Source organism: Musa acuminata, chromosome BXJ2-1, assembly GCF_036884655.1.
Source record: "Musa acuminata AAA Group cultivar baxijiao chromosome BXJ2-1, Cavendish_Baxijiao_AAA, whole genome shotgun sequence".
NCBI classification, from domain to species: Eukaryota; Viridiplantae; Streptophyta; class Magnoliopsida; order Zingiberales; family Musaceae; genus Musa; species Musa acuminata.
In genome coordinates, this window is record NC_088338.1 from 29,633,852 (window position 1) to 29,735,104 (window position 101,253).

General features: G+C 41.2%; 1 protein-coding gene across 1 annotated transcript; it reads right to left on the reverse strand.

Moving 5' to 3' along the window:
* Nucleotides 1-21,152: 21,152 nt before the first annotated feature.
* On the reverse strand, nucleotides 21,153-99,589 carry LOC135599088 (ABC transporter A family member 1-like). The gene is made up of 26 exons (XM_065093818.1): nucleotides 99,502-99,589; nucleotides 86,629-86,715; nucleotides 86,177-86,275; nucleotides 85,917-86,101; nucleotides 52,218-52,272; nucleotides 52,068-52,139; nucleotides 49,692-50,390; nucleotides 49,372-49,550; nucleotides 46,482-46,692; nucleotides 43,260-43,343; nucleotides 41,000-41,041; nucleotides 40,830-40,926; nucleotides 40,520-40,647; nucleotides 40,329-40,433; nucleotides 32,905-33,051; nucleotides 30,163-30,426; nucleotides 29,831-29,966; nucleotides 25,873-25,952; nucleotides 25,665-25,772; nucleotides 25,398-25,548; nucleotides 25,138-25,274; nucleotides 24,956-25,030; nucleotides 24,582-24,879; nucleotides 22,664-22,797; nucleotides 22,028-22,086; nucleotides 21,153-21,950 (listed from the first exon to the last, which is right to left on the reverse strand). Exons 1-26 carry the CDS (start codon nucleotides 99,547-99,549, stop codon nucleotides 21,869-21,871), a joined length of 3,762 nt encoding a protein of 1,253 aa, XP_064949890.1. The 5' UTR covers nucleotides 99,550-99,589; the 3' UTR covers nucleotides 21,153-21,868.
* Between the last annotated feature and the right edge of the window lie 1,664 nt (nucleotides 99,590-101,253).

Here is a 101,253-nt window from a genome sequence, read left to right on the forward strand (position 1 = left end):
GGTCCACCATCACACCTTCCTCTGGTATGATATGCCCAAGATATTTCACCTTTTGTTGAAGAAAGTAAAAATTCGTAGTGGCCGTTGTGTGTTCGAAAGGCAGTTTTCGGTAAGACTTCTTCATACACTCGTATTTGATAATACCCGGATCGAAGGCCCAGCTTTGTGAATATTTGTGCTCCCTTTCATCTAGCAACTCATCTACTACTGGAATAGGGTATTTATCCTTGATGGTTATGCCATTGAGAGCTCGGTAATCAACATATAATCGCCATATTTCATCCTTCTTTCGTATGAGGAGCACCGGTGAAGAATAGGGGCTGCAACATGGCCGAATAACTCCTGTTTTGAGCATCTCTTTAACAATCCTTTCTATTTCATCCTTTTGGAGATGTGGATACTGATATGGGTGAGCATTTGCTGGAGATTTGCCTGGAAGAATCGTTATACAATGATCATGCCGACGGGTAAGAGGTAGGTTGCGCAGTTCGTCAAATATATCTGAAAATTCAGCAAGCAAAGGAAGTAGATTTGGATCTTCAAATTTTGTTGGCTCTCCCTTAGTTTGCTGCTCAAGTTGTACCAAAAAGTCACTGCATGCTTTATGCAAAACCTTCTCCATTTGTTGTGTGCAAATCGTTGTTACGTCGCCCCCATGTTTCCCGTTCAGTATCACCTGTTTCTCCTTACTATAAAATTTCATAATTAGTAGCATAAAATTCCAAGAAATATCACCTAATGTCATCAACCATTTAATTCTGAGCATGGCCTCATAATCATCAAGAGGGAGAAGGAAGAAATATGCAATTATCTCTTGGTAAGGCCTCACGATCAGCAATAGTTTCACTTGCGGGCGCCTTTGATCATACTTCAAAATCCGTCCGTTGGCGACCTTAATGACAAACCTGCTGCAATAATCAATAGGTAAGTTCATATGGACAGCAACCTTACTGTTTACAAAGTTATTAGTGCTGCCCGTGTCGATGAGAACAGTGATCGGTTGTTGTTTGAGAAGGCCTCCAACTTTCATCGTTTGCGGGTTTGAGTAGCCAGCTAGTGTATGTACCGTAACTTCGGTCGGTTGTGGCTCTTCTTCTGCATCTTCTTCTTCATATTCAAGGCTCTCTTTTGGATGTTCAATGACCTCTTCTTCTATCGGTTCAATCATAAGAAGTCCCCCTTTACTACAGCGATGCTCACGGCTCCACGGCTCATCACAATGCCAACATAACCCTTTCGCATATCGCTCCCGAAGCTCTTCTCTTGTTAACCGCTTTGGTGTAGGGACTTGGTCGATAGTAGGGGGGGCTAAGGGCTTCAATATTACTGGTTGAGGAGCGACCCTAGTCCTCCGAGCTTCATGGTTCAATTGCTCCTCTTGATGTCGTGCGAAAGAGATGGCTGCCATAAGCGTATACGGTTGTCGCGCTTTAACTTCTCCTCGGATCTCCGGCTTCAAGCCCTCAATGAAGGTCCTCAATAGCTATTTTTGAGACCAATCATGATTTTGATTAGATAATCTTTCAAACCTGGTTTGGTACTCCTGAATGGTGGAGGTTTATCGGATCTTTGCTAGTTGTCCGTCAATATTCTCGTAATCGGTTGATCTGAAGCGGATCAGCAGTCCTTCTTTGAATTGTCGCCATGAAAGGACTCCATGAGTATGTTCAAACCAGTCAAACCATTGTATAGCATCCCCTTCAAGATGTATAGCTGCAATTTTCACCATAGATGCATCCGCGGTTTTGTGGTACCGAAAATATCGCTCCGCGCGTGAGATCCAACCAATTGGGTCTCCTTCTTCCCATCTAGGAAAGTCCACTCTCATGCATGGATAGTTGGGGTTGGTCATAGAGCTTCCCTTCTCTTGGAAGTCATATCTTTGGGCTTGGTGTGATTGGGCAAAGCTCTCTCCTTGATATGATTTCTTCGGGCTTAGTGGTCGGCCCAATCTGAGTTCGGTAAATAGCGTCCGAATCTTATTCTCCATTCACGCCTCCAAGGCTTCGAATTTAGCATTGATTGCCTCCTTAGATGCCATAGTATATGCCTTCAAATCTATGATGTTAAGATCTCTCTTTTGTTGTTAGGTTAAAGGCATGTACAGGTTGAGAGAAGTGATGGTCGAAAGGGTTGGTGGATCGGTGGATGTAGGCTACGATTTAGGCTTATTTTGTGGCAGTTTTTGGTGCAGTTTAAGGGTGTGGTTTAGTGGAGTTTTAGGGCTATGGATGAAAGTTTTGGATCTGTGGTAGATGGCAGCAAAGGTTTGATAGAAATCAGTGGAAGTTGTAGCAAGTATGTGCTGTCTTGTAAGAGTAGAATTGTCGTCGAAGAAACAATGGTTTCTCGATGTAATTTCTGCCAAAAACTTAAGATAATTGAGGAGAGAATTGATAGCAAAATCACAGATTATATGATAGTAAGGATGTCTAATTTAATCAAGAGAATTTCAGCAGTATAACAGCAAGAAAATTGGTGCAAGTTGCGATAGCAGAATTGTCGTCGAAAAATTTCAGCGGGATACGATGAAAATTTGCAGCAACACAAAATTACTTTTAGCGATGAATTCCTTAATATATCAATCTTAGATGGAAGCCAAGATGATCTATGAAGTGTATAAGAAATTTTATTCAAAAAAGATTGCAAATAGATGGGTTAAGGAAACAATATGCCGCTGAAATTTTCTGCAGCACAGATTTTTAAGTATAACAGATTGGACGTAAAAGATCAGTGGTTTATATTGATAATTTTTTGATGAAACCAAAGGAATATCCACTGTTAGGAAGTGTCAAAGCTATCATAAAAATTTTGTAGAGATTTGGATAGAAACAATATAGTATCAAGATCAAACAAACAGTGCTATGCGGCTGAAATTTTATAGTACAGTTTTTCAAGTATAGCAGATTAGACGTAAAAGATCAATGGTTTATATTGAGAATTTTTTGAAAAAACTAAAGGGAAATCTGATGTTAGGAAGTGTCAAAGATGCCATAAAAATTTCATAGAAATTTGGATAGAAAAAGTACAGTAGCAAGATCAAACAGATGGTGCTATGCGGTTGGAATTCTGCAATGTGTCTTTCGTCGTAGAGATGAAAACTTTGTGACGAAAGGTTTATGCAGCAATATAGGAACAGTTTTTTTTTTTTTTGGATTTTCGAATAAGGATAACTAAATTGCAGCAGCAGTAAGGTAGGAAACCAGAACCTGTTGTAATTCACGAGGAGATCAAAGGATGATCCGCGGTGGTGGAGATGATGGCGGAATTTGACGATAATCTTTTAAGCAATTGTGGGAATTGCTTTGGGCGATTGTGGAGGGCTACTGGATGGCAGTGGAAGGGCAGCGAGATGCCAAGAACGCTGCTCTGATACCAGGTGATAGAACCCTTGCAGATTCTAAACTTGGGGTTGATCTCTTTAGGGGATCGGCCTCCTTGGAACTCTATAGGGGTTCCTCCCTCCAAGTTGCTACTCAAAGGCTGCAGAAAAGATTCATCTATTGCTTAAGAAAGGAGAAGGAATACATGGCTATTTATAGGGCTTCTAAACCCTAACTCCTAATAGGACTCTTACTTAAGACTCTTACTTCTAACCAACTCCTAATAGGACTCCTACTCAAGACTCATATTCCCTTACAACTCCTAATTCTTCTCTAAGAAAAAACCTCCTACATGAATGCCCCTCTCAATTAGGACTCTCCTAGCTAGAGTCCTAACTGAATGTCCCTCTCAATTAGGACTCTCCTAGCTAGAGTCCTAACAGTTTAACATGAATGTCCCTCTCAATTAGGACTCTCCAAGCTAGAGTCCTAACAATAACCCATCAATCCATAGGTGAAGCAAAATGAAGATTCTCCCATTGAAGCCTGAGGCCTAGTCTAGTAGCTCCATCGGATTCTCAGATGTCCAAACTCTCTTTGCTCAACTAACATACTTGCACAATTCCCTCCAAGATGGCTCAATTAGTGACTTTGATAGACCATTAGATTCAGGGTGCATTATAGAGCTGAATGGAAGAGAAATCACAAAAGTATAGAACTCTTTAAACTCGCATTATTGATTCAGTTCCATTGTCCATGATAAAAACATTCGAGACTCCATATCGGGATATTATAATTTTTCAAATGAATCCTTCAGCTTGTCAATTCATAACAGTTGTATATAGTTAGACTTAAATATTTTCAATGTATTAATGCTATGAAAATAGTCAGTTTTACTAGCATAAATTACATCTCAAGACATAATCAATGACATAGTAACAAGTTTCTTTTAAGTAGTAGCGTTGTCCAAGACCTTATAGGCTAGAAACATCTCACTAATATGTTCTCCACAAGTTTCTTCAAGAACTTTAAATAGAATTTATTCGACCTCATTAGACCGAAGATATCAAAAATAAATGCAAAAGTATAATATCTTTGGTACAACTAGGGATAATGTCATGGTTGTGTTGATTCTTCATATTATCAAGGGACTGATTGGGTGGGATCTTGTTTTCAAATAATTAATAATACAATCCATCCAAGCTTGGTTCAATTGTTGGAGCAACAACTTCTCCCGAATCTATGCTTTGAGATTCCAACATTTCCACCATCACTTGGCTCCTTGAAATTAGATATGCTCTCAATGCGAACTTAGAGAGAGCCTTGACTTTAAAAGTCTTGCTCGAACTTGGCAATTTCAAACTTAGGGAGATCGACGATCAACTACTTTACCATGAGTAGACACTTCACTATAGTGGGGAATCAGGCTTCATGGTTGTTAGTAATCTAGTTTACCTCCACTTGTGAATCATTATTGATCGCCATATTGGTGACAAAAAAGTCTTTACATAGTTGAAGTATAGTAAGTAAAGCTTTATATTAGACTCTATTATTGATAGCTTAGAATCAAAGGTTTCCTTAACAAGTCATGCATAATCAAGCCTACCCTATCTTTGGAGGTCATTGTTGAACCATCTACATGAAGTGTCTAAGGTTGCAATCTTGTATTGCATCTTCTGAGTAAGTCAGCTTTACGACAAAGTTTGTCAAAGCTTGAGCCTTTATAATAGTTTAGGACTAATGCAAGATATCAATTTCACTTAGTTCCATTTATTACTTATGGAGTCGATTTATGAGGCAGGCTCTGAAAAAACTTATCAAAGAGGTTGATCTATCATCACATTTACGGTGTGTACTTGGAAGTATGATCGACACCAAATTTTTGGTAAGAACTGAACTGAGGTAAACACCAAATTTTTAAAGAGCCTGGAAGTATGATCGACACCAAAAAGTCCTTCTTATAGTAAGAACTGAGGTAAACACCAAATTTTTAAAGTTAGGTAGCACTTTTCATCTTTCTTCTCTTCTTCTCGAGTCAGTACGAAACTTATGATTGACCCTATATCAAAAGATAATATAAAATTCTTGAGCTAAGATACTCATTGGAAATTCTTGGATCATAAGAGTGCCTAAAAGATAGGTAGACACTTGTCACAAGTGATTGAGATGGATCGGATCAAAGTTGCCATGTGCCAAGTGCATTGTTGGACTTCCTTTACTAATGAAAGAGGCTTCATCTCTGATACTGCTTTAACCTTCTTCGAGTTAATGTTGATTCCTTTTTGATGGATCATGATGCATAAGACTTTACTTCAGTGGATACTGAATGCATTACCTAAAAGGGTTTTGGCACATATGAAACCTTTTATGGTGTTAAAGGTTTCTTCTTGGTTGGATAGATGGTTGTGAATAGTTTGAATTTTCATCGTCATACCATCTATATATGCCTCTATGTTGTTGTTTAGGTCTTTAAACATATTATTATCTACTCTTTGATATGAGCCCTAATGTTTTTTAATCCAAAGAGAATAACTTTATAGTAGGAGAACCCTCGGCCGAAGTAAATTTCTCATTTTCAAGTATCATCTTAATTTGGTTATACCCTAAGAGAGTGTCCATGAATATCAATAGTTCATGTCTAGGAGTCATGTCTAAGAGGATAACCTTTATTTATATTAATGTAGTCAATGCACATCTATTGTTTTTCATATCTTTTTCTTACAAGTATGATGTTTATAAGCCAATCTGGATATTAGACCAAGACCTAATACTTTATCAACTTCTTCTAGAATGGATGATTGTTGATTTAGGTAAATTCCCTTCTTATCTATTGAATCGATCGATGAGTTAAGTCAATGTTGAGGTGATGCTAAGCCATGGTTCGATCAATATCGGGCACGTATCACTCGGGGATCAAATAAAGACTTTTGAATTATCTCGCAAGAAGTTGATGAGTTCAATTTTCTAGTCTTCAAGCAAGGCAAGTCACCCATGAAGTTTATGAGTTGGGGTCCATGATTTGGTCATTATAGGCAGCCAAATCACACATGAAATTTGTCAGTAGAGAACATTTGGAACAAGTCTTTTATCCCTCAATCTGATCATATAGAAGGTATCATAATAGAGTATCTTAGTTGAGCTTCAAATATCTACCAAGATTCTCTTCGCCAAAAGGTTTAGAATCATAACTAAGATGATTAGGATGTTTAGCTTCCTCTTTAAAAATTATCTTTGGATCCCCATTCAGTCTATGCCTTGTGGTCGAGGCTTTTCTAGCATAGGACTATAGGTAGTGCTGCTATCTTTGCCTAAAATCAATCCATCAACTATAATATCAACTTGACACTTGATTGGACCGGACCTTGGGGGTCAGGGTGACACTTCCCTTGATTGGTTGAGATATATCATATGAGATGACTAGTGTTTTGTTTATCTTTATTTTTCCTACTAAGAGGGATTCAATAAAAATTTACTAATTTGCTTGATATAAGTTAACTAATTAACTTCTTGAAGACCAACCAAACCCAGCAAAAAGGGACACACCATTGATGAAGGTTTAGATGAGCATTAGATTAGACATCATCCTCCCTTCATTATTGAATTTGGTAAGGCAGTCAAACAACTTGCATTTAATGAAGTTGAATTCGAGTCCACTAATTTACTGAAATTGGTAAGGCAGTCAAACAACTTGCATTTAATGAAGTTGAATTCAAGTCCACTAATTTACTTCAAGAGCCGATGCGAGCATCATTCACATACATTTCCGAGGAGAAAATTGGGAAAGGCAAACATTCTTTGAGTCAATGACGAGAGACAGGACGAACCAGAGCTAGAATCCAAGGTTTCTAGACCGGACACGCGCGAACCTTTGACCTCCAATCTCGTTATCTCGTCCTGAATGGAATGTTCCAAGTGAAAGGAGTCTTCACATACAACATGTTAAGCTTCTCGAACTACTAAATAGTGTTAATATATATATATATATATATATTTATATATATATATCTGCTATTGCTATCTTTGTCCCACAACTTTTATGGTTTGGGGATTCCAACAAATGCTGTATTGCAAAACTCAAAATGGTCATTCTGTCATATATTGTTGATACAGAACTTTGGCACATGCTGGCAAACTAGATAATTAGAGGTTATAGACATGGTCGTCTCTTTGTTAATGGATTTCCTCCTGCACAAAGGGAAGGGTAGAATGGTATAAATCATATTTATGACAACTGATGCGGCGGGGGCATCTGTTTAAGCCGTGGCCTCGGGGCCGACGCAGCTCGGTTCGGGGGTCCGGATGTCGGGGATCTCGGGCGATGTCCCTCGGGGTCTCCCGGTAGCCGAGCACGGTGGTTCGGGTCGGGAGGTCGCGTCGGCAGGTCGGGTCGAGAGAAAGCTCCGCCGCAGCGCCGGGAAGAGTGGTTCGGGTCGGGAGGTCGGGTCGACGACAGGTCGGGTCGGGTCGGCAGGAAGCTCCGCCGCAGCGCCTAGAAGAGTCGACCCCCTCTAGCACCTGCACAAAGGTCGGGCCGAGGCGCTCGGCCCGACCCCTCCGACGACCAAGTTAGCGATGTGGAGAGGGTTTTGGAGGAAGAGATGCCTCCATAAAAGTGTTGTGTGTGAGTTCGTCCCCCCCCCCTTTCCCCCTTAGCATGCGAGGGTATTTATAGGGAAACTTACGGTGCCTGATGTGCCCCCTTGCAGGAGCAGGTAGCGTCTGACACTAGCACTGGCGTGGCGTGCGAGACCGAGCCTGGGCAGAATGTTTAATGTGCCTCGGTCGACGTTATGGTCCGTTTGACCAGGTACTGAGGCGTGATGCGTCATCTGGGACAGGTGACGTCAGCCCAGTCTTGTCGCCATTATTTCCCTCATCATATTCCTCCCCCCTGAAGGGAGCCACGTGAGACCCCGAGGGACGTCGCCCGAGATCCCCGACATCCGGACCCTCGAACCGAGCCGCGTTGGCCCCGAGGCCACGGCTTAAACAGATGCCCCTGCCGCATCATTTTGGCGCTAGAAGGAGGGCCCCGAAAGTCGAGGGATCATCCAACTGGCTGAGACGAGCTCACAGTTGAGGGGTCACTCCTAATCGGAGCTCCGGGGGAAAGTTCACGGCCACACGACCGAGTCCACCTCAGCGCGGCCTGCTCGCCTGAGCGACGTCCGCGCGGCCACAGTCTGCCTGCGCCGAGCACCTCGGCCGCATGGTGCCCGCGACCACGCCCGCGCGGCCAGCCTGCTTGCGCCGAACTCATCCGGTGCACCCCCTACTGATGAGGGAAATAATGGCGACAAGACTGGGCTGACGTCACCTGTCCCAGATGACGCATCACGCCTCAGTACCTGGTCAAACGTGTTAGGATCGAGAGCACTAAGAGGGGGGGGGTGAATTAGTGCAGCGGAAATCTTTCAGCGATTAAAAACGAAAGCTGCGTTCGTTCGATAAAAACTATTTTGATGCAAAAGTTGATTCTAAGATTACTTATGATTAAGTGCGGTTTACGTTTAAACACAGTTAGCTTCTAAACGCAGTTTGCGTCTAAATGCATATTGCGTCTAAACTCAGATTGCGTCTAAGCGCAGTTTGCGTCTAAGCGCAGATTGCGTCTAAGCGTAGTTTGCATCTAAACACAGTTTGCGTCTAAGCGCAGTTTAAGCAGAAGTATAAAGACAATGTGCTGCTATTGTACAGCTCAAAAAGTAATCTGCAAAAAGCAGATTTACGTCTAAACGCAGATTTACGTCTAAACGCAGATTTACGTCTTAAACGCAGATTTACGTCTGAACTTTGAAACTCGTTTGTATACTCGCAGAAGGCAGTATGCAGTTGAAATCAAGACGTAATCGTAAACTGAAATCTGATGATTGTGCGAGGAAAGTCGATTTACGTCTAAATGCAGTTTTACATCTAAATGTTGAAACTCGTTCGTAAAATTGCAGAAGACAGTTTGCAGTTATAAATAGAATCAAAATGTAAATGTAAACTGCAAAGAAACTCGTTCGTAAAAGCGCAGAAGACAGTTCGCAGTTATAAACAGATTCAAGACGTAAATGTAAGCTGCAATGTAAAGATCGTACGAAAACACCTTTTGACGTCTGAATGCAGATTCGGAAGGATTAGAACTTAGAAACTTGTTCGTAAAAGCGCAGAGAGCATTAGCTATGTAGGAGGTTTGCAGTAATGATAAAGTGCTCAAAATAAACGCAAACCAGAGATTTAGAGTGGTTCGGTCAGTCTTGACCTACTCCACTTTTGGCTTCCTCCACCGGCGAGGTCACCGACGTCAACTAGGGTCCTTCCTTCAATGGGCGAAGGCCAACTGCCCTTTTACAGTTTCTCTCCTTTTGACGGGCTCAGGAGACAACCCTTATAGATCCTTTCTCTCCTCTCTTTACAACTCAAGACTTGAAGAACAGAAAAGAGGAGAACTTTTGGACTTTACACAAATTTGAGCTCTTAGAATCACTGAAAAGATCAAGAATTCGGTGTGGATCTGTATCTCTACAGTGCTGAATGGGTGGGGTATTTATAGGCCCCAACCCAATTCAAATTTGGAGCTCAAAACGATCAAATCCCGGAATTCCGGGATCAGGCGGTTGCACCTCTTGACTAGAGAGGTTGTACCGCCTGGCAGAGCTCGAAGACTGAGCCCAGGCGGTGCCACCTCTTGACTGAGGCGGTTGCACCTCTCTGCCAGAGCTCGAAGACCGAGCTCAGGCGGTGCCACCTCTCTATCAGGGAGGTTGCACCGCCCAGTCTTGCTCGAAGACTGAGCTCAGGCGGTGCCACCTCTCTGTCAAGGAGGTCGCACCTCCCAGTCTTGCTCGAAGACTGAGCTCAGGCGGTGCCACCTCCTGGCTGGGGAGGTTGCACTGCCCAGTTTCGCTGGGAGGCTTAGCCCAGGCGGTGCCACCTCCTAGCCTAGGCGGTTGCACCTCCTGGTGCAATCAGGGTCCGAATGGTTAGCTCCATTCGGCCCAATTTCAGTCTTTTAGGGGCCCAATTGCCCCAAGATTAAGCTAATGGGATCACCTCCCATTTTCCAACTTAATCAACGTGCTAACTACGATTAGATCTAAAACAATTTCTGCAGCTTTGCTTCGGTGCGTCAATCGCTTCTTCCGGCGAGTTTCCGGCGAACTTCCGTCGATCATCCGATGAACCCTCGGTGATGCTCCTGCGGACTTTCGGCAAACTCCTGGACTTTGCGACGATCCACTTGGCAAGTTCCGACGAGCTTCGCTTGGCAAGCTTCTAGACTTCTCGGATCTGTTCTCGCAGAACCTCCGACGACCGTCCGAACTTCCGTCGAACTCTCGAACTCCCAACGTGATCATGAACTTGACTCCGGCGCAACTCCTGCTGCTTGTCTAACTTTCATCGTAGTTAATCCTGCACACACAAAACAAAAACTTCGATCGAGAAAATTAATCCTAAGCAATTAACCAAGTTGTCCGGCATGTCATTGGTCCCTCGACGCTTCGTCCGATTCTTCGGCGCATCGTCCTTTCCTGCAGCCTATTACCCAATCGGCCAGTTGACTCCGCAACTCTGATATCCTTGGCACAATACCCGCTCTTCTTGGCCCGATGCCCGAGTCCACGACCCGAAGCCTTCTGTCGATACGTCAACCGATCCACCGGCCCGACGTCCAATCTTCTGACATGTTCCTCCGGCACAACATGATGTTCCTGCTTTAATTGTCTCATCCTAACCGAAGCACCCTGCGTCACTCAAAACGCAGATTAAATCATAAACATATATCAAGGAGTTTCATCATCAAAATACAAAATTCAACAATCTCCCCCTTTTTGATGATGACAACTACTTGATGACGGAGTTAAACTTAACTCCTGGAGTTTAAACAAACTCCCCCTATCAATATGCCTTATTAATAGATCCTTGAATTCAAACTGAATTCAAGTCATTGCAATATTCATCATGAATACTTGCAACACGTCAACATGAACATATGCATAAACTTATGCATAACATGTCATGTCATCAACATACTTCTCCCCCTTTGTCATCAACAAAAAGGAGAAGTACCACAATCAAGTGTTTATGATATTGGTTCAACTCATTGCATGAAAAACATAATATCAAGTTTTATCATCATGCAGTTTTGAAGCCGGAAAATTTAGCAAATGTTACATCATGCTTAGAACATTCAAGCTATCAAGTTTTAGATATGCAAGTTTTACAGCATACAAGATAGCACTTTTATGCAAGCTAGCAATGTTGCAACATTTTAGAACTTGCAAGCTAGCAATTTAGAGATGTTCAAGAAGGCAATTTCTTCTCTTTTATAATTTTTGTCTTTTTTTTTTTTGAATTGTGCTAGCAAGTTATCTCCTCCTTAGTCATTGTCAAAAAGAAGGGAAAACCCTTTCTGTCAATTTCTAAATCATGACAAAGGTGAGTAATCATTCTTATTTCAAAATTCCATAATTGAGATAAACCTTGAATTCAAATCAAGGCAATTTTAATAAAGGTTCATATCATATGCAATATATTACGTAGAAAGCATAAGTATTGCATGCATCATTTTAGCAACAAATCGTAGCATTTTCATCACATGGCAAGATATCATCAAGTAGAATTACAATGCAAGTTCTTGATATCTTAACATGATGAAAATTCAAATATGGCACTTATAGTATCAATTCATATATTTCTCCCCCTTTATCATCAACAAAAGGAGAAGTAGCTCTAGCTATTTTAAAATATATGCAAGTTTTTATAACATGAAGCTATATTTTCATCACAACATATAAGTACAAAAGCATAGCAAGATTCTCAGGTTCAATCATGGCAATTCAACACTTGCTTCATGTGCAAGATTGCACTTGCTTTTCTTTGCATGTTCTAACTAGCAAAAGCTTTCTCCCCTTTGTTTTTGTCGAAAAGAAGGGAGAAATCAATGGCCAAAAATTTTTAATTATTATACAGGCCATATTACAAAATCTTGTCATGATATCAAGAAAGTTCAAAAAGGACATGATCCATTCAACAAATCCTTTTAATAGGGCAAAGGAATTATATAACCAAGAATCATGATTAAAATATTTCAATATCATAGATCAAGTCATGATTCGTGATTCATCATAAAGCAAATTAATTTTCAGTCATCACATAAGGCATTTAAAGAATTTTTGAGACATAGAAGAATGATTAATTTAAGCATGTAATGTTTCAATCAAAATCAAGTCATGAATACCAATACTTTCATATTGTGAGTATCAATTCATGAATACCAAAAGATATTATTTGTGATTTCAATTTTGCAAGATCATGATTATGATTTAGACATAACTTTTTCAAATCAAATCGTCAACTTGAAACTCATAATCAAGTCATTAAAATTAATTTCGAAATTCACAAAATATCATGAAATCAAAAGACAAGTTGCATTTCATTTGAAGAACTCCTTTTTGATAAATGTAGGGAGCATAATGAACGATCTTGATTTATAAAGAGCTTCATGTTATAATTATCAAGATCATGATTTTAATAATTATTCTCTTTAGCAAAAAATCACAAAAGCACTTTATTTTTGCATAAGAAATCTCATTGTATTATGATTTATAAATTTTTTATCTGCACATGAATCATAGGAGATATGTATGTGAAATAAATCTTTGTAAGCAAAGACACTATCATTCATATTTCAAGATGGAATTTATAAGCAGGAATCATTTCATCAAATCCATTTTAGAAAAATATTTTTCAAAAGTGTATGAGAAAATCCGATTGTTAGGATACCAATTGTTAAGTGAATCCGAAAATGAAATTAGTACTTTCATGCATTCAGATAAGATTTTGCTATAGATTTTCAAGTTCAATTATGAAGATTAAACATGCTCATGATCATAAAAATTTATGTATCCAAAACATATAATTTCCAACATGTTATAGTGTAAAATCATCATGGCAATTAAGTGTTTTGAACATTGAATCAAGAATGTCCGAAAAATAATCTTAACACGTTCATGCATTCGAGCACATTTTTGCCATAGTTTTTCAAATATACTCATGAGAATAACACATGCTTATCATCGGCTTAAAATCTCATGCATAAAATTGTTAATCAAAATATTTAATTTCATCATTATGCATTTCTTTAAATCAAACATGATCTTTAATCAAAATCGAGAAATAACAATGGAAATCAACGTAATGCACATTATTACTTCTTAACCATGATTTCATATTTTCAATCAAGATCATCATAAAATATGTAATATTATCATTTTTGAAATTACTTAGTATGATCATAATAATTTTTAACATGTAATTTTTAAGCAAATTAATTCTAAACTAAAAGAGAAAAATACATCATGAAAGCATCAAGTAATTTCAAAATAAATTAGGGGGATTTCAATTACCTCATCATTGTAGGCTGTTAAGGCGTAGTTTGCCGCCTTGCTTTTGTTGACTTTCTCTTCTTGGGAGGAGCTCGATTCATCCCAATTTTTGTTCTTCTTCTTGCGTTTAAAGCAAGTAGTTCGATTCTTTTTGCTTTTTAATTTTCGTTTCATTTGTAGTTTAAGTTCACCATCACTTGAGCTTATGCTCGAGTGGTCTTCAAATGTTCTATGTCCCAAATCCTTCCTGTTCTTTGGAAGGTTGTTTTGTTCATCATTGTCCTCATCGCTTGAGTCATTGCTCAAGTGGCATTCATTTGTCCAGAGTTTCAAATCCTTCCTGTTCTTTGGAAGGTAATTGTGTTCAACATGTTCATCATGTGCATTGTGCACCATTTCATATGTCATCAATGAACCAATTAGTTCTTCAAGTGGTAAGTTGTTTAGGTTTTTAGCTTCTTGTATTGCAGTTACTTTTGAATCCCACTTCTTAGAAAGAGAACGCAAAATCTTGTTTACGAGTTTAAAGTCCGAAAAACATTTTCCAAGAGCTCTTAAACTATTGACGACATCCGTGAAATGGGTGTACATGTCGCCTATAGTCTCGCTTGGTTGCATTCGAAAAAGCTCGAAATCATGCAATAAAAAGTTAAGTTTCGAGTCTTTGACACTACTAGTTCCCTCGTGCATGATTTCAAGTGTTTGCCAAATGTCAAAAGCTGTTTCGCACATAGAAATCCGATTGAACTCATTTTTGTCCAAAGCGCAAAATAAGGCATTCATAGCCTTTGCGTTTAAAGAGAAATACTTCTTCTCCAAATCCGACCATTCGTTCGTCGGTTTAGAGGGAAGTTGAAAAATGTTTTCAACGATATTCCATAAATCCAGATTTAGAGAAATCAAGAAAACTCTCATTCGAGTTTTCCAATAAGTATAGTCCAATCCGTTAAAGAACGGTGGACGAAAGACCGAAAAGCCCTCTTGAAGAGCCATTTCTCTCGGGTGTAAATCCGAAATGAGAAAAACCCCGCTCTGATACCAATTGTTAGGATCGAGAGCACTAAGAGGGGGGGGGTGAATTAGTGCAGCGGAAATCTTTCAGCGATTAAAAACGAAAGCTGCGTTCGTTCGATAAAAACTATTTTGATGCAAAAGCTGATTCTAAGATTACTTATGATTAAGTGGGGTTTACGTTTAAACACAGTTAGCGTCTAAACGAAGTTTGCGTCTAAATGCAGATTGCATCTAAACTCAGATTGCGTCTAAGCGCAGTTTGCGTCTAAGCGCAGATTGCGTCTAAGCGCAGTTTGCGTCTAAACACAGTTTGCGTCTAAGCGCAGTTTAAGCAGAAGTATAAAGACAATGTGCTGCTATTGTACAGCTCAAAAAGTAATCTGCAAAAAGCAGATTTACGTCTAAACGCAGATTTACGTCTTAAACGCAGATTTACGTCTGAACTTTGAAACTCGTTTGTATACTCGCAGAAGGCAGTATGCAGTTGAAATCAAGACGTAATCGTAAACTGAAATCTGATGATTGTGCGAGGAAAGTCGATTTACGTCTAAATGCAGTTTTACGTCTAAATATTGAAACTCGTTCGTAAAATTGCAGAAGACAGTTTGCAGTTATAAATAGAATCAAAATGTAAATGTAAACTGCAAAGAAACTCGTTCGTAAAAGCGCAGAAGATAGTTCGCAGTTATAAACAGATTCAAGACGTAAATGTAAGCTGCAATGTAAAGATCGTACGAAAACACCTTTTGACGTCTGAATGCAGATTCGGAAGGATTAGAACTTAGAAACTTGTTCGTAAAAGCGCAGAGAGCAGTAGCTATGTAGGAGGTTTGCAGTAATGATAAAGTGCTCAAAATAAACGCAAACCAGAGATTTAGAGTGGTTCGGTCAGTCTTGACCTACTCCACTTTTGGCTTCCTCCACCGGCGAGGTCACCGACGTCAACTAGGGGCCTTCCTTCAATGGGCGAAGGCCAACTGCCCTTTTACAGTTTCTCTCCTTTTGACGGGCTCAGGAGACAACCCTTACAGATCCTTTCTCTCCTCTCTTTACAACTCAAGACTTGAAGAACAGAAAAGAGGAGAACTTTTGGACTTTACACAAATTTGAGCTCTTAGAATCACTGAAAAGATCAAGAATTCGGTGTGGATCTGTATCTCTTCAGTGCTGAATGGGTGGGGTATTTATAGGCCCCAACCCAATTCAAATTTGGAGCTCAAAACGATCAAATCCCGGAATTCCGGGATCAGGCGGTTGCACCTCTTGACTGGAGAGGTTGTACCGCCTGGCAGAGCTCGAAGACTGAGCCCAGGCGGTGCCACCTCTTGACTGAGGCGGTTGCACCTCTCTGCCAGAGCTCGAAGACCGAGCTCAGGCGGTGCCACCTCTCTGTCAGGGAGGTTGCACCGCCCAGTCTTGCTCGAAGACTGAGCTCAGGCTGTGCCACCTCTCTGTCAGGGAGGTTGCACCGCCCAGTCTTGCTCGAAGACTGAGCTCAGGCGGTGCCACCTCCTGGCTGGGGAGGTTGCACTGCCCAGTCTCGCTGGGAGGCTTAGCCCAGGCGGTGCCACCTCCTGGCCTAGGCGGTTGCACCTCCTGGTGCAATCAGGGTTCGAATGGTTAGCTCCATTCGGCCCAATTTCAGTCTTTTAGGGGCCCAATTGCCCCAAGATTAAGCTAATGGGATCACCTCCCATTTTCCAACTTAATCAACGTGCTAACTACGATTAGATCTATGACAATTTCTGCAGCTTTGCTTCGGTGCGTCAATCGCTTCTTCCGGCGAGTTTCCGGCGAACTTCCGTCGATCATCCGATGAACCCTCGGTGATGCTCCTGCGGACTTCCGGCAAACTCCTGGACTTTGCGACGATCCACTTGGCAAGTTCCGACGAGCTTCGCTTGGCAAGCTTCTGGACTTCTCGGATCTGTTCTCGCAGAACCTCCGACGACCGTCCGAACTTCCGTCGAACTCTCGAACTCCCAACGTGATCATGAACTTGACTCCGGCGCAACTTCTGCTGCTTGTCTAACTTTCATTGTAGTTAATCCTGCACACACAAAACAAAAACTTCGATCGAGACAATTAATCCTAAGCAATTAACCAAGTTGTCCGGCATGTCATTGGTCCCTCGACGCTTCGTCCGATTCTTCGGCGCATCATCCTTTCCTGCAGCCTATTGCCCAATCGGCCAGTTGACTCCACAACTCCGATATCCTTGGCACAATACCCGCTCTTCTTGGCCCGATGCCCGAGTCCACGACCCGAAGCCTTCTGTCGATACGTCAATCGATCCACCGGCCCGACGTCCAATCTTCTGACATGTTCCTCCGGCACAACATGATGTTCCTGCTTTAATTGTCTCATCCTAATCGAAGCACCCTGCATCACTCAAAACACAGATTAAATCATAAACATATATCAAGGAGTTTCATCATCAAAATACGAGATTCAACAAAACGGACCAGAACGTCGACCGAGGCACATTAAACATTCTGCCCAGGCTCGGTCTCGCACGCCACGCCAGCGCCATTGTGAAACGCTACCTGCTCCTGCAAGGTGGCACATTAGGCACAGTAAGCTTCCCTATAAATACCCTCGCATGCTAAGAGGGAAAGGGGGGACGAACTCACACACAACACTTTTATGGAGGCATCTCTTCCTCCAAAACCCTCTCCACATCGCTAACTTGGTCGTCGGAGGGGTCGGGTCGAGCGCCTCGGCCCGACCTTTGTGCAGGTGCCAGAGGGGGTCGACTCTTCCAAGCGCTGTGGCAGAGCTTTCTCTCGACCCGACCTGCCGACCCGACCTCCCGACGCGACCTCCCGACCCGAACCACCGTGCTCGGTTGCCGGGAGACCTGGAGGGACGACACCCGAGATCCCCGACATCCGGACCCCCGAACCGAGCCGCATCGGCCCCGAGGCCACGGCTTAAACAGATGCCCCCGCCGCATCACCACGCATCGGCTGTTGTTGTAAGAGGGGTCCGAGGTGTGGCTTCAGCTTTTAGTGCTCATTCTTGTAGAGCAGCTGCTGGTTCGTTACCGGGGGCAGAGTCCGAATTTAGCAAATAAGGAAGGGTGGTCGTGCCGCGGTGAGCTCGGGCAGCAGGGGGTCGAGGAGCACGACGCAGGCGGGCAGGTTGGGCCGGCGAGTCGCAAGTCGGAGATCGAACTGGAGCGACTCGAGCTATGGTCTGAGCTGGCGAGTCGCAAGTCGGAGATCGACCTGGAGCGACTCGGGCTATGGTCGGCTGATCTAAGCCGACGAGTCGCAAGTCGGAGATCGAACTGGAGCGACTCGGGCTATGGTCTGAGCCGACGAGTCGAAAGTCGGAGATCGACCTAGAGCAACTCGGGCTATGGTCTGAGCCGGCGAGTCGCAAGTCGGAGATCGAACTGGAGCGACTCGAGCTATGGTCTGAGCCGGCGAGTCGCAAGTCGGAGATCGAATTGGAGCGACTCGGGCTAAGGTTTGAACCGATGAGTCGCAAGTCGGAGATCGAACTGGAGCGACTCGGGCTATGGTCTGAGCCGACGAGTCGCAAGTCGGAGATTGACCTGGAGCGACTTGAGCTATGGTCTGAGCCAACGAGTCGCAAGTCGGAGATCGAACTGGAGCGACTCAAGCTATGGTTTGAGCCGGCGAGTCGCAAGTCGGAGATCGAATTGGGGCAACTCGGGCTATGCGCCAAGGAGCACGACGTAGGCGGGCAGGCCGCACGGGTGTGTCTTGGGTCATGGGCAACGTGCGACCGATGAGCACATCTAAATCGGGAAGCCGAGCAGAGGTCGTGGTCTCGGACGACGTGCGACCGAGGAGCACGACGCAAGCGGGCAGGCCGCGTAGGCGCGTCTCGGGTTATGGGCCGAGCCGACGAGTCGCAAGTCGGAGATCGAACTGGAGCGACTCGGGCTATGGTCTGAGCTGACGAGTCGCAAGTCGGAGATCGACTTGGAGCGACTCGGGCTATGGTCTGAGCCGGCGAGTCGCAAGTCGGAGATCGAACTAGAGCGACTCGAGCTATGGTCTGAGCCGGCGAGTCGCAAGTCGGAGATCGAACTGGAGCGACTCGGGCTATGGTCTGAGCCGACGAGTCACAAGTCGGAGATCGAACTGGAGCGACTCGAGCTATGGTCTGAGCCGGCGAGTCGCAAGTCGGAGATCGAACTAGAGCAACTCGAGCTATGGTCTGAGCCGACGAGTCGCAAGTCGGAGATCGACCTGGAGCGACTCGAGCTATGGTCGGAGCCGGCGAGTCGTAAGTCGGAGATCGAACTGGAGCGACTCGAGCTATGGTCTGAGCCGGCGAGTCGCAAGTCGGAGATCGAACTGGGGCGACTCGGGCTATGCGCCAAGGAGCACGACGTAGGCGGGCAGGCCGCGCGGGTGTGTCTTGGGTCATGGGCAACGTGCGACCGATGAGCACATCTCAATCGGGAAGCCGAGCAGAGGTCGTGGTCTCGGACGACGTGCGGTCGAGGAGCACGACGCAAGCGGGCAGGCCGCGTAGGCGCGTCTCGGATTATGGGTCGAGCCGGCGAGTCGCAAGTCGGAGGTCGAGTTGGAGCGACTCGGGCTATGAGCCAAGCCGGCGAGTCGCAAGTCGGAGGTCGAACTGGAGCGACTCGGGCTATGAGCCGAGGAGCACGACACAGGCGGGCAGGCCGCGTGGGCGTGTCTCGGTCGACACGCAGCCGAGGAGCACAACTCCGTCGTACAAGCCGATCAGAGGTGGTCTCGGGCAACACGTTGCCGAGGAGTATGACGCAGGTGGGCAGGCCGCGCTGAGGTGGGCTCGGCCGTCTATGGCCGAGGGATATGGTAAAAGCCGGGGGCTCGATTCTGGTGGGCAGGCCGCGCTGAGGTGAACTCGGCGGTGTGGCCGAGGGACACCGCTCAGGCGGGCAGACCGCGCTGAGGTGAACTCGGTAGCGTGTGGCCGAGAAGCTCGGCGCAGGCGGGCTGCAGCCGAGGGACGAGACCCAGGTGGGCAAGCCGCCCTGAGATGGACTCGACAGTGCATGGCCGAGGTGGACTCGGGTAGTCTACGACCGAGTCGTGTGAATGCATAAAGGAGGGGGGTTAGGCAGAAGCTAACCGTGAGCCAAGAGGCGGTCAGGGAAACACTGAGCCTTCTCTTGGCAGAGACTAAGGCAGGGCGGGCCCGAGCAGGCGGCTCTCGTTGCTGTGGTGGTCGTAGGGGGGCGCACCGGATGAGTTCGGCGCAGGCAGGCTGGCCGCGCGGGCGTGGTCGCGGGCACCATGCGGCCGAGGTGCTCGGCGCAGGCAGACTGTGGCCGCGCGGACGCCGCTCAGGCGAGCAGGCCGCGCTGAGGTGGACTCGGTCGTGTGGCCGTGAACTTTCACCCGGAGCTTCGATCAGGAGTGACCCCTCAACTGTGAGCTCGTCTCAGCTAGTTGGATGATCCCTCGACTTTCAGGGCCCTCCTTCTAGCGCCAAAATGATGCGGCGGGGGCATATGTTTAAGCCGAGGCCTCGGGGCCGACGCGGCTCGGTTCGGGGGTCCGGATGTCGAGGATCTTGGGCGACGTCCCTCGGGGTCTCCCGGCAGCCGAGCACGGTGGTTCGGGTCGGGAGGTCGCGTCGGCAAGTCGGGTCGGCAGGTCGGGTCAAGAGAAAGCTCCGCCGCAGCGCCGGGAAGAGTGGTTCGGGTCGGGAGGTCGGGTCGGCGGCAGGTCGGGTCGGCAACAGGTCGGGTCGGGTCGGCAGGAAGCTCCGCCGCAACGCCTGGAAGAGTCGACCCCCTCTGGCACCTGCACAAAGGTTGGGCCGAGGCGCTCGGCCCAACCCCTCCGACGGCCAAGTTAGAGAGAGGGTTTTGGAGGAAGAGATGCCTCCATAAAACGCCTCGGCCCGACTCCTCCGACGGCCAAGTTAGCGATGTGGAGAGGGTTTTGGAGGAAGAGATGCCTCCATAAAAGTGTTGTGTGTGAGTTCGTCCCCCCCCTTTCCCTCTTAGCATGCGAGGGTATTTATAGGGAAGCTTACTGTGCCTGATGTGCCCCCTTGCAGGAGCAGGTAGCGTCTGACACTGACACTGGCGCTGGCGTGACGTGCGAGACCGAGCCTGGGCAGAATGTTTAATGTGCCTCGGTCGACATTCTGATCCGTTTGACCAGGTACTGAGGCGTGATGCGTCATCTGGGACAGGTGACGTCAGCCCAGTCTTTTCGCCATTATTTCCCTCATCAACAACGATGAAACAAAAGCATGACTACCAATCACTCGTAGGTCATCCTTAGTCCTCGATCTGCACAACTAGTAGCTCCGATGGCAATGCTAAAGAAGCTGAGTAGGAAAAGGATCTGCTAATAAATTATCTTTTTGGTTTAAAAAGAAAATTACTCATCTCAATCCATCATAATGCATAAGCCAAAACCTTTCGTGTAAGCAAAAGTTAAATCTAAGAAAAAAATAAAAATAAAAATCATAATTGCATTAATTTTGTTCGATTCTGAGAAAGCAGCTTGTTGATTCACTCGCTAAAGGTCTTACCCCTTCTTGGACAAGCCAACAAACTTGATTCAAGATTAAGTTCATATGCTTTTATGTCAATCAAATCTAAGAATAAAATTATCTTTTGACTGTGACTTGAGCACCGAGCTTAACTTTGTGACTACAAGCGTGGGCAGGCATTCACCTTTCAAAGATTTGGTTGCTTCCAAACACCAAAAGTCAAGATGCCAAGAATGATGGAAGAGATGCTGCCCACTGCTAGGGTTTAATAGACATAGACAAGCACGCATTTGATGAGCCTGTTGACATCCAAATGCCTCGGCATAACCACAAGAACTTGGGAAGCTGAGCTTGTACTTGATGTGGAGGTGTCCTCATTCTCATATCAGGCGGAAGCGAAATGATTTTAAGAACCTTCTACAGTAGTATTCTTCGATAGCAAAAACAAGATTTCAAACTTGATCTGTTGAATCACACTGTTAGATAAGAGTCAAGTACAAAAACAAGATTTCAAACTTGATCTGTTGAATGACTGGGCTTGTTTCTTCTCACTAGGGGAGTGAAACAATTTGGAGAACCGCAAAGGGTTTGATATGAGAGTGACAGGTAAAACAAACCCACAGAACTCTTGTGATGCCGAGCTTGTGTTTGATACCGTGGTTTTATCTCTTTTTCCTATTGGGCGGAAGCAAAATGATTAAAAATTGTCTCCAATGTGGATTGATTGATACTGTATTCTTCAATCCCAAGTGCCTCCCTGAGATACAGAATTACACAATTAGGAAGGGTAAGCACAAAAGAATAATACTTGTTCGTTTAGGAGCCACTGGATACCTGTTGTGCTCTATGTGTCCAAATATGTCAGCAAGAGATGAGCCTTCACCGTATGGCAACTGAAAATTTCACATACTGTTTTAGCAGAAAGAAAAGGATGAATTGATCTTCAAAGAATAACATATAAACATCAAGGTCGTTGGAGATGGCTTGGAACTTCAGTTATCTTATACATGAGCAATCCTTATTTTATGAACATGATTTGTTGCCTAAAAGCAAATAAAATACTCAAGAAGGCTTCCAAAGTATCAAAAGATTTTCTAGTTTATCTTGTGATTCTAGTTCTGGCACTTCTTCAACAGAAGGAACAATATAATTCTTCTTGAAGAAACATAAGATGATTACTGTATTTACATTAGAAACACTGGAACAATCAAACAAACATTTACAAATAACAACCACGATACCAAGAGCGTCATTATTTGCTATTATGGTACTTTCATCGACTTTTTAAATAGATACCTTACAAACTGATTCGGCCTCTGTTGCTTTTTACGGAATTCATTATTTAATACTGAAACAAGTTTAACTCATAACATCTTATTTGAACTCCTGACAATGTTCCAAGTAAATTATAGTGCAGGTTCTTAATTAATGTATTAAAATAGGAATGAAAGGTAGTCAGAAACAATTTACCTGGTATCTAATGCTCAAGCCATTGGATCCATGAAATGAAGCACCAGGAAATGAAGAGAGAAAAAATGAATCAATTAACAATAGCTTTTGTTTGGCTAACCACCACTCAGAAAATATTCTCAATGGTATACCACCTGTTCATGAGAGGGAAAAACAACACAGAACATAAAGACTGTGAGCATAATCTTGTTAGTCTTTAAAGCGACAGACAAGTCAAAAAATGAAAACACACTAGAAGATTTTACAACAATGTTACTTATTCTGAAGTTCAAAGAACATTCATTATTAAATAGTTCATTAGAGTCCAAGTAGCATCTTTATCACAATTGTTACAAGCAGAGCATTTAAATGAGTAGCATCAAAATCAGCAGAATTGATCCAAGTTTTACATGAACCTGGAAATCATAAATTTTATATATTAAAAAACTGAGAGGGTTAAAGGTGAAATTTTATTATAAGAAAATCAATGATCCCTATCATGCTTGAAACCAACATTCATTAGATTTAGTGGGTTTTTTCATGCTGCTTCATCCTGCAGCAAGACAAATGAATCATTATGACGACACAAATTATTCTTTAATTTCAAGCGCAGAAGTATGCCAATCAGTTGAAGTCCTTTATACATAGATCACAAAGAGGTTTAAATTAAGGGCAAATATTTGCATATCCAATCAAATAGTCAATTATATCCTTTTTTACTTCTAACAAAGTACCACTCCGTATCGCTAGGTATGGGCAATATAAACCGGTCCGATAAAAGATCGGTATAGGCAGTATATACTGGTCTGATAGGGGACCGGTATAAGCAGTACATCGGTATATCGGTACGCTCGGTATAACTCGGTACGTACCATGCCGATAACTAATCGATGGTACAGGCAATACATACTGGTCTAATAGGGGACCGATATGAGTAGTACATCGATATATCGGTACGTCGGTATGACTCGGTACAGCTCGGTACATATCGTGCCAACAACTAGTCGGTACACTGGTACGGACCGATCAAGCGAACCATGCTTCTAACTCTATATGCACCTACATTTTGTATTTGCTTTGTATATACATGTGAAGCCTATGAAAGAAACTAGTTCTGATATCTAGAAATTTTAAATTCCTTTATTATATATTTAATAGAACATATTTACAAAGCCCTACCATCAAATTTTTCTAGTAAGATAGAGGAGATAGAGGATTCAACTAAGGTTTGATGTACCGAGCTGTACAGCCCAATATGAGCAGTACATACCGGTCCAACAAGGGACCGATACACGGATCGCCCTATACCGATGTAAACATGTGACCATTAGCTGTTGTCGCACTTGAGCATCACATCACAAAATTTCTTACTGTTTCTTAGAGAACAACCATGTGTCGATCTCCTTGATCTCCTCGTCAAGAAATTTCCCGCCAATCTCAAAAGGAGCAAGAGGTTTAATCTAAGAAATCATGCTTTTAAATGATGAACACCATAAATCCATATGGTGTCATTCAGGTTCATCTCATACATTTGTAACACTGAGAATAAACTTTAGTAATTCTAACTGAAATGAGAATGTTGAGAGACAAATGTAGGCAGGATAAAAGAGAGCAAAGGCGACCTCTAACTCAAATTTACAGATTAGTCAAAAAACGCTTAGTGATGAAACATCAAATATATAAAAATGAGGCCCTTATGTACTTGAACTATGTGAAACTGATAAAAGGGTTTATATCTAGGTTTTCTCCGGCTAGGTAACAATTTTAAATCCAACACTCAAAACTTGTGTGTTTTAATATTGACAAAACAGGAACATGTATTATCTAACAAATATTAATATAAAAGCTTGAACTGAAAATTTAATTGGTAACAAGAAAATAATAAAATAGACTAGATATCTGGTAAAGCAATTAACACAAATATGGAAAAAGTTAGTACCATCTCGAAATAGTTGCTCTGAAAATTGTTCACCATACAAACCATCACTAGAAGGCACAGGCAAGACAGCCATCTGGGTGGATTCTTCATTTCCAAGCATGCGACCAATTAAATTTATCATTTCTCTTGACAAACTAATTTCTGATATGTTTTGTACGGATATTGTTCCAGTGCCACGAATGCACATCTCAAGGTCCGAAATTATACTTTTTGAATGACTTGGGATGTCAAAGAGATTCTCTTGTATTTTTTTACATAGATTTTCTATCTCCATGGAGCTGACATCCGAAGGCTTTAACTGAAAATTATAAAGCCAAAACACATCAGCTGTGCTTAATCTAATAAACAACAAAAAGTCATGATTAATGAAGCACCTCAAGCTCAAGATAATTTCCGAAACGCGTTTTCAGATGCTGTGGGCTTCCAAGGCATTTCAGTTGGCCACCAACCTTTATAAAGAAGTGAAAATGATGAAGACGCAAAACTTAAATTTCACTACTATTGACCATCATGATATTAAGCTTGCTGGATCTAAGGTTACTTTGAGAAATAGTACCATAACACCAATCCGGGTACAGAGGGCTTGAGCTTCATTCATGCTATGTGTAGTTAAGATAACAGCAGTCTTTCCTTGCCTAGTCGACAAGCGAGATATCACATCCCACATGAACCGTTTTGCAATAGGATCCATGCCTAGAATGGACATAAAAAAATGAGACTCAATACACAAACAATGTTTAGGTAAAGAAGTGAGAAATACGAGCATATAAATATCAAGGTATTTAGTTGAGCAGCTATTTTTGTACATAATATTACCAGTAGATGGTTCATCAAGAATCACAATTGGAGGATCACCAATCATAGCAATAGCAACAGACAACTTCCTCTTGTTTCCTCCACTTAAACAATATGATGGTTTATCTGCATACTTCCACAGATCAAATTCAACCATCTTCTCCTTAACAACCTACCATATTTGGAAAGATGTAGGAATTAATACAAAATAACATGGTTTCTTTTGCATCATAATCTGATTGGCGATTTGCAGATTATGCAAGTTACTCTAGAGTTGAATTATTGTACATCATCTAGGTTGATTTCAGGAACACCCTTTAATCTTGCATAGAGTTGAAGATGCTCACGAGCTGTCAGATTCTCGAGAAGTGCATCAAACTGTGGGCAGTAACCAATCTTTGGAAAAGAGAAAGATGGAAGGAATCATAAGATACCATAACAATAAACAAACTATTCAGTATGGAAAACAGTTAAAGAAAATAATGATTAAAATTACATGACGACGAGCAGCCTTTGGATACAATCTTATGTCTTTGCCAAAAATATATGCAGTTCCATCTGTTGGTTTCTCTTCTCCTGCACAGAAGCAAACAGAATCAACAGTCCTAAAAATAAGTTGGTGCCTGCATGCTAACTCAGTTTGAAGACATCTAATGTACATGCATTCTCGTGAAAATGTTTGCAAGATCACAAACATATTAGCAATTATGCATTATTGTCAACATCTTTTGCAAGCAATAGGGTACAATCAGAATTGCACAGGTGATTTGACTTTTGTGCAAACTAGGATATGTAAAGCAGCAATTATACTATAAATCAAAAGATTCAAGGCATCACAATAGGAAGGATACTAATAACAGCATACTGATTTTGTCTCCATATGCATTAACATGAGTCTTTACATACATTGAAATGGCACAGCATATATTGCAAAGCACTGTGCTACTAAGTGATAGCTGGGTGGAAAACTAACATACAAGTCCTATATTCAAGATGTCCTAAATTTAGAACCGAATGAAGCTATTTGCTAAACTAAGGAAATAAAAGAAAATAAACATGGATGAGAATGATTCAACAGCAATAATGATAAACAAGAGTAGTTTAAAGAAAAATATCATAATGATGCTAGTATAAACAAATCACATCAAGGAACAGAAAAGATAGAAATCATGTGTTTAAATTAACATTCTAACAACATAAAAATATTTCTGCATATATTTTAGCAATCCCTACACACTTTTCAAGGTGGTTCAGCAGTTTGATAAGATTGTCATTGCTTGATATAAAACATTTTTTTCAACTGGAAACTTGTATTATGGTAGGTATATGCGGAAGGCAAGAATATACTGGAGAAATTTTTTGGTCATAGTGTTCAAAATGAATGAACAACTCCACCATTAACTCCCAACTTTATGAAAATAAATCTTGGAAGAAAATTACAAATAACATGCAGTATCGCTCATTACAGTCTTTTGCCTCAAATTACCATAATTCTTGACACACCTTTGCTTTATGGTAGATTAAACAAACATCACCTCATTTGGTAGATAGACAATGTTAGGCCTCAATCATGATTACTAAATAGGTGTGACAATGGTCAAGGCATCAACCAAGTTGTGCATGGATAATTGGAATCAAAAGTAGCCTCACTTTCCCACAAGTCAAAGGGGGAGAACCTCATGGAATTGTCTAGTGTTGTTGATAGATTTCCAGAGTTCAAGAGCAAGACCTATTTTCTTTAGTCAAAAAACTTGTTCAAATGACCAAATGCATGGATTTAGGTTAGTCCTAATCATAGTTACCTGGAACACGGAATGTTTTGGATCATGGAATGGGTAAGAGAACAAAGAACAAAACTTGGTTTGGCATATGTAGGCAGCACTATGGATGTGGGTTGGTTCGTGGCTAATAATGAAGCACATTTTAGCCACTTGCTATGTTAGTTAAGAAACAGTGGGTTTGTTTGATATTCCATATAAAAAATTCACATCTAAGTCATTTGCAACATAAATTAGGATATTTTAACCTAAGTGATTATTAATGTGGTATCAAGTGAACAAAAAGTGAAGGTAGAAAACCTCACAACTACCTTGCTTGGTGATTCTAAAGTTTCTAGATTGTTAGCGAAATTTTGAATAGTTATGTCTACAAAATTTAGCCATCAGCTTATATCTATACTCTGAATTTTACAGACAACTATCCTCAATTTTATATTCTGCATACCAGACCATGATGATCATAGAAGCAAAAGCAACAATAATTAGGATATGGAACAAGGATGGTCGATTCAGGGGAGCTAATTGATCTTGGTAACTGCATTACTAATCCATGCTGGGTTAATAGTGATAATTAATCTTAAGATCAGAGAAACGAAAGCTTGGAAATGGAAGACACATACGGGGTTGGAAAATATGGACCTTACTGACAACCAAGGTTTCAGATCTTAACAACATCAGTCTGCACGGACCAGTTTTTATTGGTACAACAAATATCAGTATTGAAACCATAGCTCGATATCAGTACAACACTACTGATTTTTATTTTTTTATTATTTTATTCAATGATATTGGACTGTGTAGGTCAGTATACCACCCAGTATAGTGATTCTGTATCAATCTAGTATATCATGACTGAGATTTAATCCTTGCTAGCACCAACTAGTTAAGGATGAAAATTTGCTTATCTAGCCTTCTATCCTCATTTCACACTTATTCTCTAGTTGTATTGGATGCAACTAGACCGAGCAATACCAATTTTGTACCAGGCAAGGTTCGCAATTTCGGTCCGTACAAGCATCCCAAGCCTTGCTCGGTATGGTACATACCAAGGTGTACCAACGGTATGCCTAAAATGAGCTGAAAACCCTCCAAAAATACCTGAAAATAGAAAAGGAAAGTTACGATAGGGGTGAAGTGGCAAAAGCTTCCTAGAACATCAGCCTATTGGGAGCCCGAAGTCACCCTACAACATAAAGATCAGTAATTAAAGCCTACCAGCAAGTGTCAAGATAGACATCAACAGATTAAGTGGGGGAGAATATCACGGATTGCCATTGCAGACCTGCATCACCTTCATCAACAAACCGTTTGTCGCTTATGTTTTGCTTGTGCAGTTGTTTGGCATTGTGTTTTGCCTTGTTTTTGTATGTTTTTACTGGGATTTTATAAGCAGAAGCAGTTTACAAAGCTACACAACAATCACTCGCCAGACTGGGCAAAACTATCCTAAAATGGCCGCATTTTCGCATGCTATGGTATGTTTTCACAGGCCGTGATGCGGTGCAAAGCGTCAACCATCTCAAACCCATGGAACCACCCGAGTGGCACAAGGATGGATGGGGCTTTGAGGTAATGTTGAGCCTTGTTTGGATAAACAAGTTTGTGCACAAAGTGTGTGTAGACTTGCATTACACCTTGACACTCAATTGAACGGCCGTTTGTGGACTTGCTATTATTCTTTTACTTTCTAAAGTCCCTATTTTCTTTCTCTCTCTTTTTTCTCTTTGCCCACCAAGTGTTTACTGAATTGCTTGTAAGCTGCACTCTTTTGTAAGACATCAGGACTTATCTGTTACTCATTTTTTAAATTGATCAACTTTGGCTTTTACAAATCCTTCAAGACCTATTCGAGATTGCTTCTAGGGCAACCCTTTGCGGATGGATATTGCAAGGGCGTCTCATAGCTTAGATAATTCTAGCTAGGTCCATGATAGGGTGTATCTGCCGGTTTATCTTGGTATCAGATTGATAAATACTGTCTATGCCGACTCGTACCAAGCAGTATTGCAAACCTTTTAAACCCTCTAACTGTATCCTATCTAATCCTTGAAAAATAGCCGCCTAAAGTTTAGCTAAGTTTAAAATATTATAATAATAGTTAATGATTTAAAAATGTCTAAATTAAATTTTGCAGGCCTTGTTAGACTATTATCACAGATTCCAAGATACAATAGTTTTCATATTAAATGATGTCCAGAATCTGCTCAAATAGATTATTGTCCTTCCATGTCCTACTCCAACCATACATTGTCTGGTACTTTGCTGACTTCATATAAGAATCCATGACTCCTATTTCTCAGATGTCAGGTGACTATATTTCACAGCAAGTGGGACTTCTAACTTTACAAGGAAATGGTTGGGGTTCTCAATATCTTTGTCCACCTAGGCCATGGGTATGGCAAGTCTTTATGGATGGCTCGGTTAGGCTTGGTCCAACTAGGCCCACAATGTAACATCCAATCCAGTATTGGGGTGGGTTCTAGGGAGGAATCCAAGAAAGTAAACAATAATGAGCCTCAAAGCAACCTATGGATCAATTGCATCTTATTAATGACAATAACTGCCTTGTTTTTGCTTGGGTTCACAATTGATTTAAGAATAAGAACAAGAAAGCTAAATAAAAGAAGTCGAAAGACATCCACAATAACTTAGATTACAGAACTATGAAGTATATACCAGTTAACATTGATAATGTTGTTGTCTTCCCTGCACCATTTGTTCCAAGAAAACCAAAGCATTCTCCTTCCTGAACTGAGAATGTCAATGAATGGACAGCAACTTTTCTAGCATGGTTTTTCCTGGCATGATAGACCTGATATCTGGAATTGGTTAGCTACAAGTGCATATATATGATGACCGAAATCTATTTATATCAAAATGGAAATCTATGTCCAACTAATGTTTTATTGTCACTCAAAGCATGCATGATAGTGAATCAAAAAGCAATGATCATCAGCTATTTAATTAAGACCAAATGTTTCAAAATAGACTTTAAGGAAAATAAGCACCTTCCGCAGATTATGCAGGTAGATTATGGCATTATCAACAAGGCCACTATTTATCCTCTGCCTTTCTGCTTTAACATCAATGTCCTCATTAGCTATGGAAGATGATGAATCTTCATATGATCCCAGAAGATGCTGGAAATGGTCATTGGATCCGTCATGCTGGAGGGTGAGAACATTTTGCCACCACTCTTTGATTGCCATCAAATTTAGCTTTTGAAAGGGAAGAATTTCAAGTGCAATTGTAAAGAGGAAGTACATAATGCTCTGCGATTAAGAAGGTAAAACATTCTTACAATGCCATAATAAACATAAGACATGTTGCAGCAACAAAACACATCTTCTATGTGGTCATTCATAAATGATATGTATGTAGCCTTTGTTCTTGAACAGATAGAATGATTCACAGAACAAAATACTGTGCTAATATGCTTAGAAGATTATATCATGCCATGATCATTAAGCAAAAAATATTGAAGTTGGAGAAACAAATGGACATGAATTGATTACAGCAACAATGACCATTGGGATAATGTAACCATGTCAGGAATGGTAGGGAGTCCAAAGTGGGTGCCATGGATTTAAGATAATCAGAAAACTTCAGAAAAGAGATAAGGAATATGAAAGAGTATAATGGAAGTAACAGCATATCTAATTTTGTTTCAGCATATGATCTGAGGAATTTACTTCTAGGTCTGAATCTCCATTCCTAAGCATTTTCCAAGATAGTTGTGACTATATAGGCCTGTCATTATCGTTAAATTTCCAATTCTAGTCAATCAACTTGTACGGAAAAACTTTTAATATCCTATGATCGTCGAGCAATTACCAGTGAACATTCAACTGATCCCCTTCTATGAAAGAGTTGAGTAGATTCTTAAATGCCAGTTTGTTTACAATTTTTGTTCAATGAGTATAAAGGACTGAAGCATATCTAACTTTGGCTCAGCATATGATCTGAAGAATTTACTTTTAGGCCTGAATCTCCATTCCTAATCTTTTACCAAGATGGTTATGACTATATAGCAAGGTTCTCGATTTCAATCTGTACTGGTGTACTGAGCCCTACTCGGTACAGTACGTACTGAGGCATACCGACAGTATGCTGGGGTGTACTGGCAATATGCTCAAAAAGAGTTAAAAAACCTCCAAAAATACCGAGATGGACCAATTTATATACATCGGTAATGGTAAAAATCCGAGGTGCACCGATCGGTACACCTCGGTAACAATCGAAATCCAAGGTGTACCGATCAGTACACCTTGGTAACGATCGGATTTCGACTGTTACCGCCCAGTACAGATCCTGTATCGCCTGATATGGGGTCAAAACACTGATACCACCCGGTAGAGGGCGGTCTGTGTACTGGTATCCTCGTGGACCGGTACATACCGCCCATACCAAGCGGTACACATCAAAATTGAGAACCCTGCTATATAGTCACTCAACTTGCATGGAAAAACTTCTAATACTCTATGATTGTCGAGAAATTACATATAAACAACATTCAACCGATCCTCTTCTATGAAAGATTTGAGTAGATTCTTAAATGTCAGTTTGTTTACAAATTTTGTTCTTGTAGTTGCCTTTCATTCTTTTTTTTGTTTTGGGAGGGCAGAGTAAGCAACAAACCACCACTAAAAATGGTTAACATTATGAAAAAAAGATGACCAAAAAAGTTCTAATGGGAGGGTGGGGGGAGAGTAAGCAACAAACCACCACTAAAAATGGTTAACATTGTGATAAAAAGATGACCAAAAAAGTTCTAAGTAGTCATATGAAGAGCAAATACAAACTTCATATAAGTAAAAAAAAGTATATGACGTATATCTTTCATCCAAAAACATATTAAAAAGACTAGCTAACACTAAAGCATTGTAGTTTAAGAGAAAGAATCTGGCTTAAATTTGAAACTAAATACAAAGAAGCAACTTTAACATACACCAAGGCCAACCCTCAAACTTGAATCTGCATAACCACATAAAAGATATCTTAACTTGTTGTCAATAACAAAATTATATGGCAAGAAAAGCATTTTTATGTACTCAGTTCTTTTATACATAACTATAAAATCAGAATTTGGCTTCTCCATAAAAGAAGATTGAGTCATAAAGTGACAAAATTATGGTAAACACTATCATTTCTGCACCCATCGCATAAAATCCAGTAATTACATGGGCCTTCAAAAAAAAAACGTAAATTTGTAAATGAATAATGTGGGCCTAGTATCTAGCAAGGTTTTGAAACAACAGGAATAATGCCTATGGACATGTACATAATGACACATTACAATGTATCAAGGTACACAATAAACTAAAATAAATACCTGTATGGTTAGAGCATTAACATACAGGTGCACTAAGCACAGTACAGATACCACAGTATCTGAAACCATCGCATCTAGGACCATCAAAAAGGTAACTTCATGGATGAGGTCTTAATACGAGGGATGTTAAATTTGAAGGAAATGGGAGGCATACTAACAAGAGTTCTTTATTGTGTTTGCTTGGTTCACCAATGTTTCTAATTGTTCATGGTACTCATGAAGAATTCTTCATGCACTTCATCAAAAAACAGGCAGTAATAATAGATGATGTCCAAATAGCTCTCACTATGATAATATATGAATGTGGCTGACAAAACTATCTTGCAATTGTCATCCTAAAGAATCTCATCAGATAACTCTCAAACTATATTTTAAAAAAGACTGAAACATTTAAAAGACCATATGTAAATTAAATAACCTCAAATGCTAAATAGCAGATAGAAGCCCCAGTCACATTCCAGTCAAGGGTACTACTTCCAGATCCCTGCTTCATTCCTTGACGTCTAAGAGCAAGTGATGCAAGGCCATCAGCAAAGCAAAACCCAGGAGATAACCTAAAGAAATTCTGCAAGAATTGCTTAATGTGAAATAATGAATATCAATTCACAAAACTAACAGAACTGAAATCTTTGCAAAGGATGATAGTACATGGTTCATAGAATAATCCATATTAAGAAGGTACAGCTTAATTTTCTTCCATAATAAACCTTGAAATTGCATAATTAACCTCAAAATAGCTTTAAAACAAAATCAGAGTCCAACAGCATTTTGATGAGCCATTAATCAGCATAAACCACTAAAAGATTCACACAAGATGGAAATTTGATTTTCCAAAGTAGAAATATGCTACTTGAAACTTGCACCTGCAGATGTGCAATTTCAACTTTTGCAGGAAAGCAAAAAGGCCTAAATGAAAATACAAACAAAAGAACTGCATCACCAAAATTTGACTTTTTTTTTGTGCAGCTGAACAACAAAAGTTAAATTATCAAGAGAGTAAAGCTAGGAGGTATTCTCTAATACACTGTACCGGCAGAAAGAAGGCAATAACACTGTACAGTAGGTGTAACACTAGTATATATTAAAAAAATACTGTACTATTGTTACTTCAGTATGATCAGAATGTCAAATACTAATATTGAGTCAGTCTGATGAATGCTGGTCTCAAAAATCACTAGGTCTCAGAAGTTAGACAACTCCTTGGAATGGTCACAAGAGGCAATTTTATTGCTACAACAAGTCCTTGATGATGAGAACAATTTCAATAATAGCTTTAGTGCACCGAATCACTAGGTCTCAGAAGTTAGACAACTCCTTGGAATGGAGACAATTCTTGTTTTGGTCTTCCACTTTAATCATAGTAAAAGAGATTGTGGATTGACAATGTGATACAGGTATTGTGCACAGCAGGACAACATCCTCATTATGCAGCATGATGAGGTAGCCAGTTTATTTATGCTTTAGGCAACATGTAAGGGGCTTGCAATAGGCTTAGCAGCTCCATTTTGATTCGGTTTTGTAGTCATTTCTGACTAGTAAAGGCAGCCTATGTGCAGTCGTTGCATAGAGGCAAAACTATCCAAAAACGAGTGTTTACCATAGGCGAAGAGTGGCCAAAATGTGAACCATCTCAGCACCCTAGAGTTGCATGGGTGTTTACCATAAGCGAAGGTCGGCCAAAAATGTCAACCATCTCAACACTCTAGAGTTGCATGGGATGGGTTTCTGGGGTAGTGTCTTGGTTGGTCCATCACATGGTTCTACAATGGTGTCGCATGGGCACTCATTAATAGGCGACTTTTGATCATGGAAAATTGCCTTGAACCTTTTGTCGCACGACCATTCAAAGCTTGCAAAGTCCATCTTTCTATATACAGAGTGTTTGCTGAAATATTTTCATGTGGAATCTCGAATTAACGCTTCCACTAATACGTTTTCGATATTTTAGGTCCTTAGGGAACCTACGAGGTTACAAAGGTCGATCCTTTACGAACGAACATGCAAAGGTACTACAAGATTTCAACATAACCAACTAAGTTTGTGAGATTAGAGTAATTTCTAAGTTATGATTCATTTTATTTGTTGTACAAAGATAAATTAACACAAACAAACACACACACACACACACACACACACACACACAAGTGAGTTTTACCAAATTTCAATATATTAAAAACCAAGGTTTTAAATTTCGGGTATCAGACCCCTATTGGTCCAAGCCATTTTGGGTACCAAAGTCATACTCTTACAAGCTATAGGACACTGTTCTCATTATGCAGTATGACGAGGTAGTTTGATTTATGGTACTTTTCTAAATCATGATTCATTTTATTTATTTATTGTACAAAGATAAATACACACACATTATATTTACTTTTTAAATGACTTCACCAAATTTTCTAGTGGGATAGGTATCACACAGTTTACCCTGTTTTGCTTGGTAGGCTATTGGAACTAATAAATATCATTCGTACCCAACCATACCAAGCAGAAAGGTCCGCAATTTTGTGCAGGGGTAGTGCATAGGCTTGGACCTATAATAAAAGGTTCACCATGCAAACCCGTACCAGGTGATACATATTAGTCCGACAAGATCTCGGCATACAAACCATTCTGTATTGGGCGGTCCATAACAAGGGACTCTGTATCGCCCGATACGAGGTTTGTACTACTCAAAACAATCGAAATCCGACCATTACCAATTTATGTCGATCGGTAACGGTCAGATTTCGACCGATACTGCTTAATGGTTCGGATTTGTTGAATTAAAATGGTCCATTTGACAGTTTGAACTAGATCTAAGAGTTCTTAAAATCTCTTTACCTACTCATTCTCTCCCCTTTCACTCTCTCTAACTCATCTACTCTCTCAATCACTTTCTCACTCAAATTTTTCAAATTTACTTATTTGCACTCTCTTGAACTCCACAAAGCTGTAATTTGAGGATTGGATCAAGCTTGGGAAGCTAATCAAGGAGCATTAACACCTAAATTAAGGGAAGAACTCTCTAATCAAAGGTATGTAGATAACTTCTCAATCATATTCAATAACCCGCTCGGTCCGGAAACATAGCAACAACATGGACAACAATGCCTCGATCAACGAAAGCAGCGACATTAAGGAGTCGATGGTCCGATCTCCACAATTTGAGGGTGTTGCATGGACCAAGGAGCAGAATTTTACACATGCCACCCAACATTCAAGTCATGAAGTTCAACATGATAGTCGGTCATTCTTCTCCAAGCAATAGTACGGTGATCAATCTTATGATACGAGAGCAAATCAAAAGTGAACATAGAAGTTCTGACATTCTCCATACTCTGCACCAATACATGCCACAATCATACTTGTCTCGAGAGCCGCCTCAAACACATGTGGTTCATGGCGCTCAGACTACGACCATCATCTCATTGATACACCAATAACATACGATGTATCTATATACTGTCATAAGATCAATTTCGAGATTTGATCCGACAAACATATCAAATTGGTATGCAGATACATAAGATTAGCAACTAATGCATTGTCGAGCGATATTCAAACTTTGTAAAAGACTATTTCAAGAAGAATGGAGAAGGGAGAAGTACTAAATGTCAAGGGTGGTGGGCAGCATGATAGTGAGTGGGCAGAAGTGGACGATTCACCAAATTATGCAATCTTGCCTAGTCCGAGTTCCATCGAAAATACTACGCATTTCAACCAATATAATCAAATATAAAGTCTTTGCTATATATGTTCAGTCGGGCTGCAACCCCACCAGTGGACCTAACAAAAGCTGCACCAGCCAAATTTTTCTTAGATTTCATGTTCTCTTTAGATTTTGTGTCAGATATACGAAGGACTATAAATAGACTTTCAAACTAATGATCGAGTCATCCAAAAGCTTATCTTGAGATATCTTGTGAGAAGAAAAAGAGTCTTTCACCTGCAAAATTTTGAGATAAGTGCTACAACCAGCAAATCTTTGAGAGTAAAAATAGGAGAGAATCGAGAGATTGACCTACATTAGCAAAATTTAAGAGAATCTCATCCCTCATGCTAGAATCATTCTAAGTGATCCTTTGTTCAATTGTTCACTCTAGCTTAAGTACTCAACACTCCTTGTGAGTTTGATTCAAAAGGTGAGTGTCACCTTTCTTCTAAGAAATCTTATAAATGATTATCTCTAAGCTTCTAATAAGAAAAAAAAGGTTTTCCTTCTTCAAAAGTGATGGCTTAGCTTTGAGATGGAAAAAAAGAGTGCAGGTTTTAGTTCCTAAGCCAATAAAAAGGAACCAATTGGTTTTGGTTCTTAAGCCCGCGAAAAGTAACCAAGGGGGTTTTGTTCTTCAACCTAGGAAAAAGAACAAGTTGTGGGTTCCATCTCATTCTTGTGAAAAACGTCATTTGTTTGATCTCTGACAATAGAAAATGATTGTAGATTGACATGCCTCGAGCAATTATGGGGCAATTAGGAGTGGACATAAGCCACTGTGTCAAACCACAATAAACTTGTATCTTGATTGTTATACTTCCCTTTCTTATACTTGCTATTAAGCTTTTGATATGACTTGCTTTAAACAGTTTTGAATTTTTTAGACTCAGTACATACTAACACAATCTGAGACTCAGTTGTGCATATCAGAATGTACAAAATTTCATTTGTTACTTGTGGACTCAGGGACGGTGTAAGGAGTATATTAAGCATGTAAGACCAGAAGGGACAAGAATATAAAAAAGAAATAAGAAAAAAAATCATATTAAGCATGTAAGACAGGAAGGGACCAGATTATAAAAAAGAAATAAGAAAAAAAAACATATTAAGCATATAAGACCAGAAGGGACTTGTAACATCCTCCATTTTTGAAATTTTAGTAAATGCATGTTTGTAAATATGAGGATTATTTAATAATTTTTTTTATTAAATGATATTATATTAAAAATTTATGGCTAGAGACCTAAGAGTGAATATTAAAAATTTGATATGATTTATGAAAGATTCATATTTAAGTTAAAGAAAAAAAAAATAGTGGATATGTGTCACTAGCTAGCCTAAGGTTGGTGCCACTTATGTTTGCTCTAAAGATGACACCTAGCCCTTTTCATGCATGCATGACACCTTGCAATCCTTGTATTAGCCAAACCTAAGTAATTAGAGTAATTAGTTGAGAGATTAAAGAAATGAAACTTAAGTTTCTGCAACCAACGTTAGTTTGAGAAGAGAAGGGAAGAAGAAGAAGAAGAAGAAGAAGAAGCTTTGCTTGAGGTTTTGCATCAACTCCCCATATTTGGGAATCAAACTCTTCTAAGGCAAGTGTTCTAACCCCATCCCACAGTAATTCATAATCTCTGTTTTCCTTTTAATTCTTCATAATTCGAAAGATTTTAGCTTAGAACCAAACCTTTCTTTCGTTTTGATACAAAGCCATGGATCTGTAATTTTTCAGTAATCTGACCTCTATGCACTGTTTCGGACCTAACTTTTAGCACTAAACTTTGATTTATACAAAGCCTAATCCATTTGAAAGTAGACTTAAAAATCTTCATTTTGATACTGAGATTGAATGATTTGGAGTTTAGATGCCTACTAAGGCTTCTGTTTCAATAACCTTACAGATTATGCAAAATAGGGACTGTAATTTCTGACCTCTTGTTGCTTAACTGCTTATAACTTTCTGCTGGGAACTCAGATTCATACAAATTATGATTTATTGAAAACTAGACTCAAACCTCTTTTTGTACTTGTCTGATTTGAAATTTTTGGAATACAAATGCAAACTGAAAACATCTATTTTTATCGACCATGTGGATTCAGTAAAACAGAGCTGATGTTTTCAGACCTTTCAATATGAAATTATTTGTAACTCCCTATTGTAAACTCCAATTCTAGCAAAACATGATTTATCTGAAAATAGATTAACACATCTTTCGAATGACACCTATTTTATATAAATTGGAGCATAATTGGTTATCTAAATAATTTATGCAAGATGCCTCTTAAATTCTGCCAGAATCAAGCTTTGGTCGATTTTGCCTCCTCTTGTTTCTTCTTTTTTGAGATCGATTTCAGCAAAAACCCTTACTTAAGTTGACCTTTACATTATTTCCTTGAATTCCTGTATACTTTTGTCCTTCAATTATTTGTATACCTGCATTTATTATGTAAAGTTCAAGTTTGTATCGCAATGTTTTGTATAGGCACATGCATTCCATTGTTTCCGTTTGTGTTTCCAATATGTCCCAATTTTATTGTTCACTATCCTTTTGTACTCCGGTGTTTGTGGGATAAATGTGAACCTTTGCCAGAAATGGTAAAGGGAGTTATGCTTAGAGCCCGTGATGCTCTGCCGGCCCCCTATGATTTCACTCAAACGTGGGTGGATGAAGCTCCCAGACGTGGAAGACTTATGTTTGGTGGTCATTCAGAAATGAATGGACCATATTATGTTATGATCCCACTTCACCTTCTATGTGTTTGACATGATATAAAGGCTTTGACTGTGTTTCTATGCATGCTTTGGATAAGAATGAAATGAATGCAACGCCATGTGACATTTGAGCTTCTATTCATGTTTTGTTCTTTGATATGTTTCCAAAATGTTTATATATCTTTGTTATACCTTGAAATATACCATATGCCATGGATATGCGCCTTATGCTAATGATATGCTCCAATTACCTTTCCATGAACAAAACATGCTTCGAACGAAATGACATCGTAATTCTGCATTCAAACAATACATGCCTCTGTTTTCATCTTGTATCTTTGCTTTGTATTTTTTATACCTTATTTGTTTGAAAACTATCCTCTTTGCTACGGATATGTTAGTCACTTGCTGAGCTTTATATGCTCACCCCGTTGCTATATAAAATTTTCAGGATAGTTTATCGCTCGCTAAAATGTGTAAATTGGGTTGAGGCAGTGGAAAGCTAGAAGATTTTGGGACAAATATTTCGTACTTGATAGGTTGATGTTGTATATGTTCCTTTTGTGTGTAATGAAATATCAATGACAAATCTAGATCGATGTATCTTGTAAATATTTAAAAAGTACCTCCCATGTCGGGATTTTGGGAATGTTAAGTTTAAGATGTGTAATGATATAAACTTGTGGTATATGTTGGTTCTGTAATTGTATAGATTGCCACGCTTTTGAATTTATGATGTGGTTATAGTTTAATTAAGTTGGCTTTGGATTTTGTGAATCATTAATTGATACGATGGTATGATTATAAACTGCACAGGTTTTATGAATTATGGATTATATAAGTGAATTTTGACTTGAGCGTTTTCTTAGTGGCCTCAAATGTGTGATTGGATCCTGGATTGTTTGTTGAATTATAATATTATTAATTTTGAGTTAGGTTCACACCTCCTGAATGAGAATTAAATTTAGGAGGCATGACAGGACTAGATGACAGAAAAGAAAATAAGCACAAATGGTTCCAGCACTTTCATTTCCGCATTATATCATAATTACATATAATCCAAAATTTTGGCTATTGAATGGTTGTTTGCAAATTGCAAGAACAGATCAAACCCTAGAGAATTGATCGGTTAGTTTCTTGAGCAAACACTAAAATTAGAATGAAACCTAAGGATTATATTTGAAAAACACAAAACTGAGGGTATCACTTTCATAGAAAGTCATTAAAAGAAGTGCCAAAGCCACACTATGCAAGAACCTAACTGATCTTGTTCTCTACACAAGAAAACTACGATCTGTTAAATTCCTACAAACAAGATGAATTAGTTAAATTTCTGCTGTATGAAACGGTAGACACCAGAAAAGCTCAAAAGATATAACTTTAGCGAAGATACTGCCAATTATTTTTTAAAAACCAGATAGACCTTACATACCTTTAGCAGAGAGTTTGCACTTTTAGTTGCATCCATAAGCCCCAAAACAAATGAAATGACCATGAGAACAAGCCCACTAAAAAAGTGAATCAGCAAAACCACATTCTGCATCAACAAGCAAATCAAAATATCTGATGTCTAAACTAGCATATAAAAAGTCTAGATGAATCACAAAAATATCTGAAATATACCTGGGCAATTGTGTGCTCAGAAAAGAAAAATGTAAGGCAGTATGTTGATGAACCAATTGCTAATCCATATTCCAAAAAGAGGACTATAGTTGGTAAGAAGCATCCAGTTCCAACAAACTGATTCAGATCTAGAAGCAAGATGGTTTGTTAAATGCTAGCAATTCTCTATAAAACAAAAGAAAAGCTCTAGAATGAAAAACATAATAAGATTGAAGCAGCAGAAATTTGGAAGGCCAGAACAAGAACTAGAAGAATAAACAATAGACAGGAAATTATTATCATGAAGTTCAGGAAGAGATTCATTACAGACCGAACATAAAAAATAGTATCACTGCAAGTGATGTCGGGAACAAGAAGCTGACGAAGTCCCATATGTATGTTGAAACCCAATAAGATAATACAGAAACCTGGGTAGAGGTCAATAAAAGTCAACTTGAGGAAACAGCAAATCAAGAAAATGACTATGATGTTTATTGATACCCCGCTAATTAACTGCTGGTGCTTTGCTTTGACTTCACGCTCCTACAACAATTTAAATAAGCACTCCCATCAGCCATCACAGTCAAAAATTGCAAAAGAGAAAAAGTAAGTGGAACATTGTTTACAGATTAAGATGATAGAAAAACACCTAACAATTTGTCAGACCTCAATTTTTAAGTAACCAGTTATCCTTACTTCGAACAGTTTCAATGTAGCAAAGTACTGGATCCTTGAAGTCTTTTAGCTACAAAACTGACCCACATTAAACAATAAAACGAAGAATTATGATGGACAAGACCCATATTATGTACACATTCAATAAACAGATATATCTGCTACATTAACCATTTTTTCATTTTTTGTTTATAGGTCCTTTGCATAATATTTCAATTGGACCAAAAAAGATTTAATTTAAATTGGACCCAGAAAAGATTCATTTCAAATTGGACCAAGAAAGGATTCAATATAACTTACTACTGAAAACTGTAGTGTTTCATTTCATCATACAGGAACACTAATCTTAACAGAGGATGTCTGTTAATGTGGATTTGAGTTGCCAGAGGATGTCCTGAGAAAGGATTCCACAGGTTTTTGTTGCCATTTAATGCTAATCAGGGTGTACCCTGCCACATTCTTCTAGCATAAAGGCATGGTAGTATAACATTGAGGTGGCACAATTCTTGTGCCAGATGTTAGGCTTGAATGACATAAGAAAACAATTCAAGGTGCAGCATAACTAAAATTTTGGTCCCATCTGCAAGGACACTTATGGTAATGGCTCTAGATGCATGCTAACACCATTATCCTCAAGCTGCCATCTATTATCATTCTCAAGACAGTAGTTCAAACTTCAAAGTTCAAACAGTTAAATATAACAAATTTCTAAACAACAAAGAAGTTACTGAATATGGTTCCAGAATTTCCCATGATTTACATAATTTACAAGCAACTTTTGAAGGTTTTAAGGATGAATACTAAAAAACACTTCAAACAAAAAACTTTGGCATGTTGCCTTCTCAAGAAACACCAAACATCAAGAGATCAGCAACTGTTAATTATCGCTACTTGCTAAAGCAATCAGCAGTTTGAAGGGCATGAAGAATAACAAAAATAAGCAAATGACATCAATGGAATGACCTAATATTCATGTATTTGAAGTTCCAAATTATGACTTGAAATAGTAAATTTTTCATTCAATTCCCAAAAAAGAAATTGCAATCAGAACAAGAGATAATTTTGATTGACAAGATATTATTAACTGAAAAGAAAAAAAAATTGGTCTATGGTTTACAAATGGCAAACAAACTAGGAGCTCAAAAATAATCCAGCAATAGGTCCTAGTGTCCTACTAAGTTGTGGATACATAGAATATAGGCGAACAAAAATGTTAAGATTTGTCAACAAGTTATAAAGCATATCCTGTGTAGTTATAACATTTACATCCAAAAAGTAGCTCCTAAACTATGAATACAATCTTTTTACTATCTTAGGAGTTACTCTTTGTTGCTAACATTCTTTGCTATCTTATGGCATGAATCATCCTTTATTTGGCCTAAGTTATAATGGTGACTGAGTGAAAATTTGACATGATTTACGAACATCAGCTAAATACTGGAAGAAACAACAGTGGAAAAGTAAAAAGATTGTTGATTGGCATAATCCATATAGAATCCATCTAAAGTGCTAGTTGCAAACTGATCTACAAATAACAACACAATCAAGGATTAAACACTACTCTGATACTGATTTTGGTAACCTATCCAACGGGTATGGTACTGATATATCTAAAAGTAGTATTACACCAACCTGCATCATCCAGTATCATTGAATAAAATAATAAAAAATCAAAATGAATGGGCATTGTATCAGGTATTGAACTATACGATCTGATACCAATACTTGGTCAGAATGATAAACCCCGAAAGGTACATACCAAATCAAATATGTGCCAACCCGAGTAGTATTTTAAATTCTTGGACAAAAACTATGATTTGACAAAGTAGCCTTAAGTATTAGAATCATACAAAGTAAATGTGCCACATCTGGTTCAAAACTCCTAACACTGAAAGCACCAGTTGAATGCTAGGTAAGACAATGTGGCAACAAAATTTGGTTTCCAAGACTGTACGGAGATATGCATAGACATTGAAAAACATATGGAGAGTCCACATATTTTTTTAATATACATGCATGAGGCTAAATATGGAACCTAACAGAATCATGTTAAATGTTAAAGAGTATAAGCTAAAAGAGATCTCACCTTAACTATTGTAACAGCAAATGACGCTGGGATGAAAGAAAAGGCAATATTGACAATGATTGAAGCAGAGAATGCATCCAAATCCTAGAGATAAGATGGAAAAACATCAATTCTCTCATGATAGAAATCTAGAACCAATTTAAGTGGGAGCATAATCACCTCTTCAATTGAATTAGTACATGACTCATTAATCAAGTAAACAAATTAAATGAAAAAAATAAATGCAGTCATTCATCACATCCAAGATAACAAAGATGAAACAGAAAAATAATGAGTAAAGTTGGTTGTCTTGACATATGCTCATTATGGCTCAACAGAACTAGTGTGTCATGCTGCTGTTTTTTTCTGTGGGGGGCATGGCCAAGATGTTTAGATATATATTCATTTGTTCCTTGGCCATCTGCAAAGATGAATAAAGGAGCTAATCTTATGCTGCTGAATGAAAAATAAACAGAAAACCTAGAGATAATCATCTTACATTGCTTAAATTAGAAGAAAAAAACAAAATCAAGATAAGTTCTTCCTCATGACCTATGCATTCTTCCCTTCTTTCAGTAATGAATTCCTCTATCATAATCCCTATCTTGTTCCCTTCTATTGCAACGATCATTTACTTAGTTGATAAACTCTGGATATGATTTTGATTCTAGAACAGCATCTGATTGAAAAAAAGTTGTCTCTTCTTTTGTTATAACTTTGTATTTATGTAACAACTTGCATATAAAAATTGAACTGAGATGAACATTGATTTAGTAGGCCTTTAATCTGCTCAGATAAAAGTAGCAGTCAAAAAATTACTGCCCTAATAATCGTGTCAGTTTAGTAGGTTATTTCAGGATTTAATCTTGAGACTGGCGAATTATTATCCAAAAGATACGAAAGAGCTTATTTCTATTAATCACCTGAACAACTAAAAATTCACAGATATTTTCCCTTATCAGCAATACTATGTAGCTCACTCTTTCACTGGCACTGATATAAAAAGCAGGTGTTTACATACACCTAGGGCAATAATAGGAAAAAACAAGGAATCCAATTTCAGTTGTTTCACTCAGTAGGGTCTGTTATTTACCTGTCGACCTAAAGAACGGTACCATACAACATATGTTGGTAGTGGTATATACTTGTATATATATTTTTTGATACAACACATCAAGGTATAGAAGACTGCTCAGTATTTACCCATTTCGACCAACAACCAGCACTTGGACCGGGTAATTTGGTCCAATTTTGTATGAAACTTATATTTTTTTCACAGATATAATTGTGTTTTCTTTATATTACTTAACCTGAAAAACCATGTCCCATGTTCCTCTATCCCTCTGGACCCTCTCTTGCTTCGCCACTATGTCGTGTACAGCAGTAACAAGTCTACGATGCAGCACCTTCAGTTGTAAATAGTTAGGCCAATGGTAGCCCAACAACCTCATTTTGCATTATCATGTTCAGTTTTTGTTGTACATGTACAAGGAATGTCATATCACAAATTAGACCTGTATCGTTCACTAGCTGAATCGAATCGTACCAATCAAGGAGGTGGTCAACGAAGAGGAGGAAGATGAAGGAGAGGATGTTGTGGAGGAAGTGAAAGGAGGAAAAGGAAGGAGGAGGAAGAGGAAGGAGGAGAAGAGGAGGAAGCGTACTTGTGAATGGCAGGTAGCAGGCGACAACAGGCCTGTCGACGATAGCCTGTTGAAGAGAAACATGAAGGGTTCACATTCGAGGCGAAGAGGGCTCGCGAATGTGAGTTCTAATGTTTGTTTCTAGATTTTTTTTAATGGTCCAGAACAAACCGCTCAAGAAGAGGGCGGTCCGCATCATGAACTGGTACATACTGCTTGTTTCATACCGATCTGGATAAAACGTCAATGTACGTGCAGTTTGCATAGGTTGTTATATTCTCTATCAATAGTTCCAGGCCAAAATTAACCCTGCAGCCAATGGCATAGAAAGGATTTTTTTGTGTGTTGTTGCAGCATAAAATCTCAGCCATCTCAGCACCTTGAAATGCTTGAATGACACCAAGCTAGATGGGAGCTCCAAGATAGCAGTAGGAGAGCTTCTGATAATCTATGAGCCTAGTAGTTGTATGTTCTTGCAAGCATAAGACTCTGTTGAGCTCTCCGACACTTAGGACTCTATTGGGCTCTCAAACTACTATCATTCAGAGCTACAGTTAGCTTACTTTGGCTTACAATCTTTCCCTATGTTCAATTGTTTGTTAGTGTGTTTTGCTGGACAACAATAGCACATCATTCGCCTCTTCAACTAACTGTTTTCTATTTCATAGGTCCTTAGTTATCCGTTCTATTTCATAGGTCCTTAGTTATCCGTAAAGGGTCAGAACTAGGTGAATTCTTTGCAAGCAAGCATCTCTAGGATGCCTCACGATTCAAGCAAATCCAACTAAGCACGTAATAGCCTGATGTCTAGCTAAGCAAGTGCCGATGCCAAATGCCTTGCCACAGTTCCTTGCATCGCCACCATGGCTTCTTTCTCCATCTCCAAGACTCCACCTCCTCCTCTCCAGCTCCTCCTCCTCCCCTCTTCTCTCCCTATTTCTCTTTGGTCAGTGTTTTTTGTCAGTACGTACCCTATGGGTCTCAGACCAAAACTTGAATCCTTACAACATCATATGTGTAACCAGTTACTAAAACCAATATTAGTCTGAAATCAAATTTGTCAGAACTCAGAAGAGTATCAAATATTTCTTTGATTAAAATTAAAATATTTTACTCGAACCATGAAATATTATCATATTTGTTTAACTTTATTCAGGAACTAAGACATTGATGCTGAGTGACTTGAGTTTGTTTCACAAAGAAAACAGAATTGAAATGGATAGAAAACTTCATTTTTCAAAATATGATACAAAAGCCAGCTCAATGCTATGAGGAAGTGTCAGTTAAAACTCAAAAAGTTAAACAATAATTAATACAAGAATGTAAGTAGACTATAGCGTACAGTTGTAGACAACTTTCAAGGTGAAGATAAATTAAAAATGAAGGCAGCCATGTCATGAACATATCCATTGCTGTCCACTAGATTAAGGAGATTCTTAATATTATGGTCTTTCATATTAACTTAGAGATCATAAGTTTCTGATTTAGTTTCTAAAGAGTACAACCTGTATAAATGAAAACTACTTCATTTCACAGAAAGCAATCTACATAACCAACATAACATGGGAGCAACATTGATAGATAAAAGAAAGATGCGTACATGCCGTTGTGACCGCTGTGATATTGTCATTGGCAAAGGGTGATTACGAGTTTGAATCATTAAATGTTCATTACCAGTTGCCATTTTTAAAATTGCAGCATTCATCAAATTGATATATGTCGGAGCTGCATGTTGACAAGAACTGTTGTGAAGCACTGTATATCCGACACTACCATCATTTTTCTGATTGTCCATTACGACAGCACCGTACCTTGAAGGAATTAAGATTATATCAATGTAAATATGAAAGCAAAATATTGTTCCAAGATCATGGACATAAAAAACTGAATATGATGCCACAGGCTACAAAGAACCATGTAGTCTCAGTCTGAGATAATATTTTATAAGAGAATTCAGAACTAATATAACCTAGCCTGTCATTAAAGAACTAAAAGTATTGAAGAGGATAACAACATAACTCATACAATCAATACATATGAATAATATTTAGAAAATATCAAGTTACTTAATTCTTCCAGTTCCAGGGAGTGAAGAATTTAAGTCAGCTTTTGCAAATAAAGATCATCACAAATTGTCACAATCTATAGACTCTAATACCTCATATCTTGAGTTTATTTGTCACCATCACCAGTCCCAAACTAACTTTTAACAAGCTTTAATCCTCACATCAAGACTAGTCAATACACAGGAGCATTGAGATATTTCAAAGTTCAAATCATACGTGAGATAGAATTTATTGGTCCTTGGTTGACAAATTTGCAGACGAGACATTGATCCTTGGTCTAATTCCACTTAGGGTTTCCAAAGACTGCTTGAAATTTAGAGCATACACTAACTGGTGTAGATCTCATGTGAACTAACCAACTTTCCAGAGGATAGTTCATTATATATGAATATTATCATCTTCCTGGTCTAGTATTTACGTTCTCCTTTTATGTTACTAGACTCTACTATCAATCTACATGCACAAATAAAGACACAGGAACACATTCACAAACAATACTTGCGTGCACTCACACAGGAACACACACAACAGAACAAAATACTATAATAAAGAAGTTATTTACCGAAGAACATTTTCATCAATAGTTATCTTGAGACAATCTGAAGTTTCTATATTGCCACACCTGAGATATCCATAAGGATTTATCAGGATAAATTGAAAAGTTATGCTCCAATTTGTTCTGCAATCTGATCCAAGAGTTTTAGAATATAGTGGCCATGTGGTATGATCCCCGCGCAACTTGGATCTTACAAATTGTACCACAGTCCCTTTTTTCTTCATAATTTTTTATAATATTTTCCTTAATCAGAAAAAAAAAGGTACATGCTCACAGGAAGTTGTGAAGAATATTCTTTTACTACATCTCAAACAATGAGTTCCTTGGTGCTCCAATTTTAATGTTTTATGGGGCAATTCTTTTTCTGTTTTCAATCTGAAATTCAAGAGGAAAAAAAGAACAGTACTAAACAGAAATAGGCTTGGAGCAAGGACAGTCATGTAGGAGGATATTAGCTTGAATAGAAATTCTAATTATGTGCTAGCAATTGTAGAGTGAATTTGTATACAAGATTGTGTCAACACCAATATATTTAAAACAGTGATATTATGATAACATAGAAGATCACAACCTGATGACTCTTCAGGGCTTTATGTAGGCACTATCATTCAAACTGCTCAAAAAGAGGAACTAAGGTGTCCTTTCGCTGGCCTTGAAATTCATATACATATACATATACATATAAACACACCTTACATATACTCACATAAGCATATTCAAGTAGATGTTTTAAAAAGTTCGAATCATACATACCATGAATATAGAATTGTAGTAAAAATATAACTACAAAAAAAATGGAATTGAAAAAAAAAACTATCCAAAATACACTAGAGAGTAGAGACTCGAGACTAACTAAAATCATATACATGTCTTTCCTACAGGGGTTCAATGCTCAGATCCTTTCAAATACAAATCTTCAAGCAATTATCTGGAAACAAAAATTAGAAGAGAGCACCAAAGGAGTTCCTTTTTATTTAGCGAAGAAGAGACCATGAAATCAAGTTTATGTGCCAGTAAACTAACCTATATCCAATAAAAGCACAGGAGAGAAAGCAAGGTGCACCTTGGCCAACCCAGGGAGAATTCCTGTCCCTAATCATTTCATTCTAACATGGTCTAAGACTCTACAATAATGAACTTTATGTGCCAGTAAGCCTGCAATGTACCTATCTGATCAAGGTCTTATATGCCGGCATACTGCAGCAGAAGTCCAGTTTTGACCAAGGTTTACTATTTTACTAACTTTTTTGATTGGTCTGAGTGGTACCAACTACCAAACACCAATACCATACCAACTGGCATGTACCAGTCCGAGTGAGGTCCAATACCTTTTTTTTTTTTTAACATGGCATATAAATGCTTGACAAGAAAAAGTTCAGGCCAACATAGTCATGCTTGTATGAAGGAAATAAAAGATTGTGAATGTTGTATTCTGATTCAGTACAACATATAAAATACATGGTAGAATAACCTTTTCATCCAAAATGAGAAACATTACCAAGAATCCAGTTCAACTGATATATTTCAAACAAAATGAAATGATTTTTACTGATTGTAAATCATGAATAATTATTTTATTATTCCAGACAGTAAGAAAAACAAAAAAGATAATACGACCAGAAATATTTCAATCATTAATAAAACAGGTATAGTGATATGGACTCTGCATATTACAGGCAGGGAAGTCAAACAGGCATAGTGTTATAACTAAATGTAAAAAGTGCATTGAACTCTGCATGACTCAGAAAGTCAAACAGAAGCCTGTACTTATGATGATTGATCTGATTGACTTAAATTAATCTGATTCTTAAAATCATATTCACTAGGCTGGATAAAACCTATTTTAGCAGAAAAAAAGTCCTCTGTACCTCGACTGATATGATTCATTAAAACTAGTAATTAGGTACTCGCTCATGGAAAGAAGAGCAGGGCCCAATTGTGGCCCTGCTGCTTCAATAGCATCAGCTAATATCTTTTCAGAATCAGGAAACCTGTAGGACCTTGGCTCCTGTTTTTGTATCCAACCACCATGAACATGAGATGCAACCTACAAGATTATAATATATTGGACTAAGCAGAATTCCCTGAAAAAAAGTACATAAATCACAGAAAAATATTTTTTAATTGCTATATTATACAGAGGAAAGTTTACAACATAAAATCATGCTTTCCCCAACATAAAATAAACCTTCTCAGCAATGGATAGAGAGAGATTGAATGGGATAGGTCCTCCACCACCACCACCATTTAGTAAGGGATTGAAATATGATGTTGTTAAGGTGATAGAGTACTGATCAGGATGTGGCTTAATTTTTAGAAAAAGCAAACCAAAGAGTAAAAACAAAGCCGGAATGAACAGCTGGAAGATAACTGATCTTCTATCTCGACGACAATATATTGCCCTTTTTATGAGGAGAGCTTTGGAATGTTGCCAAAATATAGACCTTGGAATCAAGCCACAACTACAAAACTTGAGAGTAAATAATGTGACGAAACCACATGCTGCATCAAATATTGAAGTGCATATTCTTCCCAGAGTAGCACATATCCATCTGACAAACTTGAGATGAACTCCAAATAGAAATTTAGAATTTGGTGATTTTGTAAGTGTATAGGTAGATGCTTCAATAATTGTATTCATAGATCCAGTACGAGATATGTAATAACCATTCTCATCATCTTCATGAAAGTTATCTCCTGATACTCTCAAGAAAACCTCCTCCAAAGTTGTAACAGAGATACCATAACTTTCAATGCCCTGACAAAAACTAGAGCAGCTTTCCTGATACTTGCTTGGTCCTCTAATGTAGTTTTCAATCTCACGAAACATATTCTCAAACGAAGTAGATGATGCAAGAGGTAGTCTGAAAGATATTTCTGTACCTACCTGAGAAATAAAATGAAACAATGCTCATACATCATATACAGCTTAATTCTTCTCAGGGAATAATACAGAATATAACAAAGTGAAAATAATACAAATTGTCTTCTGAAATATAATTTATCCAGAAAAGCAAGCTAAAAGATTGTCATAAATTGCAGTCTCAAAATTTGTGTCCAATAATTATCTAGGTGAGAAATGCTTCAAGGATAGTTCACCACAGTCCGTAAAGCTCAATTCACAACCAAGCATATAGGCCAAAGACATCCATGAACTATGGCCATGGATAAGTACCAAAGGCAAAATAATAGTTTTTGGACAGGTTAGATTTAGAGCACTTAAACTAAGATTGCAAAATGCTCAATTTTCTAATACCAGTGAAAATCACTTAATCAATCTGATTATACTAACTATAAATAATATGAGAATATTATTTGCCCATAAACAATCACATGCACAAACAGTGCGCCAAAACATGAATGTGCAAAGCAGGGTTCTCAATTTCGATGTGTACCATCTGTATCGGACAGGCAGTACATACCAATCCGAGAGGATACTGGTATGCGGACCACCCTCTATTGGGCGGTACCAATGTTTTGACCCCGTATTGGGCGATACAACGCCTATACCAGGCGGTAACAATCGGAATCTGACTGTTACCGAGGGTATCGGTCGGTACGCCCTGGATTTCGATCATTACCGAGGTGTACCGGTCGGTACACCTTAGATTTCGACCGTTACCAAGGCATACCAGTTGGTATGCCCCGGTATTTTTGGACCATTACCTCCAAATATTTTTGGAGGATTTTTAACTCTTTTTGGGCGTACCACCAGTATGCCTCGGTATATCGATACGACCGAAATTGAGAACCTTGGAGCAAAGTACTACTTCAAGTCCAGTAACCTAGCAAACCTTTGACACATAGTCAAGTAGAGTTGTGTCAACATGATTTGCGCTTGGATCTTATAAGTGAAACATAAAATGCCCAACAAATATAATTCATTAAGAGAAAACAGTGTACTCATACAAGAAGATAATGTTTAACCATATTCCATATGTTATTCCAACATATTCAAATGGTAATCTGCCAATGCTGGTTACCAATCAAGTGCATACAAGCAGCTCTGAAGTATATTTATGTTTATACAAGCTTCAGGCTTGATTACTAATATGTGAGCTGTCAATACTGGATAGTTTCAACATGAGCTGATCTATCAAACATTTTCCAATTCCATAAGTTAACCTCCCAATGTATGTCTCCAAATATAGATATCAAGAAAATTTTGGCTTGACTGAGGTAGTGTTAGCATGGCATGACAAAAGTAGGATAACACGATAAGCTGGGAAGTGCTAAGAAAGAAAAGAATTTATTTAATATTTTAGTTATAACCCACATAAATGGTTGAGACACCCTAAGAAAGAAGTAGACATGTAAAATCCAAATTTTTAGATGACCAAACACTACTTAGTGATTTATATATTGATTCTGCAATCTTTGAACATCAATCACTTCACAGCATAATTTAGAACATTTTCAACATTTTGCCATAGTAAAAGCAAGGAAATTAGTTCAGGTTCATTAACCATATGCATAAATCTTTTCCACTAACAACATGAAGCACAAACAGAAAGTGATCTATCAGATGACAAAACCATGAAAGTTTTAGAGTAAGAAAATTTACATTTGACAAGCATGTAGCAGTTGGAACATGACGATGGACAATATCAGTAGCTACAGAGACACCAGGAGAAGTCTGCATAATAAGGGAGAATAATTTTGTCAGACAACAAGGGCAGGACTAAAATGATGGAGAAATTAAAGAATCACAAACCTGGACTATTGTGAGTGTATAACCAACCCCGTATCTGTGCTTTAAGAAAAGGGAACTACCAAAAACATAAAATTATGTTAATAAGACTCAAAGCTAAAACTGATAAAAGCAGTCACACTGTGTAAAAATTTTTAAAAGATAATTAGAACAAAGAAATAGAAACTGTTGGCCCTTGGCTTAAACTTTGTTAAAAGAACCAATAGAAACGACATCAGAGGCAATCTGAGTCCTTTTAACATAACTTAATAGAGGAAACCAAAGTTAATTAACACAAGGACTTTGTAGAACAAAGTTATTTGAACTTGTGCCAACAAACTAAACTTAAATATAATGCAAAACACCAAGGCAAATGCATAAAGAATTAAGTTTATTTTAGTTATTTATAAATGACTTATCAATTTTTTACAGAATTTAAATGCGAGTGTTCAATTATTTAGTGACTATCACTAAGAAAAAGGAAAGCATACTTATTCAAAGAACCTCAATATTAGATTTAAACTCCACATGGGCATGCTTTTTATTCAGGAGTTGTTTCATTGCCTACAACTAGGTTGTCCAGTTGGTGGTGTCAATTGCATACATTTTACCTGTCATAGGAGCTAGAAAATATAAATAATGTTTAATTTTGTAGAAATTTCTATATTTGATATGACAAGGAATAATCTAACCCCACCAATTTGCAGAATTACCATAATAAGCTGCACTGCTTGCAGCTAGTGAAATAGTTACTGTATTTGAGGGTGCAGGTGACCAGAAAGCTGATTGGACAATTACCGACAGACATTTATAGTTGCCTGCAATTATATTTATATACATATATAGATTCAAGTGACAAAACATCCCTTAAAACATCCCATAAATTTAGTATTCAAATTTATGAGCATGTAAAAACCTTGTCATTACCCAAAAGAGATGTGAACTGTGAAGCATCTTCACAAATCATCATCACATCAATGCATGGCATGATGCAAAATCCATATTGAACTGATGCTAACAAAAAGGCTAGTATAGTATTATATGATTATAGATTATCATATTAGAATATAAGAACAATTTGGGGAAACAGTTAAGAGTTTGTTTATAGAATGATTATGAAGAGACTACTCATTTTTTTACAAGTAAATGGTAAATGGATGGACGACATGATCTAGGGAGATTGACAACAGCAGATATAAACCTTGTAATACATGAAAAAAAGAATAAAATAAAATTCTGCAGCCATAGACAAGAATGAAATAAAAGTGTTATAGATGTAGAAAATGATATCTAGTCTGATCAGTGCTTGTGCCCCTCAAATAGGACAAGAATATGAGAAATTGTAATAAAACATCAATGGAATTATTTAATGAGTACCATAAGTGAAAAGGATATAACCCCAGAAGATTCACATGGTGACAAAAGGAAAGGGCAATACAAATTTAAAGTAGTGCATAAAGGTCATATTTATAGAGACAAAAATGTCGTGAAGTTAAGGTTTTAGAGTTTGCTATATCTTCTAATACATTATTGTCAATATTCACTTCAATAAAAGAAATGAGGATTTGTTACATGAGTGGGTCTCTCTAGCAGCTATAGTGATGCAAAATTAGACATGTACAATGGAGTTGCGACTATTGTGAGGATTGTGTGGGTTTTTAGCCTCTCACTATAAACTTGTATCTACTCTTCGATTTCAGTTTTTATCTTTGCACACTAACAGATGAACTTACAAGACATATACAATATAAACTTCCATGGTGTATGTTGTATACTAGTGATATTGTTCCAAATGTCAAGAGTATATGATTAATGTAGTTGGTTTCTAGCTATAAACAAAGACTCCTGACAAAGACCTGAAATTTTCTCTTTTGTATACTCAGGACAAATTATTAGTTCGATACAAGTTGAACGAAAAGTACTGAACAATGAGGTTATATGTAGAGAAACAAATGGATTCATGAGAAACATACTGCCTAACAAAATTAAGAACATATTAGTAACATTAGGTCTTCTAGAATAATAAAAATCAAGAGGGCCCTATAAGTACTGAATTTTGGAAATGGTGCTAAAAAATAAGCCAAAAATTGAAAAAATAACTCTAGTTCAGGGTTCTTTGACTCCTGAAGTCACAATTCACATGTAGTCGAAAGTTGCAACTTTATGATAAGTTACCGTTGATAACCATTTGAACCTAGTACTCAGTTTTTAAAAGCAGTCTAGGCAGCTGCTTATATTGCAGCATATGCATATGCTGCTATATAAATTCATTGCATAAGGCTTATGCAAGTCAAATATGGAGTCTAACTACATACGTGACATATGCAGTTATATAAAGATGTATATTTTTGCAGGCGCTTATGCAATCCAGATAACTTGAAAATCCAGTCATATATTGATTTAAACTTTAACCTCATTGCTTTTAAATTTATGGTTTAAAATACAAGATGGAAGGTCCATAGTGTCTTTCTGACATTTTGCAATCTGACCAAGCACCAATGACAACCTATAAAACTTGGTACCACTTGCTATTCCGCTCAAGTTATTGTTTTTGTTCATTTTTAGTGATATCAGGTGGTACAAGTTGGTATATTAGTTGGTATCTTAGTTTCATACTCATCCAACATTGAAAACATTATCCAAACCAAGGACTGTTGCACCACCCAATATGGTATGAAATGGGCAGCATCAGCGATTTAAAAAGGCTCTCGGGCGCTCGCCTAGGCGCTCGGGCGAGGCGAGGCGAGGCCCGAGCGCCTCGCTAATCTTCTAGGCGGCGCGCTTCAAAGAGGCGCCTGGGCGCTCGCCCGAGCCCAGGCGCTGGGCGCTTCGAGCGAGCACCTGGGTTAACCAAGGCGACCGAACCAGGATTTTAGGTCTGGTTTGTTGAATCTCGGATTTTGATGATGAAATCAATTGATGGGTTAATTGATCTAATCCATATTATTGAGCTAAGTGTGCAGGATTAACTACGATAACCAGAAAACACAAAGCAAGAATACCGGAGTCAAGATCGATGGACGTTTAAGAGTCCGAAGAATCATCGGAGATGCTGCCGGAACCAACCGAGAAGAAATCGGGAACCTATCGGAATTTTCGGAAGTTCGCCGAAGAGATCGTCGGAGGTTCACGGAGATCACTGAGAAGGCTCGGCTACTCGTTAAAGTCATCACAAGATCGGGAGCTTGATGGGAGTCCGTCGGAAGAAGCTCGTCGGAAAGCTCGCCGAAACAAGACTCGACATTCGCGGTTGAAAGCTTGCTTAGGATGTGTTTTTGTTATGTAGTTCACTTGTAATTAGGATTAGGATTAAGAGATAATCCTATATCCTGGTTAGGGGCAAACTGGGCCCAAAGTCAGATTTGGTTTGGGCTAAAATTAAGCCAAACCAATGAATCGGAGAGCCAGGCGGTGAAACCGCCTGGCTGGGCGGTGAAACCGCCCAGCACCCGAGAGCTGGGCGGTGACACCTCCTTGACTGGGCGGTTGCACCGTCCAGCACCCGAGCGCTGGGCGGTTGCACCGTCCAGCACCCGAGCGCTGGGCGGTGGCACCGCCTGGCTGGGCGGTGGCACCTCCAGCACTGGGAACCCTAAGATAATTCAAATTTTGAAGCCCAAAATTTAAATCCTCTTGAGGCCTATAAATACCCCTCAAATCTCAGCTGAGGTTACAACTTTTGAGAAGCATTTTGATTGAGAGAAAAGTCTTAGAAAGTCTTAGCAAGTCTTGTTTTCAATTTGCTAGAGAGTTCTCCTCCTCCTTTCTTATTGAAAATTTGTAAGAGGTTGAGCTGCTTGTAAAAGGTTGTAAGAGGGGTGTTTACCCTTCCATTTCAAGAGACTTGCTAGTGGAAGGTGGGAGCCTCATCGAAGAGGGGCCTCGCAAGTGGAGTAGGTCATTTGACCGAACCACTCTAAAATCGGCGTAATCTCTGGTTTGCATTTCATTATTGTCATTTACATTACTGCAAATCTTCTTACTGCTTTAGTTCCTTATTACCCTTGCTGCGCAACTTTAAGAATACGCTTTCAAGTTAAACTTTTCAAGTTCCGTTCTTATCGTACGAAAGATTTTTCTAAAACCGAAGTTTTAATCCGCTGCACTAATTCACCCCCCCCCCCTCTTAGTGCCGCTCCAATCCTAACATGGTTCGGTCCTGATTCGGTCTCCGGTGGTTAGTTGGTTCAATCGAACCAACTAAAACCGATATCAGTGACAACCCAACCCTAACCCTCGTTGTCGTTGCCGCTCCCGATCCTAATCCCGCTGCTTGCCGATGTTGCTGCTCGCAAACGCTGCCGTTGTCGCCGCTCGTGCCTCCCGCTGCTCGCTACTGTCGCTGCTCGCAAACGCTGCCGCTATCGCCACTCGCCGTTGCCGCTGCCTCCTTACACTCTGACCACTACCGTTTCCTCTTTTCTCAGTCAACAGGTTCAGCACCCCCTTACACTTCCTTGTTCTCCTTCTGTTAACAATATATAGTATACTGTTAATAGTTTACTGTATACTATTAATATTATTAGGTTTATTTAAAATTATTAATTTTTAATACTATTAATAGATTAATAATATATTATTTTAATTTTAATACTGTTAATTTTCATTTATTTGAAATTATTGTTAGGTTTCAAGATAAATGGCAAGTGTATAGAACAACTCAATAGAGTCTCCAATGGCAACAAAAAAAGATTCAATTAAGATGATTTATGTGAAAATAACGATAATATTGATTACGATGAATGACTTTGATATAAAATTTTATTGTTTTGAATTTTGAAACTTTTTGTTAATGTGACATTGTGATTTTGTATCTTAGATTTTCTTAATTTAATAACATATTTTAATTTTAAATTTTAAATAATTATATTTATTAATTATATTATATATTTTTATATTTTAGCGCCTCGCTTCGCTCGGGCTAGCGCCTAGCGCCTCGGGCGTTTTTGGATCTTGGCGCTTTTTGGCGCCTAGCGCTTTTTAAATCACTAGGCAGCATGCACCAGTCCCGGTCTGCCAACTGACCAATATATTGTCACGAACGGTCATCGCGCACCCACATCAACTCCGTTCAACGAACCGTTCGTCGCTCTCGTCTACATGTACAGTTACTTGGCAACTTGTTTTTGCCTTGGTTTTGAGTCATTTTGCTTGTAAAAATGTAAGTTTGAACAAGCTGCAGCGTTACAAAGCGACCGCTCACCGAACCAAGCAAAACAGCCCCAAAACAACTTCGTTTTCGTGTGCCGCGGGCTGATTTCTGGAATCTGCCTCCGCTCGCCAAAACGACAACCATCTCAACCCCTTTGAACCCCCCGAGTGGCACAGGGCTGGATGGGGCTTCGGTATAGTACCGGGCGTTGAACACTCATTCGCAAGTTCGTACGTTGCCTTGACGGGAACTTGTTGTCGCGTCCGGGACTCGGTGAGCAGCTGTTTATGGGCTTGCAGCTGTTCGTTCAACCTTCTAAAGCCCTTGTTTTTCCCCTCTCCCTCTTTTCTCTTGTGCACGCAAGGTGCTCGCTGAATTGCTTGTAAAGCTTCCCCTTTTCGCGAGACTTCGGGACTTGTCCGTTGCTCGTTCTTTCGAACTAATCAACTTTCTCTTTTACAGGTCCTTCGGGACCTGCGAGAGGTTGCAAGTGGGCTGATCTTTACGGAGCAATATCACAAGGGCGAAGCGCGACTTAGGCAACGCAAGCTAAGTTCGCGTCTTGGCCGCAAGGGTGCCTCACGCCTTAGGCAATTCTAGCTAAGGCCGTGACATTGTGGTATCAGAGCGGGCAAGCACTTTGAGCGAGCAGCGAAGGAACTTCGCAACTTCGCCATGGCAAAGCATCGTGGCAAATCAAGCAAGACGGGGCAAGCCGGACCCTTGCCCCAAGCAGCCGCAGGTGGGCTGCATGTGCACACTCGCTCTCATGCTGTTGGAGCCGCTCAAGTGATTGAAAAAGTTGGCTACTCTCCGCCAGTGATTGAAAAAGGTGCTCAGGCGCTCGCCTAGGCGCTCGGACGAGGCGAGGCGAGGCGAGGCCCGAGCACCTCGCTAATCTTCCAAGCGGCGCTCTTCAAACAGGCGCCGCTTGGGCGCTCGCCCGAGCCCAGGCGCTGGGCGCTTCGGGCGAGCGCCTGGGTAAACCAAGGTGACCGAACCAGGATTTTAGGTCTGGTTCGGTCCTGGTTCGGTTGGTTAGTTGGTTCAATCGAACCAACTAAACCGATATAACCCTTACCCAACCCTAACCCGCCGCCGCTGCCACTCCCGATCCCGTTCTCGCTGCTCGCCGTTGTCGCTGCTCGCAAACGCTGCCGTTGTCGCCACTCGCGGTTGTCGCTACTCGCAAACGCTGCCTCTGTCGCCGCTCGCGCCTCCCGCTGCTCGTCGCTCCTATCGCCGCTCGCCGCTGTCGCTGCTCGCAAACGCTGCCTCTGTCGTCGCTCGCGCCTCTCGCTGCTCGCCGCTCCTGCTGCCGCTGCTCATCGCTATCACTGCTCGCCGCTATCGCTACTCGCAAATGCTGCCTCTGTCGCCGCTCGCGCCTCCCGCTGCTCGCCGCTCCTGCTCCCACTGCCGCTGCTCGCCGCTGTCGCTACTCGCAAATGCTGCCTCTGTCGCCGCTCAAGCCTCCCGCTGCTCGCCGCTCCTGCTCCCACTGCCGCTGCTCGCCGCTGTCGCTGCTCGCAAACGTTGTCGCTGTCACCGCTCGCACCTCCCGCTGCTCGTCACTCCCGCTCCCTTTCCCGCTGCCGCTGTCGTTGCTCGCCGCTGCCGCTATCGCCGCTTGCCGCTGCCGCTGCCACCACTCGCCGCTGCTTCCTCGTTTCTCAGTCAGCAAGCTCAGTATATAGTATACTATTAATATTAACTTTATTTGAAATGATAATTTCCAATACTATTAATAGATTTTCTTAATTTATTAGCATATTTTTATTTAAAATTTTAAATAATTATATTTATTAATTATATTATATATTTTTATATTTTAGCGCCTCGCTTCGCTCTGGGGAGCGCCTCGGGCGTTTTTGGACCATGGCGCCTTTTGGCGCCTAGCGCTTTTTAAATCACTGCTCTCCGCGAGCAGAGGAAGCGCAATCTGGAGAGCTAACTGGGAAAAAGAGTCACAAGGAGAGACTCACAACGGCGGAAACCCGCCTAGATGTTTTCGAAGCGAGCGTGGAGGAACTCTACCATGGCTAACAAAGACTTGTCGAGGTAGAGAGCTCGCAAGAGGAAGGGGAGTCCAGGATCGACAAGGTCGAGGCCCTAGTCGACCAACTGTCAGATGACACCAAGGACTCTGTGTAACACCTGCAGGAAGTTGTGGCGGAACTCACTTCAAGGGTGACAATACTCACTAGAGCACTAAATGCGGGAGGAAGCAACACCCGCGTTGCACCACCACAAAATTTAAGGGCACCCAAGCCTCATGGATATGGAGGGGCCAGAGATGCCAAAGAGCTCGAGAACTTTCTGTTCGACATGGAACAATACTTTCGAGCCACGAGGCCCGATTCTGAAGATACCAAAGTTTCTATAGCAACAATGTATCTGAACGGAGATGCAAAACTTTGGTGGCGAACTCGCTGGGAGGAGATCCAACAAGGTTGGTGTCGGGTTGACACTTGGGAGGACTTGAAGCAGGAGTTGAGAACTCAGTTCCTACCGGAGAACACAGAGTTCGTCGCAAGAAGGAAGTTGAGACAACTCCACCAGAGTACCACCATCCGAGACTATGTGAAACAATTTTCTGCACTAATGCTGGATATACAGGACATGTCCGAGAAGGACAAGTTGTTCAGCTTCCTCGATGGTTTGAAGCCATGGGCTCAACAAGAACTAAATCGAAGGAATGTTACCGATGTGGTCGGGGCAATTGCTGCTGTAGAAAGACTCACCGACTTTGTTTCCTCTGAAGACCCAGGGAGAAGGAAACAATCTTCAAGCAATCGCACTCCATAACATTCTCGAGGGAAGGAGCTCGGGGGCGAACAAAAGAAGAAGAGTTCCCACAAAGGGCCAAACCCGAAAGGCAAGGCCTCAAAACCTGGAGGATGCTTCCTGTGCGGAGGACCGCACATGGTGAGGGAGTGCCCACAAAAACAGGCACTCAACGCTTTGACGGCTTCCATCCAACCCCCCCCCCCCGCCCCCCCCCGATCGGACAAGGGCAAAGCTGTTGCTCTTAGTTCGAGCAGTTCTGAATCCAGCAGCGACGACGAGGAGTCGCAAGGACCCCGGATGGGAGCAATGCGTTTGTTGAACGCCATGTGGGGTCAAGTGGGGGAGAACTTGAAGACAAAGCTACAAAAAGCAGGAAGTAGTGAACCGATGTATGTGGACATCAAGTTAAATGGCCAAACGACCCGTGCAATTGTGGACACGGGCGCTACCCACAACTTCATAGCCAATCGAGAAGCACAACGACTTGGGTTGATCTTGGAAAAAAGCCTAAGCCGAATGAAGGCGGTGAACTCGGAGGCCAGGCGAATCTCCGGGTTAGCGAAGGGAGTCCCCTTCAAAATCGGGACATGGAGCGGGAACACCAACATGATGGCAGTGCCACTGGATGACTTCCAAGTGATTCTTGGAATGGAGTTTATGCACGCGACGAAGTTGGTGCCAATGCCGTTCTTGAACTCCCTATGTATGATGGGAGGTGACGACCCCTGTGTGGTTCCCGTCTCTCGGAGAGGAACCAAGGAGCCCCAACACATATCGGCATTACAACTGAAGAAAGGGGTGCGAAAAGGTGAATTAACATTTGTGGCTGCTATGAAGCTAGAGCCACTCGACGAGAAGGTCATTCAAGAACCTGCTGTGGTGGCGAACGTCCTGAAAGAGTTCAATGACGTTATGCCACCCGAATTGCCGAAGACTCTTCCACCACGCAAAGGCATGGATCACAGCATCGAGCTGGAGCCAGGAGTGAAACCTCCAGCGAGACCACCCTACCGCATGTCCCCGCCAGAGTTGGCGGAACTCAAAAAACAATTAGGCGAACTGCTAAGTGGTGGTCTCATCCGCAGCTCTAAAACACCTTTCGGAACTCTAGTTCTCTTCCAGAAGAAACAAGATGGGAGCCTCCGACTCTGCGTCGATTACCGAGCCCTTAACAAATTGATAGTGAAGAACAAGTATCCCATCCCGCTCATTGCGGACTTGTTCGACCAGTTGGGCAAAGCCAAGTATTTCTCAAAAATCGACCTTCGATCGGGGTATTGACAGGTGCGCATCGCTGAAGGCGACGAGGCGAAGACTACTTGTGTGACCAGGTATGGAGCGTTTGAGTTCTTGGTGATGCCTTTCGGCTTAACCAACGCTCTAGCCACGTTCTGCACTCTCATGAACCAACTATTCAAGGAGTATTTTGACAAGTTCGTGGTCGTCTACTTAGACGATATCGTCGTATACAGCCAAACGCTCGAGGAGCATGTCCAGCACCTTCGGACATGTTTACCAATAAAAATATGATTGGAAATGAATCATAAAGTAATAACAAGAGGATCAAGACATTTGGATTTAAAATGGGAAGTCACCACAAAAGACTCAATCACATGTGAATAGCAAGTTAAATTATGAAACAAGTTTGTGTTTTCGGGTGACTGGAGTCTATTTTGCTTGTGGAAAGTTGGATCATAAAATAAAAGACTGCCCCTTAAACAAGAAAAAAGAGTCACTGCCTCATAAATCATCAGCCCATGTTAGAGTGTATGCTATCACTGAATATGATTCTAAAACTTCTGAATTAGTGATCGAAGGTATTATGCATGTTTATGAAAGAATGCAAATATTTGTTTGACCATGGGTCCTATCTACGATTTGATTTGTAACATGTTGCTTATTACTTGGGTATTCAACCTAGACCACTGTATTATGTGATATATGTAAATACAATCATTGGAGATTCTTTGATAACGAACTTGAATCTGGTCCTCTTGTCTGATTTTATTGGAGAACTTGAACTTTTTGCCGATTTAGTTCTCCTAGAGATTTGGAGTTTTGATATTATACTTGGTATGGATTAGCTATCTTCCTATCATACCACTATGGATTGGTATATAACAAATGATCACTTTTTGCATATTTGATCAACCGATCTTTTATTTTGAGAGTATTGGACATGATTTATCTCCTTGCCTAATGTATCCCAAGATGACTTGCTTGGATTACCTCCAAACGTGACTTTGCTTTTGATTTGGTCCTTGGGACAATCCTAAAATCTAAGCCTCTCTACAGAATGATATCATTTGAGTAAGCGGAATTAGAAAAACAACTACAAGGACTATTAAATAAGGATTTTATTTGGCTTAATATTTCATCATGGGGTGCTCCGATGTTAGTTAAAAAGATGGATGGAACATTGAGGTTTTGTATTGATTATAGACAATTGAATCAGGTGACCATAAAAAAAAACGAGTATTCTCTAAAGTGACGACTTGTTTAATTAACTGCAAGGTGCACAGGTATTTTTAAAGATTGATTGAAGGTCAGATTACCATCTAATGAGGATCAAGAAGGAAAATATTTTGGTCACTCTTAGATGATTGTATAATTGTATTCTATTGATGAAATTATTTGAGAGCAGGAGGAGGAAATAAAGATATCATAATCCTCATCTTTTCATCGATTGAGCTATGATCAATTTAGAGGACTAAATTTTCTTTTATGGAGGGGAGAGTGTAATATCCCTCACTTTTGAAAATTATTAACAAGGATTTATATGTAAATTTGAGGACCTATATGTAAATATAAAAATTTCAAGGACTAAACTGTTAAGTTGCAAAAAGAAAAAAAAATAAAGAAAACCGAAAATTTCGGTTTTATCCTACCGCCTCCCACGCTCTCTCTGTTTCTTCGAGAAACAGAGAGAGGAGCGGTGGGGCGTGGGGAGAAGAAGAAGAGAAGTTGAGGGAGAAGAGAAGAAAAGAAGAAGAGGAGGGAAAAGAAGAGATTAGGAAGAAGAGGGAGAAGAGAAGAAAAGAAGAAGAAGAAGAAGAAGAGAGTGAAGATGGAGAGGAGAGAGAGAGAGGCAGCAGCTGCAGCTAGGGCTGCAGCACCTCTGTTTCCTGCAGGTGGAAACAGAGGAGAGGATGTGTGGGGCGTTGGGGAGGAGAAGGGAAGAGGAAGAAGAAGAAGAAGAAGAAGAAGAAGAAGAAGAAGAGAGGAGGATAGCTGTGGCAAGGCTGCAGCGAGGAGGTGTGTGGCGTTGGGGAGGAAAAAGGAAGAGGAGAAGGAGAGAAGGAGAAGAAGAGGGAAAAGAGAGGGAAGAGGGAGAGGAGCGAGAGGTGGCAGCAGCTAGGGCTGCAGCACCTCTGTTTCCTGCAGGTGGAAACAGAGGAGAGGTGTGGGGCGTTCGAAGAGGAGAAGAAGAAGAAGAGGAAGAGAAGAGGAAGAGGAAGCAGGAGAAGAGGTTGTGATACCTCTGTTTCCTGTAGAGGAAACAGAGGAGAGGGTGTGTGTGACGCCGGGGAGGAGGAGGGAAGAAGAAGAGAAGGAGAAGAAGAGAAGGGAAAGGAGGAGCTGCGGCTGCGGCGGTGGCAGCTGCAGCTGGAAGAGAAGGAGAGGAAGAGAAGGTGAGGAACAAGAGAAGAAGAAGAAAGGAAGGAGAAGAAAGAAGGAGAAGAAGAGGGAAAAGAGAGGGAAGAGGGAGAGGAGCGAGAGGTGGCAGCAGCTAGGGCTGCAACACCTCTGTTTCCGCAGGTGGAAACAGAGGAGAGGTGTGGGGCGTTCGAAGAGGAGAAGAAGAAGAAGAAGAGGAAGAGAAGAAGAAGAGGAAGCAGGAGAAGAGGTTGTGATACCTCTGTTTCCTGCAGAGGAAACAGAGGAGAGGGTGTGTGTGACGCCGAGGAGGAGGAGGGAAGAAGAAGAGGAGAAGAAGAGAAGGGAAAGGAGCTGCGGCTGCGGCGGTGGCAGCTGCAGCTGGAAGAGAAGGAGAGGAAGAGAAGGTGAGGAAGAAGAGAAGAAGAAGAAAGGAAGGAGAAGGAAGAGGAGAAGGGAAAGAAGCAGCTGTGGCTGCGACTGTGGCAGCTGCAGCTGTGGCAGGGTAAGAGGAAGAGGAAGGACGAAGGGAAGGAGAGGAAGAAGAGAAGGGGAAGAAGGGGCTGCGGCTGCGGCGATGGCAGCTGCAGCTGGAAGAGAAAAAGGAGAGGAAGATAAGCAGGGGAGGAAGAAGAGGCTGCGGTTGTGGTGGCTGCGGCCATGGCTGCAACTGCGACTACGGCAGTTGCAGCTGGGAAAGAAAAGAAAGGAAAGGGCGGAAAAAGGGGCTGCGGACGGGGTTGCGGCCGCGGCGGCAGCGACTGCGTATGCAGCAGCTGTGTCTGCGAAAGAAGGGGAGGAAGAAGGCAGTGCGATGGAAAGGGCTGCGACTGTGGCAGCGGCAGCGGCGGTGGCGGTGGCTGTGGCAGCTGCGTTTGGGAAAGAAAAAAGAAGGAATGAGAGTAAAAGAGAGCAGGTGACTGTGCCTCGATGTTCGACACATGGTGCAGTTGCGAAGAAAGAAAGAAAACGAGTGCACAAAACGAAACAGAGAGAGGACACGGAGGAAAAGTAGAAGGATTTGGGCTGGCACCTTCTTTGGATCTTCGGATCGAAATCTTTGAAAGGCAAGTTTCCCGATCGTTTCTCCTATTATTGTTCTAATCTTTCCTATTGCAAGTGTCCTGATCTTCCCTTACTGCAATTTTATCTCTACATTTGCTTTGAATATAAGGAACATTGAATTGTTCTAGCCTTGTATTTGATATATCTCCTGTTTAGACGTAACGATTCGAATCTGTGCAACTCCTGAGATTCTGACCTTTCTACCTTTGTATGGTTATAACTTCACGTATTGACCTCTGATTTGGATAAAACTTATTTGATCAGAATATAGACTCATAAACCTTTCTTTTGATAGCTTATTTTAAGAATTCAAAGTAAGTTTGTTTGCCCAAACTTCTGTTTCAAATGAGCCTACAGATTCTGCAAAATAGGGATCATAATTTCTGACCTTTTGATACTGATCTGCCTATAAGTCGATGTTGGAAACTCCGATTTGTTCAAAGCTTATTTCATTGGAAACTAGACTCGTAGATCTTTCTTTGATACCTGGATTGAAAGATTTAGAGTCCAAATGCCTGCCCAGTTTTCTGTTGAAACCGACCTTGTGAATTCTGTAAAATTGAGATTTGTTCTTTGATCTTGGGTTACTAAATCTATTGTAACTCTTTGTTGGAAACTTCGATTCATATGAGACTTATTCTATCTGAAAGTAAGTTGAAATATCTTTCCAATGATACATTTCTGAGTAAATTCGAGCACGATTGATAGTTTGAATCATTTATTCAATGTGCCTCTTGAATTCTACCAGAAATCGAGCTTTGGTCGATTTCGCATATTCTGGTTTCATTCCTTTGGAAATTGATATCCTTTAGCTTTCTTATTCAATTGAGCTTTATATTACTGCTTTGAATTCTTGTATGCTCTCGTCCTTAAAATTATTTGCATTCATGAAAACTATTGTGTAATGTTTATGCTATATCGTATTGACTCATATAGGCACATGTATATCCCATTGTTCCGCATTTGCTTTCGATATGTGCCTATTCCAGTTTCATTCCTTTGGACATTGAATTCATCTAACCTTCTTATTTGAATTGAGTTATATGTGATTGCTTGGAATCCTTGAATGCTCTTGCTTTCATTTCCTTTTAAATCTGAATACAATTGTGAAAGATTATTGCTTACTTCGCATTGACTCGTAAAGGCACATGTACATTTTGTTGTTCCGCGTGTGCTTCCGATATGTGCTATTTATTGTTCATACTATCCTTTTGTACTCTGGTGTTTGTGGGATATTGTGAACCTTTGCCAGAAATGGTGAAGGGAGTTATGCATAGAGCCTGAGATGCTCTGCCGGCCCTTATGACTTCACTCAGATGTGGGTGGATGGAGCTCCCAGACGTGGGAGACTTATGTTTGGTGATCATTCAGAAATGGATGTACCATATTATGTTATGGTCCCACTTCACCTTCTGTATGTTTGATATGGTATCCAGAGCTTTGGTTATGTGTTTCTATACGTGCTTTAGATACGAATGATATTAATGCAACGTCAAATTCGACGTTTGAGCTTTTGTTTCGTATTCGTTATTGATATGCTCTGAAATGGTCTATATGCCATTGATATGTTCCGAAATGTCCCTTTTGTCATTGATATACTTCGAAACATTTCATACGCCATTGATAAGCTCCGAAATGTTTCATTCGTTATTAATATACTTCAAAATGTTTCCTACGAGAGTTGCAAACTCAACGAGACCGAGCGGCGGTATCCAGTGCATGAGAAGGAGATGACAGCGGTGATCCACTGTCTACGAGTTTGGCGACACTATCTCCTCGGATCGCGATTTGTGCTGAGGACGGACAACATCGCTCTGAGCTATTTCCAAACTTAGAAGAAGCTCTCCCCAAAGCAGGCACGATGGCAGGACTTCCTGGCTGAATTTAATATAGCAATGGAGTATAAGCCTGGGAAAGCAAATGTTGTGGCCGATGCTTTGAGTCGGAAAGCGAAGCGTGTGAATACCGCACAATTGGAGGGTGGAGGCCAAGCAAGTCAATTGCACTCCAACTTCCTTTCCAGGATCAGGGATGGACTGTATAGTGACCCCCAAGCAGTTATCCTAATGCAGCTCATCAAAGAAGGCAAGGCACGACGATTTTGGGTCCAGGAGGGACTCGTTTACACCAAAGGGAATAGGGTTTATGTTCCTCGAGCGGACAATTTGAGGCGTGAACTCTTAAAAGAGTGTTACGATTCCCTTTGGGCTGGACACCTAGGTATTCACAGAACGTTGGCTCTCGTGGAGAGGGCCTTCTACTGGCCGAAGATGGGGACCGATGTGGAGGAATATGTTCGAACATGCCTTACTTGCCAACAAGACAAGGTGGAGCAGCGGAAGCCGGTGGGACTTTTGGAGTCGTTGCCCATACCAGAAAGGCCGTGGGAGAGCATTTCCTTGAATTTCATATCAAGCTTGCCACTTGTAGGGAGACTCGGATCGATACTCGTGGTGCGGTGGTGGTCGATCGGTTTTCAAAGTATGCAACTTTCATTGCTGCTCCCCTACACTGTTCAGCAGAGGAGGTAGCCAAGCTGATGATGAAGGATGTGGTGAAGTATTGGGGAGTCCCACACAATATCATTAGTGATCGAGATGCTCGGTTCCTAGGACGATTCTGGACCGAGCTATTCAAATTGTTGGGGTCAAAGTTATACTTCTCTACAAGCCTCCACCCCCAGACGGATGGCCAGACTGAAAGGATAAACTCGCTCCTGGAGCAATATCTTCGGCACTACGTGAGTGCCAACCAACGAGATTGGGTGAAGTTGTTGGACATTGCCCAATTCTCCTATAACTTGCAGCGGAGCTCTGCATCCAACAAGAGCCCCTTCGAGATCATTACCGGACAACAACCGTCGACTCCGCACACCATGGCCATTGGGTATACTAGGAGTAGTCCGTCAGCCTACCATTTCGCAAAGGAGTGGCATCGAAATGCAGATATTGCGCGGGCTTACTTTGAGAAGGCGGCCAAAAGGATGAAGAAGTGGGCAGACTTGGGAAGGCGACCGCAAGAGTTCAAAGTTGGCGATTTGGTGTTGGTAAAGCTCCAACCAGCATCACTCCAATTCTTTAGGAACAAAGTCCACAAAGGATTGGTGCGCAAGTATGAAGGGCCCTTCCCAATTATCAGCAGGGTAGGCAATGTCTTTTACAAGTTGCAGTTGCCGGCGTGGTTCAAAATTCACAACGTTCTTCATGCCAGCAACCTAAAAGCCTACCACTCGGATCCACAACATGCTTCCCGAAGTGTTCCAACTCGGCTACCTCCCATCACAGCCTCCTACGAGAAGCGAGTTGAAACCATTCTGGCGGACCGCAAGATAAAGCTACCCAACGGAGCTGAGCAGACAGAGTACTTGGTGAAGTGGCGAAAGCTTCCCCGAACTGAAGCCAGTTGGGAGCCTGAAGACGCCCTACGACATGAAGAAGAAATCATCAACAACTACCAACAAGCGTCGACGAGGGCGTCGACAGTTTAAGTGGGGGAGAATGTCACGAACAGTCATCGCGCACCCGCATCAACTCCATTCAACGAACCGTTCGTCGCTCTCGTCTACATGTACAGTTACTTGGCAGCCTGTTTTGCCTTGGTTTTGAGTCATTTTTCTTGTAAAAATGTAAGTTCGAACAAGCTGCAACGTTACAAAGCGACCGTTCACCGAACCGAGCAAAACAGCCCCAAAACAGCTCCGTTTTCGTTTGCCGCGGGTTGATTTCTGGAATCTGCCTCCGCTCACCAAAACGTCAGACATCTCAGCCCCTTTGAACCCCCCGAGTGGCACAGGGCTGGATGGGGCTTCGGTATAGTACCGGGCATTGAACACTCATTCGTAAGTTCGCACGTTGCCTTGACGGGAACTTGTCGTCGCGCTCGGGACTCAGTGAGCAACTGTTTGTGGGCTTGCAGCTGTACGTTCAACCTTCTAAAGCCCTTGTTTTTCCCCTCTCCCTCTTTTCTCTTGTGCACGCAAGATGCTCGCTGAATTGCTTGTAAAGCTTCCCCTTTTCACGAGTCTTCGGGACTTGTCCGTTGCTCGTTCTTTCGAACTAATCAACTTTCTCTTTTACAGGTCCTTCGGGACCTGCGAGAGGTTGCAAGTGAGCTGATCTTTGCGGAGCAATATCGCAAGAGCGAAGCGCGACTTAGGCAACGCAAGCTAAGTTCTCGTCTTGGCCGCAAGGGTGCTTCACGCCTTACGCAATTCCAGCTAAGGCCGTGACAATATGGAGTAGCCCGTTTTCAGAGGCATGCAGTTAAGGAGGGTGTTCCAATCGGTATGCCTCATGCATCGGCTGATACACTCGAAATTCAAATGTTACCTATCGATACGGGTTTATAACAATTGGATTTTAACCGCATCGGTCACCTCTCCCATCAAACCAAATTCCAATGGTCAATTGACCGTTGGACCCTATTTTGGCCCTTTAGATCCTCCACCCTCCCCTCTTTCACTAGCTCACTCACTCTCATTCTCGCTCTCTCTCTCACACTCAATTGTTTAATCAGCCTAATCAGTGATTAGTGGAAATCGACCTCTTTATTTGGATAAATGAGAGATTGGAACTTAGGATCCAATGGAATTTCTCTCTAATTAAGGTATTTAGCTTTTTCCTATGTTTTATTTATCATTTCATATAATTAGAGACTTATTAATGAATATTTTGGCAGGTTAAGCATGATTAAAGCCATTCTCTTATGTTTAGGCCCAATTAGAGCCACTCTCTCAAGTTTATGCCCAATTAGGGGCATTTAGGACTAATTACAACTTGTTCTAGTTTTGTTATTATTAACTTATTGGTTTATTAATGGTTTTCTTTGTATCTAATGTAATTAAAATAGTATTAGGGCTAATTACACCTTTCATTTAAATATAATTTTTATATCAATAACTTAGGAAAAAAATCCAAAAATAGGGTTTTCTTAATTTCGACCAATTTTCAACCCTTCTCCGGAATACCATTACGTATTGATATACCAATATATGGTACACATATACCGAACAATATGACTAATCCAATATAGTTGGTTTTGCCTAAGCCGTGTCGTACCCTTGTATGTCCGTCCGTAAAGGATCAGCCTCCTCAAAACCTCTTATGGTCTCTTGAGGACCGACAAAAAAGAATATGGGTTAGAGGAAGCGTTTAACTTAGGATACCACAAGCAGATATTTCAGCAAACACTTGATAGACAATGCAAATTACAAATATAGACTTTACAAGCTTCAAACGATCGCGTGACAATGGATCTAAGGTGGTCCGTTACGACCAAAAGTCCCCACAAGTGTCCACATGACACTACTATGGAACAAGACAACAAACCAACCCTAGACAATACCTCAAAGGCCTATCCAGCCATGTGTCACTCGAGCAACTCTAGGGTGTTGTACTGGCTGACACTCCGCACCATTCTCCAAGGCTAGAAAACCCCCAAAATGATTACCTGGATAGCTTATTTTTAGACAATTTTGCCTTCGTGCGATAACTGCACACAACCATCGTTTATAGGACTAAAACGACCACAAAAGCCAACCAAAATAGGGTTATCAAGCCTACTGCAAGCCCTTTACATGCTATGTAAAATATGAACAAATTGAAAGACACGGGCACACACAAACATTACATCGAACACCTTGTGTACGGATTTGTCCATGGAATTCTCCCCCACTTCCTTCGATGTCCTCATCGAAGCCTTCTGCGTCTCCTCGCTTTTCCTGAATCTTCACTCTTTTGCTTTAGTTGCAACGCACCTCCCTCAACTGCTCTCCACTATTGTTGTTGAATAGTCAAACTTTGATCCGCTAACACTGCTTCAACTCACTAGTAACTCTGACTCTAGTGTAGTGTCAATCGAATTGTGTTGATCTTTGTCGATTCTTGCGGATCCCTCAAATGAAAGAAAAGACCTTTCTTGTTGTGTGTTAGTCTGTCAAAAATCTCGTGCCACTTGAACTGGGTGGATATCTATTGGAGTTTTAACGAGCATCACCTCCGAGATTTTGAAGTTTTTGAGATCTTTCCTCCTTCAAATTTGTCCATGGATTTCTCTTCTACTTAATTGTTGCCTCCAAGTAGGTTATATCACTTCCGCTTTCAATTAGTATTCTGTAGGGAAAAATAAAGCGAACAATCTACTCTTCGTAGAACCAATCACCATTAATGAGGATTTGACAATTGTTGTCTTCCACTGAGTCTCTTCAAAGGGGCTTTAAACATGTGCAAAACTCCTCTACTAGATAAATAAGAGAACTGGGCTTCTCGATTTCGCCCATTCTCTTAAGAATTGAGAAGGCAAATGTTACTTTAACTTTGCTCACCTACTCGAAGGTTGTACTTCATACATCATGGTCTTTGCCTGTTCTTTGCTTTACACTCCTTGTGTTGAGTTAGCTATTATAATTCACCCCTCATTGCCATCGAACTTCTGGAATACAAGAAGTTTTGCCTGAAAAAAGCAAATTTTCGCTCGAACTTAAAGCAAGTCTTTGATAGTTTTGGTCACCTTTGAGATTGTACCGTCTTCTCCATTATTTTTGTTACTTCTTTGAGTAGGAAAGGTAAAACACTGTGTACCGCCTACTCTATTCCTTGGTCAAGCACTCCTGCTGACATAAAGTCCCTCACTTTTGACGATCTTGATAAGAAGCTCGTCGATACCAATCTGACGAAGTTCCCTGGACTCTGCTCTTCTACCTTGTTTCGGTACTTGGCGTTTGTCTTTGTATTCTCCACCTCCTTAATCCCCTTTCATGACCATGCTATCACGAACAGTCATCGCGCACTCGCAACAACTTCGTTCAACGAACCGTTCGTCGCTTTTGCATGCTTGAACAGAGACATGGCAGCCTGCTTTACTTTGGTTTTGTGTTTTGCTTGTAAAAATACATGTTCAAATAGGTTGCAGCGCAATAGTGCGACCGCTCACCGCACCGGGCCAAAAAGCCCCAAAATGGCTCTATTTTCGCGTGCTGCGGGTTGTTTTCTGTAGCTCGCTGCAGTGCCCAAAACGTCAGCCATCTCAGCACCTTAGAACCCCCCGGGTGGCACAGGGCTGGATGGGGCTTCGGTATATTGTCGGGCGTTGAAAAATCTTCACAAGTTCGCATGTTGACTTGACGGAAACTTGCCTTCGCGCCTAGCACCCAGTGAGCAGTTGTTTGTGGACTTGCAGTTGTTCGTTCAACCTTCCAAAGTCCTTGTTTTACTCCTTTCTCTTTTTTCTCTTATGCACTCAAGGTGCTTGCTGAATTGCTTGTAAAGCTTCCCTCTTCGCGAGACGCCGGAACTTATCCGTCGCTCGTTTTCAATCTAATCAACTTTTTGTTTTATAGATCCTTCGGGACATGTACGAGGTTACAACTAGGCTGAACCTTTGCGGATGCATATGTCACAAAAGCGCCTCATGGCTTAGGCAATCCCAACTAAGTCTTAGAAATTGGCACAAGGGTGCGTCGCGACTTAGGCAACCCAAGCTAAGTTCGCCTCTTTGCCGCAAGGGTGCCACACGACTTAGGCAATTCTAGCTAAGTCCGTGACATTGTGGTATCAGAGCGGGAAAACAATTCGAGCAAGCAGCGAAGGAACTTCGCAATTTCGCCATGGCAAAGCATCATGGCGAATCAAGCAAGGCGGGGCAAGCCGGACCTTTGCCCCATGCAGGCGCAGGTGGGCTGCAAGTGCAAACTCGCTCATGTCGTTGGAGCCGCTTTGGAGGATCGTGGCAGCGAACATGAGGAGCGAGAAATTGGCTACTCTCCGCGAGCGGAGGAGACGCAATCTGGAGCGCCAACCAGGAAGAAGAGCCATAAGGAGAGACTCACAGCAGCGGAAACCCGCTTGGATGTTCTTAAAGCGAGCTTGGAGGAACTCTACCAAGGCTAGTGAAAGCTTCTTAGGGTAGAGAGCTCGCAAGAAGCTAAATCCCGAATCGACGAGGTCGAGGCCCTAGTCGATCGTCTGTCAAACGACACCAAGGACTCCGTGCAACATCTGCAAGTTTGAATAGGTTGCAGCGCTATAATACGACCGCTCACCGCACCGAGCAAAACAGCCCAAAATGGCTCCGTTTTCGCCTACCACGGGCTATTTTCTGCAGCCCGCTGCCGCGCGCGAAACGTTAGTCATCTCAGCACCTTGGAACCACCCAGGTGGCACCATGGGAGATGGGGCTTCAGTATAGTGTCGGGCGTTGAACAATCTTCACAAGTTCGCACGTTTTCTTGACGAGAACTTGTCTTCGCGCCCGGCACTCGGTGAGCAGCTGTTTGTGGACTTGCAGCTGTTTGTTCAACCCTCTAAAGTCCTTGTTTTCCTCCTTTCTCTGTTTTCTCTCTTGCACGCAAGGTGCTCGCCGAATTGCTTGTAAAGCTTCCCTCTTCGCGAGACGTCGGGACTTGTCAGTCGCTCGTTCTTCGAACTAATCAACTTTCTCTTTTATAGGTCCTTCAGGACCTGAGTGAGATTGCAAATTGGCTGACCTTTGCGGATGCATATCGCAAGGGCGCGTCAAGACTTAGGCAACCCCAGCTAAGTCCGAGAAGTTGGCCCAAGGGTGCTTCGCGACTTACGCAACGCAAACTAAGTTCGCGTCTTGCTTGCAAGGGTGCCTCACGACTTAAGCAATTCTAGCTAAGTCCGTGATAGAGCGGCGGTATCCGGTGCATGAGGAGATGACAGTGGTTGTCAACTGTCTACGAGTTTGGTGGCACTACCTTCTTGGATCGCGATTTGTTCTGAGGACAGACAACATCGCTTTGACCTATTTCCAAACTCAAAAGAAACTCTCCCCAAAGCAAACACGATGGCAGGACTTCCTGGCTGAGTTTGATATGGCAATGGAGTACAAATCCGGAAAAGCAAATGTCGTGGCCGATACATTGAGCCGGAAATTGGAGCGAGTGAATGTCGTACTATAGGAGGCAGAGGCCAAGCAAGTCAGTTGCACTCTAACTTCCTTTCCAGGATCAGGGATGGACTGTACAGTGATCCCCAGATAATAACCCTGATACAACTCATCAAAAAAGGCAAGGCACAACGATTTTGGGTCTAGGAGGGACTCATTTACACAAAAAAGTATATGGTTTATGCCCCTCGAGTGGACAATTTGAGGCGTGAGCTCTTAAGAGAGTATCACGATTCCCTTTGGGTTGGATATCCGGGCATTCACAAAACCTTGGCTTTCGTGGAGAGAGCCTTCTACTGGCCGAAGATTGGGACTGATGTGGAGGAATATGTTCGAACGTGCCTCACTTGCTAACAAGACAAGGTGGAGTAGCAAAAGCCGATGGGACTTTTGGAGTCGTTGCCCATACCAGAAAGGCCATAGGAGAGCATTTCCTTGGACTTCATATCAAGCTTGCCGATAGTAGGGGGACTCAGATCGATACTCGTGGTGGTCGATCGATTTTCAAAATATACAACTTTCATTGCTGCACCCCTACACTGTTTAGCAGAGGAGGCAGCCAAGCTGATGATAAAGAATGTGGTGAAGTATTGGGGAGTCCCGCACAATATCATCAGTGATCGAGACGCTCGGTTCCTAAGACGATTCTGGACCAAGCTATTCAAATTGTTGGGGTCTAAGTTATACTTCTCCACAAGCCTCTACCCTTAGACAGATGGCCAAACCGAAAGGATAAACTCGCTCCTGGAGCAATATCTTCGGCACTACGTGAGTGCTAATCAACGAGATTGGGTGAAGCTGCTGGACATAGCTCAATTCTCCTACAACTTACAACGGAGCTCTACGTCCAACAAGAGCCCCTTCGAGATCATTACAGGTCAACAACCGTCGACTCCTTACACCTTGGCTATCGGGTATACTGGGAGTAGTCCGTTAGCATATCACTTTGCAAAAGAATGGCACCGAAAGGCAAAAATTGCGCTGGCTTACTTGGAGAAGACGGCCAAAAAGATGAAGTGGGCCGACTTGGAAAGGCGACCGCAAGAGTTCAAAGCCGGCAATTAGGTGTTGGTGAAGCTCCAACCAGTATCACTCCAATTCTTTATGAACAAAATACACAAAGGATTGGTGCGCAAGTATGAAGGACCCTTCCCAATTATCAATAGGGTAGGCAACGTCTCCTACAGCTTGCAGTTGCTAGCATGGATCAAAATTCACAATGTTTTTCACGCTAGCAACTTGAAAGCCTACCACTCAAATCCGCAAGATGCTTCCCGAAGTTTTCCAACTCGGCTACCCCCTACCAGAGCCTCCTACGAGAAGCGAGTTGAAACCATTCTGGCGGATCGTAAGATAAAGCTACCCAACGGAGTTGAGCAGACCGTGTACTTGGTGAAGTGGTGAAAGCTTCCCTGAACTGAAGCCAGTTGGGAGCCCGAAGACGCCCTACGACATGAAGAAGCAATCATCAACAACTACCAACAATCGTCGACGAGGAGTCGACAGTTTAAGTGGGGGAGAATGTCACGAACGATCGTCGCGCACTCGCAACAACTTCGTTCAACGAATCGTTCGTCGCTTTTGCATGCTTGAACAGAGACATGGCAGCCTGCTTTGCCATGGTTTTGTGTGTTTTGCTTATAAAAATACATATTCGAACAGGTTGCAGCACTACAGTGCGACCGCTCACCGCGCTGGGCCAAAAAGCCCCAAAATTGCTCTGTTTTCGCGTACCACGGGCTGTTTTCTACAGCATTTGTAGCGTCCAAAACATCAGCCATCTTAGCACCCTGGAACCCCCCGGGTAGCACAGGGCTGGATGGGGCTTCGGTATATTGTCGGGCGTTAAAAAATCTTCACAAGTTCGTACGTTGACTTGATTGGAACTTGTCTTCGCGCCCGGCACCGGGTGAGCAGCTATTTGTGCACTTGCAGTTGTTCGTTCAACCTTCCAAAGTCCTTGTTTTCCTCCTTTCCCTCTTTTCTCTTGTGCACTCAAGGTGCTTGCTGAATTGCTTGTAAAGCTTCCCTTTTCGCGAGACGTCGGGACTTGTCCGTCGCTCGTTTTCAATCAAATCAACTTTGTATTTTACAGGTCCTTTGGGACCTGTACGAGGTTGCAACTAGGCTGAACCTTTGCGGACGCATATGTCGCAAGGGCGCCTTATGACTTAGGCAATCCCAGCTAAGTCCTAGAAGTTGGCGCAAGGGTCTTCAAAAGTCCTTGTTTTCCTCCTTTCTCTCTTTTCTCTTGTGCACTCAAGGTGCTTGCTGAATTGCTTGTAAAGCTTCTCTTTTCGCGAGACGCCGGGACTTGTCCGTCGCTCGTTTTCAATCTAATCAACTTTCTATTTTACAGGTCCTTTGGGACCTGTACGAGGTTGCAACTAGGCTAAACCTTTGCGGACGCATATGTCGCAAGGGCGCCTTATGACTTAGGCAATCCCAGCTAAGTCCTAGAAGTTGGCGCAAGAGTGTGTCGCGACTTAGGCAACTCAAGTTAAGTTTGCGTCTTTATCGCAAGGGTGCCTCACGACTTAGGCAATTCTATCTAAGTCTGTGACAATACGCTCTCCCTCCATAAGAGGAAGGGATCGATGACTCCACGGAAGACCCACCTTTGTGGTACCATGGCACTGCCGTGCCCACGACCCTATTATCCGTTGTCTCGCATCTGCATCCATTTCTTCGTAATCAGTAGATCCGCCTCTACGGCATTGTAGCACTCATCCGAGTCCACCTTCACCATTCCACGGATCAGCCCTCCATTGAGTCTGATCTTCAAATCAATTCTAAGTGTACCTTTGTTTGGTATTGCCTAGGGCCACTCCCCCACTTGATCTTGCAATTTGTCAATCAATAACATACGACGACTCCTTACCGCTCTGTCACGGACAAACTTCGAAACAGGATGTTTGATGTAATGCTTATGTATGTCCGTGTCTTTTGGTATGTTCATGCTTTGTACAGCATGTAGAGGGACGGCCGAAGGCTTAATAGTCTCATTTTAGTTGGGTTGGTGGCCGCTTTACGCTTGTAAATAAAGGTTGTGTCATGTGGACACGTGTGAGAGATTTTCGATCTGTAATGGACCATTTTACCCTTTGTTGTGCAACTATTCAGAGCTTGTAAAGTATGTTTGTAATTTGCATTGTCTATGAAGTGTTTTTCGGAGATGTTTGCTTGTGGATCCCGATTGAGGCGTTCTCTCTAACCCGTTCTCTCTTTTGTTGGTCCTAAGGGACAATGTGAGGCTTCGGGGAGGCTGACCTTTGCGGACGGACACGCAAGGGTGCCGCACGACTTAGGCAAAACCAGCTAAGTCCGTGACAGATGGTATCAGAGCGGGACAAGCACTCATAGAAACATTTAGCATGCAAATGTGGGGGACCTAGCGGGGCTGCGTTGAGGGCAGTCAGCACACGCGCGACCGTTTGGGGGTAAACGGGCATGGAGATGTAAGGAAAAGGAGTCGCTCGGAGGAGCGGGCATCTGACATTGGCATTCAGAGGAATGGCCAACCCTTCGCGCAAGAGGCACCACGAGAACAGGCAAGCTTGGAAAAATGCGGAGCGCACAAAGGTTGGGATGGTTGAGTTTGAGCTACGGCTCAACGTTGACAACCATACTTGATGGTGCTCAAGACAAGCGAGGCGCTTGGTAAAGGATGAGACCATGCAAGGTGGAATGAGTTGCTCAACGGCCAAAAGAGTTATGCAAAGCTCACAGAGGTGAGGGGAATTGCTAACTCGAAGAATTTGGTACTTATGCATGGGCTTGTATGCGGACGATGGAATGTTCGTGGCCATCCCAAGGCGACCGAAACTCGGCGCCATAGAGCATTGAAACTTTCTCTTCGGCATGTGAAGGATACGTCCGTAGGAGGCTGAAGTGTGCAACAAGTTCAGCATGTTGCTAGGCCTTGAGTGGTGCAGCGGGGGCTGTATTGACATGGAGTAGCAATCTAGCAAGTACGTTTGCAGGAGGCAGAACAATGCACAGTTTGTTCAACAGATCGGAGTAGTCCAAGGGGATGGTGGTCTCCGAAACGAAGAGAGATGTTGCTCCAACGGGACCATTATCCAGGAGGGATAAGTCTTGGCTCTCCAGAGAGAGAATCATGTGGGACGGACCTCACATATTGAGGAGGAGTACCTCGACAAACAACAACTCCACGAAGCTCAATGGACTGAGCAAGCGGCAAGGAGTTGTCGCATGATCTCGCTCGAGAGAATGCATTGGTGGATGCATTGCGAGATCAAGTGGGGGAGCGACCCAAAGCAAATCAAATGAAGGCACACTTGGAGTCGATATGGAGATCAGACTCAAGGTAGGACTGACCCGTGGAATGGTGGGCGCGAGGGCCACCATCGACTCAATGCAAAAACGAGAAGCGGAGCAACTTGGGTGTAACTTGGCGAAGTACCCAAGCCGCATGAAGGGAGCCAGCATAGAAGTTGGAACATGGAGCAGAGGCACAGTGCTTTCCTTAGACAAGAGATCAAGGACATGAACTCTTGCAGAGGCAAGAGTAGGATCATGTTGTTCTATGGGTCCTTCATTCTGACGGAGCGGACTCATCTTGCATGGTGCCGAAGACGAAGGGAGCTTCTGGGCACATGCACCTTATCTCGGAGAAGCATTTGATGGAGGAACTAAGGCGACTCAATTTGCGGAGGCGAAATTGGGTTCAGAAGGCTTTAGCACGGGGCAAGAGGACTCAGAGGTGGGTACTCTTGAAGAATATGCCACAGTGTTGCCATTCAAGTTGCTATGAAGGAAGCGGTGCACAGCGAAGATTGTGCTGGTAGGGGTAGAGGCCCAGGATCCAGACAATGGTGCACTAATTGCAGCGAAGTCGGGGGACTTCGGGAGCTACTAGGCGACGGACTGTCCTAGAGCGGTGCTTCATCTAGATGTGACCCAAGAGTGGGTGGATGAAGGTCGATTGCCAAAGGAGCGAACAAAATCGAAGGTGAAAGAGACCCTGCGATGTATTGGCAGATGCCACACATGGAGAGTTCACAATTCGAGTTCATCCCACAAGGATCAGAATGCAATAGAGATGTCACCAGGAGGCGACATGGTGCAGCGGATCGTGGTGGAACAATTCGTGGCAATGCGATACACACAATCTAGTCCCGTGAGGGACTAGATCATATGGAGGTATGATCGGGAGCTACTAGAAGCTCCACTTCAGTGAACAACACGACGGCAAGAAGGGCTATGGATTCAAGGAGTGAAGGTCATGGTACCGTAGAGGCGGGTCTTCCGTACGTGCATCGAATTTTGCATCGGATGAAAACCTTGGTCATCAGCATATGGGGGCTGGGTTCCACCAAGGGAAAAGTTCGAATGCAAGTACCAGTGAGTCCCATAGGAGGGACTTGATCATGCAGAGGTATGATCGAAGCAGCTGGAGAGTTGGACTGCTCCAGAGCTCATATTCGCTTAAGGGAGCCCGGCAAGTCAGAGGAAAAAGGTCGAGTAAGTGAACGTTGCTACCAAGGAAGCTAAGGAGAATAGAATCGGTGCAAACCCTACAACGTGATGGCAGAGGCCATGCATGGGAGTTGTAATCTGTCTTTCCATCGACCAGAGGGAGCTGCTTGGAGAACACAGAGGTGTTGAAGCAGGGGGTCGAAAGGGGCAAGGAAGCGACGACGAGTCCAGAGGGACTTAGCTAACCAAAATCAAGCATCAATTAGAATGGAGGTGGACTCAGAGGAGTGCCACGGAGACATATCTACTGATCGTGAAGAAAAGGGATGCAGATGCGAGGCGACGGATAGTAGGGCCATGGGCATGGTAGCGCCATGGTACCGCAGAGGCGGGACTTCCGTGAAAGTCATTGATCCCTTGCTCTCATGGAGGGAGAGCGCTTGGTCATGAAAGGGGCCGAGGAGGTGGAACATGCAAAGGCAAAATCTCCAAGTACCGTGACAAGGCTGAAGGGCAGAGGCCAAGAAACTTCGTAAGATCGGTATCAACAAGTTTCTCATCAAGATAGCCAAAAGGGAAGGACTTCGGGTCATGCAAGAGTGCACGACCAAGGAACGAAGCAGGCAGTATGTGGTACTGTACCTTCGCAACTCAGGGGAGTAGGCGGCAAGGTTGATGGAGAAGACGGTACAATCCCATAGGCGACCTCATCTATTAGAGAATTACTCCAAGTTGGGGTGAAAACTTCCCGCATTCCAGAAGTTCGATGGCATTGAGAAGGTGAATCACAGTAGCTAACTCAAACGCAAGGAGTGCAAACACTTCAAGTGCTTCAGAAGTGTGAGCAAAGAGCAGGCGAAGGCCAGTAACCAGCTTGATGCATGAAGTACAACCTCGAGGAGGCGAGCGAAGTCAAGTAACCTTTGTCTTCTCAACTCTTAAGAGAATGGGCGAAACCAAGTACCCCAATTCTCTTATCTATCCAGCAGAGGAGCTTTGCACAAGTTCAAAGACCCTTCGAAGATAATGAAAGACAATAGTTGTCAAATCCTCACCAACGGTGATCAGTGCTATTGAGAGTAGATTGTCCGCTTCATTTCCCAACGAAATGACAATCGAAAGCGGAAGTGATGCGAACCTACTTGGATGTGACAACTAAGTGAAAGAAGAGTCAATGAGCAAATTTTATGGAGGAAGGACCCAAAACTTCAGAAGTTTGCGAGACGATGTTCGTTAAAGCTCCAACAAGCATCCACCCAGTTCAAGCAGCATGAGGAATTTGAGAGACTAGCACAATAAGGATGGTCTTTTCCTTCATTTGGAGGATCCGCAGGAATCAACAAGGATCAACACAACTCAGCCAACCCCACACCAGTGTCAGAGTCATTGGTGAGTTGAAGCAGCATGGCGGATCAAAGGTTCGACTACTCAAAAACAGCAGCGGAGAGCAACTGGGAGCCAAGAGGTGCATTGCAGCAGGAGCAGAAGATTGAAGACTCAGCAAAGGCGAGGAGTTGCAGTGTCGACAAAGGCTTCGACGAGGACGTCGAAGGAATAAGTGGGGGAGAATGTCACGGACAAACTTCGAAACTGGATGTTTGATGTAATGCTTATGTATGTCCGTGTCTTTTGGTATGTTCATGCTTTGTACAGCATGTAGAGGGACGGCCGAAGACTTAATAGTCCCATTTTAGTTGGGTTGGTGGCCGCTTTACGCTTGTAAATAAAGGTTGTGTCATGTGGACACGTGTGAGAGATTTTCGGTCTGTAATGGACCATTTTACCCTTTGTTGTGCAACTATTCAGAGCTTGTAAAGTCTGTTTGTAATTTGCATTGTCTATGAAGTGTTTTTCGGAGATGTTTGCTTGTGGATCCCGATTGAGGCGTTCTCTCTAACCCGTTCTCTCTTTTGTTGGTCCTAAGGGGCAATGGGAGGCTTCGAAGAGGCTGACCTTTGTGGACGGACACGCAAGGGTGCCGCACGACTTAGGCAAAACCAGCTAAGTCCGTAACAGCTCGCTTGGTCCATTGAGCTTTACGGAGCTATCTTGAGGTACCCCCTTAACAAGTACGATCCATTACACATGATTCTTACTCTAGAGAACTAGGACTTATCTCTCTTAGATATCTGCCTCATTATAGTAACTTTTTCTCTTCGCACCCTTCCTTATAGAAGTTTCGGAGACCATCCCCTTAAACTACTCCGTCTTGCTGAATAAACTATGCATTGTTCTACCACCGCGAATGCACTTGCTAGATTACGACTCTTCGCCAATACAATCTCGTTATACCTCTCAAAGCCTAGCAACATGCTAAACTTACTACACACTTCAGCCTCCTACAAACGTATCCTCCCCATGCTAAGAGAAAATTTCTATGCCCCATGGCATTGAGTTTCAATCACCTTGGGATGGCCATGAACAATCCATCGTCAGCATACAAGCCCTTGTATGAGTGTCGAATTCTTCGAGTTAACAATTCCCCTTACCTTTGTGAGCTTTAGACAACTCTTTCAGTCGTCGAGCAACTCATCCCTCTTTGCACGGTCTTTTCCTTTGCCAACCACCTCGCTTGTCCTAAGCACCGTCAAGTTTGGTAAACAACATCGAGCCGTAGCTTGAACTCAGCCATCCCAACCTTTTTGTGCTACGTGTTCTTCCTAGCTCACTTGTCCATAAGGTAACTCTCCCGTAATGGGTTAGTCATTCCTTTAAATGTCAATCTCTGATGCTCGCTCCACTGACCGACTCCTTTCCCTACGTCTCTAAGCTCATCTCTCTTAAACATTCGTGCATGCTGGCTGCCCTCACGCAACTCTATTTGGTCCCCCACATTTGCATGTCAAGTGTTTCTAAGTGTGCTTATCCCGCTCTAATATCATTTGTCACTTAACTGATTTTGCCTAAGACATACTATCACGGACTTAGCTGATTTTGCCTAAGTCATACGGTACCCTTGCGTATCCGTACGCAAAGGGTCAACCTTCCAAAAACCTCTTATGGTCCCTTACAGACGTACAAAAGAAAAGACGAGTTAGAGAAAACATTTAACTCAGGATCCACAAGCAGCGATTTCAGCAAACACTTGATAGGCAATGCCAATTACAAACATAGACTTCGTAAGCTCTGAACGATCAGGCGACAAAGGGTCGAAAGTGGTCCGCCATAGCCAAAAGGCCCTACAAGTTCTAACATGACACTACTGCGGAACAAGGCAGCAAACCAACACAAGACACTACCCGAAAGGCCCATCAAGCCATGTGCCACTTGAGTAGCTCCTAGGATATGTGCTAGCTGACACTCTGCACCACTCTGCGGAGCTAGAAAACCCCCAAAATGGCTACTTGGATGACCTATTTCTAGGCAGTTTTGCCTCTACGCGACGACTGCACACAACTTGCGTTTACAAGCTAAAAATGACCACAAAAGCCAACCAAAATGGGGCAACCAAACATGTTGCAAGCCCTCTACATGCTATGCAAAACATGAACAAAACGAAAAGACACAGACATACACGAGCATTACATCGAATACCCTGTTTATAACTTTGTCCGTGACAATGTGGCATCCTTTCGTGTTCGTCCGCAAAGGGTCCATCTCTGGAACCTCTTAGGTCCCTTACGGACCTACAAAAGAGAAGATGGGTTAAAGGAAGTGTTTAACTTGGGATCTCACAAGCAAACATTTCAATAAACACTTAATAAGCAATGCAAATTATAAACATAGACTTCGTAAACTCTAAACGATCACGTAACAAAGGGTCAAAGGTGTCCACCGCGGCCAAAAGTCTCCACAAGTGGCCACATGACACTATTGAGGAACAAGGCAACGAACCAACCCTAGACAATAACCTAAAGACTCATCTAACTAAGTGCCACCTGAGTACCTATAAGATATTGTACTAGCTGACACTCCGCACCACTCAGCAAGGCTAGAAAACCCCCAAACTGGTTGCATGGATAGCTTGCTTTTCGACAATTTTTCTATGAGCGACTATTACACACAACCTATGTTTATAGGACTAAAATGGTCACAAAAGCCAACCAAAATGCGGCATCTAAGCTTACTGCAAGCTCTCTACCTGTTGTACAAAGCATGAACAAAACTGAAAGACACGCACATACATGAACATTATATCGAACACCCTGTGTACAAATTTGCCCGCGATAGATCAGCATGAGATAGAGCTCCAAGTTACGAAATGGGTTAATACATATCAGTCTTATGAATGTCTGTAAGAGAACCAACCCGTTTTGACGATACACAAGAAAATAAAGGCATACTAGTTGGTACGCCTCTTGTGTTGGGCCATATGGTTGAATGGTTAAGTTTCAACCAGACTAGTGTCTTTTCAATCCAGACCAATCCCTAACGGTCAAATTGACCGATCAAGGCTGTTTAAAACATATAAAAGGCTCTCCCTCCTTGCTTCTTTGCCCAATCTCGCTCACTCTTATCCTTACTCTCCCACACTTTCTCTCTCATTCTCACACTCATTAAACTTTATTAAACACTCTAATCGACATTAGTAGAAATCAACCTCTTGATTGAGAGAAAAGAGAGATTGGAATTTAAGGTCGAGTGGGATTTGTCTCCAATTAAAGGTATTTAGCTTCTCTCTATGTTTTCTTTAATATGTCAAGTAATTAGTGTACGTGTGTTGTTAATGATAATGAGGCAACAACTATCACCATGTTAATGCATCAATAACATATTTTAATAGTAAAATATGTCATGGGAGAACTTCCAAGATTGTCTCAAAGAAACCTACTATATTCACATACAACTTAATACGATTGAGGATCTAGATCCACTAGCTCATCGAGTCCAATAATTCAATTTGGTGATAGATAGGTATAATAGTTTATTTTGTCGATAGTTTGTTTTGCTCAAATCATAAAAGTTTCAACACCTAATCCAATATCTCAACTCTTTTCTTTGTAGGTGATTCAAGCATGGTTCGCCTTACCGGTCCGTACCAACATACCAACCGACCATCGATATGGTACGTACCAAACCATACCGATGTACTGACACACGGTATTATGAGGTATACCAACAAACTGGTATATACCACCCATACCGATCTCCTATTGGATCGGTATGTGGTGCCCGTGCTAGGCGATATATCTTGACACGGCGAACCTTGGATTCAAGAACAACAACATTCTTCGACAAAGAACCATTTGACATACTTGTTCCTCAACGAATCCAAAGAGATAAAAAATTTTCAACCCTTGCAGCCTAGAATTTCTATTCATCTATGACTTAGATATACTTTATTATTATTTAAATATTTATATATATCAAGAAATTAGGAGAAAAAAATTTAGAATAGGGTTTATATATCAAGAAATTCTACTGTACTAGTGGTACACTAATATTTCTATACCACTAATACTAATCGGTACATATTGATCCAACTAGAGATATGCTTGGTCAACACGATACAGTGTTGCCTGATTGGCATGACACAACGTTCCTTCATCCGACAAATATTTAAAACCTTCCTTAAATTTAATTACATTATTTAAAATATTTAAAAAATGTTCAACAACATACCCTTGTTTGGAATATACTTTAGATGTTTCTTATAACTTACCACCCAGGGTTCTCAATTTCGATGTGTACCGCCCGGTACGGGCGGTACGTACCAGTCCGAGAGGATACTGATACGCGGACCATCCTCTATCAGGCAATACCAGAATTTTGACCGGTACCAAGACTTACCGATTGGTACTAAGGCGTATCGACCGGTACCGCCCCGGATTTCAATCGTTACCGAGGCATACTGATCGATACACCCGAGCGTGGTAAGTTAAGATATTTTTAAGGTTTTATGGAGTACCATCGATACGCCGTAGCGTAATGACGGTACGCCGATACGAACCGGTATTCAAAACCCTGTTACCAACTATATAATTGTTAGAAAGAAAGGTTTAATATCTCAATATACCTACAATGCTATTTATTTTTTATTATTCTATTCAATGATATCAAGTTGTACATGTCAGCATAATATACCACCTAATATACCAATATTGTGCCGTTCTAATGGAGTATTGAAAAAGTTGTTAAATCAAGAATTAAATCCTCGTTAAAAGGTCTGAATACTTGTGTTCATCCATTCAATTTTTTGAATTTACTTCTTGTTTGTTTTCGAATATGTTTTGGTGAATCTTCCAATATGAACAGCACTTGTGCCTGCATATACACAAATCTTCCCTGTATATATAAATTCATGAAAAATGTAGGCCATCAACCACAACTCACCAGCACTTCTTTTCAATTAATCATGCTAGATAACTTTTATTCAACAAACCATAGTACTCAAATGTCACATGAACTTTAAAAATTATGCATATGACTTGAGACTTCACATAATCATCAAGTCCTACCAGAATGTAATCTTTCCCTTGAAGTTTTTTAAGTTGTTTTAATAACAAATGCAATTTTCTTAAATTAAAGAAATAAAAAAAAACAGAGAGGTAACTGTAAAACACTTTGCAAATTGGATGAATGATGTACAGATTATTGTCAATTATAAGAAAAGATAACAAACAAATGCAGCAAAAACTGAAAATCTAATCATTAAATAACTAGAAAAAGATCACTCATGATAAAATTAATAGAAATGAATGATTTTGACAAGATACTGACCAGTCAACTCTCCAAGAAAATATATTGAATACTTGAATAGTTCATGGCAAGCATGCTTATCACAGGTAATGTCATCATCATAAAGAACTATGAGGTATCATAGAGGTTACCTTCCACAGCATCTAAGACGACCATTAGCCATGATAGCTATCCGATCACCCAGAACATCAGCTTCATCCATGGAATGTGTGGTCAATAATACTATTCTCCCTTTCTTGATCTTCTTTATTAGCTGCCATGTTGATCTCATTGAATATGGATCCATACCACTCGTTGGTTCATCAAGGATAATAACCTACAAAATGCAAGCCATATTCATATTCATGGACAAGAAGATTTGTAAAGAAGAAAGAGTTTAAATTTGTAATACCTTGCTATTTCCAATAAGTGCTATTCCAAGAGACAACTTTCTTTTCATACCACCAGAAAGTGCACCAACCATTGTATTAACTTTGTCCATCAAACCAACCTGATCTCAATCACATTAGTGAAGAAGATATTCCACTTCTTTATCTCATGATATAACAAAACAACAGCACAGTTCAAGAGACTCCCACTAATGTGGGACCTTGGACTCAAATATATTATGATATCATAATTACATAAGACAAAGCAATAGAAAGTGCTGTGACCTATGACAATATAATGAAGCAATCAATTTAATCATGAGAAAAAATGGAGTTATTGGAGATATCAAAGATGGATATATCAAGACCTTGATTCTATTAATTTATTGTATATCTCATCCATCAATTATAAAAATTTCATAAATTAACTTTAATGGAATATTTTAGCACCTTAGAAATTAAAGAATAAACTCACTTCATCAATCATCTGAAGCACTTTTTGTTCCAAGAAATCATCATCCACACCTTTCAGAATTGCAAATATTTCCATGTGTTCCTTCACCTAGAAGGTTCAATATAAAAGCTTAGGAAGAAGAATGCAAACCATTAACTACTTTGTTGATATGAGGAAAAATAATTTGAAAAGCAACAAAATCCACAACATGTGTATCAAGATATTAAAATATGCATGAACAAAATATAGACTGACTATAATATATAAAACCAGTAAGAATTTTGAATATATAACAAAATATATTAAATATTGGTAAGACAGGTTCAGGATATTATGTATATACAAAGGTAAGTCAGACCAGTATTATACCAATCTGATTTGAAACCAACCTAATTTTGTGCAGACCCAACCTAGATCCCTATAGATCTGAACTAGATTAATGTGGATCCATCCAAGGTTCGCTGTACCGTACCGTACCGACGTTTCGACCCGGGCTTGGTACGGTACGGTACCGGTGTACCAGGCAGTACATCAGGGCGTACCGAGCGGTACGCCTTAGTGTACCGAATATTTTTATACTGTAGCAGTGCTACAGTATAGTACTGTAACACTGTAGCGGTACCAAGCGGTCCGCGTACCAATAACCTGTCGAACCGGTACGTACCACCCGATACGGGCGGTACGCTTCGGTACGGCAGACCTTGGATCCATCTAATTTCCATATATCTTGGGTACAGCAGCATAGACCTATACATGGATCCGTGCAAATCCAGCCTAGGTACAAATAGATTTTGGCTATACCGGCATAGTTGTAAACCAAATCCATACACGAATAAGAACTGACGATAGACCAGCTTCTTATGCTTGAGAATAAAAATGGCCCATTGTTTGATGAGGTAGGAGATTCACTATGTTAATGAAGTTCATTTGAACAAATGATGAGGACGATTATTACATACATACATATATATATATATATATATATATATATATGCTCATACCCATTACATGATCTATTAAAGCTGCCATTAAACCAAGTGAAGTGCATGATTACTGTGGTTTGCAAAACTGACCAGAACAGTGTATACCGGTCCTAATGACTATAGGAATGTGGACCAAGCCTAACTGAGCAGTCCATGGTAACCTTAGCCAAAGAGACCTGTTATGGCTATTTGCTAAAGAAGAAGATTTAACTCCAAGATCCAGTCTGATTTCTATCAATTCAAGGTAAACTTAGCCTAATTACTAACCTAATCAAGGACCCCAATGCACAATCATAGACTCATGTCGATTATTTTGATGATAGAAGCAAGTATATACTTCAATCTTGCCTCCAACTTATGATGCTTATATGTTACAATTCCTTTTGACATATATGTTAGTATATAGTCATATCATCTTTTGATACCATTTGTGATCCTCGTAGTATTTATTGTTTTCTAGTTTGAAATTATTTTATTGTTATCAATATTGATTGTATTTGCCAAAAAAAGCTAAAAAATCCTATTTTTTGACTGATTTTTCAGTTTTTTTTTGTCTTTTGGTATGTACTGGTACATCATCTATTAATATATACCAACTAGTCTGAACCTAGACCAGTATAGATCCAGTACACAAAATTAAATTCCTTGATAGTTACAATTATTATTATAATTAAGAACATTAATGTAAATTAAAAGATTTAAACACACTGCCATTATATACTAGATAAGAATGAACTTTAAAAGGATGAAGACCCATCAACTAAACTTCAAATTGAAAGTTATGATCATTCTTACCAATCACTTCCATGAGGATGAAGTACTAGAGCTTATGATCCCATGGATCTTCATATCAAAATTAAATTCTCCTCTTTTTAATAACATAATTAAGGGTGTCAAATATGGCATGGTTATCTATCACATGGCAACTTGATAACATGTATCCTTAACCACTTCTGCATTCTAATTTGTCAAATCATGAATCTTATTATAGAGGGTGCAAACCCAACTAGAAGCTATCAGTGGCAGATTATGGCAGAAATTATGGCTGAGATTACGAGATTTATTTTACCATAATTAGAGTGTATTAGTTGTGTATATATTCTTACCTAAAATAGATTATCAATAATCAGTGTATTAGCTGTGTATATATTCTTACCTAAAGTAGATTGTACAGAAATTCTTATTTAATGGAAAGAATCATCAAGAGGAGGTCATTCAGCCATTTACTCAAAATTTGTCATGGTATCAGAGTCAGGTTCTCGAATCCATAACTGAATATTCGAATTACTTTGCTTCTGTCTTTCGAAGTTTTCTAGTCTGCTTTCATTTTTCTTATTCTGGGTTGATTAATTTCTGATCAACAACTTCACTTTGAGATTTTTTGATTGATCAACTTGTAGTTGACAGCCTCGCAATGAGATCCCTGCATTTGATTTTTCTTTTTTTAAGAATGTCTAACAAGAATCTTTTTGGAAAAATACCTACAAAGACCTTGGCTATCAAATTTACAGGAAAGAATTATGCAACATGGGAATTTCAATTCAAAATGTTTCTGAAAGGGAAGGAGCTTTGGAGTCCAAGGATGCTCCAGAAGATGATAAGGAACCTAGCCAATGGGAGGCAAAGGTTGCTCGAATTATCTCTTGGATTTTAGGATCTATTGAAGCTCATGTTGTCATGGAATTAGCTAGAATTGCCTAAGTCGTGAGACACCCTTGCGGCAAAATCCCAGACTTAGCTGAAGTTGCCTAAGTCGTGAAACACCCTTGCGTCAACTCCTCGAACTTAGCTGGGATTACCTAAGTCATGAGGCGCCCTTGCAAAATATACGTCCGCAAAGGATCAACCTAGTTGCAACCTAGTACAGGTCCAAAAGGACCTGTAAAACATAAAGTTGATCATATTGAAAACAAGCGACGGACAAGTCCCGACGTCTCGTGAAGAGAGAAGTTTTACAAGCAATTCAGCAAGCACCCTGAGTATAACAGATAAAAGAGAGGAAGAAGAAAACAAGGAATTTAGAAGGTAGAATGAACAGTTGTAAATCCACAAACAACTGCTCACCGGGTGCCAGGCGCAAAGGCAAGTTCCCGTCAAGTTAACGTGCGAACTCGTAAAGATTGTTCAACGCCCGACAATATACCAAATGCTAGTCATAGATGCCCAGCAAGTCAATCACGTGAGTGATGGTATGTGTGACTTAACACGCAGTCGTTTTGCTTATTATATTTTGGCATTTATCACTTTATATTGACTATTGCATATATGCATGTATATATTGTGATGTCCTTGGATCTGTGCAATGGGAATCGGATCGGGATGAAATCACGATAATAAGACCGATTCGCCTTTAAACACATATCCTAAATAATCCCGGTCATAGATTACTCGAGAGGGACATCGAGATAACCGGACAGATTGGTGTGCTATATACCCGTCCATATGATGGACGCAACTGGTCTCATAGTTGCTCGTGTGGGGACACTAGGGATACAGTACAGGTGCTCATTGGAGAATGAGTTCACTGATTGATCCATTTACGGAATGTTGGATAGTTGATGATACCTTATTGTCAAACAACGGTTCCGTAGTCCCAATGGTGTATCTAGTCCTTAGACTTGAGATACCAAGGATGTCCTGTATGAGTGCTTCATTCTTTGATACCGGACTTATAGGTTTGGATGTCCGAGATCTAGTACAACCGGTCATCGGGAGTGGCAATCAACCTTACGAGGGCTATTGAGTGTCGATAGAGGATCATCCACTCTCGGTGTCATGAGAGGAATATCTCATGTGTTCTTACTCAGACAAATCCCTGTCCAGGGTCATTCGGATTTAGAGAGAAAGAGTTCTCCGAGAGAATCCAATTAGAGCAAGACTGGAGTAGAAACCATATGGGTTTGACAGCACCATGCCCGGTATACGGTCTTTGGGATATTAGATGGATGAGGGACTATAGGTACACGATAACTGAGGACAGACAAGCCCAATGGATTAGATTCCCCTGTATCGTATAGGGAATGCGACGTAATGGCCTAGTACGTTCGTAGTCGATGAGTCGAGTGAATTATTATAGAGATAACAATTCACTGAGCCAGAAGGAGTTCTGACAGGTATGACTCACAGCCAGCTCGATATTGGGCCTAGAGGGTCACACGCATATGGTAGGCGTTGCGATGAGTAGAGGTTCGGATATGAGATATCCGTCGGAGCCCCTATCTTATTAGATATCCAATAAACCCCTAAATTATTGGATCCCATAGACGAGATCCAATAAAAGCTCATGAGAGATTATTGGATAGAGATCCACTATTCTAAGAGGCTTGGGTAGTTGGATGAAGATCCAATACCCAATAGGAGAGGATCCATTAGGATTAAGATTGACAGGGGACCTCTATAAATAGGAGAGATTCAGTGGTTCATAGGCTAGAGCTTTTGCTTGCCTCTCCTATTCTCCTCCCCCTTCTCCACCTCAAAGTAGGCCTAGGGTTTTGAGGAGCGTCGTCGCAACCCTGCTGTGTGGATTACTGCTAAAGAGAAGGGCGCTTGACCTCCTTCACCCTCTCCTAGAGATCTGCAAGGATTCAGGGTTATACGATCTCCCTAGGTAACACAATCTTTACTATACATAGTTTTCTATTTTGCGGATTTTGCGCACCAATCTTCGCACAACGATGAACATCTCTTTGGGAATAGGGGATTTTGTTTTCTGTTCTTCCGCTACGCATGTGATGTCGCTCCCAAAGATTTCCCAACACCGAAGCCCCATCCAGCCCTCTGCCACCCGAGGGGTTCCAGGGTGCTGAGATGGCTGACGTTTTGTGTGCTACTGCGATTTGCATAAAAAAGTTGTGGCACATGAAAACAGAGCCATTTTGGGGTAGTTCGGCCTGGTACAATGAGCAATCGCACTGTAGCGCTGCAAACTATCGTTGCTTACATTTTCCAAGCAAAAACACACAAAACCAAGGCAAAACATGTTGTCATGTCTTTGTACAAGCATACAAAAGCGACGAACGGTTCATTGAACGAAGTTGTTGCGGGTGCGCGGCGACCATTCGTGACATTCTCCCCCATTTAAACTGTCGACGCCCTCGTCGACGCTTTTTGGTAGTTATTGACGATTGTTTTTTCATGTCGTAGGGCATCTTCGGGCTCCCAATTGGCTTCGGTTCAGGGAAGCTTTCGCCACTTCACCAAGTACTCGATCTGCTCAGCTTGAGTAGTTTTATCTTGCGATCCGCTAAAATAGTTTCAACTCGCTTCTCGTAGGAGGCTCTGGCCCGTAGCCGAGTTGGGACGCTTTGGGAAGCATCTTGCGGATCTGAGTGGTAGGCTTTCAAGTTGCTAGCGTGAAAAACATTATGAATTTTGGAGCCACGCCGGTAGTTGCAACTTATAGGAGACGTTGCCCACCCTATTAATAATTGGGAAGGGCCCTTCATACTTGCACACCAATCTTTTGTGTACTTTCTTCTTAAAGAATTGTAGTGATGCTGGTTGGAGCTTTACCAATACCAAATCGCCGACTTTGAACTCATATGGTCGCCTTCCCATGTCTGCCCACTTCTTCATCTTTTTGGTTGCCTTCTCCAAGTAAACCCGCGCAATATCTGCATTTCGATGCTATTCATTTGCAAAGTGATATGCTGACGGACTACTCCCAGTATACCCGATAGATAAAGTGTAAGGAGTCGACGGTTGTTATCATGTGATAGGACCCTGGCAAGGTTGGGTCCTACTCAACCAAGAAGTAGCTAATAAAACCCTGTGAGATTGTAATAAACCCCACCTAGCCACCGCTATCCTATAAAGAAGAGTAACTAGGGTTTATATTTGGACATTTGGGCTTCCTAGCCGTCGCCCCTTCTACTGGGCTGGTTGGTTAGAGTTGAGGGCAAAAGGGGTAACTCACTTAGGAAGCAGCCCCTAGGGCTAGGGTTAGGAGGTTATTTCTTAGAAAAGCATTAGGAGTTGTAAAGGAATAGGAGTCTTAAGGAGTCCTAGTAGGAGTTGGTTAGAAGTCCTATTAGGAGTTAGGGTTTAGAAGCCCTATAAATAGCCATGTATTCATCCTCTTTTCTTAAGCAATAGATGAATATTTTCTACAGCCTTTGAGCAGCAATTTGGAGGAAAGAACCCCTATAGAGTTCTAAGGAGATCGATCCCCTAAAGAGATCAACCTCAAGCTTAGAATCTGCAAGGGTTCCAACATCCTGTAATGATCTCGAAGGAGCTCTTGTTGGACGCAGAGCTCCGTTGCAAGTTGTAGGAGAAATGGGCTATGTCCAACATCTTCACCCAATCTCGTTAGTTGGCACTCACATAGTGCCGAAGATATTGCTCAAGGAGCGTGTTTATCCTTTCGGGGGTCATCCGTCTAGGGGCGGAGGCTTATGGAGAAATATAACTTAGACCCCAACAATTTGAATAGCTCAGTCTAGAATCGTCCCAGGAACCAAGCGTCTCGATCACTGATGATATTGTGCGAGACTCCCCAATACTTCACCACATTCTTCATCATCAGCTAGGTCACCTCCTTTGTTGAACACTGTAGAGGTGTAGCAATGAAAGTTGCATACTTTGAAAATCGATCGACCACCACAAATATCGATCTGAGTCCCCCTACTACTGGCAAGCTTGATATAAAATCTAAGGAAATGCCCTCCCACGACCTTTCTGGTACGGGCAATAGCTCCAAAAGTCTGTACGATGTGCTTTTATGGGTTATAGCACTGCTCAAAAGGGGTTTTTGTGTTATGATGTTGTTGCTAATCATCTGCGTATTTCTAGAAATGTGATTTTCTTTGAACATGAATACCAATTTCAGCAACATGTTTCCTCTTTCGACGGTGTCCTCCTTCCTAGCTTTGATGATATCTCTCCACCAATTGAGTGTTTTAAACCCAGTATTGTCTATCAGCGACGACAGCCCCCATCATCACAAATCTTTCCCGACCTTGATCCAATGACTGCTCCGGTGGCTCTTCAGAGAACCCCTTGTATCAGTCATCCTCCTGATAGATATGGTTTCTCTGCCACTTTAGCTAATACTACAATTCCTATCTCTTATTCGCAATCAAGTAAACATGTATGTTGGGTGAAAGCTAAGCATGCTCCAGTGGCTCTTTAGAGAACCCCCTGTATCAGTCATCCTCCTGATAGGTATGGTTTCTCTGCCACTTTAGCTAATACTATAGTTCCTATCTCTTAATCTCAGGCAAGTAAACATACACGTTGGGTGAAAGCTACGCAACAAGAACTTCAGGATCTTCAGGAGAATCATACTGATGGCTCATTGTTCCCTGTCCTACTAGTGTTAAGCACATTGGTTGGAAATGGGTATATTCCATTAAGCTGCGGTCTGATGGCTCACTTGACAGATATAAAGCGAGGTTGGTGGCACTCGATAATTGACAGGAGTATGGGGTAGATTATGAGGAGACATTTGCACCTGTAGCAAAGTTTTAATAAAATTACTTATGATAATAACATTTGCACTCGATACTTCTTTTATGCATATAACATATTTATGATAATAAAATATGATTAGTTATGTTTTAATAAAATTACTTAATGTTGTGATTAGTGATTTATGATCGATATTTGGTCAATTTAATATGTTTATACTTTATAGTTTATTTTATTTAAATTTGGTAGGATAATGGCACAAAAGGAACAGCCACATGATGATGCATGGGTTCATGCCCGAAAGCTAGATGGAAACCGTCATCATTGGCAATGTATTTATTGTGACTACATTGGCAAAGGTGGAGGAATAACTCGAGTGAAAATGCATTTGGCTGGTGGGTATCCTGATGTTGCAAAATGCAAGAATGTTCCAACGGAGATCCGTAAATTATTTCAAAGCAAGCTTAAACTAGCAAAGGAAGATACATTAAAAAAGAAGGCAAGAGTTGAGGAAGAATATCATAGGGCTACATAGGAACCAGTTTATGATCAATATGAGGGTTGCGGCGATGAAGTCGACCCGGATCTCACAGTTGGGATTCGTGCATCATTGGAGCATCAGTATACGGTCGATGAAGCAATGAGGCATCGACGACCTGACTCACAATTAGAGCATGGCAGTGGTAGTGGAATCCAGAGGTCAACCAGCATGAGGCAACCAACTGCTCCTTCTTAGTTAGGCCGAACTAGTAGCATGAGGTATGGTGGACTCCGTGGTTTTATGAGAGGTCTTGGCAGGAGGTCCGCACCAGATATTGTTGATATTGATCCGCAAGTCTATCCCCCACAAACAGCGAAACAGACTCGGATTGACGATACATACACAAAAGAAAAAAAAACGGGATATTGGGAAGGCAAACTCAAAATGGTTCAACTTTAATAGGATTCCAGCCAACACAGCCCAAGGTCCATATTATCAGAGCATGATCTCCTCTATTCAAAAGTCTGGCACGGGGATCCAACCTCCAACACCGAAGGAGATTTACGACATGTACTTAAATGAGGAGGTGGCAGAACTAAAGGATTTGATCAAATCCTTCAAGAGGCAATGGGACGAATATGGGGTGACATTGATGTGTGACAGTTGGACAGGACCAACAAGAATGAGTATCATCAACTTTCTTGTTTATTATAATAGAAGAGTGGTGTTTCATAAGTCCGTTAATGCTTCTGAAAAGATCCAAGATGCAAACTACATTGAGAGCTTGATGGACACTATGGTAGAGGAGATTGGACCACAGTATGTTGTCCAAATAATAACCGACAATGGAGCGAATTTCAAAAAGGCCGGTTTGCAATTGATGGAAAAAAGAAAAACTTTGTTTTCGACACCATGTGCAGCTCATTGCATAGATATAATGCTGAAGGATATTGGTGAGTTGGATGCGGTCAAGAAATGTGTAGCTCGAGCACAATCAATTACAAAGTTTATATATAATCATCATTGGGTCCACGCATTAATGCAAAATTATGTAAACGGTGAGATACTTCGACCTGGAATTACTCGGTTTGCTACCAATTTTATTGCATTAAAGTCATTACAGCAAAAAAGGCATGGCTTGAAGGCAATGGGTAGCTCACAAGAGTGGTTTGAATCCAGATATTCGAAATTGAGTGATGGAAAGAAGATAGAAAAGGCCATTCTTTCCTCTAGATTTTGGGAGACTATAGCAGAAATCATAAAAGGTGTGGAACCACTTTATATTGTCCTCCGTAAGGTCGATATGGATAAGCGTCCACAAATGCCGTATCTTAAATATATGCTGATTTCAGCAAGAGAGGAGGTCAGGAAAGCATTCAAAGATGATTTTAAGGCCGACCAATACGTACGAATCATTGATCGTCGGACCGAAGTTCATATGGATCAAAATATCCATAATGCAGGTAATTTCATATTCAGAATAATTTAATTTATTATTATTTAGATAATAAAAAATCATACTAACAAAATTATGTTTTGCAGCGTATTATCTAAACCCGGCAATTCAATATCGATATGCTCTCGGAACGCAAAATAATTTCCTAACGACACTACGAAATGTTATATATCGGCTCTTGCCAAACACTACCGAGGCAGCCGATGCTCTTATGGAGGGTCGATTATTTCGAGAAACAATTGGTTCATTCTCCGACGTTGTAGCTGTATCGTGCCGTTACACTATGGATCCTGGTGAGGAAAAGTTATGCATATTCATTATCAATTATATTTAATGTTAATTATTTGTTATACTAATAAAATCTTATTTATATCTTTTTGCAGTCGAGTGGTGGCAATAATTTGGTGGCAATGCACCACATTTAAGGAAGGTTGTCGTTCGTATACTTTCACAGACAACAGCATCTAGTGGTTGCGAACGTAATTGGTCAACGTTTGCATTGATTCATACGAAGGTCCGCAACAGACTCTCCTACAGACGGTTAGAGAAACTAGTATATGTCCATTATAACATGCGGCTAAAATTACGATGTGCTGAGTTGGATAAGGAGCCAGAAGAATCAGATATTGATCCCATTGACCTCCAATTCTACAACGAAGATTCAGAGCCAATGTTAGATTGGGTTGAAGCAGCAGAGAACCAAGAGGATCCTCTACTTGATGAGGCGGGAGATCCTCAGCGTCCTTCACGTTTTATCACCGAGGCAATAGAAGAAGAAGAAGCACAACCCCAACAGGTGGAAAATCCCCCTCGATTACAACATGGTAGGAGTCAAACTGCTCGAGGAACTACCGATACCCAACGGTCACACTCGTCTGCGCAACGTGCAAAGGCAAAGGGGAAAGCAATAGCATCAGTTGCATCGTTGGAAAGAATCGAGTCGGGCGACGAGACACCTTCACAATCACATTCTCTTTCTCGCTCGGTCCAAAGACATAACAGCAACACGGACAGCAGTGCCTCGACAGATGATGGCGGTGATGTCGGGCAGTCGTTGGTCTCGTCTACACAACTTGAGGGTGGTGAATGGACTGAGGAGCAATATTTTACACATGCCACTCAAGATTCAGATCATGGAACTCGACAAGGTACTGGTCAAGTTTATGCGCGGAAGGGGAAGGGGAAGGGGAAGGGGAAGGCAGTGGATGAATATGAACAAATGCGACAGAGCATACATGATATAGACACAGAAAGAGACTCATCGTATTCACAGCCATCGTATGAAGAATCATACGGGCAACAATAGTATGGTGATAGTTGGTCATCCTTCTCTGAGCAACAGCATGATATAGAACAACACCAATATATGCCTAAAGAGCTGCCTCGGACAAATATTATTCATGACGATCAATCTACGATCAGCACCACATTGATGCATCAATGGCATACGGTGTATCAATACACTATATCATAGGATCAATTTCATGATTGGGTCCAACAAACGTATCATATTGATATGTATCGGATCGAGGACGCCGATCCACCACCCGTGGAGGCCCGTCGTTCGTTTTGGTGGTAGAATTAACAATCAGGTATATCTAGATATATGATTATTTAATTCATTTAAATTTTAGAGTTTATATTGTAACAAAATAGTCTAACAATTCAACTGATTTTTCTGTAGATATTTCAATCTACAACGAGCTGAAATACGAACCTCGAACAAGACTACCTCAAAGCCCGAAAAAGATATGTGATACTATTCTTACCTAATTTAGATTGATTTTGCTAAACTTATACTATTACTATATTTATTTGTAACTTGAAAACCCTATCCTAACTTTTTTTTAATTTTCAGGTATTTTCGGAGGGTTAAATCGATGAAATCAGGTGTACCGCTCGGTACACCGTATCGAGCCCGAGTCGAAACGCCGGTACGGTACGGTACGGCAAACCTTGCCTTCAGGATTCATTTTCATATGAAGGAATTCTGTCCTTTATAGTATTTTTTAGGCCTTAAGGCGCATTCTACCTTGGCTGGTATTTCTTACACCAGCATAAATACATCCAGGAGTTAATTGCTTTGGCTGACCTTCAATATGGTCGTTCTGTTGATACCCCCTTGGAAGCGAATGTTAAATATCGTCGTGATGAGGGTGATTTTCTCTCTGATCCTTCTTTATAGAGACAACTGGTGGGGAGCTTGAACTATCTGACTATTACTCGGCTTGATATTTCCTTCGTTATTCAACAAATTAGTCAATTTATGCAAGCTCCTAGGCACCGCGACCTGGCCGTTGGTCGTCGCATTGTTCGCTATTTGTAAGGCACTTCTACCTGAGGTCTTTTCTTCCCGGTGGACTCTCCTATTCGTTTGGTTACATATAGTGATGCTGATTGGGCTAGTTGTTCTGATACTCAATGTTCAATTACTTGTTGGTGCATGTTTCTTAGTATCTCTCATTTCTTCAAAAAGCAAGAAGCAAGATTGGGTGTCTAAGTCCTCCACTGAGTCTAAGTATCGCGCTATGTCCTCTGCATGTTCTGAAATTATTTGGCTTCGGGGACTATTGGGGGAGCTTGGGTTTCCCAAATTAAGCCTACTCCGCTCCATGCCAATAATACTAGTGCTATTCAAATTGCTACTAACCCAGTATTTCATGAGTGCACCAAGCACATTAAAGTGGATTGTCACTCTATTCGTAAAGCATATGAAGCTTGCATCATCTCTCTTCCGCATATCACCATCGATCTCCAGCCTGCTAATATGTTTATTAAGGCTCTCTCCCAATACCGACATCACTTTCTTGTTGACAAATTGATGCTTTTTGATCATCCAACATCAATTTGAGGGGGGGTATCAATGGTAGAAATTATGGCTGAGATTACAAGATTTATTTTACCATAATTAGTGTATTAGCTATGTATATATTCTTACCTAAAATAGATTATCAGTAATCAATGTATTAGGTGTGTATATATTCTTATCTAAAGTAGATTGTACAGCAATTCTTATTTAATGGAAATGATCCTCAAGAGGAGGTCATTCAACCATTTACTCAAAACTCGTCATAAGCCCTATCATAGAACCTACAGCATCTTAGATTAGCTCATCACACTCAAAGACCACCGCCTATGCATTAAGCAATGCAGGAGTAAGGATAATATAATTTTGATTCCTGGAATATATAGTATTCCCTTTAGCAAATCTATATACCAATGAACCCATATCCTCTTTCTCGTAGGACCTAAACCTCATACATTTTAGGCAATAATCTTAATGAAAGGACAGAAACACGCATGGAATTTGACACCCTTTTTTTAAAGAAAACCACACATGAATGATTTCTTAACAAGAAATCCACCAATGGTCATTCAAAACTTTGACAAATGGCAAATAAGAGAGAGTGAGAGGCTACAAAATATACCACTAGTACCAGATATCCCAAAATAGACATTTTGAGAAAACATATCATTTTCCATATAGTACTACTACGAGAAGAACACAATTGGAGCAGAAAGCATAATATTCAAATGCAGAAAATGTACCAAATTTTTCTTACCGTTAGTTCTGGAAAGAGTATATCATTTTGAGGGCATATACCCAGCATTTTCCGTATCTCATCCTACAAGTAAAATAATAGAAAAAACACCAAAAAAATTTTAAATTGCCAGATATATGTGGATCTAGAAAACTTTATATAAATATACATAACATCTTCATAGACAGGTCATTTTTCCTTTAATCATGCAAACATTTACTTGTGTACCTGAATTTGTAGGAAATTTCGCCTTTAAAAAAAATACCGTTCAACATATCTACATGCTATTGCTCACAGCCCACTATTCAATGCATTCACTACAACCATGTCTGTTACAGTGGAGGAATAATAAAAGTTGGAGGTCAGCTCCCATGTTATTGATCTTGATCTCATGGCATTCCCCTTTGGTGTGCATCAATGACAATTATAAGAAAGAGATGAAGAGGTCTAAAGCCAGGAACTCAATTTCATGTTCCAGACATGTAATGGCCGATGCTAGGACTGGTATGAGCCCAGTGCGCAAGGCATATTAAGACAATACAATGATGCATACCAAGGTACAAAAAAAACCGAAAAATAGGCCAGAAAACCTAATTTAAGATTCTTTCTCACCTATTCTTGGCATATACAAATATACAATCAACATTGATAACAAGTAAATGATTAATCTAGAAAATAATTATACGAAATCAAAACATAATAACATATATCAGACAAGGATCACATGTAGTATATAAAGAACACATGTACATAGGAAGGAGTTCTAACTAACATATAAGCATAATAAATTATACCTGCTTGGCTGCCTCTACCACCAAAATGATCTACATAAGTTAATGGCAGATATATTGGAGTGATCGATACGACAAAATTGTAGATCTATACAATACATCTGAAGGACTTATGACTCTCATGGCTGATACGGTAACGTGGTCGCATCATCATCATGAACATCCCTTGTGGTAGAAGGCACATCAGACAAGTAGGACCACGGCAAGTATAACTTTATGGGATGGAGTTCACTAGAATTGTCTTTTATCACGGTACTACTGTTATAATTATGCACCTCAGGTTGGATTTAGACCAATCCTAGTAAATGAGCACCATATTCCAATGGCAAGTACATATTTTATAGTTATGCACCTCAGGATGAGAATTTGCACAGGAAAATGACACCGAATCAATAGAGTACCAAACTATCATAGCAACATGCAAGTCACTTGGATAACTGCTATGATTGACAATGCATCCACTCCAACTGCATAAATCAAGATGGTTGAATAGCCTGCCTAAAACAGCATTTGACAGATTTTCCCAAATGTGGCAAAATATACAAAGGCTATGTAACAGATCAGGTGAACTTTCAAGGTAGATTAGATGCTCAGAAAGTATTAAGGTTGTAGCAAAAAAGCACAAAGAGAGGAGACAGATAGGCGGACATGTTAGCCAACAATCTGTGATGAGTACAAAGGTTGCAAGGACGATATTGAAGATAATTTCCAGAAATAGTACAACCAACATGATTATTTTCTGCTTCTAAACAATAATACAACGAACAGCATAATATGTACCGCTTGAGGCTTACAGGAAAATAAAATTGATTAGAGATGAGATAACCATAATTTTGAACCTTGATTAGAGATTTCTTTTATTTATTAACCCCTAGATAAGTTTATCTATTCCATGGGTTTCTTCCAAGCATGAAATGTATATATATACACATTATGTTGTCGGATTATATTTTAAATCACAGCCACGTTCGAGTGTATTTGG

Excerpts from the sequence above, each read along its gene's own strand:
- LOC135599088 (XM_065093818.1), bottom strand. The coding sequence starts at position 99,549 with ATGCTGGGTATATGCCCTCAAAATGATATACTCTTTCCAGAACTAACG. Across the intron at positions 40,648-40,829 it reads GATACTATTTTTTATGTTCG|ATCTGAATCAGTTTGTTGGA; the intron begins GTCTGTAATGAA and ends TCTTGCTTCTAG. Across the intron at positions 24,880-24,955 it reads GAAATTATCTTGAGCTTGAG|TTAAAGCCTTCGGATGTCAG; the intron begins GTGCTTCATTAA and ends TATAATTTTCAG.